The following is a 144,179-nucleotide window of genomic DNA, read 5'->3' on the forward strand; positions in this document are numbered from 1 at the left end:
AGTTCCACTTTTCCATTATCATTGCTCAACATTAACTAATTTTTGTTTCGGACAAAAACACAGCCCAACTGCTTCTCCCTGATATTAATATGGGATTAAAAACCCGCTAGGTTTTTCATTTGGTACTAATATTGTGGCCTCAGATTTCCTCTAATATTTGCTTCTGATAATTACAGTATGTAATTACATTAATTATTGGATTTATTTATATTATTGAACCATATCATTTATTTAATTAAAAATATTTAAATATAATTTTCTTCTGATAATTATAAACATATAATTCAATTTCATAGACTGAAACAAATTATGGATGACACTGCAGTTCAGTTGTATGTGCACAAGAGCTATTCAAAGAGCAGTTGAAAAGGAAAACCATGAAAAGATAAAGTTATTATTCTCATGAGTTTTGCTATGCAGCTTTCAAAGAATGTTCTGGATGTATGCATTTGTATGGAGATTCTAGTTTCATGAATTATTTTGGGAACTCTATCTGTTTAATGTTTTAATATTCCTGGCTATTTACCTTTGAAAAGGAACCATTTCTGTTTATAAAATTCTCTGGGATTTTTAATGTTTATCCTTTCACTTTAGCCATCAGATGCTCTTCTGCTTGCTTCAGGTCTTACTGAAATTATCCTTATTTCCTTTGCATGTTATGAAATATGGGCTAAAGTGGGGCGTCTCCTCGACTCTATCATATTCACCAATTTATCCATTACTCGTTATATTCACTACTGCATATAGCAATGATAGTTTCTTAAGTAAATTGCAGAATAATATAAAGAAATATATGATATATATAAAGTTTAAAAGTTTTCAAAATAATATCATAGTTTATGTGTATACATACATATACATGTGTGTGTGTTTATACTTTTAATTTAAAGAAATGTTAACTTAAAGATAAACAAACGTCCACTCAGATAAATCTATGCAGGGTGTGAAAAGCATACTCTGGATATTTTGAATACATTTTTTCAGAATCAGACATGACTGGCAGACACAAGGTATAAAGAATATAGAGAAATAGAATAGAATCAACAAATTTGTTTTAATTGATATATGCAGAATCTTCTATCCTTTGAATAGGTCAGGTTTTATCTGTCACACACAGACACACGCACACACACATTGCCACAGGAATGGATGGTTTTTGTTTTCATTTTGTTTGTAAATTGTTTCCTATCCTGCAATTTGTGTTTTCATCTTACTTTTAAACTTCTGCTGGTTCTCAATTCCCTGGTGACCTGCGTGTTGGGTGTCCATGGCTCCACAGGCCCAGGCTACAGCCCTACCTGACCCTCTCCTCTTCTCCCATTTCTCACATCTCTCCGGGTGTTGTCTCCGGGACTCTGTTTCAGCCTCCCCAGGCAGCTGGAGCCCTCACAGGCCTCTTCCTGCCTCCGGGTGATAGAGGCCCTGCAACACCTTCTCCTTCACTCATTGGTTCCCACTTCTCCCCGCATTACCACCTCTAAGCATCTTTGATGGGACCCAGGAGTCAGGATCGAGTACACTCCCTGGGAGGGCATGGTTCTCCGGCCCATGTGTGCTGCAAAACCACGGGATGGGGCCCAGGAAAGCAGAGCTGGGACAGCACAGTCATTTCTGCCAGTGTCCCTCATCCTCCAGACCCTGGTCCTCTGTCCTGCCTCTCTAAACCCTTACTGCATCTTCCTGTTCACACACTTCCTCCTGTTAAACACCAACCTCTTTTGGGGCACATTTTGGACCACCTAATCCTCCTCTCATCTTTGTCTGTCCCTGGGTCCTCTTCCTTCTATCCCCTCCATCTGTTCAAAGCTGGTCACAATCAAAATAAACCCACAGGGGGCTGGCCCTGGTGGGGTAGCAGTTAAGTTTGTGCATCCACTTCAGCGGCCCCAGGTTTGCTGGTTTGGATCCTGGGCGTGGACCTGCTCACTGCTCATCAAGTGATGCTGTGGCAGCGTCCCATATAGAAGAGCCACAACTCCACAACTATGATACACAACTATGTACTGGGGCTTTGGGGAGAAAAAAGAAAAAGAGGAAGATTGGCAACAGATGTTAGTGCAGGGCCAATCTCTCTCTCAAAAAAAAAAATGTAATGGCATATTATTAAAAAAAAAAAACCCACAACACCCACATGTGGAGGGAGGTGTCCTAAGATATCTTTGAGGTTGCCATCGATCATTGCATGGAGACTGCAGGTCTGAGTAACTGAGAGATGCATTGATGCATAAGGCTGGCAGATCTTAGGACTCAAGATAATGGGCCAGCCCCGGTTGCCTAGTGGTTAAGTTTGGCATGCTCTGCTTCAGTGGCCTGGGTTCCACTCCTGGGCACGGACCTACACCACTGTCTGTCAGTGGCCATGCTGTGTTGGCAGCTCACATACAAAAAGAGGAGGATTGGCAGCAGCTATTAGCTCAGGGTAAATCTTCCTCAGCAAAAAAAAAAATACTCAAGGTAAGATTCATGGCTTCATGTTTTCATGTGTTTGTGCTTTCTTTCGCTCTTTCATTCATTCATGTATTCATTTGTTCATTTGGGGTGGGACACAGTTGAGTGGCTTAGACATCCAGAGATCATGCTATGCTGTGTGCCTCAACAAGCCTCCCCCAACCATTTCTCATATTTTTCTTCTTTCCGACTGAGTCTCTCTTCCTGGAGAAACCAGACTGTCTGCACAGTTCCCTTATCAGAGAAAGATGTCTCCCCCCATCTTAGCAGAAGTGTTGGGGGCAGGTCTGTTACTCTCGAGTGACACTTCATCCTGCCAGACCTGGGATGAAGGCCATTAGTGATGTTCTATCACTTCTTTGGGCTCTAGGTGATGTCCCTGTTTCTCTTCTAGTGAGGATGCAGGTTTCTCTAATTGGTTGTGAATTGATAGCTAAAGTCACTCTCCCACAGGAAGCTCTTGGAACTACGGCCTCCAGTTGGGTTCTGAGGGATCACTATGGCTTCCAGGAACCCTGGTGTGATATCACTGCTGACATAGCAATATTCTGGGGGCCTCCTTTAAACTCAGCCATGGCAACAAGATAAACAAGGATGAGAGGATCAGGAGGTAAGTGGGTTGACATTGGTCCTCGCCTTCCTTAGAAAAGAGATGCACACACGGTGATGATTCAGTGGTAGGTAAACATTTTCTGTAAGGAGCCAAATAAAAAATAGTTTAGGCTTTGTGGCCCACATACGCTTTCCATCACAACTCTGCAATCATAGGGCAAGAGCAGCCGTTGAAACTATGCGATGAGTATTGCTGTGTTCCGATAAAGCTTTATTTACAAAAATAGGTGGCAAGTGGCCATAGTTTGCTGACCCTTTATTATATATTGTAGCTGTAAAGTTCCTTTTACCTCATGCTCTGCACCAAGGTTCCTGACAATGGAGACTTTCAGTTACTAAAATATGTAGAATGTATTAGGGGCTAAGGGGTCTTAGTGTAAAAACTGGGCATTTGCCTTCCCAAGCCAACAGAACCACACTGGCCCTATATTCTAGGGTCCTGATGAAGATGTTCACTTCATGGCACATGTGGGCTTTGGACTTGGAGACGGGGTCCCATCAAGCCTTTTTAGCAGCATCATAGCATGAATGAGCAAGACATGAGCCCTGTGGGCCAGGCTTTCTGTGACTTCTTCTCTTGGGAACCTCCTTGGTTAAAGACACTCTGCAGTCTCAGTGCCTGGCATACTGTTCAGCAGGTAAAGGCTGCTAAGTGGTTGTTGCTTGAGAAAAGACATTTAACTTGAGCATGAGGCAGTGATAATTTCCAGCTGAGTCAGGGTGAGGATGGTCAGACTACCACTGTGATCACCACAATAAGAGTGGAAAGCTGGGAGAAAGTGTGGATAACGGGTGGAGGCTTAAGAACCAGGCAGTATATCCTAGTTCTGGCAGCTTGTGTTCCATAGTCTGATTTCACCGGTGGCTAAAAGCCACTCCCCATTGTAGAAATCTCTCTCATACCCCTTTTCCTGAACTCTCTTCTCAAACTCCCAAACCCTTTTGCCATATTTTTACCCACTCACCTGCCCACTCGTCGTCAGACTGGCCAGTGAAGAAGTGGCAGGGGGCATAAGCTGGGGAGGCAGAAGCAGGACTGAGCACCAATCTCCTCCCATTGGTATGTGATCTCAGACCCTGTTAATATGGGCTCCATATTAGAGTTCTCCAGAGAAACAGAACCAATGGGCTGTGCATACATATAGAGAGATTTACTTTTAGGAATTGGCTCATGTGCTTGTAGGGGCTGGCAAGTCCAGGACAGTTTGGCAGGCTAGAGACCCAGAAAGTGTCGATGTTGTAGTCTCCACTCTGAAGACAGTCTACTGGCAGAATTCCCTCTTCCTTGGAGGACTTCAATCTTTTACTCTTAAGGCCTTCAACTGATTGGATGAGGCCCACCCACATTATCGAGAGTAATCTGCTTGACTCAAGGTCTACTGATTTAAATGTTAATCACATCTGAAAAATACCTTCACAGCAGCTTTTAGTGTTTGATCAAAGATCTGGACACCATAGTCTAACAAGTTAACACATGAAATTAGCCATCAGAGGCTCCAAACCAATAAATAACATTTGATTTCTGCTTTTGTCCCGTGTCTTCTCCGAGAGTTGGGTAGGATGCGTGATATTGACCTAACAACCTGGAAGCAGCCTATTGCGGAGCGTTCAGCTGCTGACATGGAGAATTTCCTCAAAATCACGTCGTGAAAATCTCTCCTTCAGAAAGTCAGAGTGAAGCCGAAGATATTTAGAATGCATGGGTTCGAGAGATTGCATCGCAGATCAGTTTGCATTCCTTTCCTAATGTCTTTTAGTCTTCTGTTAGCTGGACAGATTGGATACACTAGTCAGGACTGAGCCAGACTTCTGACAGGGGTCTATAGAAGTGTAGGAAATAAAAGGAAAAAGCTTTCATGGTGTAATTTAGACTTTTTTGACTGAGGTTCTGGGAAAAAAGACTAAATCTGAGCCCTGGACACAGAGGAACAGCAGCATCCAGCCTTCCCCGGCTTCCTCCTTCCAGTGAGCCTGAGGGCTCCCCTCTCTTGACAGAGGTGTGCTAAGCATGGTTCAGGAGAGCCATGTCCAAGACCAATGCCTTACCACCTGCCCACCATCTCGGAACACACCCAGCCATTAGAATAACTTATCCTGAGGGCGAGAATTCAGAAACAAACTTACCTGCTTTCTTCTTTGTTCGTTGCAGCCTCTTAAAACCAAGCCAAAAGATAGTTAAAATTCCAGCTTCCTGTCATGAACAAAGAATTTCTTATTTTTAATAAAGAAGACACTTGTTGTGGAGAGATGCCCCACAGGAGGGTGTAGATGGGCCCAGCCTGCTGATGTTCCTAGTGTTGATTATCCAGCATCCACCCAGAGGGTGGCCCAAGGGACTGCAAAGGCTGGTGCTCCAGAGCTGAGAGGACATGTGCTCCAGAGCCCCTCGCTATAGATATTCCAACCACTTCTTTGTGTGGCTCATAATTTTAATTTTTATGGACCCGGAAGGCTGCCATTTAGAGGGTCCTCAATCACCTCTGTGTTGGTCAATTCAAGCGTATGTTCAATTTATCCTTCCACTTTCTAGCAGTGAGGAGAGACAACTGAAGTCAGCCATTGGTATGGGTGCAGGCTACACCAAAAGTCCTGGACAAGAATGTTCACAGCAGCAGTATTAGCAATAACCCCAAACTGAAAACAACCCCATGCCTAACCATGGTAAAATGGGTAAATAAATTATGCTGTTTTCATATAATGGAATACTAAACAGGAATGAAAATGAATGAGTTTCAAGTAAATGCCACAATGTGTATGAATCTCACATAATGTGCATCAAAATATAATAGATTCAAAAGAATACAAACTGTATGATTCCTTTTATATAAAGTTCAAAAATATACAAACCTGAAATATAGCAGTAAAGTCATAGTAAATAGATAGAAAATTGCACATACTCTATAATTACATTTCCAAAGTTGGAAAACATACTAACTTAAACTACAGTGTTAGGGGTAAGATAGTGGTTCTCTTTGAGGAGGCGAGAGATGTAATTGGGAGGTGACATGAGGAGGGTTTTGGGAAACTGGCAAAATTCTATGTCTTGGCCTGGCTGGTAGTTTTGTGCTAATTTATTGATGTATTTGGTATTTTTCTGTGTGTGTGTTATATTTCACATTTCCAAAAGTTAAAAGAAATAAACATTGGAAATTTAAAAACACACTCCTAAATAATGGATAATGAATATAGAGGATAATCAAAACTGTATTTCTGAAATGTGACTAAAATATTTAGAGTAAATGTTATAGCCTTAAATGCAACTATTGAAGAAGAAAGTGTTGTTAGTATTAATGAACTAAACATACAAATAAAGAAACCAGAATGAAAACTCAACAGAATAAACCCAAAGACAATAGAAGGAAGGCAATAATAAAGACAAGAGAAGAAATAAATTAAATAGAAAAGAAAGAAGAAAGAGGATCAACAAAGCCAAAAGTTGGTTCTTTGAAAAGATAGATACACATACTATAGAGAAGATTGATCAACATAAAAACAAATAAATGCGATTAGCAATGATAAGACAGTTATAACTATAGGAAGATTAGATATTAATATAAATACTATAAATTACTTTTTTACTAATGAATGTGAATCTTTAGAAGATACAGATAATTTTCTAGAAAAATATAACAAGAAAAAAAAAGACACAGAGAAATGAGAAACTAAATAGATTATATCCATTAAATAAATTGAATGCTAAGAACTACATTCTTTGGCAGGTAGATATCCAATTGTCCCAGTATCTCTTGTTGAAAAGACTATTCTTTCCTCGTTGAATATTTTTGGCACCAGTCATGGTCAACTTTGTGTCAATTTGATGGCATAAGCAGATATTTGATCAAGTATTATTCTGGGTGTTTCTGGGCGGGTATTTTTGTATGAGATTAACGTTTAAATAAGTAGACTGAGTAAAGCAGATTGCTCTCCCTAATGTGGGTGGGCCTCATCAAATCAGTTGAACACCTGAATAGAACAAAAAGGCTGGCCCTTTTCCAAGTAAGAGAGAACTCCCTGCACCTTTCTGCTTCTGAAGTGGGACATCAGTTATTTCCCTGCTTTCAGCCTCATGTTGAAACATCAGCTCTTCCTGGGTCCTGACCCTGCTGACCTTCAGACTGGAGCTCCAGATCCCACTCTCCTTGGCCTCCAGCTCGGTGACTCACCCTGCAGATCTTGGGATTTGTCAACCTTTATAATTGTGTGAACCAATTCCTAATAATATGTGTATATATATCTGGATAACTCTGATTATATAGCACCCTTGTCAAAAATCAATTGACTCTAAATGTATGGATTTACTTCTGGAATCTGAATTCTATTCTACTGAACTATAGGTCTAACCTTATTCTAATGCCACATTGTCTTGATTACCGTAGGTTTGCAGTCTGTTTGAAATCAGAAATTGTGAGTCCTTCAAATTGCAAGTGTACAGAAATCTACTTGACTTTTGTATATTGATCTTGTATTCTGCAGCCTTGCTGAGTTTCTTTATTAACTCAAAGTGTTTCTGTGGATTCTTTAGGATTTTCCATACAGAAGATCATGTCATCTGCAAAGAGACATTCTATTCTTTTTCTAATTAGGATGCCTTTTATTTCCTTTTCTTGCCTAACTGCCCTACCTAGAATCCCCAGTATAATGTTGAAAACCAGTACCAAAAAAGATCTTTGCCACATTTTTTTTTTACATTATTTTATTGAGGTCATATTGGTTTATAACATTGTGTAATTTCAGGTCTGATATTATATATCAGATTCTGTATAGACTGCACCTTGATTAATCCCAATAGTCTAGTTTTTATCCATCATCATACATCATACATTTGCCCATTTACCCATTGGGCCCTCCCCTCAATGCCCTTTGTGTCTGGTAACCACTAATTCATTTTCTTTATCCATGGGATGGTAAACATCCATATATGAGTGAAATAACACGGTGTTTGTCTTTCTGTGTCTCCCTTATTTCCCTTCACACAATAACCACAAGGTAGATCCACGTTGTTGGAAATGGGACAATTTTGTCCTTTTTATGGCTCAGTAGTATTCTATGGTATATATCCATTCATCAGTTGATGGGCAATGCGGTGCCTTCCACATCTTGGCTATTGAGAATAATGGTGCAATGAAATAGCCATCCAGTTTCAGGCTGAGTCAGTGCTATCATCCCAAAGCAACTTTCCTCTTCTTGATCATGGCACCACGATGAAGTCAGATTTTAGCACTGAGGGAAGAGGAGTGGGGGGCATTAGAGTCATGAGCATCTTTTTGGACCTCGTTTGGCTCATTTCCTGCAAGTCTCAAATGAGCTCCTGATGAGGTCCTCCAGTGTTCCTGTGTTTGGAAAGGCGTCTCTGAGGATGGAGAAGGGCTGCTTCGACCTGGCGGTCCGAAGCCATGGCCAAGTCAGGCACACCTTCAGAACAGCCAGGAGAGACAACATGGAGGGAAAAAAGTCGCACAGCTGAACACAGCCACACTGACACAAGGTCACTGGGAGGGACGGGGAATTCTGGGAGGCCCAGGCCAAGCGGGCAAGCCCCAACCCTCCACTGGCATGGGCAGCTCCTGGGGCTTGGGCTGTGGCTCCAGGCACCGAGGGCCTATGATTGAGCAACGCCGCCCAGAAGCACTCAGGCAGTCCTATGTCGGGGTCACAGAGCAAACTAGTTGCCGGCGAATCCCAGGCACACTTGCAGAGCCGACCTCAGGCAGGGATATCACCACTAGGCTCCTGATCCGGCTTGGTCAGCCTGGCCCTGCCCCACACTTGGGAGCTAGAACCACCCTTCTTTCCTTCCTTCCTTGCTTGCTTGGCTGCTTGTTTCCTTCTCTCTCGATCCATCCATGCATGCGTTGAGCCACGCATCCACTCATCCTTCTATCCATTCATTCATGTGCAGGACCCACTACGGAGGCAGGCCCCAGCATGCGCCTGCACCTGGCCACCGCCAGAGGGAGCTCCCACTCCCTCACAGCCCCAAGGCTCCGTCGCTTAGCAACCGCGCCAGGCATTGTGAGGCCAGAAGAGCCGGTTGCCGCACATGTGCAGACGCAAGGCCGGCTTGAAGGCCGGGGTGCTGAGCTCCTGGAAGGGTGAGAGAGAGGAGGAGCGATCCGAGAGGTGGGGCGAGGTGTGGAGGGCGCGCCCAGCTGCCTCTCCTCAGGTCCACGACATCCAAGATCCCTGGGTGGCTGCTGCGCCAGCCGCCGCCGCCCCTGCCCTTTTCCCCGCGGCCGCCAAGAACGCCGCGGTGTGGGGAGGACCTGGCAGTGAGAGGTGGGCACGTCGCTCACCTGTCTGGTGTCAAACGTGGACTTTGCTGGGTATGTAACGGGTCAGATGTGGGTGTCCGGGCAGGATGAAATCCAGCGAGGCAGGGGCGTCGAGCATCCCCGAGTCCCGCTCTAAGCGACAGTCGTGGCAACCGTCAAACCGTCGTTTGACCCGGAGACTGGTCCCTCCACGAGACGTGGGCAGATGAGGCCGTTTGACTGGAGCCGCAGCCCAGGGGCTGCTGCCTCTCCCGGTTCCTTGCCGGTATCTGTTGAATGCCCCCCTCTCCCCAGCACCCCTCCACCGCCACCCCTCAGTTCATCCTCCTCTCTGGGTACCTGGGGAGTGGCCAGTTGGAGCCTGGATGTGGACGCTGCTACCTCATTGGTCGGGCACACATGTAGCCCTGTGGCGGCGTTCTCAGAAAGGTGTGATGAGGCTTCCCAGAAAACTTTCAGGACTAAGGGCTCTTTCCTCCATACTTGTCCCGCTGACAGGGTCTTGGCCAAGGTGGCAGGGACGGACAGTCCCCTTTGGACAATGCGGGCAAGGCATCTATTGCTCCTCCTCCCTCGGCCCGCATCTGTGCCCTCAGGGGAGGGCCCTCAGCCTTCCTTCTTGGCTTTCTCCCAAGTTGTGTGCCCTAGGCAGCAGGAAAGCGTGGCTTTCCTGACTCCAGAGAAGAGGGTGGGACCTGCTGAATGAGGATTCCGCCTGGTGGGTTCCCTGTTCCTTACATAGCCTGCCTGGTGTGGCCACACTCTTTTCGCTGTCTTTCTCAGCCTTCTGACTTGATGAAGACTTGACTCTCCCTGGAGTTGAAAGGTTCCAATCGTGATGTGAGGCTGTTTTTTTTTCTGAGGAGGAAATGAGGGCTGGGAGGAAGCAGCTGACAGAGGGATAGCCTTGATCAACTCCCCAGCCTGGTGTTGGCCAACAGGGCCAGACCATGACTTCCAAAGGATGGAAGCAGCGACCTGAGCAGGAGGGTTGAAGAGGAGGTGAGACACAGCCCAAGGAAACGTGAACCCAGTGCCATTCAACATGTGCACCCTCGAGTCCGAGAATCACGGATAATGGTGAGGGACAAACCCCAGCATAGAGAGCAGAAAGGTCAAGTGTGCATTTGGGATCCAGCAGGGAAAGGTGGAGAGAGAGAGACCGAGTGTTTCTGAGGCGGTATTTGGAGACTTCAAGACTGACAGGGACCCCAAGCGGGGCTTTGGACCACAAGAACTGCCAAAGGGGTCACGAGCAAGAATATCTTGTCCAGGACCCCAAGAGGAAAGGTGCTGAGTGCCACCCAGAGGTCTGTGAAGCATGCAGACAGGGGGAAAAGAAAGAAAAAGCAGAGAGAGAGAGAAAGAGAGAGCATTCCAAGAAGCAGCCCTGGCTTGGAGGACCCGCCACCGTCACCTGCGGCCCCCAGGGACCGAATTCCCAGTGTGAAAAGCCAGAAGATGAAGCACTGGAATGCCAAAACAGACGTCTAAACTGCAAGTTGATCTTTGTTGAACTTGCAATGAAATCTGCAACTGAGTCGGTCCTACAGTCCCAAAGCGATTTTTCTCTTCTTGATCATGGCATCATGGTGAAGTCAGATTTTAGCATTGGGGGAGGGGGTATGGAGGGTCATTAGAATCATTAGCACCTTCTTACATCTCTTTTGCCACATTTTCTCCCAGTCTCAAATGAGTTCCTGATAAGTTCTGGCGTTCTTATGTTTGGAAAAATGTCTCTTTTGATGGAGTTGGCTTTTTCCAACTGCCTGTCTGAATCCTTTGTCAAGGCACTCACACCTTCAGAACACCCAAGAAAGACTACAAGGAGGGAAATAACAGAATCAGACTTAGGCACACAGTGGAACGCAGTGGACTTGCCTCTTGGTCCTTGGATTCTCAGTCTTCCAGATGTTTTTCTGGAGTGTTCCAGTGACTCTGGCCTCCTGGATTCTCAAACATCAGATTCTGGGTCCCTGGTTCTTCAGGTCCCTAGGTCCTTGGGTAGACAAGATATTTGTCCTAAGTGTTCCAGTGACTTGGAACTCCTGGTCTCTGAAGCTCTGGTATCCACCCCCCTGGCTCCCCATGTACCTGAGTCCCTGGGTCCCCAGGCCCTGGGGTCGACCAGCTGTCCATCTCAGAGTTTGCCCCAGGTCTATGGATGCTTGGGTTGACCAGATGTCCATCCCAAGCATCCCAGGGTCTTGCGTCCCCTGGACTCACATGTTCTGGACTCCTGACCTCCACATCCCCATGTCCCTGGGTCTCCGGGTGCTTGAGTTCCCTGGTCCATTCTTTGACCAACTGTCTTTCCCTCACTTAGCCCCAATCCATGGACTCCCAGGTTGACCAAATGTCCAAACCTAGCACCTGGGACCTCGGGACTCCCAGGGTCTCAAGCTCCAGACTCTGGGCCCTGGGTTTCCGGTCCCCTGGGTCTCCAGGTTCCCAGGTGACCAGCTCTCCCTCATGAGTTGGCCCCGGTCCCTGGGATGCTTGGTTCAACCAGCTGTCCATTGTGGACTTGACCCCAAGTCCCCATATGCTCATGTCAATCAGATGTCTGTCCCAATTGTTCAGGGCCTTGGGTCTCCTGGGCTCCCAAGCTCTGGACACTGGGCCCCCTGGTCATCAGATCCCCTTGTCCCTGGATTCCTACAACCCCAGGATCCCGGGTCATCCTGTTGTCTGTCCAGATGTGAACTTGAGTCCTCGGAGGCTCAGGTTGACCAAATGTCCATCCTGAGCATTCAAGTAAGTTGCATCTACTGGGTATTGAAGATTTGGGCTCCAGGCTCCTGGGTCCCAGGATGCCCAGGTCCCTGGGTCTCTGGGTCAACCAGTTGTCTGTCCCAGACTTGGCCCCATGTATCTAGATGCTTGGGTTGCCTGATATCTGTCCTGAGTGTCCCAGGGTCTTGAGGATCTTGGACTCCCAAACTCCAGGCACTGGGCCCCCAAGTCACTGGATTGCCAGGTCCCCAGGTAACCAGGTCTTCTGGTCTCTGGGTCAACCAGTTGTCCAGCCAGGAATAGGCCACAGGTCCTTGGATGCTTGCGTCAACCAGATATCTACCTTGAATGTACCAGGGCCATGGGGCTCCTGAGCTTCAAAACTCTGGGCTATGGGAACCTGGGGCCTTGGATCCCCAGGTTGCTAGTTCAACCAGCCGTCCATCACAGAAGTGGCCTCAGGTCCTAGGATGCCTGGGTCAACCAGATGTCCATCCCGATTGTCCCTGGGCCTCAGGGCTCCCAGATTGCCAAGCTCCAGGCTCTAGGCTCCTGGGTCCCCACATTCTTGGATTCCTGGATCCCTGGGTCCAGCAGCTATCCATCCTGGACTTGGTCCCATGTCCCCAGATGCTAGGGTCGACTAGATGTCCACCTCAAGCATTCCAGGGATTCATGGCTCCCAGGATTACAAGCTCCAAGCTCCACGCACCCAGGTCCATGGGTCTGCAATCCCTGGGTCCCTAGGTCAAACAGCTGTTCATCACAGACTTGGCCTCAGGTCCACGGATACTCAGGTTGACCAGATGTCTGTGTCCAGCATTCCAGTCTGTGGCTCCCATACTCCTAAGTTTTGGTCTCCATGCCGACAGGTCCCCAGATTCCTGGGTCTCTGGGTCCGTATGTCCCAGGCTCCCTGGGTTAACCAGCTGTCCATCCTCACTTGGCCCTGAGTTCCCTCACTCTCTGGTTGACCAGATGTCTGAACTGAGTGTCCCAGGTCTTTGGGGATCCTGGGTTCCCAAGCTCCAGACTCTGATCTCGTAGGTCCCCAAGTCTCAGAGTCCCTAGGTAACTAGCGGTTGATCATGGACTTGGCCCTGGTCCAGGGGATGCTTAGGCTGACCAAATGTCCATCCAGAGTGTCCCAAGGCCTTGGGGTTTCTGGGCTCTCAAGCTACAGGCCCCAGGCCCCTGGATCCCCAGGTACCTGGTATGACAACCTGTCCATCCCATACTTGGCCCTGAGTCCCCAGATGCTCGGGTCTAACAAGATGTCCAACCTGAGCATACCAGGGTCTTGGGTCCAGACTCTGGTCCCCGAGGTCCCCAAGTCTCAGGGTCCCCAGATCACTGCGTAATCAGGACTTGGCCCTGGTCCCTGGGTCACCCAGCTGTCCATCTCAGACTAGTCCCTGGTCCTCAGATGCCTGGGTCATCCAGATGTCCATCCTGAGTATCCCAGGGCCTTGGGGCTCCCAGGATCCCAAGCTCCAGGCTCCAGGGCTCTGAGTCCATGGTCCCGGGTCTCTGGGTAGACCAGCCATCTGTTGCAGACTTCGCTGCAGGTGCCTGGCTGCTCAGGTCGACCAGATGTCCATCCCAAGCATCCCAAAGCCTCTGGGCTCCCAGGTTCCCGAGCTCTGGGCTCTGGTTTCCAGGCCTCCAGGTCCCTGGGTGCGCTGGTCAACCAGTTGTCTGTCCTGGACTTGGTCATGTGTACACGGATGCTCAGGTCAACCAGATGTCTGTCCCTAACATTTCAGGGCCTCTGGGCTCCTGAGCTCCTAAGCTCAGAGCTCTGGACCCCCAGGTGCCCGGTTCCCTGGGTCAATCTGTTGTCATTTCCAGACTTGGCCCTGGGTCCCTGGACACTTGGGTCTCCTAGATGTCTGTCCCAAGTGTTCCAGTGTCTTGGGGCTCTCAGGCTCCCAAGCTCCAGACCATGGGCCCCCAGAACCCCAGGTTCCACGGTCCTTAGGTCCTTGGGTGACCAGGTATCTGTCATAGATTTGGCCCTGGGCTCTGGGATGCTCGAGTCAAACATATGTCCATTGTGAGCATCCCAGTGTCCCAGAGCTCCCATGCTCCCAAACTCTGGGCTCTGGACCTCTGGGAACCCCAAGTCCTCAGGTCCCCAGGCTCCTGGGTCATCCATCTGTCCATCCCAGACTTGGCCCCAGGTCCCAGACATTGGGTTCCACCAGATATCCATCCAGAGAGTACCAGGGCCTCAGGGCTACTGAATTCCAAAGCTCCAGGCTCTAGGCTCCTGGGTCCCTGCTTCCTCATGTCATTGGGTCCATGGGCCTGGGGTTCCAGAGTCAACCAGATGTCCATTACCACATGGCCCCTGGTCCCCAGATGCTTGAGTCGACCAGATATCTGTCTCAAGTGTCACAGAGCCTTGGGGATTCTGGGCTCCCATCCTCCAGACTTCAGGCCCCCAGCTCACTGGTTTCCTAGGTCGCCAGATTCCTGGGTCCCCAGGTTACTAGCTGTCCACTCTGGACTTGGTCTTGGATGCTCAGGATGTCCAGATGTCCATCCTGAGCATTCCACGGACTCAGGGCTCCTTGGATCCCAAGCTCCAGGCTCCAGGCTCGCTGGTCCCCAGATCCCTGGGTACCTAGGTTGACCAGCTGTCCATCGCAGACATGGCCCCAGGAACCTAGATGCTTGTGGTTACCAAATGTCCATCTCAAGCGACCCAAGTCCTCAGGAACCTGGCCTCCCAAGCTCTGGGCTCCCAGGTCCCTGGGTTCCTATGTGCCTAGTTCCCTTGGTCAACAAGCTGTCCATGGTGGACTTGGCCTTGGGTCCCCAGAAGCTTGGGTGACCAGATGTGTATCCTGAGAGACCCAGGATCTCAGGGCTCCTTGGCTCCCAATATCCATGATCCAGTCCCCCAGGTCCCAAGGTCTTCGGGTCCCTGGGTGGAACAGCTGACCATCACAGACTTGGTTCAGGTTCCCTGGATGCTCTGGTTGATGAGATGTCTGTCCTGAGCATCCTAGGACCTTGGGGCTCCCAGGGTCCCAAGCTATGGGGTTTGTGCCCCTGGATCCCTGGGATCTGAGTCTCCAGGTCCCCAGGTTGACCAGCTGTCCATCTCAGGCACTGCCCTAGGTCACTGGAGGCTTGGGTCAATCGGATGTCCATCCTGAGCATCCCATGGCCTTGGGACTCCTGGGCTTTGGGCCTCCAGCTCTTCAGGTCACCAGGTCCTTGAGTACCCCGGTTGCCCAGCTTTCTGTTGCAGACTTTGTTAAATTTTCTTGGATGTTCAGGATGCTGGGTGCCTAGGTCAATGGGTCCCCAGGTCATGGGTCCCCGGGTCCTCAAGTTGACCAGTTGTCTGTCATGGACTTTGCTCCAGGACCCCAAATGTTTGGGTTGACTAGATATCTATCCCAAGCCTCCAGGCCCACAAGTCTCCCGGGATCCCAAGTTCCGGCCTCTGGGCCCCTGATCTTTGGGTCCCTGCATCACCAGGTCCATGGGTCAATCAGCTTTCTATCCCAGTCTTGGCCCCTGGTTCACAGATGCTTGGGTCGACCAGATGTCCATCCAGAGAGTCCCAAAGTCTCTGGATTCCTGGGATTCCAAACCCTGGGCATTGGGATCTTGGGTCCTGGGACTCCAAGTCCCTGGGTCCCCAGCTACCCATCCAGGACTTGGCCCCGGGTCCCCGGATGATAGTCTACCAGATGTCTGTCCCAAGCATCCCAGGGTCTCAGGGCTTTTGTGCTTCCAAGCTCCTGGCTACCAGCATCCAGGTCCCCATGTCCCTAGGTCCCAGGTCCCTGGGTCCCTAGTTGGACCAGCTGTCCATCCCTGACTCGGTCTCTGGTCCTTGGTCACTCAAGATGACCAGATGTCCATCATGAGCGTCCCAGGTCCTCGGGGCTCCTGGGCCCCCAGGTCCCAAAGTCAACCATTACTACATGGCTCCTGGTCCCCAGATATCCATCGTGAGGATCCTGGGGCCTCAGGGCTCCTGGGACCTAATATTCAGGCTCCATGATCCTGGTCCCTAGGTCCCCAGGTCTCTGAGTTCCTGGGTAAACCGAGAGTCTGGCACAGACTTGGCCCTGGGCTCTGGGATGCTTGGTTATACCACATGTTTGTCCCGAGTGTCTCAGGGCCTCTGGGCCCCCAGGTTTCCAGGTCCCTTGATACCTGTGGGGCCTGGGTCAACCAGCTGTCTGTCCCAAACTTGGCCCCGGGTACTCAGATGCTCAGGTCAACCAGATGTCCATCCTGAGCGTCCCGGGGCCTCAGGATCCCAGGCTCCCAAGCTCCCAAGCTCCGGGCTCCTGCTCCCAGGTCCATGAGTCCCCTGGTATCAGGGTCCCTGTTCAACCAGCTGTTTGTATTGGACTTGATGCTGCGTCTCTGAAGGCTCAGGTTCACCAGATGTCTATCCCGAGCATCTCAGGGCCTCAGGGCTCCCAGGCTCCCAAATCCTGCACCCCAGGCTCCTTGGTCTATGGGTCTCTGGTACCCAGGTCTCCTGATTGACCAGATGAATGTCTTGGACTTGGCCACAGGTCCCTGTTGCTCTAGTCAACCAGATACATGTCCCAAGCATCCCAGGGCCTTGGGGCTCCCAAGCTCTGGGTTCTGGGTCCCCAGGTACACGGGTTGACCACCTGTCTGTCCTGGACTTGGCCCTGGGTCCCTGCAAGCTTGTTCAAGTAGATGTTTCTCATGAGTGTCCCAGGGCCTTGGGGCTTCCAGACACCCAAGCCCCAGGCTCCAGGCCTCCAGTCTCTGGATCCCAGGGTTGACCAACAGTCCATCAGGGACTTGTCCCCAGGACTCAGGATGCTCGGGTAAACCAGATGTCCATCCCAAGCATCCCAGAGCCTCAGGGTTCCCAGACTCCTAATCTCCAGGCTTTGGGACCTGGGGTCCACAGGTCAACAGTCTGTCCATCCCAGACTTTGCCCTGGATCTCGGATGGACCAGATATCCAACCCGAGTGACCCAGGGCCCCTTGGATCTTGGGCTCCCATGTTCTGGGCTCTGGGACCCCAGGTCCCTGGGTCCATGGTTCCCCAGGTCCACATGTCAACTAGCTCTCCATCCTAGACTTAACCCCATGTCCCCAGAGGCTTGGGTCAACCAGATGTCCATCTTGAGCTTCCCATGGTCTCAGGGCTCCAGGGCACCCAAATTCCAGGCTCTGGGCACCTGCATTGCTGGTCCCCGGGTTCCCATTTCACCAGCTGTCCATCTTGGACTTGGCCCCGGGTCTCCAGATGATCAGGTCTACCAGATGTCTGTTCTGAGTGTCCCAGGGACTTGGGGCTTTTGTGCTCCCAAGCTCCTGCCTCCTGGGTCCCTGTGTCCCCAGTTCCTGGGTCCTCTGGTCCCTGGGACCGTAGGTCAACCAGCTATCCATCCCTGACTTGGCCTAGGGTCTTTGGTCATTCAGGTTAACCAGATGTCCATCACAAGTGTCCTAGGTCCTTGGAGCTCCTGGGCCCGCAAGCTCCACACTTTGGGCACCCAGGTGCCCAGGTCCCCTGCTTGACCAGTTGTCTATCACAGACTTGGGCCCTGGTCCCAGGATGCTCTGTTTGAGGTGTCAGTTCCCAGCATCACAGGGCCTTGGGGTTCCCAGGCTCCTAAGCTCCAGGATACAGGTCCCCAGGTCCCTGGGTCGACAAGCTGTCCATCCCAGACTTTGCCCCAGGTCACCAGACCTCAAAATGAACAGATGTCTGACCTGATTATCCCAGGGCCTCTTGGCTCTCAGGCTCCCAAGTTCCAGCCTCTGGGACCCCAAGTCCCCAGGTCCCCAGGTCCCTGGTTTCCTGGGTCCACGGGTTGCCCACCTCTCCATCCTAGACTTAGCCCTGTGTCCCAGAAGCCTGGATCGAATAGACGTCCATGTTGAGCTTCCCATGGCTTCGGGGATCCAGAGTGCCCAAATTCCAGGCTCCAGGCACCTGCATTTCCCATCCCTGGGTCCCCGTGTGCCCAAGTCAAACAGCTATCCATCTTGGACTTGGCCTCAGGTCCTGGGAAGCTTGGGTCAACCAGATGTCCATCTCAAACATGCCAGGGCCGCGGGGCTCCCAGACTCACAAGCTCTCCATCTGGCCATACTCTCTCACCTCTGGATCTTTGCACATGCAGTGACTTTTGTCTGGAAGTCTCTCCCTTTCTCTCCTTACCTGGGTAATTTCCCAGTCATCCTTCAGGTTTCAGCTTAGATACCCCCTCCTCTTCTAAGAACCCTCCCAGGCTGGGTCAGGGACTTCTTCTGGTTCCCACAATACCTCTTGCTTCTCCCATCACATCCCTGGTTACCCTCTATGTGAGTATATATTATTTGTCCCTGTTCCCTCCAGAGGGTGACCTCCATGAGGTCAGGGAGTAGAACAGTCTAGTTCACTCTTGTCATGTTGAACTCCCAGAACCCACACATTGCCTGCTCCATGTAAAAACTAAAGTCCTGAGGAATCGATAAGCAAAATATGATATATATATATACATATATATATATATATACACACACACATACACATACATACACACAATGGAATATTATTCAGCCTTAAAAAGAAAAGAAACTCTGACACATGCTACAACATGGATGAACCTTGAGGACATTATGCTAAGTAAAATAAGCCAGTCACAAAAAGACAAATACTATATGATTTCACTTATATGAGGTACCTAGAGGAATCAGATTCATAGAGACAGAAAGTTGAATTGTGGTTGCCAAGATCTGGGGGTAGAGAGAACCAGGGAGGAGTTGTTTAATGGGTACAGAGTTTCAGTTCTGCAAGTTCTGGAGATTGGCTGCACAACAGCGTGAATATACAGAACATTACTGAACTGTACACTTAGTAGTGGTTAAGTAGTGGTTAAGTTCGGTGGCCTGGGTTTCACTGCTTCGGATCCTGGGCACAGACCTACACACCACTCATCAAGCCATGCTGTGGCAGCGTCCCACATACAAAAAATAGAGGAAGATTGATACAGATGTTAGCTCAGGGACAATCTTCCTCAAGCAAAAAGAGGAAGACTGGCAACAGATGTTAGCTCGGCCAATCTTCCTCACCAAAAAAAAAAAAGTTCAGCTGAAAGGCCAGCCTCATGGCAAAGTGGTTGGGTTCAGTGCACTCCACTTTGGTGGCCCAGGTTCATGGGTTCAGATCTTGGGCACAGACCTACACCACTCATCAGCCAGCCATGCTGTGGTGGTGACCCACATGCAGAGTGGAGGAAGAGTGGCACAGATGCTGGCTCAGGGCTAATCTTCCTCACACACACACACAAAAAGTTCAGATGGTAAATTTAAGTTATGTGTATTTTACAATTAAAAAAAATCAATTTCCTCCCAGACTTTACACAGTGTAGACCCTGCTGATATCTCTTATCTACTCTCCTCTCTGTCTCTTCCTTGCTCTGTCTCTGCTTTAGCCACACTGGCCTCCTTGCTGTTCACTGAACATGCCAAGCTCACTCCCACCTCAGGACCTCTGCACATGCCGTTACCCATGCCTGGAAGTTTTCATGGCCAAATCCTTCTTGCCAAGTAGGACACAGCTCAGAAGTCACCTACACAGAGAGGCTACACTGTCCCCTGGGTGAAGCTGCTTTCTCATGGCTCTGTTTCTTTATACTCTGCATTACCTTACTGCATTTGAAATCACTTTACTTAGATATTTATTCTCATGCTTAACATCTGTTTTCTCCACCAGATGAGGGCAGGGGCAGTGCCTGTCTTGTCACTGTGGGGCCCACCACCTGCCTCAGAGGAGCTGTACCATCAGCATCAGTCAAATGAAAATATGAATGGAGAAGTGCTTTATAAATACCAACAGAATGCAAACTGACCCAGAGACTGGAGAGTAATTGCCCAATGGGTACAGAGTTTCTCCTTGGGGTGATGAAAAAGCTTTGGAACTAGATGGTGGTGATGGGTGCAAAACATTGTGCATGTCATTGATGCCACTGTATTGTTCACTTAAAATGGTTAAAATGGCTAATTTTATGTCTTTTATCACAATTTTAAAAATTAATAATGTAATATAAAAATAATGGGTGCAGAAAAGGACCTCCCGAGAACAGCCCACTGCAACCAGGGGTGGCCCCACAGTCAGGAGTCCGTGTCCTTTGGTGGTGGGCCATGGGGGGTGGCGGTGTTCCCACCTTAGCAAGATGTTCTTGCAGTCTACATATTGGGGCCCCAGGCTGCTCCTCCAGAACAACAGGCTGAACTAGACAGGAAGGAGAATGCCAGCAGTGGTCAGAGGTGGGCAACAGCCCCTAGGATGGGTCACAGAGGGGTGGGAGGGGACGCAGGCCTCTCACCAGGTGCTGCAGGACGGTGTCCATGATGTTGAACTTGAGGGCGCTGGGGCGGCCCATGTGCCGAGGAGAGCAGGCTGTGGACGGCGAAGTTCACTGTGAATGGCTCCTCACTGACTTCCCCAGCTACGGTAGGTGCAGAGAGAGCTGAGGCTCGCAGGGAGGTCAGGGGTACCAATGTCCACCCCAGGGTGGGGCTTCACAGGGCCTGTGCCCTCCTTCTGATAAGCCTGAGAGTCACTTGTTAATGGAGACACTCCAGCAGCGAGTAAGGGCAGGCTTAATGATTCAGGGGTGGAGATGGGCATTTCCACCCAGGTGCAGGAGTAGAGGGCTCTGTGAAAACACTGGTGGCTTTCTACTTTCCCAGGAGGAAAGGCTCCAACTCACCATGCTGATGTGGAACTGATGACCCTAGAGATTTTCACCCACACTCTCTCCACTCCCATCTCTGTCTCTCTGTGCCTCCATCTCTCTCTCCCTCTCTTTCTCTATACAGATAGATAGATCAATCTAGACCAATATATCTATGATTATATCCAAATCTATCTCTATCTCCTAGGATCATTGGCTTTCTAAACTACGGCACAGAAGACTGGCCTACCTGCTTGTAAGGGCAGGAGATTATCTATCGTCAATCTATCTGTCTGTCTGTCTACCTATTTATCATCATCTATCTCTCCTGCCCTTATAACCAGCTATACCAATCTTCTATGCATTGGCTAAAAAAAGTCTAAACATTTAGCCCCTACATCACTTATCTATTCTAGAGTCAGGCCACTGGGCCTTTGGTCTCACCTGCATCGTATGTTTATTTATTTTACTTCTCCTGGGGTCTACACAGGTGACCCCAACTACACAGGTCACCCCAACAATCCTAATAGTTATAACCAACCTCTTTTCACCTAGATTTACTCATCTGTATGATGAGATAATAAGGATTTCTACTTCAAAGGTTGCTGTGAGGTTTAAACAAGTTAATTTTTGTAAAGTGCTTAAGCTCAGTGCTGGGCATGGAGTAAACGCTATGTAAGGGTTTATTACACAAAACAAATACGCAAATGCTTTCTGATCACTGACTATACGCAGAGATTGTTTTTTTTTATTTGTTCTAATTGCTCTTTAGTGAGTATTTATTGTGCACATTCACAAGCTGTACATTAGAACTCCTGATGCGGAGATAAGAGGAAAACTGCAAAACTACCAATAAGTTCACCAGATATACAGAATCCTGAAATCCCTTATGTTCTTAACTCCTTTGGCAACCTCTGCAGAAAGTTATCAATGAATCTAAGGACCCGTTCTGCCAGCCCAATGTGATACTCTTGATACGTACTCAGAACTTGACCTTATGCAGAGATTTTTACATGGATAAATATAAGCTGAGTACTACAATTACCCACATTAAACAAAGGAGCAAAACACAGTACAGAAATGGTCACCTGCCTAGCGTCACATGGCTAGAGGGAGAGAGAGTCTGGTTGGACCCAGTTCTCTGACTCCCAAGTCCTTGCTTGTGACCTTCCCAGCTATGCTCTTGCTTAGACTTATGCTTCTGGTGCAGTGCTCAATAGTTGGGGTGACCTGTATAGACCCCAGGAAAAGCAGAATAAATGATACAGATGAGACCAGAGGCCCCACGTCTTGACTCTAGAATAGGTAAGTGATGCAGGGGCTAAATGTCTAAGACAAAATTGTGGAAGAAAATCTTACTTTCCCTCTCTTCTGTTCAGTACTCCTTTCAAGCCTCCTGCTAGTCATCCTTCCTTCCTTCCTTTCATCTTTCTTTCCATCCATTCATGAACTCACTCTTCCTTTCTTTTCATCTTTTCTTCTTCTTCCCTCCATGCCTTCTTTCCTTTCTTCCACCATCAATTTATCCATCTTCCTCCCTCACTCCTTTCCTTCCTTCTTCCTATTCATACCTCCTTCTATGCATCCTTTTATCCATCCTTCCTTCCACCTCCCTTTCTTTCATCTATCCATCTTTCCTTTCATCCTCCCTCCATCCTTTCCTTTCTTCCATCCATCCATCCATCTTTCCTTCTTCCCATCCTTCTTTTCTTCCTTCTATCTATTTATACATCTTTCCTTCCTCTCTCTTCTGTTTTATTCCATTCATCTTTTTCTTCCTTCTATCTGCTCATCCATCTTCTCTCCCTCCTCTCATCCATCACTTCTTCTTTCCTTCCATCCATCCTTCTTGACGTCCCTCCATGGACACCAAGTTGGTCCTATAATGCTCCAGGAACTATTCCAAGGACTGGATAGTGATAAACAAAACACAGTCAATGGAGCTGACTCTAACTTATTTTTCCTCCTACCATTTGGGAAAAGATGGTTGTTATAGGACCTCAGGAGCCCAGGATCCTGCCATGGTTGGAAGGAGTGAGGGGGGATGCTTTGGTGTAAAAGACCAGTGATGGACCAAGGACAGATTGAGGGGGTTAAGAAAACATAACCCTAATGCAAGGGCAATTAATTCTTGAAAACCTACAAGGTTCTCACTATAGGGTTTGCTGGGGATACAAAGGGAGTTTGGCCCATGAACTTGAACATACTAGGTGTAACCAAAAATCATCATGTCTTTTGGAATAAAGTAACTGGTGATGAATAGCATGGACAGCAAGATCAGGAGTTTGGGAGTGATAGGAACTCTGGGTTCTATTACTTATTTGCTGTGTGGCTTGGCAGCCTCTCTGAGCCTGAGTTTCCTCATCTGCAAAATGAAGCTAAGTTAGATGGTTGTGCTGACAATTAAAGGATAGAGTGTATGTGTTTTGGGATGAATTGTGTTCTTCCCCAAAAGTCACATGTTGAGGTCCTCATCCCCAGAAGCTCAAAATGTGACTGTATTTGGGCCTTTAAAGACATAATTAAGTTACAATGAGGCCATGGGGTGGGCACTAATCCAATCTGACTGATGTCCTTCTGAGAAGAGATTAGGACACACAGACACCAGGAATGCGTGTGCAGAGGGACAACCAGGTGAAGAGGCAGCAAAAGAGCAGTCACCTGTAAGCCAAGGAGAGAGGTCTCACCAGAAACCAACTCTGCCTGCACCCTGATCCTGGACTTCAGCCTCCAGACTGTGAGAAATGTTTCCGTTGTTTGGTATTTTGTTACAACAGCCCTAGCAAACTAATACAGTATGTAACTTAGCATGGTGCCTGGAAGGTGGTCAGTTTCAATAAATGTTCACTGAAAATCCAACAACTGGTGTAACACTGATGTTGAGAGAGGGCTTGAATCCCGGCTCCACCACTGGGCAGCTATGGGCTCTGGGAAAGTCCCTTAATGTCTCTGTGCCTTGATGTTTCATGGTAAAATGAGGATATTAATGGTGATGTTGTCACAACGTTGTGGGGTTAAGGTACTTCAGGTACCTAGTGGGTAGAGGCCAAGATGCTGATCAATATCCTAGAGTCGAGAGGACAGCCACCCACAGCTAGATTTCTCTCAACCAGAATGTCAACAATGACCATGTGTCGAGAACTCCAACATCTCACACAGACCAAGTGCTTGCTCTATGTCAGCCTTCAGAAATGTTTACATGTCGTGTGGGGTTGGAGGCATGGGAGGTTGTGGGTCTATCCTTTGTGAAGGATAGGGGGTACATTCTTTATGAAGGAATCTAGTGCGTACCTTTGTGTTGCTATGTTCTTTCATTTTGTTCCTAGTAAATATTGTGTGGGAGATTTGAGGCTGAGGAGGATGGGAAAATCCAGAGCAGAGCCTGGAGGCCAAAAGCCTGAGGGACAGTGACTGTCCCAGGTGGGGGACTGGAAAGGGCTGAGGCCAAAGGGAGGACCCAGCCCTAGAGGACTATGGGTAAGCATCTCCACTATGCCTCGCTGTGCCATCGTCTCTGGAGGTCTCACCTGAGCGAGGTCAGTCTGCAGCTGGAGTAGATGGGCTGACACTGGTGCTCTTGAACAAGGGTCTGAGCTGTTGGAGAAGGAGAGGGAGGTGAATAGAAGGACTGAGCAGGACAGGGGCAGGGCTGGGATGAGGTGGGCAGGGTGGGCATCAGCTGGGAGGCAGGGAGAGACGAGGTGGGCATGGGAGAGGTGGGCAGGGATGGCATTGGTGGGGAGTGCAGAAATGAGGTGGGTGGGGCTCTCACCAGGGGCTGTAAGACCTCCTCTATTTTGTTGAACTTCTCTGAGCCCAGAGGCTACATGTCCTCCATGTACCGCAGGTTTGTGATGGTGAAGTTAATGGTGAATGGACAGGGCAGGGCCACAGACTGCAGTGAGGGTGGGAGAGAAGTCACACCCTGTGTCACTGCCTGAGCGAGAATTAGAGGTTGTGGGGGAGAGTCTGGATCCACATCCCTGTTGCCCAGTATATTCCCATCTGGTGCAAGAGCTCAGAATGTCTCCTCCCAGAATGGGAAACTTTATTTCACGTTCTATTCATAGTAATGATAACAACGAGAATAAAAATAGCAGCAATAATAACAGCTGAGGTTTGGTAGGAGCTTACTCCACGTTACACTCTGTGCTAAGATCTTTCCATCCAGGATCTCAGATATTCCTCATACAAGCCCTGGAGGGGAGTCCTGTAACTTACCCCCGACTGACAGAGGATAAAAATGAATTTCAGAGAGGTTAAGTCACTTCCCCAAGGCCACACAGCTACTTTAGGGCAGAAGCTCATACTCTAGAGTTTGAATGACTTAGTGCATCTGCTGGCTGTGTGGCCTCAGAAAATCACTGATCTCCCCAAGAACCAGTCTATGCCTCTCTTAAATGGAGAAATAGTGTCTACCTGCAAGGGCTGAAGGTGAGACATGTAAAGCAGGGTCCCTGTTATGTGACAATCAGTGAAGGCTGCTGTTATTGCTTTGTTGTCATTGTTATTATTGTGTCTACTTTCTCTGCTGACCCCTTTACCCTCTGCCCCTTGGGAATTAGTCCTGGATTTGCCATTGACTATTTCCATTCCATTCTAGCAGAAGGTGAAGCTTTGGGAATTGTTCCAGAATGTACCAATGGATCTGGTCTCACTAACTGACCCCTCCAGGTTCCCTAACACCAACATGGTCACAAGTTGGGCCCTGGCAGGTCACCTGGGGTAGACTGTAAAAATGGCCACAAATTCTTCACCTCCCTGCACCTACACCCTTGCAATGTGGTATTGCAGCCCCTTCTCCACCCCTTGACTCTGGCTCGGCCATAACTTGCTTTGGTCAAAGGGTCAAGAGAAATGTGACGTAAGCAAAGGCTAGAAAAGCACTTGTGCACTGAGGCCTGCCCTCTCTAAGTGCTGGGAGCTCTATCAGCACCACATGAATGAGCCAGTGCTAGCCTGCGGGATAATGAGAGGTCACATGAAGGAGAACTGAGGCAACCTCACAATCAGTCAGGCATCCTCCAGCAGCAGAGTCACCTAGCTAACCTGCAGGTGATTGCAGACATATAAGGAAGCCTAGTTCAAACCAGAGGCACTGCCCAGCTGACCTATATACTAGTGAGCAGTAATCAATGATTGTTGTTTTAATCCAATAAATTTGGAGGGTTATTTGTTATACAGTAAAACTAACTGATACAAAACCTTAACAGAAAGCAAAGGGTGGATTAAAAGGAGCCACTGCCTCAGTCTGGGATTGAGAACCTGGAGTCACAGAGCTCTCCACACCCAGGGATGGAGCTGGACTGGTCTGTGGTGAGGGTGTGGCCCCAAAGATTCATCCTCCCACACTATCCCCTTGCCTTGACCTGCCTGTACATACCCTCTTGTTCTTCTCATTGCTAAGCATGGAGGCATGGAGGTGGGAAGGCAGAAAACATGTAGAGAAGTCTCTTACCTGTAGAGGTGGAGAAGGAGATTGGAGCCACTGAGGTTCTCAAGGAGGGTATAGAAGGCACAGAAACTGAGGAGGAATCATCAGAAATGAGAATGACGCAGTCTCATCACCTTGGAGATACCAGAGTTGGGGACCTTGATGCCCAGCCTGTCACTGAAGGTAGAGGTAGCAGTAGGTAAGAACCAGGGTCCTAAGGCTTCCTTCCTCCATGAGGCCCTGGACTTCGGGAGGAGGGACCAGCTGCCCCCTCAAGGCATTGTAGGGTCATGAGGCCACCTAGGGTTTGAACACACCACTGGGGATGGAGGTCAAGGCTGGTCCGGTGTAACTGCAGAAAGCAGGTAAGAGTGAGGTGCGATGTTTGAAAGGGTCAAGGAAGGGATGAAGGGGCTGGACCACTGGTGGACGAATAGATGTCATCAGTTTATGTCCCTTCCAGACAGTCAGCGGTGCCTCCTATAACCTTTCTCTGACTTTCCATCTCTCTCTGTGTGTGATATAGCCCTCGGTGGGGTAGGAGGACCTCACAAGGAAAAGAAAAGTGAGGAGAGAGAATTATAGAAGCAGATATGGATATATGCTCTGGCCAGAGCTCAGATCATCAACAGAAGAATCCACCTGGGTTGCAGGAGGACACCCTTATCATTACCAGTTGCTCTCTGTTGACATAGAGGCAGTCCCTGTCAAGGATGTAGGAACCAAGCTGGGTGACACCATGGGTCTGGTGGCTCAGCTCTCAGGAGAGCTTCTCTGTGTCCAGCATGAGGTCCACAGGGTCAGGATGGTCGGTGCAAGCGGGGTCAACTCCAGTGGCTGCTCCACCCTTTTCAGGCTGGGGAGAGAAGGACATGTACATGGGGACAGAACAGAGGGGCATCTCTGGTTGGACATCCTTTTATCAGCCCACTTGGATGTGGATGCCTGCTTATCTGCTCTCCTGGTCTAGGCATGAGCCACTCAGAGTAGGAGCATCTTCAAGCCACAAAGTACCAGTGTGGATGTTTAGAGTCAGGCGACCATTGATGCAAACCTTAGTTCTGTCACTTGCTGAATAATCCACATAAGCTCCTGTGACTCAGTTCTGCCATCTTTGCAGTGTGAATACTGTTGTAACCATTTTGTTGGAATGTGATAGGATTCAGAAATGATTGATATAAAATACCAAGTCTGGGGCCAGGTACATTCTAAAGCTCATTAATTTATTAATCAATTGCTTAATTAAACAAATGTTTACAGAGTACCCACAGTCCCTAGTAATACTGAACAGCAGCTCTGAACAGAGACTTACCGGCTCTCAGAAAGCTGATCCAACCCAATTTTTGGGCCTGAGCATCTGAGCACGAGAAACTGTATAGCAGAGACCCCCACCCACTGTCCACTTGCCTCTTGCATTACCAGCTCTCTAGGGCAGCAGGAGAAACTAGGTCTGAAAGGATAACCTGGGGATCCAGCAGGTTGTGCTGCCAGAAAGCATTATCAGGGAGTAATGGAGTCTCCCTTGCACCTCAGCAGAATGAAAGTGACCTTGAGCTAAGTTGTTTCTAGCTCTGGTCTCCTCGATTCTTGATAAAGGTGCAACATCAGCTGTGCTGCCTACAGATGCTGCTTATGGTGAAAATGGCCCCTGGGTGACGACCTGCATCTTTTCCAGGAGGACCATAAATGGACATCAATACCTGGCAGGAAGCTATAGCTTTGGGCTTCCTTGGGTGTGTGGTGACCCTGTTAACTGGGCAAGACTGTTACAGGAGATTGGTTCCCCTTTGGGAGATGGACATCTAACCCAGGGTGGGTTCGGCACCTGTCCATTGAGGTTTCATGTCCTTGCACATGGACAGTTACATGGGAGGACAAAAGAGGAGCCCTTGGACTGCTGAGAGGGTTCTTGCAAAAAAGAAAGGCCCAGTGCCGCCCTCCTGGCACGCCGTTTCCTGTCCACATCCTTCTAGGTGAATTGAGTCACGTCTGGCCTATTCAGGTTTACAAGTCTGACTGAGAGAGGGTAGTGCCCAGGACTGGCACCAGGGCTGGAAATAGCACGAGGTAAGCAAGGACCTAGATACCACATTTAAGGAGTGCTCCCTCTCAGGGTTGTGGAAGTATAGGGTTAGCACCTGAGGGTGAGCACCTCCTGAAATACGTTTGTGCTCTAGGCACCTCACTTGCCCACCCTCGTCTGGGCCAGACCAGCCCAACCAGCCCACACCTTACTACACCTCCTAAAGCCAGACAAGAGGAGGTCTCACCTTAGTGTGGTTGGTCTGCAGCCAGTGTAGACTGAACCAATGCTGCTGGAGGTAAACAAGGGCTGGAGCTGAGGAAGGGGGAGTGGGTGACTGAAAAGTAGATGTAAAAGTCAAAATCATAAGTATGAACTTATTTGATCTTTCCACACCTTTTGACAAGGGCCATATCAAAAACGTTTTGCTGTGGGTGGAAAGCAGCCCTGCTGTAGGATATGGCATTTCCTGTGCTCATAAGAAAGGAAGGGATAAGGATTTTCTGTAAGAACTGGGGTAGGTTGTGGGTGGGTCTGGGAGGGAGGCAGGTAATACAGCTATTATTAGAGTGAATGTGCATACACAATAGATTGTGATAATGCTTTGAACATTATTTGATTTTATCTCCCTGATCCTAGCAGTCATTGCTCAGAGGGGAGTTAAAAGGTCCAAGCTCACAGATAAAATATTCCTCAGCCCTAAATATGTTAACATGATCATTTATTGATGTCTAAAGTACTTACCGAACACTAGATTATCTGGTGGTTTTAAAATATGTTCACAAATACTTGGCACTCCTCCCTTTAAGAGACAGAATCTGTTCCCTTTGCCTCGAGTGTGGGCTGGACTTAGTGGCTGCATTTAAGTGAATAAAGTGGCAGTGGTGGGTGTGGCTTTGGAGACTAGGTCATAAAAAGGCCCTGAGGTTTCTGTGTTGGTTGCTTCTCTCTTGGATCACTCGTTCTGGGAGAAGTCAGCTGTCACATCCTAAGGAGAGGTCCACGTGGCAAGGGACTGAGGCCTCTAGCTAACAGCCACATGAGGGAGCCTCCTTGGAAGCAGTTCCTCCAGTCCCAGTCACTCCTTCAGATGACCACAGGCCAAGCTGACATCTCAACTGTCACCTCAGGAGAGACCCTGAGCCAGATCCACACAGCTCAACTAACCTCTGGATTTCCTAACCCACAGACACTGGGAGATTACATTTGCAGGTAATTTTGCATCAAAAAATCTCATTTATCCCTAATTCTACTATTAGAAGAGCTTGTCCTTCTGCATATATTTTATATAAAACAAACAAAGAGAGTAGAGTTAAGTTTAAATTGCTATGGGGAGATTACCGACTTGTTAGAAAGTGATGGAGTGAGCATAATACCTACTAAGTTTCATGATTTTTCTGCCAGAATACCGAGATGGATGACCGTGAACTGACCGTGAATAAACCGTGACAGTTTATTCATAAGTGTCTTCTTTCAGTGATAAAATTAATTTTACTATAAAACAAATAATTCTCATTAAAGAAATGTTAAAAATATGACAAGCTCTCTGGCTAAAAGAAAACAAGGAAACTGGGCAGTTATCAGTAGAAACAATTCTGTACACAGATCTTACAGCAGCACTGTTCATAATAATGAAACTAGATACAGTCTTAAAGTCTATCTAAGAAGAAACATTTAAACCATGGATTCCAAAATCCCCTTCTTTGGAATACCTTTCAGACATTAAAAATAGCAAGTTAGAATTATGTGCACTAATATGGAAAGATGTCCATGGTCTATAGTATGGGAAATAGCAAATTGCAAAACAATTGTATGATGAAATTTATGTTAAAAAACATTTTATCTGTATTTATTAATTCATAGAAAATGTCCAGAATAATAAACCCCAACCTGTTAATAACAGTTCTTTCTAAGATGGGGAGTGAGCCTGGAGGGAAGGAGATAAAAGGAGAGACTTTCACTTTACTCTATATAGGTCTGTATAATTTGATTTTTTTTAATAGTATGTATTTCTTTTATATTAGAAAAATAAAAAATAATGAGTGCTGTTGCCATTTGGCATCAGGGCAACAGTATTATCTTCATCAATATTTGTACTGCACGTTAGTGCAGAGCACAAACCAGTAGGAGAAAGCCCAGAGGAGAAATGAAGACAAAGAAGAGATGAAACCCACAAAAAATTAGTGCATTATTTTTACATAACAACCCTTCCAGGTGAGTAACGGTCACTATTTACCACTGCTCCAGCTCACGCAATAAACCTGAAACCTGCCGAGGGTAAGCCAAAGACACGGAAGGCCACGCCGCACTAGTCCACTCCCCGCCCAGGGCCTGTTTGTGCAGGTTGAGTACCATCAAGCAGAAAATGGACTCAGGATGGGGTGTGTGCCTCTGGGGATGCTGGCAGAGAGGCACAAAGTGGAACACTAGGTAACTGTACACACCTGAGAGGCAGAGTTCCAGGTGGAGACTCAAAATGTACCAAGAAACTGTGTGAAGTGAAGGAAGCTACTCGACCTCTCTGAGCCTCAGTTTCCCCCCGGTAAAATGGGGATCAAAGGCCTACTTCATAGAGCTGTTGGGTGAGATATGTAAAAGTGCCTGTGACAGCCAGTGTTCACATTATTAACAACGTAGTATCAGACTTCAAAATCAATGAAAAGAATAATGTCGATGAGACCAAAGACAAGATGCCCAGCTTCGTAAGCAGCCCCAGCAGCATGAGAGTGAGAGGAGTTACAAGTACCTAGGGTTCTTCACAGCTCCACTGGAGAGGATGAACCTGGGGCTACAAGATCAGGAAGTGCCTGTTGTACAGCGACTTGTGTAGTGAGGGTGGAATCCCTAAAGACATCACAAAACACAGTTACACACAAGTGGCTCCTAGGAAATCATGGTGATTGGAACAAAACAATCGACCCAGCAGAAAGGAATGGGAATGGGGTGAGGAGGGGAGGGTCAGGGCCACAAAATCCAACAGAAGACACAGAACCAAAACAAACGCTCAACTCTGTGAAAAGCTGCTGTGGTTGCACCAGGAGACCAACCTTTTGAGACTACCACTGTGGTGACTGCTGGGAGCACAGTGGTCATGGCAGCCACACACCCAATAGTAGCATATCTGAACACAGGGATCTCAAGACTTCCCTCTCCATCAACCCTTTGTTTAGGATGACAGATACCTTCATCCCTATCTGACACTTGTGGATAAGTGTAATCAGAAACCCTCTAAAGAGTGCACAGGACAGAGTAGGATGAGAATAGTGAGGGATGGGGGAGCAGAGCTGCACTTGACCACACAGACTCTGACCTGGACCCTACTTAACACAAGTGAAGAACCCTAGGACCGTGATGTGGTCTAATTATACTTCCTCATCTTGCCACATTCAGACACCACAGGGTTTCTCCTCCTTTTTTACAAAGTTGTTGATGAATTCACGTGTAATTAACTCATGAGAAGTAAATTCTTCACATAGTAATAGGGCCTGGTTTCCATGACCAGGTTTTTCAGTCCCTTTGATAGTACACCACACCCAGGAAGCAGAAATGCAACCTATGTGTAATATAACCAAGGTCTTGTTTTCCTGTAGATCAGCACCTAGGTTTTTAGGGACAAGATAAATCATGACTGCTAACTATTCCTCCACAGGTTTCAACAAAACACTTAAAGCTCCTAAGTTAATTTACCAATCTCAGGAAAAGAGAAATTTGACAATTCAAGTCTATTGCGTTTGCATTCAAATGCACAGTACAGGGAAGAGAATGAGCAGAAACGTTTTAATGTGAAGGTCTGCTTGCCTTTTATCTTTTGCAAATGTTCAGTATAGTTTGTGTCTTGTTCATTTCACTATTCTAACTAATTTTTAAGGAAATATGGTATAATGGAATATCCCTAGATGTGTTTCTCTTGGTGCCACCCTGCAATCAAAGGAACTGTTCCCTTAGGTCATAAGGAATTTAGGAACACCAATTATTAAGAGGATAAGTGGAAGCAGAAGTGCTCCTGGATATTTCCATTTCCAGACAGAAAAATCCAACAGATCAGACCAGGCAAGTTAAGGTCTACACCGCTGACTGCTGTTTGTGATGAGCTTTCCTCCAAAGCAGAGATGTTAAGCCTGACAGGTTTCAAATATTGCCCAGGTGCTCCACACCTTGAACATGGCTCTCCCAAAGATCTAACACAGTCTGTCTGTTCCTGAGGAATCAGGGTCACCACTCGTGTCTCTTAAGAAACTGGCGGGTCAGGTCTGAGTTGAGATTAGGCTCATCAATGTAAAGCGTAAATCATCTTGAGTTTTTTTGAGGCCTCTGCACTTGAACAGGTTGGTGAAAATGGCTCACCAGATAACTGCCTGGGAATTGGGGTTGTTCTCCTCTGCTCTCAGCAGATCCTGGGTAAACCAATGATTAGCCTCACCAACGCCTCAACTTGCACATCCGCAAAAAAGGTGCCTGTGAGGGTGGCATTTTCAGGAAGGAACAGCCGATGTTACCACTTCGTAAACTCTTTACGTTGTGCTTTCCATCAGGGCCACAACAGCGAATTTCTCCCAAAAGCCGCTGAAATGGGACCTTTCGCCTCGTGAAAGCAGAGTGCAGCAGGTACAGTGGAAAGTTCCCGGGATGTCAAACCAGTTCCCATGAGCACTTTAGAAAAGCACGTAGCTTCCTGGCCCTGGACTACAGTGCTGCTCTGGAAAGACCCACAGGCACGCAGGTGGTAAAAAGAATCAAGCTGCGGAGGGAGGCGGTGGGGAGACGGCGGGGAGTAGGCCGAGTCCAGACTCGATTCCGGCCAAAGCAAGTTTCACACGGCAGGCCCGCTGCCGCACGTTGCAGCCATCATACCCTCCTAAATCCCTAGTCCTGGTCCTCCCCTCACGTTCCTCCCAGACCCGTCCGTGGGGGGCGAGCGCAGGACCACAGTCCACAAGCAGCAACCATTCGGGAAGGCCAAGCGACACACTGCCTTGCCCCCCCAACCCCTCTAACGCCCGCGCTGCACCCTGGGAGTTGTAGTTCTGCAACCCCTGCAAACTACTGGTAGGAACGGTTAAGAGACTACAGCTCCCAGCATGCGCAGCGAGGGGCTCCGCGCGCCGCACGCCGCACGCCGCACGCCGCACGCCCAGCGGAGCGTGGATCTCCCCAAGCCCCTCCGGCAAGACCCAGTGTGGCCCGGCCGGCCCAGAGCGGCCAGGCTCACCTTGTTATCGTGGTCCTGCGTTTCCACAAGATGCCCCTGGGGCGACTTCTCGCAGACCAGCGAGTGGCTCTTGCAGCTTGCGGGAGTGGACGTGGGTATAACCGGCCCTCCAGAAGTCCGGAGAGCCCTCCCCTCCGCCCCCCCCCACACCCTCCACCACACCCCTCCCTTCCCATGACCCCTCCTCCACCACGCCCTTCCTTCCGTCCCCATGCCCCCTCCCTCCACCCCCATGCCCCCTCCCTCCACCACTCCTTTCCCCTCCCCATGCCCTCCCCTCCCCATGCCCTCTCCCTCCCTCCACCACGCCCTCCCTCACCACGCCCCCCCACCCTCCACCACGCCCCCCACCCTCCACCACGCCCTTTCCTCCAGCATGCCATGCCCTCCGCCCATGCCAAGCCTTCCCTTCCGCTACGCCCACTCTTCGTGCCCTGTCCCCATGGGCGTGCACAGTGTGGTTAGGCTGCGCACGTGGAGGCAGACGCCCAGGCGGGGGTGGGGATAAGCAGTCTGGCGGTTGCTGAGACTGTCTGGAACCCAAATGGAAGCTCCTTGGCCATTATTTGAAACCATAAATTCACTGGCTAAGATGGAAACACTGGGTACCTGGGAAACTCGAACTTGCCTTTTCAATGCCACCTTTCCTGCCGTCCCCTCCATCCCTCTGGGCTGCCATGGTCCTCCCTCTGGACCCCGTGGCCAGTCTCGCTGCAGAGCGCCTCTTGGACCCCCGCCTGGCTGAATGGCCCATACCTTGGTCAGGCCTTTTAGAAGGACGGCCCCAGAGCCATGTCATAAAAAGAAGAAAAGGTCACAGTGGGCAGCCCCCATTCCTGTATTATACAGACAGGGAACTGAAGTGCACAGGTAAGTGACCCCCTAAGCTGCTTTGGGGGACCACAGCAACACCCCTTCTCTGACGCCCCACACAGGCTGGTTCTCGGGCTTCCTTATCCTAGTGTGGACCTCTTGGCCCTAATTACCACAAGCAATTACCTAATTTTGGTAATTGTTCCTGTTGGTCCTCCCAAAATGTTAGGGAAGTTTATGTGGTAAGGTAATACACAATTTCATCATTTCTGCCCTACAGTACAGCTCCTTTGGAACCACTTTTAATATCCCTTTTTAACTATCCCTTTGGAACCAATTGTAATAATTTGTTGCTGTTGGGGGTTACACTGATAGTTCTCCTTAGTCATTTTCCCATTTAGTTTCTCTGATTAATTCCAATTTCTGCATTAGTTTACTTTTCAAATGAGTATTGGCAGCCCCAATTCTATGCAAGGAGGATGCAAAACAGCAGAATATCTGTGGTACGACTTTCTGGAGCATCAATTTTACTGCAAGATTTGGAAGAAATGAAGTTAAGTAATTTCCAAGGTAAGTAATTAAAAATTTAAAACTAAAACAAGACTGGGAAGTCTTCCACCATTAATAACTGTCAGTAATTTGTGCCTGAAATGTCAGACTTTCTCTGAGAAAATACTAAGGAGAACCTATTTCCCGTTATTTTCAATAGCAAAAATTATAAGACATTGCAAGTCCTGCAAAAACCCTACCAATTTCCTAAATCACAATATGGCACCAAGATGTAAGTTACAAATATCGTGTTAGGATGTAAAATGCCTAAAATATTGCTTCTTGGTCACCTCCCATTTAATGTGGTTGTTAACACACCATTGCTTTGAGCAGTAGCAGTGACCTCTCTTAGACCAGCAACATCAGATATTGTACATCTTGTTGACACTCCAAAGGTTTGCAAAGTGACTAGCATGATTGATGGTCTTACTAATTGTATTTGGAAGCAACGTGAAGCTTTTCTAGCAAACTATTTCGTTAAAAATGTTGTATTTTTTGACGACTCAATGTAAAGTTTATCTATATAAATGTCAGCTGAAAAATGTATTGAGCAGTGAGTAGCTCCTATGCAGTTCAGGTATTAAAAACTCACATGTCTTTCAGAGAAATGTTAAGTGGGGTATGTTCTGTGAAGTATACCTGTAGTATGAAAAAGACGGCAAAAATCCCATTTACTTTAAAGATTAAAGTTACAACTTTGAGCAAAATTGGGCTGAGAAGTGCTTTTAGGCTACGTCCCAGAGTTCTGTAGTTCTGTCTGTGATGATTCTTTGCCAACATCTGCATACAAACATGCCCTAAGGTTGTGCATTAAGCAAACAGATTTCCTTTGACCCCAGATTCCTCTCCATTTACCATTATTCTCTCTTCCATTCATGTTGCCTCTCCTCACCTTCTCTCTTGAACCCATTCCATTCCAATTTTCTCCATTGCACTTCACAGAAATGGCTTTTATCCAGGTCACCAATGATTTCCATTTTGCTAAATTCAAGGTTAAATTTTAGTTCTTATCTCACACTTTTCAGCTGCATTTGACGCAGATGATACAATTGAGCACTTCCTCCTTGAAACACTTTCCTCTGAATTTCCTAGACCACCCCCGTCTCCTGAATTCCCTCCCTTCTTCCTCTTTCTCCTGCTCCTCCTCCTCCACCAGATCTTTAGTAATCCTCAGCCCCCTTCTCTTTGCTGTGGTGCCCTCTTTTCTCAGGCAGATCCCAGCCTGTCTCCCAGCTTTGAATAGCATCTGCTGATCACCCCCAGGCCTGGATCCTCTTCCCTGAGGGGAGCACCCAGGAGTAATCCTTGATTCTTCCCTTCTCACCCCACATGCAATCTCACAGCAAGTCCTGTTGGCTCTGTCTGCAACACGCATCCTGATGGCAGCTTCTCACTGTTTCCATTTCTACAACCAGGTTCTGCCACCTTCCTCTCTTACTGGTGTCGGGGGAAGAGGGAGAATCTCTCTCTGCCCTTTCCCTTAAGGTTCTTCTGGCTGGCCAAATAATCAACAGACAGGTTAGCAGGAGAAAATAATACCAAGTTTAATAACATGTATACATGGGAGAAAGCAGGGACACTGCGTTTTTCAACACAATAGCAGAAATTTTCGTCTTAAATACCATTTTCAGCCAATGACAAAGGAGGATTTTGGCGGTGGGGGGAGTCAGTTACAGGAGATTACCACTAAAGCACAGTAAACAAGAGTAAGGTTTATTATGTAGCTCAAGGCCTCACCTTTCACATTGATAAGTCACTAGAGATGAGCTCATCCCCCTCTCTTTTCTAAACAGAGAGGGAGATACCTTTACAAATGGAGATTTCCCTTATAAATGTAAATGATTGTTTGGCAACTCTTTGCAGGGTCATCCAGAGAATGTGGCCAGAGAGACAGAACTTTTGATAAGAGGGGCTTGTTGGTGCCTTTCCTATTGTAACATTTACCCTACGTTATCTTTATAGCCATCATGATAGATCTGTTCTAGGAAGGAGCCACCGTGTCAAATTCTTTAGGCAGTTAGTGGGGGAGGTCAAATGTCCTCAGAGAAAACAACCAAGGTAAAGAGATAGATTTCAGGGTGGCCAAATCTTGATCTCCCACAGTCCCGCCTTTGAAACTAAAAGTTTTACTAAGTCTTTTTGAAACGTAAAGAAGTTTCATAGTCCAGAAGCTGAGTTGGTAGATTGTTTCATCTCACTGAACCCATTTCTTAGTCCTGATAATAGATCAGTTCAATTAAGTTTTTTTTGGAAGGTGGTGATGTAGGTGGGCTCTCAAGGTTATGTCTATATTGTGGAAGCAAGCAATCAAGTATTTAATAGAAGCATTTCTATAAAAGAAAAACAAGGTTAATGGTTGTAGCAAGTTGTAAAGCAGTTTTTGAGTTTAGAGGACAGCCGGTGAAGAAGAATTTTAGGTGTCAGCGTCAAAGCATTTTTTGTAGTTTAAAATGTCTCGGATGGTGTCGTCAGGTCATCTCAAGTTTATATCAAGTCCATCAGCTTCAGTTTGTAAGGCTTCAGGAAAAAGGGCAGGTTCAGTTTTCAGTGATTTTAAATGAAAATGATGGAAAAAATCAAAAACGTTAGTTTGGATATCTGTAGCCAGATATTTTAGGAGACTAGAAGAAATCAGGATCCAGTCTAGTCAACAGATATAAAACAAAAACCTCAAAAGACAACAAAACTAGGATCTAATATCTACAAGTGTATGTTATAGTTTTTATTGAAATATAATTTTTTTCTCTAAAATCACCCTCATTTTTATCAAAGATAGCCAAATTAAAACTAACTAGTTTGTAAAATAAGTCTAGTTTTAATAGAGTTGGCCCAATTATTTACATAAGTACAGCAAGAATAGCAATTGATCACATAGGCTCTTTTAAATCTGCTTTGCTGGAACTTTTTATAAGGAATCTCAGATTGAACTTCAAAGGCCTCTCGAGGCCAGGAAAGCCAAGCCAAGGATTTTGTCATCAGACGTTGCCTGCAATATCTACAGATTTGGGTGAATTTTTTTTTTTCGAGGTTCTCCCAAAATATTTCGAGATTTTTTGTACCTGCCAGATAAGTGACATTTTTTACTTATCTTGGTAAGTGCTGTTTGGAACATAAGGTACCAGGCCAATAGTTCTACATGGCTTTATTCCATAAAGTCTAATCTTTATTCTTTAAAAGCTGTATGGTTATATTGTAAATATGATGTTCCAGTCACAACCTTGGTGATGGAACCAGTGTTTTTGTGTCCTGTTATAAGGAGAACAGATTCTTATTGAACTTATGCAAATAACTATATTGTCATGAAAACAACAATATTCACTAACTAAGAGTTTTTAAATTCGAGGGATCAGGTAGAGAGAAAAAGATAAATATTTTAATTTTACTTATAAAAATATCATTTACCAAATTGTTATAAGTCATAGCTAGCTCAGGAGAAAAGAGAAAAAGTTTTTTTTAAATCTGAAAACACAAAACATTAAAAATTCAGCAATATTTCAAATGAAAAATCATAAAAATTATAATCATCTTTATCAGTTTATTCAGTCTTGTGTAATCCATTTTCGATCCCAGTCTTTTTGTTAGCAGTTTCATGAAGTTATCAGTCTCTCTATCAGATTTCTGTAATTTCTTTACCCAGTTCAGTTTTATGATCAGAAAGTTTGTCAGAAACCTGTACTCTAGTGTAAATGTCAGAGTCTTTTTCATGAATTTTTCTGAAGTTGAAACATATTTGGCAAAAGCATTAGAGCAAAGAAATAAGTCTGTATACAACAAGACTTCAAAATGGCAATTGACAAAAACATTTGGTTAATTTTGTGACATATAACACTTTAAAATAATAATAACCAGAATTATGACTGATAACCAGGGCAGATCAGAATTTCAGTAATGTTATACAATTTTAAAATGCCTATATCAATAACATTAACCCACAAAATACCACCTAAGCAGGCTTATCATCACTTGTCTGACAATGCTTTCCATGTAATTTAACATACTGAATAAGCCTAATAAGCTTAGTATCTTTTTCCTTATAGGAAGAGAGCAAATTTCTTTAAGAAGTTCCAGGGCCCTTTGAAAATTCTCAAAGAAAAAAAGACTTATTTTAAGATATGAATTTTGGTGGAGCTTGTCAAAAATATAAACAGTCAAAGCAAACAGAGCATTAACAGTCTAAAAAGCCTTAATAGAGAGACCTCAGTCATTTGAACACAGGAAATTATTTTAACAGGTTTTTTTTTTTTTTTTTTTTTTGGTAGACTTACTCAAAGGTAAAGAAAAATCTTTTATAACCTCTTTATCAAGTTTAAGCAAATTATCTTTTTACGAGAAATTTCAATTTTGCACCAGCTTACTTCTGCTATTAAAACTCATTTACTTAATTAAATTCATTTTAATCTTAGCCAACTTGACCATGTAAAAACTCCTTTTCCAGAATTCTTCTTCCATAAACCTTTTATAACTTTCTTTTTATATTCAGAATTTGTCCCATGTCTTTCTTTTCCCTTCTAGTACTTGAGGACAAATTTATCTTTCTTAACCAAACAAAATATTTCCATTCTTCGCACCTTTTTTATACATCTTACTTTCTTTGTACACAGACATATTTTTTCTTAATTTTTTAGTAGCTTCAATCACATATATTAATTAGAAATTTTAACCCTTAGAAACTTTAATTTTTAAGTAAAAACTAAGTAAACAATTGTAAACTTTTTTTTATATTAGTATCTTGTGGCTTGGAAAATTTATAAACACTTCATAACTTCTAGAAACATGTTATTTTATAGTACCATCTTTTAATAAAACACATGTTTACCAATAGACCCAAAACACCTTTTAGTTTTCCTGTAATGAAAAGCCAAAAGTAGACAAACGTACATTTAGCAATCAATGTCTAATATCTTATCTTATTTGGAAATGATGATACTCAGAGAATTTTTTATCATAAATTTTAGCAAAACTCTAAAGTTTTAAGTCACCAAAAAGAGTTTGGAAGCTGTAACCACCATAACACATAATTATTGTTTAAAGTTCACCCAATATTTATCTTTTTTACAACTATTTAGTTACTTATTTCCAATAATTGTTTAGATTGTCTATAAGACTTCATAAGACATTAGATAAAATTAGCCATCATTTAAATTACTATTTTTGTTAACCAGTTCTGTAATAGAAATAACATCAGTTTTTTTTTTTATAAAATTTCATGTAAATTTCATCACCTCTTATACCTTTAAACATAGTTATCATTAAGATTTTTTATCAATAGGTCTTGGTCTTCTAATTTTGGACAAGGGAAGCATTCCCAGTCAGACATTTTAAAACATACTCAGGCAAAGTTGATGTAACCTCTTTATATAAAATTAGCTCAAACATTCTAACCTTTATAATCTTATCAACACTTACACTTTTACATGTTCTCAATTTATTTGTAACCTGAGTCAAGGTCTTAAGGCTAGTCAAATTTTTCCCTTCCTTTTTTCTGGCCTTTTCTTAGGTACCAAATAAATAATTATGTGAGAGCTCTCAAAACATTTTTTTCCCCCAATTTAGAAGTTTTCCCAATTCAAAGGATCCGTCGTCTGGCCATTGACGACTAGGATCTTCATTTGTATATTTATTCTAATAGTGACTCAAACCAATAAGCCTTTTTAAGGAAAGACCCGGAGGTAACTTTCTACGCTTAGAAGAAATATACCATGGACGCAAAGAGGCGTCCCTGGTGAGGGCACAGATGATGTAGCCCCCGTGATCCACAGAATTTATTCTCAAAGATATTCAGAGAAAGTAAAGACCTTCATTGTACAGGCAGTAAGGATGGTGTCTCCGGTCTCCCACAATAGTGTGGGACGCCTCCAGTCACAGACCCGCTAATCTGTGACACCGGGCAGGCGATACTGGAATGGGATTTTTCCAGCACTAACAAGCAACGAAGGTAAAGACGACAAAAGCCCTTATGGACTGGGCCTTTTATGACAAACTCCCCTGAGAACTTGGCACAGCCGGACAAAGAGACAGTTCGGAACCCCAGTCTACTCGACTGGCCACCAAGGTGCACCCCGGTAAATGTACCTTCCGTATGGTGGAGACCAAGGAGAAGATTCTCACTGGTCACAAAGCCAAGTTCTCAGGACTCAGAACAAGACAGAGACTACTCTGGGAGGAAAAGGGATCAAGATCAAAACCAAGAGTACTCTACCAAATTTAAACCAAGAGTCACTAAAAGCCCAAGAAACTAGTTTCCCAAATATTTTCTTCTGCCAATCTAAATGTAGAAAGAGAAAAAATTCTCACCATTTCCTTCCGCCGGACTCCGCAGATAGAGATTCCGGGAGGCTGACATGGTAAGAAGTCTTACCTTTTGCCGGCTTTCATCAGGCTTTCCCGTATCTCATCATCTGCAGTAGTCCAGGGAGAAGGCAGGTCTTTCAGCCAGAGAAGGCAACTTGCCAGCCAGTGTGGCTCCTGGCGACTATGCCAAAACTGTCGGGGGAAGAGGGAGAATCTCCCTCTGCCCTTTCCCTTAAGGTTCTTCTGGCTGGCCAAATAATCAACAGACAGGTTAGCAGGAGAAAATAATACCAAGTTTAATAACATGTATACATGGGAGAAAGCAGGGACACTATGTTTTTCAACACAATAGCAGAAATTCTCGTCTTAAATATCATTTTCAGCCAATGACAAAGGAGGATTTTGGCGGTGGAGGGAGTCAGTTACAGGAGATTACCACTAAAGCACAGTAAACAAGAGTAAGGTTTATTATGTAGCTCAAGGCCTCACCTTCCACATTGATAAGTCACTAGAGATGAGCTCATCCCCCTCTCTTCTCCAAACAGAGAGGGAGATACCTTTACAAATGGAGATTTCCCTTATAAATGTAAATGATTGTCTGGCAACTCTTTGCAGGGTCATCCAGAGAATGTGGCCAGAGAGACAGAACTTCTGATAAGAGGGGCTTGTTGGTGCCTTTCCTATTGTAACATTTATCCTACGTTATCTTTATAGCCATCATGATAGATCTGTTCCAGGAAGGAGCCACCATGTCAAATTCTTTAGGCAGTTAGTGGGGGAGGTCAAATGTCCTCAGAGAAAACAACCAAGGTAAAGAGATAGATTTCAGGGTGGCCAAATCTTGATCTCCCACGCTGGTATACTGCCAAAGACAGCCTCCTAACCATCTCCCTGCTTCCTGTCTTGCCCTCCTACAGTCCATTTTCCACTCAGCATCCAGAGTGATGTCTTGAAAATGTGAAGAACGTGGTATGTGCCACCCACCTCCCCCATTTAAACTCTGCCACTGCTTCTCATTGCAATAGAATCAGAGCTTAGACAACCTGGCCCCTGCCTACCTCTTCAGCCCCCTGTCCTGCCTTGCTTGTTCATACTGTTGTGTGTCAGATTTTCTGGTATCCAGAACTGAAAGCAATCTTAACTCACAAACAGATATTAGATCATAGAATCTAGAGCATGAAAGGAAAAGTCTAAGAGAGAATGAAGGGCCAGAAATTTTTTAAGCACAAGAAACAATGAAAACGTAACTGATCTGTATGAATATACTCAAAAGAATGTAGTAACAAATTTAAAAAAAATGAGTCAACAGACTTGCAAAGAAATAGAAATACCTTCGATGATAATCTGAAAACAAAAAGCTATACTTAGTAAATATGAAAGGACAAAAATTTTACACTTTACATTTCTGGGCCATAATGCAATAAAATTAAAAATAACAGAAATAAAGAATGTAAAGATGTCCAACTTTTTGAAAATATTAAAAAATTTTAAATAAATTAATGCCTGGGTCAGGGTTCATAACAGAAACCCAATTACAGTACCTGTAAACTCACATGCTTGCTAATATATCATATCCAGGTGTGTGCAGTGGTGCTCAAAGGAGACAGCTTTCTGACCCAGAAACTCCTGGAGTGAACAGGTTATGTTCATCGGAACCCTAGCACCGCCCTGGGGTCATTTAAAATCTCATGACAAGTGGGAGCAACAGTGAAGGCTGTGCTGGGAGTCGTAACTGTTACAGATGCTGGTAATAAATCCGAGGCCTCCTGCTGAGTCTGAACTTGACCTCTCGGTCCTTTCTAATGCAGGGTCCTAGGCAGCCACCACAAATGGATCTGTGCTGGTATAGAGGATCAAAACTGCCCTCTGATGGCAGCAGCATGGAAACTGGCACCAGCAGCTGCCGTGGAAAGAATTGATGACTCCAGGAGAATGTATGATCCACCTTTGGGAGGGCTCAGGATCCCAGAAGTTCTCCTGGTCAGGGCTCATAGCCTGACAGCTTCATGCCCTCTCTCCTCAGCTGTTCTCCCTGTGACTGGTATGGAAATCGGGGAAGCACACCATGAAAAGTGGCAACTGTGTGGCTTTGTCAGCACGTGAAAGTGTACAAATGAAGGATAATTTTAAAAGCAGAACACAAAACAGTTTGTGCAGTCTGATTAAAGCTCTGTCACATACGTTCATAAATAAATTTGGAAGAGAATTTGGAGATGACTGAAATTTTTTATAAAGTTCATTCTTTTAGTTGGTTTAAATTTATAAACATACATTTAGAAATAAATTTGGCACATAAAAAATTTAAAAGTTAGCTATCCAGAAATTCCACATAAAAAATTAAAACTTAACTATCTAGAAATTCCAGAAACATGGAAGGCAGTCAAAAGTACGATGTTGAATGAAAAACACAGGACGGTTTCTCATTTCTTTCGTATTTTATTAATCAAATAAATAAATAGTTTATTTTGGCTATGGGTCTTTTAAAAGAATTAGGTTTTGCCTTATTTAATATCTTAGTGTTATTTGTAGGATTTTTAAATTCATTTTGGCTTCTATCCAAGTTAGTTTAAAATAATTACTGTTTTAAAAAAAAGACGTATATATAATTTATTTTATAAGATAGCCACATCAAAATCCATTAAGAAATTTAGCATTAGCAGGATATCTAATGTATGATTACATTTTACCAAAATATAGATATATATTTTTTCAAATTATTAAGCAGTAAATCTCTGAGAATAAACATTTGTGTCTTTTAAAATTATTTTGTTTTTATTATAAAATTATGCTTTAATGTCAACCACTTCAGATTAAGAGAAACATGAACTTAAAACTATTAAATCCAAATATTTCAGAAGATTTTTATATCCAAGATAAAGTAATTTACTGTGCTCAACATTCATGACTTTTTCAAGATCAGGCGTGCTTTAGATGATTTTCAATTATTAGTTTTGAATTATAAACAACTAGGAGTCATTTTCTGTGTTTTCTACATAAGTATATGGCATAAAATGACATATTTAAAAAGCCATCAATTTCCTTTAGGATAAAATTATGGATCTGTTTGTTGTCATTTGTCATATTAGGTTTTACATATATCTGTTGTATATGTAAATAAGATCTGTTGTTTAATCTTTATGATAATTCTAAAGGCCAAGTAAATGACAAGAAAGTTTTATATTCTCATCATATAAGAGGTCACTTGATTAAAAGATGAACAGATAAATTCAAGGAATACTAGTATACCATTAGATAGTATAACAATTCAGAAAATAGGTTAAAAATTCAGTACAAGTGGAAAACTAAAAACATATTCAAGAATTACCACTTATCTACAAACTCTGAGAATCACAGTGAACTTCTATATGAGAGAAAAGAAGGAGAAGAAAATAACCACTTACTCTTAAAATAAATGTTGAATATCTACAATTTTCCAAAAAATAAAACCTAGATTTTCTTAAAAAAACTAAAATTACAGACCCTTATTAGGTGTAAACTTGAAATACTATTATCCTTGACTGTATTTGGATTTACCTTTACAATGAAATGATTTCCTGAACAGCTCATAGGTTTTGAACCAAAGACCTTTCACAAAGAGGATAAGATGATCCACCTAGAATTCTGTACCTTGGTCAATACAAGACCAAATATATCACCTCTCGTGAAAGGTCTCTTGTGTCAGCAACTTATGAGAGCACTTGTAGAAGAAATGTATTTAAGAAATACCAGGAGTCGAGGAGACTAGTTTATCTATTAGAGAAAGAAGACTAATTCATGACCGCTTTTTTTTTTTTAACAGGGATAAATACAAGCCAACTCTGCCAGTCTTCTAAGGCAGTTAACATGCATCTTAACACTTAATTTCTTTTTAAAAAATCTAATCTTCCTTTATTTTTAATATGTAATTAGAAACACTGAAGTATCTCCTCCTAAGTCAGTTCTGATGTCAGCTATGGGGTCTGTTCTCTGTTTAAAACAAAGCAGGAAGGGAGGAAGTGAAGGAGAGGAAGAGGAAGGGAGAGGAAGAGAATAAAAAAGTCACAAGTGACTTTGAACCTTGAATTTTGTCTTAATTATCTGTAGCAAAGGCCAAGCGATCAACACGTTAAGGTGACTCTGCTCCTCAGAAGCAGGATTAAGGTGACTCTGCTCCTCAGAAGCAGGGTTTCAGAAATCAGCATGGTGTGACTCCTCTTGGATTGAGGAAAAGCATTCTAATTAAGAAGAATTATAAAAAATTTATAGCATCTTTAATCTCAAAAGATTTAACAAGAAAAGATCAAAGTGTAATTTTTACCTACAGCATTTGAAACAATTTTGGTAAATCTTGGGAGGGCAAACTTGGAACAAGAAATCTGAAGCAGCTCTTCCTTTAATTTTACTACAGCCCCTATTGAAACAATAAGACTTCTCGTCAGAATGATTTCTTTTCAGAACCTAAGTCCTTATTTTTTTTTAGTGTACAATAATTTATTACAAATGAAGAAAAATCAGTTATTTCAAATATTAGCTGTGAGAACATGGTCTGGAATGCTAATTCCTCATGAATATTTTTGAGACTACTATGAGAAAAAAAATTCAGAATTGACAATGTTTTAAGGCTACATGTACAATGTGCTAGTCAATTCCTACTGTTTTAAAAAACAATTCCACTTAGATTCTCCTTACTTTACAAACTTGAAAGCTCTTAATTTAATTGCTGATGCTTCACAAATGGCTGATTTTGCAACAAATTACATAGTCTCTCCCATTAAAAGAGAGCAGAACCTGTATAATCCAATTGCTGTTAGAATATTTTACGATTTATTATATTATCCAAATATGTTTAGTATATTGTCTGTGTCTTGCAGTTTTAAGAGTTATGCATGATGCTTGGTTTTGTTGGGAATTATTTTACAAATCTCCATACTAACATTTTACGTTCCCAATATCAAATTCTGCAAGTCTCCACAATGCTGTTCTCATAGTCCAAATAAAAAACATTTAACAAATTTGAGAGCTGGCAGTTTGCTTATCTGTTTTATTGCCAATTAGGAAGTTCTAACTAAACAACTTTTTTTAAGCCAAGACTTCATTATGATAGAAATCTGACTCAGGGAGCTTAGAAGTAATTTAGGAAAGCAAAATAAAAAAACAGAAATGACCAATTTGCATGTTTTTCTCCTCTCTTTCATTGCTGTGATGGTAAGAAAATAGACAGTTTATATGGATTATGGTGGTCTCATCATTTCTGGTAAATCAACTGACTGACCCAAGTCTCCAGAAAGTTTCATGGTTCCTGAAGTTTTAAATTACAAATTACAAATTCTCACATTATTCTTCTTCCAGTTTAGAGCAGCAGGAGCAAAAATCTAGTGTAAACAATTAGCTCAGAAAGTGCTGGCCCCTTTTTGTTTGATTCCATCTGTGTCATTCTTGAATGTGAATCCTAAGTCTCTAAGCCAATTCCTTGGCCACTTATCAAAAGGGTTCCAAATATTTACTCTTTTAGATTCATTATTCAATGACAGATATTTTGATAGCATTAGCTTACATTAATCACAAATGTTTCTTAGTTTGTTGATTTTTTTTTCAATTTTATCGGAGAAAACATACAAATAAGAAGAAAAAATTAACCCCAGAAGTAAGTTATATGGAGTGACCACCACCTTGCATTTTTTTAACATTTTTCTTTTAAGACTTTATTATTTTTTGGGAGAAGTTTTAAGTTCACAGAAAAATTAAAGGGGAGGTACGGAGGTTTCCCACGTACCTCCTGCGCCAACAAAATGTATAACCTTCCCCTATTATCAGCATCCCTCACCAGAGTGGTACATTTGTTACCATTGGTGAATCTACTTTGACACATCATAATTACCCTAATTCTATAATTTACATTAGGGTTAACTCTTGCTATTGTACATTCTCTGGGTCTGGACAAATGTATAATGACATGTATCCATCATTACAGTATCAGAGTATTTTCACTGCCCTAAAAATCCTCTGCTTTGCCTATTCATCCCTCCTTCCTGTCCTCTACAACCACTTCTTTTTTGTTCTTCTTTTATGTCAATTTTTCTTCATTTATTTTGAAACTATGATGTTGGATGAGTACAATTTTGGATTTTTATGTCTTCCTGATGAATCAAAACATCTGTTATTTAATGTCTTTATCTTTCTAATACTTTGATTTTCAACAGTCTGTCTATGATGTGCTAGGTTTTGTTTTGCTTTTATTCTGTGCGTGGCTTTCTAAGATTTCTGAATCTATGGGTTAATGTCTTTATCAAATATGGAATATTCTTTTTTTTTTTTTTTAAGATTTTATTTATTTATTTATTCTCCCCCCAAAGCCCCAGTAGATAGTTGTATGTCATAGCTGCACATCCTTCTAGTTGCTGTATGTGGGACGCGGCCTCAGCATGGCCAGAGAAGCGGTGCGTCGGTGCACGCCCAGGATCCGAACCCAGGCTGCCAGCTGCGGAGCGCGAGCACTTAACCGCTAAGCCACGGGGCTGGCCCTGGACTATTCTTAGTTGTTATTTCTTCATATGTTTTCTCTGCTGCATTTTCTCTCTTCTTTTTTGTGACTACAATTACATATATGCTAGAATGTTTCATATTTTCCCACAGTTCCATTATGTTTTTTTTCTCACTTTGCATCTTTTTTTTGATCCATCTTTGCTTTCACTTAATCTCAACTTTGCTGTGCATAATCTGCTTTTAAATGCATCCAATGGATTTTTTTATTTCAAATATCTTTAATTTTTGAATTTCCATTTGATCAATTATAAGTTTACATTTATCTAGTTAAATTTTTTTCAATTCTTTAACATTTTAAAATTCTTGTATGCTAATTCCAGTGTCTGTCTCATATATCTGTCTTTAGCTATTGACTTTTTTCTCTGTTATGGGTTACAGTTTCTCATAACTATTGATGTCTACTTTTTAAAATTATGTTAGATTTTGTGTATGATATCTTGAAGATATTCTTTTTTCTACACTGTGTGCCTATATATATATACACACACACACACATACTGCATGTGTATCAATCTGTACGTGTATATATATATATATACACACACACATACATACTGCACAGTCATGTGTCACTTAAGGATGGGGATACATTCTGATAAATGTGTCATTAGGTGATTTCATTGTGTGGATATCATAGAGTGTACTTACACAAACCTCAGTGGTATAGCTTACTACACACCTAGTCGATACAGTACTTATGGGACCACTGTCATATACACTGTCTGTCATTGACTGAAACGTCATTATGTGGTACATGACTGTATATATCTCTATGCTCTGTGTGTATATATGTGTGCCTATATTTTTTTTTGAAGAAAAGCAGTTACACTATTAGCAGATCATTTTGATCCTGTCAAGGGTTTGTTTTTGGCTTTGATAAGGAAAGTCTCTATTAGTTTTCTCCTTTCTGCCAAGGCACAGTCTTTACTAATAGGTTGTGGACCTTATTCCTAGGATGATGCCTGTCTAGAATCTCACCTGAATGCCCATGTTATTCTTCAAGTTATTTTCACTCTAGTTAGTTCAAAACTATAACATATTCCCAGGTCTCTGCAGCATCTGAAATCTTTGCTCAGCTTTCAACCCATCATGTATTTTCTACCAGACCCTATGCAATCTCACCCTGCCCCACGTGCCACTTAGGATTTAGCCAAGAACCAAGGGGTAACCCCAAGAAAATGTCAGGTACTTTTTCTCTAATGTACCCTGCCCTGCAAATTGCAGTTACCTTACCGGCCCTAAACTCTGCTGTTTCTTCTGTGCAGTGAAACTTCAGCTCTCCTTCAGGACTCTGACTTTCTGCATTTTGGGGAAATGTCCCTAGGTAGACATATAAATATGGATCTCACCTAATATGCTCCCTTTCTTTCAAGGATCACTGCCCAATTCCATCTATTGCTTAACGCCTTAAAACAGTTGATTCATGACCTTGGCCAAATTCTGTAATCGCTTAGGATGTGGGGGTGGTCTGATACCAACTCGGTCATAATCAGAATTGTAAATCACACAATATCTTAGTAAAATATTTGTGTGCTCCTCTGAATCCCTTCTAGGAAGTTGAGCTTCTTGAGGACATCTCCAATATCTATGTTGGTTCCTGGTTATGGTAAATATTTGATACGCATTTGAAAAAAAATGAACAAATGAATGAATGAGTGATGAGTTTACTAAATGAAAAATTATCTACTCATCTGATATGATTACTAGGAAACATGAAGTGTCCTCTGACTGATACTTGAAATGTCTCTAACACAATAGAGGATCATAAATTTGAAAAGCACTCAGGGCCAGAAATCAGAGTGATATATGCTCAAATCTCATTCTACTACTTGCTAGTTTGTGATCTTGCTAAAGTTACTTATTCTCCCCAAACTCCAGTTTCAAGTCTGGAAAATGAGATTTTAAACTGACCTGTGGTGAGGCTTATATAGAAAGTAGTTGCTTACGATGTCTGCCTCTAATGTAGAAGCTTAATAGTAGCTCACTTTGTTTCTTTAATCTCTGTGGCTACAAATAATGATAGGGTAATAGAATCATCTGGACAGATTTTTAGAGCATTTTGTGTGGAATATAGCTAGAGCATATATGGTGTGATCTTGGAATTAGTATTTTTTTTGTTAAAGTCCCCAGGTAATTCTAACTATAGCCAAAGTGATGAATTAGTGCCAGAGAAGGCATTGCTACTTGTTAAGTAGTCTCTTCTTTTTTTTCAGTTGAGGTAACAGTTGTTTATAACATTATGTAGATTTTAGGTGTCTATCATTATATATGGACTTCTGTGTAGACTGCATCATGTTCACCACCAAAAGTCTATTTTCTGGGGGCTGGCCCAGTGCTCTGCTTTGGCAGCCCGGAGTTCACAGGTTCAGATCCCAGGCGCAGACCTATGCACCGCTTATCAAGCCATGCTGTGTGGCAAGAGTCCCACATATAAAGCAGAGGAAGATGGGCACAGATGTTAGCCCAGGGCTAATCTTCCTCAGCAAAAAGAAAAAAAGTCTATTTTCCATCCATCATTGTACAAATGACCCCTTTTACCCATTTGGCCCTCTCCCCAATATGTTTCTTGAATAGTGCAATAAATGTGATTGTTTTTGTCAAATGTATATTAGTCCTGTATCTTCGAGCCTTGTCTCTCTAACTTTATTGTCTCTTTCACATTATTTTGGATCTAGAATGAGCTTTCATATCATTCAAATCTACTGCCTGACATCGGGTGACAGAAACCAAGATGAGTAATGTATCTCAGGAGTGATCAATGGATTTAGAATTAAAATTTATCAACTTCCAATCCCAGACATTTTTAGTTTTTTCACAAAACAATAATCCCTCTTTAAAAGTGACACGGGGTATTTTCTGAGGATAAAGAAGACAATTTATGGAAACAAAACATGTTCTGTCTTACAGATAATATTTTTGGATATCCAGAAGAGTCAAATGCTGAACTAGCATTTTCTTGATCATTGTTGTAAGAGTTTACAACAAGAGTAAAAAGGATATACAGTGAAAATTGCTTCTCCTTGATTGAATTCTTTCTCTTGGGTATTACCAATAACCCTGGATGAAAGTGACTCTTTTTACCATGTTTTTAGTTGTTTATCTCATTAGTCTTCTGGCAAATCTTGGAATGATCATTTAAATTAGAATTGATTCCCAATTGCACACACTGATGTACTTTTTCCTCAGTCACCTCTCTTTCTGTGACCTCTGCTATTCCTCAGCAATTGGGCCCAAGATGCTGGTGGACCTATTTGCCAAGAACAAATCAATGCCCTTCTTTAGCTGTGCTCTGCTATTTTGTATCTTCTGTGTCTTTGCAGATTCTGAGTATTTGCTGCTGGCAGCGATGGTCTTTGATCGGTACAAGGCCGTTAGCAGCCTGTTGCTCCACACGGTCAACATGTCCAGCAGAGTGTGCTCCCTGCTCTTGTCTGAAGTTTATCTGGTGGAAATGGCAGATGCGTTGATACACAGCACATTAACATTCTGCTTATGTTTCTGTGGTTCAAATGAGATGAACCATTTCTTCTGTGGTGTCCCTCTTCTTCTATTGCTCTCTTGCTCATATACACAGGTCAATGAATTAGTGATATTCACCATATTTGCCTTCATTGAACTGAGTGCCATTATAGGAGTTCTCATCTCTTATTATTATATTACCCTGTTAGTCCTGAAGATGCACTCTGTTGAGGGGAGAGCTAAAGCATTCTCCACCTGCACCTCCCATTTAAATGCTCTGGCAGTTCTTCAGGGAACTTTGTTCTTCATGTTTTTCCAACCAAGTTCTTCCTATTCCCCAGATCAAGACAAAATGACCTCATTGTTTTACACCCTTGTGATTCCCATGTTAGACCCTCTGATTTATAGCCTATGGAACAAGGATGTGAAAGAGGCCCCGCAGAAACTGAAAAATAAAATTTGGTTTTAAGTAAATAGGTGTATGCCATTAATAGTTATGTATTTATATACATATGCACACACAAACATACCCTTGTGTTTTTCAAATCATTCGTTATACTTTAAAGTTGTCTCAAATACCTTAATTAATATGGTAAGTATTTATTAAGCTATAATGCTACCAATATTTTGGAATTTCCTAAATATACTATATTTCATTGCATATCTCCATTTTAAATAAGGTACTCTCCATTTTTGGAAAACTTCAATCTCCATCTTAAGTCTGCCAATTTTTCATTGGTCTGATGTTTATTTTATGCATTAATTTAATTATTCGAAGAGGGATTAGTGTTTAGAATGCATCTGTTGCACTCTAGGTGCTTTGCATTTCACGGTGAATCCAGTAGTTTGTGTACTAATGATTCCTAATGAATGTATACTAATGAATAGAAATGAGTATTATTAATTAACTAATCTTACAAATAATTCACAATAAACTCTAAATCACACTGAAGTAAAAAGGCGAGATACTCTAAATTCAAGCAAAATGTCTAAATCTAGAGTTCAGAGAACACAAGATTCTTTGAAATTCAGTTTCAGAAGTAAACAATGAATAGAGATACAGTGGAGGGGGGAGAAGTAGGATTCTAGACAGAGAGGCTGGGAATTAGAGATCCTGAGGTGGGCAGACAATGCCTTCCTAGAGGATATGAAGTCCAACATGGGAAGGATAGACAGCGAAGTAGAGGGTCCTGCTAAAGTACATCCCTGTGCTGAAATTCTCAACTCTGTCACTTCCACTCACATGTTCTTCCCTTCTTCACCCTTCTCAGTCCTGGTTAAATCTTGTCTTTGTTATTTATAAAAATGCTCTCCTCAAGGCATCATTTTCTTTCTCACTCCATTGATTAGACAATTGCCTCCAATAGGAGACTGTGAACATTCTTTGCTCAAGGACTGAGTGTTTTATTCCTGTCATCCCAGTACCTGTGTTGCATCTGCAACACAAAATGGGAAAACAAATAAATAATAAAAACCATATACCTGATAACATTTTTGAAAGCTTATTAGATATCTCTCAAAACATAATTAAATGAGGGTATGATATGTGCTTTGTATATATATATATATCTAATAGCTTTAAGAAAGTACATAAAATGGTTGGGAATATTGAGGTAATTAATCTATAAAGACATTCATATTAACTACACGGGAAGTAAAAAAGCATTCATCTATGTACTTTCTTGATGTGCTTTGCTTCATTTGGCTCTCCTCAAGTTTTCTGACATCAACCACTGGAAGCAGCTTGTTGAGGAAACTTGGATATGGCTATATTTGAAGGAACACACAAGACTCAGTGATATTCTTAATTATCTATTAGAATTGTACACCTTAAATAATTGCAAATGTCCTTGGTGAAAGAATTTCAGAATGGAAGTAAACCCCAAGAGGTCTCTCTGCTTTTCAAGGTGGCATTTGTGGGACACTGTGACAGATGAAGGAAAAATATCGTGGTGGAAAAAATCTATACCTGTACCATATTTTCTCCATTTGTCCATACTCTTTTTGTTAATCTTTCTTAATGACAGCAATATGGCGGAAAACATTGTTTGAAATATATTAAAGTCTAAACAAATTGAAGGGTCAGTGGATTGCCAGTAATTCAGAAGTTATAAAATGCTATCTTCCAGCCGTATGACATATGACAGGAATATCATGTGAAGATTGATTTGACCTACATGTTGTCTCCTTTAATCTCATCTAATAAGTTAGAACTAAAAAGAAGGGAATTTTAATCCAATAAATGAGGTCTTGTAAGCTCAATAAATGTATGTCTGAAAATGGAAGAAACCAATTTTGATTAATTGTTGGCTTCACCTCCCTGAATTTATGCAATTAGAGGTTGAAAAATCACTTACTGGGAATATTGCATGATAGATTCATCACTTAAATAGGAACTTGGGGAAGATGGGTGAACTAATGCCTTCATGTTGGCATTCTACAGACACAGGGAAAACATCAAAAGACTGGTGTATTCTAGCTCATTTGTTTCATTCCTCACCATTTCCTTTCACTGTCTGTCTGTCTATACCACACTCTTAGAAATCCATCAAGGGTTGATGAAAATATTATTATCTATATATGATATTATCAATGACTGTGTGAAGTGGGTTGATATAATAGGCATTTTTCTGTATCTGGACTCCTTTCCTTCAGCTTTGCACTGAAATCCCTAAAGATAATAATAATATAGTGATGGTAGATTTGGGCATATGTGTAACAGAATGAACAGACAGATACATACTAGTGAGAGGCTGCGTGACTACACTAGTCAGAACACAACAACAGTAAAGCTCAGTGGTCCAGTGAATGGGAGGTCCAGCGTAAAGCTAGAGGCAGCAACTTTTAACCTCCATGGAAAATCATCTACAAAAACATGCTATGAGTCATGCACTCAAAGCAACTCTAAATTTCTGTTGTATTTTATAAATCACTCTTCCTCACTAGACCTCAGTTCCTCCTCCATAAAAGAGGGTCTCACAATCAATTATCCATAAAATTATTTCAAGTTTTGACAATCTGTCTCTATATATCTATGATTCTACTGCTGTGTAAACTTATCCCCACTATTGGAGATAAAAAAAAGAACTGTTCTTCATACAAAAGAACTGTATTGTCTGTCTAGGCTGATTTGACCTGAATGGCAATAGTGATATCAGCTAGAGAATGTGATTTGTGGAAGATCAAATACTTTTAAACCCAGCTCCTCTAACTGGCCTCCCATTCTGCATTCAGACATTAACAGACACTTCACAGAAGTGGTTATACAACTTTATTAGTGTTCAGCTAAATAAAAATTAAAACCACAATGCAGTACCATGACTCACCTAAAGAGTAGCTGAAATGAAAAGGAGTCACAATATAAATATCAATTTCTTATGTGAATGTGGAAAAACTGCAGCTCTCACACAATGACAGTAGAAGTCAGAATTGACATGCAACTTTGGCAAACTGTGTGGCAGTATCTATTATAGCTAGCCCTGCAATTCCATTCCTAGTTCTATATCCAATAGAAATGAGTGAATATGTACACCCAAGCTTTTAGAAAAATTATCACAGTAGCGTTGTTTGGAATCTGACAAATAACATGGTATGTTTGTTCATTGGAATACTACACAGCAACGAGAATGAACTATCACTACATGCAACAGCATGGAGGAATCTCACATACGTAATATTGAGCAAAAGAATCCAGACATAAAAAGACAAAAACTGGGGGCCAGCCTGGTGGCATAGTGGTTAAGTTCGTGTGTTCTGCTTCGACGGCCTGGGGTTCGCAGGTTCAGATCCCAGGCACGGACCTACGCATTGCACATCAAGCCATGATGTGGCTGGCGTGCCATATATAAAGTAGAAGAGGAGGGGCACAGATGTAGTCCAGGGCCAATCTTCCTCAGCAAAAAGAGGAGGATTGGGAACAAATGTTAGCTCAGGGCTAATCTTCCTCACCAAAAAAAAAAAGATGAAAAGATAAAAACTGAATGATTTCATTTCTATGTAGTTTCTAAAAACAATACAAAACAATCTATCATATTAGATATTGATTTGTGTTAGGGCCCATGGACAGTTTCTGAAATTCTCCTTATATTTGGCATTTTGGGCTGGGTTCTGGGTGCAGGGATGTTTTCATTTCTGAAAGTTAACTTGCAGTTTTTTAAATAAATAAATACACATACATATAATTTTAAAAGGTTCTCAAAAACAAACATGATTTACTATCAGATTGTAGACAACTGAAGGGTTTCATTATTAATTTTAAATCTCTAGCAGTTTATTGTATATAATATGTTTCTAAGATATTCTCGTAAAATTAATAAAGCATACAACTTTCATGAACTATTTTATTAAACAATTATCTTTTATGTTACTAAAAATATGCTGCTTGCTTATAGAATAAAGATGCTGTTAGAACCCCCAACTCCTGCTTTTCTTTGTTGGGGAGGGGAAATTCCCCCCTATTCTTGATTCTCTCAGCTGGTCTAATAATTAAATTGACACAGATTAACAGGAGAAAAAAATTAAATTTTATATGTATGAGGGCCCCAAAGAGATGAGACCCAAAGAAGTGACAAAATGGGCGATTTTTAGACCTTTTAGACCAAAAAACAATAAACTTGTGAAGAACTGACAAGACAAAAGCAATTAGGCTTGGGTATAAATTAGTGAAGAAACTAAGCAGAGTTTGTTTACACAGAATTCTCAGCCCTGAATTCCCTATGTCTGATGATAAGGATGTCTCTCCACTTCCTGGTACAGGGAGGCACCTTTCACATGGGAGATTTATTTCCTGCTTTCAGGGAGACAAAGGAGAGTCAGAGTGGCCTTCTTACACTGGCTGTATCTTAAGTAACTTTAATTCAAAATAATCAATATACCAAAGTAGCATATTTTGGGGCAGCCAGCCCTGAACAGCATCATCCTGTTTCCTGCAACAGAAAAGTTAGTAAACCTAAGTTTTCTTGGTACCATAATCAGAACTGAACTTATTTGATAATGGCCTATGCCTCAGGGGCACACGACCCTTTTCTGGAAGAAGTTGTTTATAAGTAGACAGTTGCCTACTTGGTATTACACTTAGGGGCACCAAGGATACCAGGAAAGCCATGTAGATATCGATTTTTTCCTCACATTTGTTTGTCTCTGATGCCTTTAATTCTTGTCTTCCCCCCATGATTAAAAAAGCCATTCCCTATAAACAAGCAAATTCCTTTGGGAAGTAATTTAGATTACCCAACTTTCAGCAATATATTGCCACTTATGCTCTGGATTTAACAGTTAATGAGAGTTAGACTACATGGTATGTAGAGGCAGCAATGTTGATGAAGATAGTCTGGATCCTTCCTAAACAGAGTGTAGCCTGAGGAATTTGGCATCCCTGGAGACAGGGAAGCACCAGAAGGAAAATGAGTACAGAAAGGAATCAGAGGAAGCTAAGCAAGGATAACTCCTCTTCCTCCAAATGTTCACCAGAGAAGTAGAGAATGGGAGTAAAGCCCACAAATATATCACAAATATATCATTTTCTTATGTTTACTGCTGGAAAATTATTGGCTATTACTTAGTTGGTTTGAGATTTGTCTCGACATTATCTCCCACAGGAGTATATTTGGTATTTAAGTATTAGGATCATCACACGGAGAATAGAAATACATTATGAAAAGGCATTAAAACTGGTCACTAAAATTACTTTTCCAAAAATTAAGAATATATTAATTTGATTGAATTTTGCCTGAAGAGCATTCCAGTTTTATAGAAAGTAAGGGGAAACTGTATAGAACAAAAAAGACAAGCAAGTAAACAAAAAGCCCCGGCAACCAGAAGTTTCTTCTTACTCCAGGTGAAGTTTCAGAAGAAATATGAAACTACCTGAGGTATTGGGATGCATAAGCTGGTACCCGCCTGGCACATCTTACTTTTGTTGCTGTTGTTCACACAAATTTTGCGTTTACAAGTTTTCTCGCAATTGAATTAACTGCATTGAGACTCAAGATGTACAGCTAATGTACATGATTATTGTAAATTTTCTTGGAACGTTCATCAACAGTAGGCATTTAAAGAACATATCCAACCTATGCTTGTAAATGTACAGCAATGATTCATACACATGATACAATATTACTCAATAAATGGACAATCCAAGATTATCCTCCAAAGCTGCCGGGTTGTGCAACATGAAAGAACATCAATTTCTTTATTTTCTATTTGCTTCCTGGAATTGTGCAATATAATGGCCCTCCACATCACTTCTCTTCACAAGAAGTTTAAGTGCATAGCTGATATTAATAAAGCTGATATAAAATAAATAAATAAAAACAATGTGGCAACCCTTCTGCTCTCAGTCACTCTTGAGGTCCTGCCCTGGTTTAGACATGGGGCTCGAATCATCTCTCAGTTCTCTCAGAAATCTAGTAGCCCATGAGTCATTAATTTTGTAAACTTTCAAATGTCACTTTAACATAAACATACTACAATATTCTATGAGAGTATTTAAGAAAGTTATCTTTTAAGAAATATTTGTTTTATTGCACTGTATTCAGAAATCTAATGTACCCAAATTTTAGGGATTCAATGAAACTTTATGAGATTTTAGAAGTTTACTTATCACCTCTGGGTTTCAATTTTTGTATCGTGAAATGAGATTGTTAGAGACAACTCAGGACATAATATATAAAATGTGTGATAATATGTACTGATAATTATATGTATTAATATAAAACATCTGACTATGGTAAAAAGGCCAAAATTACCTTTATTTAAATTACTAACTCTTTCCTCTTAAATTTCATTTTTTATAATTTATTTTAAAGAAACACCTGGCTGTGATAGATTATGTATGTATAATTTTACTGATCTCAGAGTTTTTATGATGTGAAGAATTGTATATAAGCCCAGTGGCCATTAGCAGAGGAAAGATTGAATAAATTAATGTTCATCAATAGAAAGGAATGCATTGCCTCTATTCATAGTACTTATTTACATATATAAAGTATGTTTATTCTAACATCATCTTTGTATAAAAATTAAAAGTCCAATAATATAGAAAATAAAATTTAGTTATCCCTAGGCAATATGATTAATGTCAGTGTTTTGCGATTTTTACAAAAATCTCTGCTTTGTAAATGTGTTTAATGAGAGAGCGTTTGTATGTGAGGTTCTGTGTAATTGTGTGAGTGTGAGTGGGTATGTATTTATTTTGTAAATCATGGTATTAAAATGAAATGCCTGTATAGGGATTTGGGAACTGGAAATAAGGAAGGCTCATTGACTGGGTAAGTATAATATTTGCCAAATAAATCTAATATTGGACCATAAGGTAGAGAGAGACAAAAGAAACGTTTTTTAAAAAGGTCTGTATTTGGGCCGGCCCCGTGGCTTAGCGGTTATGTGTGCGCACTCCGCTGCTGGCGGCCGGGGTTCGGATCCTGGGCGCGCGCCGACGCACCACTTCTCCGGCCATGCTGAGGCCGCGTCCCACATACAACAACTAGAGGGATGTGGAACTATGACATACAACTATCTAGTGGGGCTTTGGGGGGGGGGATGTCTGTATTTCTTTCTCAATCAGTCTGCCTGTATGAAATATCAGATGATAAACCACATTATTACATCTGTCCCTTATTCCTGAGAGACCAAGTGTTCAACAGCCAGGGACCAGACACAGAGATGATTATATAATCCAGGTCGGTCAGGAGACAGTGCTGAACGCTCCTGTAGACAGAACTGCATGCAACAAAGAAGTCAGTAGTTCTGGGTCAGGTATTAATAATTTTTGTTGTTTTTCTGATTTATATTTTAGATTTATTTAGTTCTTTTATCCTTTTTCCACTGAAAGCATGTTAGAAAACCAAAGGAGGGTATGAAATGTACAAAAATTATTTTAATTACTTTTACCAATCTATTTATTTTAAATACATATATATAGTTAGCAGGGAATATAATAAAATGCAAGTATGGATTGTGGAGGTGGTTGGACATTTTTTATTGTTTTAAATCTCTGCTTGTACTTTTATATACTTTTAAAAATATTTTCATTTTTAAAGCAAAGCGTTCTTTTTAATGATACATCTACAGGGACAGAAATTTAAGTGAGTTCAGACCAAGTTTTTGGAGAACTGTATATTGATCACTAGATCATTATTCAGATGTTCTTTTTCTGTCTTTCATCTACCTTCATCCCCACTTTTCTTATATTCTCACAGAATAGAGGAGGTCATGTATGACATTACATATAACATAATTGGTTGGGTAAAAAATGACAATGGGACATGGAATTCAAATGGCCTCCCAAGGACAACCAACTCATTTAAACCAAAGGAAGGCATATTTCAGAGACAGTCAAGAAAAATAGGCATCAAAGAAAACAATGAAACAATATTATAATTTCTAGGGATCTGGATGGGGCACAGTTCAGATATGAAGCTCTCTGACATCACTGGACTGTGGACACATGAGGACTTTTATCACATGTCTTACACATCTGATCTGCTGGTGAATAGATCACGTGAATTCTAGTTGATTAGGGCAGGGGGACTCACACAGTAAACAATACTGCCTTTCTTGCCTCTCTGTCATCTATGCTACCAACATCCCTACAATTTGGTCCCAAACATTCTTTGTAATCTCCCGAGCCACAGCAGCTGTCAGAGGGGAGAATGTCAGCCCTGGCATATTCCTGTCTGTGCACTCTAGTGAATCCCTCATGGATATCCTTCCACCCTCTTCTCCAGCAACCACCTCCCTCCCTGCTCCAGTGGGTCATGGATCACAGACTACCTCTATCCCTTGTCTATTGAGGCTGGATAGGACCTGAGGGGTTAATAGGGAAATGGAGGCATGTTATATCCAGGAACCTGCCGTAGCTCTGCTGCTCCACGATTTTGGAAGATGAGGGAAAAACAAAGAAATATATTTATTACCTTCATCTCTCCCTTAGCAGTGCCTCTCTATTACAGGATATAACAACATTCCTACTACATTGAAAACAAAAACAATCTTGTCATAAGATGTGAGTTGTCTGGACAAACTGGTTGTAAGAACTATTGCCTCGACTCTGAGAACCTAGGACTTTCTCACAGACAGGATGTGCAGCAGGGGCTCTGCGTTCTTTCTGCTGCTTTATGGCATCACTGTGATTGCCAATGTAGGGATGATCCTGCTGATGAAGATGGACCCAAGACTCTACATGCCTGTGTATTATTTCCTGAGCAATCTGTCATCCTGTGATGTCAGATATTCCACCACTACCTCTCCCAAAATGCTGGCTGATTTCTTATCTGAGCAAAAGAGGATTCCATGTAATTTATGTGCCATTCAGATATATTTGTTTGGGGTCTTTGCAGATGTGGAATGTCTAATGTTGGCTGTCATGGCATATGACTGTTATGTAGCCATTTGCAATCCATTTCTTTATACATTGTCATGTCCAGGAGAGTCTGTACCTAGCTAGTGGCCATTGTGTACATGGAAGGTTTAGTGGATTCAGTAATCCACACCTGTTGCAGTTTTTTTGACTGTCATTTTGCAATTCTAATATCATCAATCATTTTTTTTGTGACATCCCACCCTTGTTGGCCCTGTCCATCGCAGATAGAACCATCAATGAGATAGCGTTGTTCACCTTCAGTAGCTGTGTTCTGCAGTGAGGCATCATCACTGTCCTCCTCTCCTACAGCTACATCATACCCACCATCCTGAGGATGAACTCAGATGGGCGGAGACAAAAGCCTTCTCTACATGCACCTGCCACTTAACCACTGTGGCAATATTTTACGACACACTCCTGTTCGTGTATTTGCAACCCAGCTCGAGTTACTCCATGGACATGGACAAAATGGCTTCTGTATTCTACACAGTTGTCATCCCTATGTAAAACCCACTGATCTATAGTTTAAGGAATAGGGATGTGAAAGATGCCCTGAAAAAAGCATTTGGCACTAAATTATGTTCTGGGTGATACTATGTTTTTACCCAGAAGTATTTATTTAAAGACTCTGGGCCGGCCCCATGGCTTAGCGGTTAAGTGCGCACGCTCCGCTGCTGGCAGCCCGGGTTCAGATCCCAGGCGCGCACCGACGCACCGCTTCTCCAGCCATGCTGAGGCCGCGTCCCACATACAGCAACTAGAAGGATGTGCAACTATGACATACAACTATCTACTGGGGCTTTGGGGGAAAAATAAATAAAATTAAAAAAAATAAATAAAGACTCTGAGAGCTAACGTTCAGGTATTTTGACATAGGTTCCTGTAGTCTCACCAATACAACCTTCTGGATATTTCCTGTTACTTATCTTTGTGCCTAAATTGAGTGTATGGAGCAGTCATTACTGATATTAATCTTCTCTCCAAACTCAGGAAGAGTAGTAATAAGTTCACTTTGCTGTTTTGCAAAGACAGCCATTTTATACTTCCCTGCTCTGTTCATGGGTATGACCTAGTGAGATAAAATGGGCATAGAAACTACTCCCCCATGTCAATTCAACTTATCATCCTTAAGGCTCCATTTTTTTTTGGTGAGGAAGCTTAGCCCTGAGCTAACCTCCATTCCACATAAAATAGATAAAATAAATAAATAAAATAAAATAGCTAACATCTATTTTATGTGGGACGCCTGCCACAGTGTGGCTTGACGAGCAGAGCAGTGCGTAGGTCCACGCCCAGGATCCCAACTTGCAAACCGACGGCACACCAAAGCCTAGCATGCAAACATAACCACTAGGCAACCCGGCTGGCCCCAAAGCTCCATTTTTTTTTAAACAATGGGTTTAATAAACTTGCCTAGCCAGAAGGGAGTGTTAGTGGGTTAAATTAGGTTTGTTTGTATCCTTCCTATGTATTGCTATCACCCTATAAATGTTCCATCATAAAACTTAGAAGTAAATAAGTAGTAAATAAATAAATAAGAATAAATAAGAACTCTCTTTCCCTAGACTAAAACTTCCATATGGGCATGATCCTTGCCTCTCTTGTTCACCATTATTTCTGTTCTACTACTTACAATCTTGGACTCCAGGATGCCATTCAAAAATATTTATTGAATAAATGAATGAAGGTAGCCTGAAAAACTGATGCAAAAAGAACCTTTGTAAATTTATGAAAAAAGAAAAACTTCCATTTAATTTTATTCAGGGATATTCATTTTAGATGAAATCTATCTACACTCGTCTTTAGGCCTAAGCTGAAATAAGAATCTGGGATAGGGATTATTTGATGTAAAAATCTTCTTAGACTATTCCTCCTCATTCTGCCTCAACTATATCAGCAGACATCCTCAGGACCAGGTCTAAATTTATATTGCACCTCACAGTGCACATCAGCCTGTGGATTTCCCTTCTTGCCCTCGCTCTGGAGAATAGATATGGTGCTATTGACAATTGTATAGAAACTGCTTAAATGGAAGTTGAGGGTAAAGCACATGGACCTTCTCCAAAACCCACTGGAAAAGAGGACTCCATCTCCCCGATGTGTTCATAACATTATACTGTTCAAATTAAAAAAAAACCTGAAATGCCAAATTGATACAGTTTAAATTGTAAAGGAAGGGTTATTAACAAACATGAGTTATTGACAAAATATGTTCCTTGCAAAAAGAAAAAAAAAACAGTGAAAAGTAGTATTTATATTAGTGTTCCATTTGTAATGATTTATATTGTCTGTGTATTTGTGAAATAAATTGGAATCATATTCTAGGCAAAATTTTAATAGTGGTCATTGTTGAGTAGTTGGATATTAGGGTAATCCTGTAATCTTTTCCAAAAACTTAATTCAGTTAACTGCAGAAGTTGTTCACACTGTAATCAATTAGTAATTAATCCAGTTGTGAAAAACATAAGACAATTTCAGGTCTCAAGAGTATTCACTTTATTTTAGGTTGTTGTCATGAAAGAAACATGGAGACACTCCTTTTTGTTCTGGAAGGAGAGAGTAATGGATTATACAAGGTTTTTCATTTAGGTCCTCTCCCCTAATTTTATATATCCCTTTACTGTATAAAGTTGCTGAATGTTATGCAGTCAAAACATCGTAGGAATGAAAAAACATATTAAAAACATGCAATTTTCTGCAGGTTATTTGTCTTGCATTGTGAATTGAGTAGTTTTAGACAAAAATATTTCATCCATAAATATTTTCTTTCATAATCTAAAATAATTTATATGTTGTTCGTAGCATATATCACATACCTCTCAATCACTGTCCAAAACTCTTCCCAACTCAGTGTACTTTATTAAAAACATATTAAGTATATCCATATCTATAAAGATTAAACCTGTTATGTAAAATTTGCTTCACTGGCCATCTTTCACATAAATATGTAAGGAAAAAAGATATTTCTTTTTTTCTTTACATTTTTCTTTAAAGACTTTGACTTAATACCCTTTGTAGACGGTCAGGAAACCAGGTTTTTTGTTTTTGTTTCATATTTTAAGAAAATGGTGAAGATGAGAGAGAGTCTAAGATAAGAACTAGACTTTGAAGCAAGACAGTCTTGAGTTCAAATCTGTATATATCATTTACTTGTTAGCTCTGTGACCTTAGCCATCGAACTCCCTATCAGAGACAAAAACCCTGGTGCTGAAGGAAAAGAGGTATCATTCATGGCATCATGTCATGAAAAGGAGTTTCCAGGATCCATCTTTGTCCACTTGAGAGCCTGCTCACCCCATCTGTCAGATTCCAGCTGCAGATCCTAGCCTCAGGTCATGTTTGGAGCTCTCTGCTCAATGACCTTAGGACTTGTTTTACCCCAACCTGCCTTCACTCGTGGTTAGAGCTGAGTAGAGATTTCTTCACAGCTACCCATGTTGGCCACCTCATTCCCAGGTCCAGGTCAGATGCCTAAAGCAACTCTAGTGTTCTAAGTCCCAGACCTCACATTGCCAAGAAATGAGCTCATATAATTAATGCTGTAATACTCCATTTTATGTTATTCTATATGGCCCTATTTCAAGGACCATGGCTGAAATGGTACACTTAGGTGCAATGGAACCAATATCCTTCCATTGCGATGAACCCATGCACTTTGGAGAATATTTCCTGTTCAGTATTTAGGAAAAAACACTTGGTTCTCATCACCCTCAAGCTGCCATTCCATTCTGCCCTATTGAAAGCCCACATTGGTCAGAGCCCTACCTCACCATGGGTCTGTACGGACACAACCCTTCTTGTAAAATTAGCTCCACTGTGGTGAAAAGAACTCAGCATACATTATTATTGTCAGGAGACTTTCCTCTCTAGTTCATTTTCTCTCTCACTACTCAACTTCACCTTTATATTAGGACTTACTTTAGACTTTCCAGCCATACCTTCTCTATGGGTCATGCCCCAAAAGCTGACCAGACTATCATTCCACCATTTGTTGGTTTCAGTTCCTATTTCTGGCTCTCGGAGGATAGCCTCACTCAGAAATTTTACCTGTTTGCTTACCAATCAAGAGATTTCAGACTGAATATATTCTTGAGAAAATATTTTATGAGCTAGAATTTTATTTAGTTTACATTTGCAAATTGTGTTTTAAAGAGCCACTGTACTTGACAGTATCTTATAATATTCAAGTGTGTATCGAGTACCCTTCTGAAGAATGAGCCAAAAATACTACAAGAAGAAATATATAGTTTCTGCCTATTAAAGACACATAATCTGAGTTATAAACAATCCACAGTAAACTTACTCATGTTTATTTCATAAAAATTTACTAAGTCTACACTGGGGAAGATACTGTGATAAAGAGGCAAGGACTCTAAATCTGATAAGGGGTCAATACCCAAAATATATAAAAAACTCATACAACTCTACAACAAAGAAACTAGCAATCCAATTAAAACATGGGCAAAGAATCTGAACAGACATTTTTCCAAAGAAGATATAGAGATGGCCAACAGGTACTTGAAAAGATGTTCAATATCACTAATTATTAGGGAAATGCAAATCAAATCTACAATGAGATATCACCTCAAACCCATCAGAATGGCTGTAGTTAACAAGACAAGAAATAACAAGTTTTGGGGCCAGCCCGGTGGTGAAGTGGTTAAGTTCACATGCTCTGCTTCAGTGGCCCGGGGTTCACAGGTTCAGATCCTGGGAGCAGACCTACACATTGCTCATCAAGCCATGCTGTGGTGGCATCCCACATACAAAATAGAGGGAAGATTGGCACAGATGTTAGCTCAGGGCCAATCTTCCTCAAGCAAAAAGAGGAGGATTGGCAACAGATGTTAGCTCAGGGCCAACTTTCCTCACCAAAAAAAAAAAAAAAAAAAGAAGTGTTGGAGAGGATGTGGAAAGAAGGGAACTCTCATACACTGCTAGTGGGAATGCAAACTTGTGCAGCCACTATGGGAAACAGTATGGAGACTCCCCCCAAAATTAAGAATAGAACTAACATGTGATCCAACTATTCTACTTCTGAGCATTTATCCAAAGAATATGAAAACACAAATGCATAAAGATAAATGCACCCCTATGTTCATTGAAGCATTGTTAACAGTAGCCAAGACTTGGAAACAACCTGAGTGCCCATTGATGGATGAATGGATAAATAAGATGTGGAACATATACACAATGGAATACTACTCAGCTGTAAAAAAGGATGGAATCTTGCCATTTGCAACAACATAGATGGACCTTGAGGATATTATGCTAAGCGAAATAAGTCAGATGGAGAAAGTCAAATACTGTATGATTTCACTCATAAGTAGAAGTAGAAGATAGAAACAACAACAACAACCACGACAACAAACAAACACATAGATTAGATTGGTGGTTACCAGAGGGGAGGAGGGCAGGAATGAGGGCTAAAGGGGTGACAGGGCACACGTGTGTGGTGATGGATGGTGATTAGTCTTTGGGTGGTGAACATGATGTAGTCTACACAGAAATCAAACTATAATGATGTACACCTGAAATTTATATAATGTTATAAATCAATGTTACCTCAATAAGAAGAAAAGGAAATAAAAATGAAAAATAAGAGGCAAGAAATCAAATAAGAAATAATAATTAATGAATAAATCTAGTAGAGGGATAGAACACAGATACAAATAACTACATGGTTAGACAGAAAATGCTGAGCATCTTAAAAGAAGCACACTTAAGATAGTAGTGAGGTTTAGAATGTGTTATCTGTAATTGAAGAGGATGTTGGAAAAAATAGGAGTTAATATTTGAGGAAGGCTTTTTAAAGTGAGTACAATTTGAACAGCTAAGCTACAATGTGCATGTATTCACATGAAAATAATTAATTGAAAAAGAGTCTCAGGGAATTGCGTTTATTTTCTTTCACACAAAGCAGGTTGTGATATGTCAATGGCTTATCCAATATTGGGAGTAATTGTGATAAAATTTAGGATAGGGAGAGAAAAAGAGTAAGAATATGAGATACAGAATATTATGTGCAGGGTAAATCTACCTCTGGAGTAAATATTTAAAAATTCAACTTTATTTCTCTTAACCTGTCCCCTATTAGTAGACATGTAGATTTTTTTTGATCATTTGCCACTACAAACTATGATACAATGAATACTTTTGAAAGTGGTGAACTTCTATAGATTCAATTCCTAGAAGTGGAATTACTGGTTTAAGTGGTGCATGTGTATGAAATTTTCATATGTTAGACGAATTATCCTCCATAGCAATGTTAGCAAATTATTTTCTGTAAACAACACTAATTTACACTTCCACCAAAAATGAATGAGTGTGATAAAAATTTAAACTTCAAAATGATAAGCAATTAGATGTAACACAAGTGATGTGAGAGGGCATGTCTCTGATGTTAGGCTCTGGCCCTATTCTGTGGTTTGGGCCTCATCGCCCACAGAACTGGGGAACATCCATATTAAACTGACTTTTCCATTAGTTAGAACCAAAGGTCAAGAAACAGAGAGGTTGAAAAGTTGTCAAGCCTGTTTTCACCCTCTCTAAGAAAGCAATTTTTCGCTAATCAGTTTCCTAAAGGCATTTTTGACATCTTTGTTCCTCAGACTGTAAATTAGGGGGTTCAACGTAGGTATAATCAATGTATAGAACACAGAGGTCACTTTGTCCATATTCGGTGAATGATCAGTTCTGGGGCGCAAATAAATGAAGATTAGGGTGCCATGGTAAATGATGACCACGGTCAGGTGGGAAGCACAAGTGGAGAAGCCTTTTCTTCTTCTTTCTGCAGAACTTGCTTTAAGAATAGCTGCTATAATCTTTTGTATTTCTGAGGTGTCTGTTGTAACCTCTCCTCTTTCATTTCTGATTTTACTTATTTGTGCCTTCTCTCTTTTTTTCTTGGTGAGTCTAGCTAAAGGTTTGTCAATTTTGTTGATCTTTTCAAAGAACCAGCTCTTGGTTTTATTAATTTTTTCTATTGTTTTTTTGGTCTCTATTTCATTTATTTCTGCTCTGATTTTTATTATTTCCCTTCTTCTGCTGATTTTGGGCTTTGTTTGTTCTTGTTTTTCCAGTTCCTTTAGGTGCATTGTTAGATTGTTTAGTTGAGATTTTTCTTGTTTGTTGAGACAGGCCTGTATCGTTATAAACTTCCCTCTTAGAACCGCTTTTGCTGTATCCCATAAGTTCTGGCATGTCGTATTTTCATTTTCATTTGTCTCCAGGTATTTTTTGATTTCTTCTTTGATGTCTTCATTAACCCAGTCGTTGTTCAGTAGCATTTTGTTTAATCTCCACGTATTTGTGGCTTTTCTGATTTTCTTCCTATAGTTGATTTCTAGTTTCATACCGTTGTGGTCAGAAAAGATGCTTGGTATTATTTCAATCTTCTTAAATTTATGGAGACTTGTTTTGTGTCCTAATATGTGATCAGTCCTGGAGAATTTTCCATGTGCATTTGAAAAGAACATGTATTCTTTGGTTTTTGGATGGAATGCTCTGTATATATCTACTAGGTCCATCTGTTCTAGTGTGTCATTTAAGGCCAATGTTTCCTTATTGATCTTCTGTTTGGATGATCTATCCCTTGGTGTAAGTGGAGTGTTAAAGTCCCCTACTATTATTGTGTTACTGTCTATTTCTGTTTTTATGTCTGTTAATAATTGCTTTATATATTTAGGTGCACCTACATTGGGTGCGTAGATATTTACAAGTGTTATATCCTCTTGTTGGATTGTTCCCTTGATCATTATGTAATGCCCTTCTTTGTCTCTTTTTACAGTTTTTGTTTTAAAGTCTATTTTGTCTGATATGAGTACTGCTACCCCAGCTTTCTTTTCATTGCCATTTGCGTGGAGTATCTTTTCCATCCCTTCACTTTCAGTTTGTGAGTGTCTTTAGGTCTGAAGTGTGTCTCTTGTATGCAGCATATATATGGGTCTTGTTTTTTTATCCAGTCAGCCACCCTATGCCTTTTAATTGGAGCATTTAGTCCATTGACGTTTAAAGTAGCTATTGATAAGTATGTACTTACTGCCATTTTTTAACTTTTTTTCTCAGTGTTTTAGTAATCCTTCTCTGTTCCTTTATCTTTCTATACAGAATTGATGGTCTCTTTAGTTTGACCTCTGTCTGAAAGCTGTACTCTTTAACTCCCCTCCTCCCTCCTTTTATGTTTTTGATATCATATCTAACCTCTTTTTTGTGCATTTGTATCCATTACGTTCTTATCATGGAAATAGATAATTTTTCCTATTTGTGGTCTTCTCTTTTCCCCTTAGATCAGTCCCTTTAACATTTCTTGTAGCACTGGTTTCTTGGTGACAAACTCCTTTAATTTTTGCTTGTCTGGGAAAATTTTGATCTCTCCTTCCATTTTGAATGATAACCTTGCTGGGTAGGGTATTCTTGGCTGTAAGTTTTTTCCTTTTAGCACTTTAAATATATCATGCCATTCTCTTCTAGCCTGTAAGGTTTCTGCTGAGAAGTCAGCTGATAGCCTTATGGGGTTTCCTTTGTATGTAACTTGACATTCTCTTGCAGCTTTTAGGATTCTCTCTTTATCTTTAATTCTGGACATTTTGATTATGATGTGTCTTGGTGTGGGCCTCTTTGGGTTTATCTTGTTTGGGGCTCTCTGTGCTTCCTGTACCTGGATGTCTGTTTCCTTCCTTAGGTTAGGGAAGTTTTCATCTATCACTTCTTGAAATAGATTCTCTGCCCCCTTGTCTCGCTCTACTCCTTCCAGGACACCTATAACACGGATGTTAGTGTGCTTGATGTTGTCCCAGAGGTCCCTTAGACTGTCCTCACTCTTTTTAATTCTTTTCTCTTTTACCTGTTCAGCTTGGGTAATTTCTTCTAGTCTTTCTTCCAGCTCGCAGATCCGTTCTTCTGTATCCTCTACTCTGCTTTTGAGTCCCTCTAATGAATTTTTCATTTCCAGTATTGTATTCTTCATTTCTGATTGGTTCTTTTTCATATCTTCCATATCTTTGTTGACATTCTCACTGAGTTCATCTATTCTTCTCCCCAGATCAGTGAGCATCCTTAACACTCTTAGCTTGAACTCTCTGTAGGGTAGGTTGCTCATTTCTGTTTCACTTAGTTCCTTTTCTGGGGTTTTGTCCTGTTCCCTTACTTGGAATCTATTCCTTTGCCTCCTCATTTTGCCTCTTTCCCTGTTCTTGTGTCTACGTATTAGGTAGGTCAGCTACATCTCCTTCTCTTGGATAGGTGACCTTATGTAAGTGATGCCTTAGGAGGCTTCCAGTGTGCTTCCCTCAGTTCTCAATGTTCCAGGGGTGACCCCTATGTGGGCTACGTGTGTCCTTCTGTTGTGGCCTGTTTGCTCTCCCTGTAGGCACCCAGGAAGGCCGAGTTATGCTCCTGGCCAGCTGTTGTAATGCTCAGCTGCTTGTAGTTGTTGTGGGCCCTTCAGTCTCTTTATCAGGTGTGGGGAGCCCCAGCACAGTTGGCTGCAAGTTCTAATACCACATTTGTGTTGCAGTATTTCTTTTGAGTAGGCCCCCAGCGTGGCAGGTTGTTAGACTCAGGGCCTTACAATTGCTGTAAGCCTCTATCCTATTAGGTCTCTTGTCAGCTCTCTGAGGATTGCAGCTGGGTGGGGCTGGCCTCAGGCATAGGAGCACCCAATTGTTTCAGGCTTTGGAAGATGGGGCAAACCCCCTATGTGGGTCTTTGAGAAGCACAAGTCTTCTGCAGCTGACAAGCTCTGCTGCCCACAGGTCCACACACGCAGTCAACACAGTTCTGCCCCCTGTGCACACCCTGACCTCCCCAAGCGGACCCAGTCTCTCCACGGCGGGAGCCCCACACACTCCGCCACCGCCCCACACTCTCAACCTGCTCCTTGTGCACACCCTGCCCCACTAAAGTCAGCTCAGTTGCCAGGCTGCAGAGAATCCAGTCACCAATCTATGCAGGCCCACAAGTTGCCTGAGGGCTTGTTGTTGGGTAGGGCCAGTAACTAAAGAGTATTGAAACGTTTTAGGAGTATGAGAATCAGTGACCTATCTTCTACTTATTGCAACTGATACTCACTCTGTTTATAATGTGAAAAAACGTTACTTTTTAAGATACATTTATTTACATTAAGCAAATTGATTTAAAGAGAATTAGTATATAAGCAGACTGTGAATAATATAAAAATGGATATTGCTTGACTAATCCAAATCTCTGATTTTAAATAGAGGAGACTCAGATCAAGAGAATCTAAGGATTTCTCAGGATTAGAAAATAATACAATGTCAATGTTAGAACACAGATATCTTGTTTCTCCCTCAATCTGGGGCTACATTTAATGTGTGAGAGCTGAGAAGGAGGGCAGAAGGGTATCATGAAGGAGAGCAATGAAAAGACTATTTTGAATCCTAATCAGAGTAGAAAAAAATATGCAAGATGATGGGTTACCAGACACCCAGTCTGTGTTTCTAAGTACTTATGCATGTAAAGAGTAGTATTCAATATAAACATGTATTCTAGAATAATCTGATTCTAAAACATTTGAAATAATTTTCCTTTTACAAAAACATAAATTCCTCAAGTCACAATTCTTGCTTGTTTTCTAGATCATCATTGGCATTGAATCTACAATATCCCAAAACCTCATCCTGATATATGGGGAACATATTATTTGATCAGTGCTGTTAGCATAGGGAAAAGGAAAAAGTCAGTTGAGGAGAATTATTGTCGTGAAACAACATAGTGATATTAGGGAAACCTCCTTTGTAAAAATTGAAGTCACAGTTGATGAAATAAAGACTATTCAGGCAACCACTGAACAAGTCTTTAGAAGAGTTGGCAACACAGAAAGAGGTAGAAACGTTGAGGAATGATAAATAAACTGACCAATGTGATCCTTGAGCTAATTGTTTAATCTCTTTAGGCCTCATTTTCCTCTTGTATACAATTAAGGTATCATTAAATAATTCAGAAATTTAATGAAGAATACATGAGGTAATGTGGAATACCTGAGTGACATATGCGGTTCATAACAAAGTCATTCTCCTTTCACAGTCTTTCCTCTTCGAGTAAATTGTTTAGCGACTACAACAATTGTCATGCACACGTATTCAACCAATCCAATGGGAAAATAAAGAAAAAATACATTTGTAACATGAATTTTATAAGTATGATCAGGTAAACTGCAATTTCGACAATCTGTCAGTGAACATCTGTTAGTTATTTTGATAATAGATTGGTTACCTTAGGACATTGCTTGACACTAATCACTAGTCTTTTTTTCACTATAAAAACATACTCAAACAATTACTTTATTTCTTTGGTAGTATTGAATAAAAAATATGTGTTCTTTTTGGGTTATGCTGTCGGCATCAGAATAGAAGCTATTATATTTAGATAAAAGTTTCCATCACACATTAAACTTTCTCTTAGAGTAACAGAATGTAGCATACTATAAACTTATCTTAGTTGGCTCAGATAAAACTAGTCTATTTTAGGATGGAGGGTGTCTTGAAATATAAAAAAATTCTTCATTATTGTACATGTTCAAGCATAAGCTGATCTATTTCTTGAAAATAATATGGAGGATTGCATATAAGCACAAGAATGGGATGTGATGAAATTCACTGCCAACTTAAAAATGTTTTATTTAACTCTATTGTTCTTAATGGGAATTTTGCGTATAAATAATGTACAATTAAAACTAAAGTCTGCTAAAACATTTTTATTTTTATTTATTTTATTTTTATTTTTTTGCTGAGGAAGATTTGCCCTGAGCTAACATCTGTGCCAATCTTCCTCTATTTTGTATGTGGGTTACTACTATAGCATGACTGCCGATGAGTGGTGTAGGTCTGTGCCAGGGAACCAAATCCAGGCCACTGAAGCAGAGTGCACTGAACTTAACCACGAGGCCATGGGCCTGGCCCCCTGCTAAAACATTTTTATAGTAATCAAATTATCATATACTGCAAGAAAAGTTATAGCCTTTAGAATGAAATTATGTAAAATAAATATAAAGAACACACAATTAACCAAGCACCTGATTGATGGGACCCTTCCCAAACCAAGGTGACATAGGTAATTCACTAACCATCAGATCTGAGTGGCTGTCAGGCTAATTTTAGTCTGCAGCAGGAAGAATTCTGCTGTCAGATACTCACTCTGACAATTTGCCTCCAGTACCAAAATCTGGAATGAAATGCAGAGAATTACAAACCAGTAATTCAAACACATCCAGATCAATTCTTTGCAAATATTTTGTAAATCTCAACATGCTTTAAATCATTTACAGGTTTACAAGGGAGGTGGACTTCAAATATTCATTAAAACTAACTGTAATGCAAGGAGAAGTGCATCTTTATTCCTCAGGAAAGTAGGCTAGGAATTTTGAATGCCAATTTAACACTTTAATAATAGGTCAGACTGAAAAATAAACCAAAAAGTATTTTTGAATTCCTGCAAAAGTTAACACAAGAATTTAGGTCCTAGGAATATCTATTTTATGCCTATGCCTGATGAAAATTTGGTTTAGAAGAACAGAATGTAAACTTAATTGACAAGGCAAGAATTAGTAGGTTTTTGAAAGTTCTAAGTAATTGTATTCCCAAAGGCATTTCTAAACAGATCCTGGTCAAATGTTGCTAAGCTTGGTGCTCCTGGGTACTTACTTTCCACATTTGCCTATTTGAAAAAAAATTGACACTGGAGGCCAAAAGTCAGAGCAGCTCAGGAAAATCTGATTGCTCTGTGTTCTTCCAGTATTCTGAAGAATAGGAGGGAAATTAATGTAGCCTGCAACAGTATTAGGTGAGGTTTCAGCACAATCTCAGATGAGGTAGGAAAAAGAGAGTCAAACGTGGGCATTTAAAGTCCTGCGTGGACCGTTACCAAGATCCTAGGTGTGTAGAGAAGGTATGTAAATAAAATCAATGACTTGAGACATCATAACTTGTATGAAGCTACTCATTGTTGGGGGCTAACATTGATGGAATAGTTGGTTGAGGGATGGGAGACAAAGAAAAAGAAAGATAAAAGAATAAACATTCTTTTCTCCTTAAACTTGACAGGTAGGAAAAGTAAAAATATACGGAAAAATCAGAGGAAGGAAGCACTCAAAGTACAGCAAAGCTTTATTGTATTTACTATTCGGTTCTTTCTCCTGTCACCAAATATTCACAGGTTGTTTAGACTCAGCCTCATCTGCATACACTGAAGTTCAGTTAGTCTCTCTCTCTGCTGTGTACAAATCCACACAAAGTTTTCTCACTCACTAAAACATCAGGAAATCAAATTTTATAGTATCTAATCCGATTTGGATCATACTACTTTGCAAAACAATAATAAAAATGTATTGAAAGATTATTAGGTGGTTTAAGTTCATTATATTATTTAATAGTCATAATAATGCATATTTTGACACAAATATTATTAGCTCTACTATGTAGATAAGAACACTAGAGGTTCTAAAGTTTAAATAACTAGCTCAAATAGCCAGTAAGCAACAGAAGCAGGAAAAATGGGTTATTCTAACTTTAGTGCTGGCTTCCAGGCTTTGAAAGTTTAATAACCCTGAGTAAATAAGGGATTCTAGCACTTCAGCATTAAAGGATATCATAACCCAGTGCTTTACTGGTTGCCCACTTCAACAATTATGTTCAGTGTTGACCAAACTTTACACAAGTTAGTCTGTATCAGTCTACAGAATTAGATAGCGGGTCCTATCTCTAATCTCCCCACACAAACACACACTAGGACACCCCTTAGAGGCAGATACAAGTTCTGTACTTACATCCTCAATTCTTGAGTTCATCTCTGGTCATATACTAGTTCAGCTGCATAGTTTTAATTTTGGTGAAGTGCAAATTATCATTTTTTTTATGAACCACACATTTGGTACCAATTCTAAAATTCATTTTCTAATCCAAGGTCATAAAGATCTTCTCCTATGTTTTATTCTAAATGTTTTATACTTTTATATTTTACATGTACATCTAAGATCCATTTTGAATAAATTTGTACAATGTGTGATGTATAGATAAAAGGTTTTTTTGTTTCTTGTTTTGTTTTGGTACTTCAATACTTCCACTACTACTTATGGCAGACTGTTTTTTCTCCAAAGAATTGACTACAGATTTTGTTGAGATTAGCTGGCCATATATGTGTAGATCTATTTCTGAGCTCTCCAGTCTGCTTCATTGATCTTCTTGTCTATCTTTATGAAAATACCACACCTTTTTGAACACAGCAGCTTTATAATATGCCTTGAAATGAGATAGTGCAAATTATCCAACTTTGTTCCTTTTTAAAGTTGTGGGAGCTAATTTAGGTCTTTTGTATTTCCATATAAGTTACAGATCTGTTTTCAAAAATTCTAAAAATATGTCTGTTTATATTTTTTTTGAGAATTCTTGAATCTAGTGACTCTATTGGAGATAATTCTCACCTTAATAATGTTGAGTTGTCTGTCCATGAACACAGTATTTCTTTGTATTTATTAAGGTGTTTATAATCTCTGAACAAATATTTTGTTTTCAGTGTAATGTCTTCCTTATATCATGTCACATTTACCCTTAAGTATTTTATATTTTTAATGCTATTATAAATGAACTTCAAAAATCCAATTTCTGTTTGTTAGTTCCTGGCACAAACTATGCATTTGATTTTTATATATTGACCTTATATCCTACAACCATGCTAAACCCACATTAAAATGAAAGTCACTCATATTGAGTAGGAGTAGTAAGACTGTATTCAAAGGAAAATGATTGTCTATATAGAAAATGCTAAGGAATGTACAAATAAGCTTATATAATTGATGTCTCAGAGAAATGCTGGATTGATAGAATGAGTTCAGAAATATTCACTTCTATTCTTTTTAGAAGAGTTTGGATAGAATAAGTATTATTTTCTCTTTAATGTTTGGTAGAATCCACCATTGAAGCTACCTAGACAAGGAGTAGGGAGACAAAACAATATATTAAATTTCTTTAAGATGGAAAGGGCTATTGAAAATATATATTATTTATTTTATAATGAGCTTGGGTAGCTTTCATCATTCAAAGGATTTGTCTATTCTAAGTTGTTGAATACATTGACTTTAATATGCTCATTATATTCCCTTATTATCCTAAAATCTGTAGAATGTGTAGTGATATCAACTCTATCATTAAAAATAAGTATGTTTGGTAATCGACAATCTATAAGTATCCTAAGAATCAAGGTCTAGGAATATAAAAGCAAATTAAATAAAAAAAATATGGAAATAAGGATATAAGAAATTAAGGAAAGAAATCAATGACATAACTAACAGTCCTAAATAGAGAATAAAAAAAGCAAAGGTTGGTTTTCTAAAAGGGTTAATAAAACTTAGAAAATTTTATCAAGATCAATGAAGAGAAAAGAGAAAGAGAAAAAAACACAAATTACCGATGTGGGAAGAGAACACATACATTGCTGGTAGTAGCGTAAAAAATTTACCCAAACGTTGAAATACATTTTGACAATATCTACTCAAGGTACAATAAGCTATGTTCCATTAATTCTACTTCTAGGCATTTATTTATATCATAAAATTACATGACTAGCCCCAAAGTATTGTCAATTAGATGTAGAGTTAGCATCATACCAGGAATCATACCTGGTTTTAGAGAAACAATATGCCGCATGTGTATACGGCTTGCTCTTAGAGCATTCCAGATCTTGTTTGTAATAAATTTAAAGAGCAGATAACCAAACTAAGGTCATGAATGGAAAAATAAATTATTCTTGGGCTTAAAATGAGATTATATAGCCATTTCAGGATCAGAAAACAAAAACTCTAAGGCCATTCTTCTTACAACATGTACGCATTTGGATGAGGCACATTAGGCGGGAATCTCAGCACACTGGACAGGTCAGGCATTCTGGAGAGTGTAGCGTGCCAGAAGCCTACTTGCAATGGGCCTACAGAGTCTATGTGAATCCTCTCCAGCTGGATTTAGAGGTGAATTCAATTGTAGCTTCGTTATTTAGATGAATTGAAGAGAGAGCTTGATTAAAGCATATTTGCATGGGCAATAAGAAGCAGTTTGATAAAGAACTAATTTCAAGCAAGAAGGGGCCCTCAAGAAAGTCTTAATGCAGTAACAAAGCTTTTGCAGTTGGAATAAAAGAAATATATTTAAGGAAAACACATAGTGTTCTGCCCATCCTTATGTTTTAGATGTAGGTGTGGTACAGGGATATGATTATACATATGTTATCATAAATTTATCATAGAATTTACATTTTGGAGAGGCACAACTAAATAAGATTAGTGACAGCAAAACATTTAGGAAAGTTAAAGAATTTAGGGAGCATAAAATGCTAAAAGTGCTTGGCAATCCAGTCTGAAAGAACTTGCTCATGAGAAGGAGGATACCACTGGTAGACTTTGAGGATATTTAGTGAATGGAGCCAGGACACTGGGCAGGGCAAACAGGGGCTTCCAATGTTTCTCCTTCTTTCTAAGGAAAAAGTAAAGTCAGGGCACAACATTGTTCCTCAGGAAAGAAGTTCCAGTCAAGTCCATAGTTGACTTCAGATGGAAAATCACCAACATTTCCATCTGCATTTCCTTATCAATAGATGTCCCTAGCTGGGGAAAGAACAAAACACTTGTGTTTATTTTGAAGTTATTATTAAGAGCAGAACTGTTGCTGCTGCTAATTGACAGGTAGGCAGCACAGTTTTTAAAAATTTGAAAGTCATAGATCTTGATTACCTCTGACTAACCACACTGCTTAATATCTCTGGACAAGGAAGGAACTTAAATTCTCTGAAATCCTAAAAGCAAAAGCAACTACTACAAGCACATATAGGATATCTACTGTATAACAAGAATTAAAGTAGAAGCTTCATGTGGGCAATGTTCAAAGTCATGCAGCTAGCCTATCATAACCAGGTCTTACAGACTCAAGAGGTTAAATTCCTGCACCATAACACACCAGCATATCACACCCCTTCAGAACCACTTGCATGTGAGAACCTATTCTAATCACTGTGGCTGTAATATAGAACTGGACTGAAATATTGAGGTCCATATCTAAGACCCTCCAACCTCCTCTGATATATTTAGCTGATAGTCCAATTTTCCTTGTGATGGATTCAATTCAGATTATAGTTAATTTTACATTAAAAATATCTGAAGGTGAAGTAAAATAAGACTATTTTGTGCATTTTCAGATGAGGCAGCTAGTCTAAGAGATATTTGGCAAAATCTAAATGTTTTGGGACTTTTTCCGGCTGGAACCATGGAGGGTACAGAAGACAAGAAGAAGGTTCCTGCTGTGCCAGAAACCCTTAAGAAAAAGCGAAAGAATTTCGCAGAGCTGAAGATCAAGTGCCTGAGAAAGAAGTTTGCCCAAAAGATGCTTCGAAAGGCAAGGAGGAAGCTTATCTATGAAAAAGCTAAGCACTACCACAAGGAATTTAGGCGGATGTACAGAATCAAGATCTGAATGGCTAGGATGACAAGAAAAGCTGGCAACTTCTATGTACCTGCGGAACCAAAATTGGCATTTGTCATCAGGATCAGAGGCATCAATGGTGTGAGCCCAAAGGTCCGAAAGGTGTTGCAGCTTCTTTGCCTTTGCCAGATCTTCAACGGCACCTTTGTTAAGCTCAACAAGGCTTCCATCAACATGCTGAGGATTGTGGAACCATATATCGTGTGGGGGTACCCAAACCTGAAGTCAGTAAATGAGTTGATCTACAAGCGTGGTTATGGCAAAATTAACAAGAAGCAAATTGCCCTGACAGATAACGCCTTGATTGCTCGATCTCTGGGTAAATTTGGCATCATTTGCATGGAGGATCTGATTCATGAGATCTATACTGTTGGAAAACGTTTCAAAGAAGCAAACAATTTCCTATGGCCCTTCAAATTATCTTCTCCATGAGGTGGAATGAAGAAAAAGACCACCCATTTTGTGGAAGGTGGAGATGCTGGCAACAGGGAAGACCAGATCAATAGGCTTATTAGAAGGATGAACTAAGGTGTCTACCGTGATTACTTTTGTAATCTGGTCAGTAAATAAACAGTGACTGTTCTCAAACTGAAATAAATAAATAAATAAATGTTTTGGGAAATTTGGTTATTTTTGTACAGAGAAAAGGATGAACTACTTGAAATAAAGATTTCTTTGTGCAGCATCATTCACAATAGCCAAGATATGGAAACAACCTATGTGGATGAATGAATAAAGAAGATGTGATTATATATACTTATGAATATTATTCAGCCACAAGAAATAAAGGTATGCTGCCATTTTCCAGAACATGGATAGACCTTGAGGACATGATGCTCAGTGGGATAAGACAGAGAGAGAAAGACAGTGTTGTTACCGCCCAACATGAGGCCTTCTGCTCACCGCAAGACATGCCAATAGTCAAGAGGCAAGGTGGTAGGAGAAAAAGGACTTTTTATTACCGCTTGTTAGCAAGAGGGAAGATGGCCCATTCATGTCCAAAAGAACCATCTTAAGGGGGCACAACATCTTACATCAGTTATATAGGCCATTGGGTTATTGGGGAGAGGGTTAGGAATGTTGACCCTCTGGTGTTACAGACTGCGAGGGCCACACCAGATCTTTCAGTTTTCACTGATGATGTCTATCAGCATAGATCCTCTGTTTGGGGGTCACCACATTGCTAAGTAACTCAAAAAATTAAGTTATCATCTTATCGCAGCTGGGAGGTACATGCACAAGCAGGGGTCGTAAAAGCGACAGAACAGTTAGATCTCCTGGAGGGTGCAGATCCAGCTGGGTTAGCTTGTCAGAGGTCATTTAAAGTTATGATAGAGTTTTTCTTTTCTATAATATGGCTTCCTTTATGTCAACCTTGTCTTGAGCCGGTGTCAGTGTATTGTATCACTTATATGTGGTATCTAAAAAACAGAAAAAAAGAAAATAAAAAAGTCAATCTCATAAAAATCAAAAGTGGAAAGGTGATTGCCAGAGGCTGGAGGGTTGGGGGAAATAGAGGTTTGTAGAGGTAGAAGTTTTTATCTATAAGATGAATAAGGTCTGAGGAGCTAATGTATAACATGGTGACTATAGCTGATAACACTATTATATAATTGATATTTTCTAAAGTGTAGAACTTAAATGACCTCACCAGAAAAAAAAAAATGTGAGGCGATTGATATGTTGATTAACATGATGGGAGGATTCTTTAACAATAAAAGCAAAAACAAGAAAAAAATATTTTGAAATATCTACCATATGTGACACCATATTTATAGACTTCTCTCAGGTGTTGAAGAGAATACTAGAATAGTCTACAAGTACTAAATTAGCACTCTCAACAGATGCCTAAAGATGGATATACAATTAAGGGTAAGAGTGAGGGATTGGGATAATGTGACTCAGACGGAAAGTCAAATAGAACTGTGTCGCTCACAGCTAGTTTTGGCCTCCAGTCTTTCCTTTAGGTCTCATCCAAGACTTCTAAGCTTCTTCCAACCTGGTAATTTCTAACAGTCCTGGGACTAAAATAGTGTGTCTGGGTAATATGAGTGTTCATTAGTAGGTTAAGGTATTCATTTACTAAAATTTAGTATTGGTGGATTTTTAAATTATCAATAAATTCCTAGGTAAATGAATGGAATATATTTATAACATAAATATTTCTTATTTTATTTATAACATAAATATTTCTTAAATACTCTGTGTTTATACTCACATGCTGAGCAAAACATTTTATCAAGTACTTCTATACCTTTACCTGACAGATATTTTTGAAGATAATAGGCATTGTGCTACAAGCTGGAAAGTGAATCCTCTAGAGAACACCTAGCAAGCAAATAATGAATCTCAGGTCAATATATTTTTTGTGGGGTTATTATATAATGTCCTCATATTTTTTGTCAATAAAATCTTGTAGGCCATTGAGAAAAGAAAACACATAATAATAAAAGGGTTTTGGTTTTGTTGCACAGCATTATTTCTAGTGGGATGAGTTTTCCCCTGACCCATCTTCAAGACCAATCCAATCCCCAAGATTGGATTATGTGATTCAAAGGACATGGGGATGAATGATAATTAAAAGAGTAGTACCTCCTTATTGCATAAGAGTCTTGCATAAGGGAAAAGACATTATAAGAGGCAGAAAGGCTGCTGGATTTCATCCCCTCCCTGATAGTTATATGGGGTTGCATGTTAAATTTTTAGCCTTTCTGACTTTATTGTATTATTAACGTATGATGGTTAAAGACAAAGGGGCAAGTTCTAGATATATGAGAACAATGTATACAGTCAAATAAAAAGAGAAGATAATACCTTTGAATGTAATTCTGTAACTATAGCTTAACTTGTGCTGGCTTTATGGCTAGAAAAAAAGAGAGAGACAAAGAAAAACAAAGATACAGCACATAATCTTCTGACTCAGTCAAACTGGAAAAACATAGTTTGTAAGAATAAACAATATTATATGGCAAAGGATTATTTGAAATAGAGTAAATGTATAGCTGAATAGCAATAAAAAAACAGTGCAAGAATCAGAAACACTTTTGGTCAGTTGATGGATCTGCAAAATCTTCCTGAAAGAGAAAACATCAGGAGTGTGAATTATATGAGTGTTCCTTCCTCTTCAATATTTTGGAGATATTTCATTGTTGTTTTGACTTGCATTTCCCTAATGAATTGAGATGTTGAACACCATTTCATATACCTGTTCACTATTTGAATTTCTTCTTTTGAGAAACATCTATTTATATCCTTGCCCTATTTTTTTTTATTGATGTTTTAATGGTTTCTAACATTGTGAAATTTTGGGTTGTACATTTTTGTTTGTCCATCACCATATATATGACTCCCTTCACCCCTTGTGCCCACCCCCACCCCCACTGCCCCTGGTAACCACAGTCCAGTTTTCTCTGTCCCTGTGTTGGTTTATATTCCACATATGAGTGAGATCATACAGTGTTTGTCTTTCTCTTTCTGGCTTATTTCATTTAACATAATACGCTCCAGGCACATCCATATTGTTGCAAATGGGACGATTTTGTCTTTTTTTATGGCTGAGTAGTATTCCATTGTATATATATACCACATTTTCTTAATCCAATCGTCTGTCGAGGGACACTTAGGTTGCTTCCACTTCTTGGCTATGGTGAATAATGCTGCAATGAACATAGGGGTGCATAAGCCTCTTTGGATTGTTGATTTCAGGTGCATTGGATAGATTCCCAGTAGTGGGATGGCTGGATCATAGGGCATCTCTATTTTTAATTCTTTGAGGAATCTCCATACCGTTTTCCATAGAGGCTGCACCAATTTGCATTCCCACCAGCTGTGTATGAGGGTTCCTGTTTCTCCACATCCTCTCCAACATTTGTTGATTTTTGTCTTGGTGATTATAGCCATTCTAACAGGCGTGAGGTGGTATCTTGTTTTGATTTGCATTTCCCTGATGATTAGTGATGTTGAGCATCTTTTCATGTGCCTATTGGCCATCTGTATATCTTCCTTGGAGAAGTGTCTGTTCATTTCCTCTGCCCATTTTTTGATCGGGTTGTTTGTTTTTTTGTTGTTCAATTGTGTGAGTTCTTTATATATTATGGAGATCAACCCCTTGTCAGATGTATGTTTTGCAAATATTCTCTCCCAGCTGGTTGGTTGTCTGTTCATCTTGATTCCGGTTTCATTTGTCTAATAAAAGCTCTTTAATCTGATAAAGTCCCACTTGTTTATTTTTTCTTTAGTTTCCCTAGTCTGGGTAGGCATGTCATCCAAAAAGATTCCTTTAAAACCAATGTCAAATAGTGTGTTGCCTATATTTTCTTCCATGAGTTTTATAGTTTCAGGTCTCACCTTCAGGTCTTTGATCCATTTTGAGTTAATTTTTGTGAATGGCGATAGCACATGGTCCACTTTCATTCTTTTGCATGTGGCTGTCCAGTTTTCCCAATACCATTTATTGAAGAGACTTTCCTTTCTCCATTGTATGTTCTCAGCTCCTTTGCTGAAAATTAGCTGTCCGTATATGTGTGGCTTTATTTCTGGGCTTTCAATTCTGTTCCATTGATCTGTGTGTCTGTTTTTGTACCAGTACCGTGCTGTTTTGATTACTATTGCTTTGTAGTATGTTTTGAAGTCAGGGATTGTGATGCCTCCTGCTTTGTTCTTTTTCTTTAGGATTTCTTTAGCTATTTGGGGTCTTTTGTTGCCCCATATAAATTTTAGTATTATTTTTTCTATTTCTGTGAAGAATGTCATTGGGATTCTGATTGGGATTGCATTGAATCTGTAGATTGCTTTAGGTAATATAGACATTTTAACTATGTTTATTCTTCCAATCCATGTGCATGGGATATCTTTCCATTTCTTTATGTCATCATGGATTTCTTTCAATAATGTCTTGTAGTTCTCATTGTATAGGTCCTTCACCTCCTTGGTAAGATTTATTCCTAGGTATTTTATTCTTTTAATGCAATTGTAAATGGTATTATCTTTTTGAGCTCTCTTTCTGTTAGTTCATTATTAGCATACAGAAATGCAACTGAATTTTGTAGATTGATTTTGTACCCTGCAACTTTGCTGTAGTTGTTGATTGTTTCTAATAGTTTTCCAACAGATTCTTTAGGGTTTTCTATATATACAATCATGTCATCTGCAAATAGTGAGAGTTTCACTTCTTCGTTACCTATTTGGATTCCTTTTATTCCTTTTTCTTGCCTAATTGCTCTGGCCAAAACCTCCAGTACTATGTTGAACAAGAGTGGTGAGAGTGGGCAGCCCTGCCTCGTTCCTGTTCTCAGAGGAATGGCTTTCAGTCTTTCCCCGTTGAGTATGATGTTGGCTGTGGGTTTGTCATATATGGCCTTTATTATGTTGAGGTACTTTCCTTCTATTCCCATTTTATTGAGAGTTTTTATCATAAATGGATGTTGTATCTTGTCAAATGCCTTCTCTGCGTCTATTGAGATGATCATGTGGTTTTTATTCTTTGTTTTGTTGATGTGATGTATCACGTTGATTGTTTTGCGGATGTTGAACCATCCCTGCGTCTCTGGTATAAATCCCACTTGATCATGGTGTATGATCTTTTTAATGCATTGTTGTATTCGGTTTGCCAATATTTTGTTGAGGATTTTTGCATCAATGTTCATCAGCGATATTGGCCTGTAATTTTCTTTCTTTGTATTGTCTTTGTTTGGTTTTGGTATCAGGGTGATGTTGGCCTCATAGAATGATTTAGGAAGTGTTCCATCTTCCTCTATTTTTTGGAATAGTTTGAGAAGGATGGGTATTAAATCTTCTTTGAATGTTTGGTAAAATTCACTGGAGAAGCCATCTGGTCCTGGACTTTTATTTTTTGGGAGGTTTTTGATTACTATTTCAATCTCTTTACTTGTTATTTGTCTATTCAGATTCTCCATTTCTTCTTGGTTCAATTTTGGGAGGTTGTATAAGTCTAAGAATTTATCCATTTCTTCTAGATTGTCCAATTTGTTGGCATATAATTTCTCATAGTATTCTCTTATAATCCTCTGTATTTCCATGGTATCCATTGTAATTTCTCCTCTTTCATTTCTAATTTTATTTACTTGAGCCTTTTCTCTTTTTTTCTTAGTAAGCCTGGCTAAGGGTTTGTCGATTTTGTTTTTCTTCTCTATATACCAACTCTTTGTTTCATTAATCCTTTCTACTGTTTTTGGTCTCAATATCATTTATTTCTGCTCTGATTTTTATTATTTCTCTCCTTCTGCTGGCTTTGGGCTTTGTTTGTTCTTCTTTTTCTAGTTCTGTTAGGTGTAATTTAAGGTTGCCTATTAGGGCTTTTTCTTGTTTGTTAAGGTGGGCTTGTATCGCTATGAGTTTCCCTCTCAGGACCGCTTTTGCTGCATCCCATATGGTTTGATATGGCATGTTATCATTTTCGTTTGTTTCCAGATAGTTTTTGATTTCTCCTTTAATTTCATCAATGATCCATTGGTTGTTCAGTAGCATGTTCTTTAATCTCCACATTTTTGTCACTTTCCCAGGTTTTTTTTCATGGTTCATTTCCAGTTTCATAGCCTTATGGTCTGAAAAGATGCTTGTTATGATTTCAATCTTCTTAAATTTATTGAGGCTTGCTTTGTTTCCCAACATATGGTCTATCCTAGAGAATGTTCCATGCGTGCTTGAGAAGAATGTGTAGTCAGCTGTTTTTGGATGGAGTGCTCTGTATATGTCTACTAGGTCCATCTCGTCCAGTTTTTCATTTAAGTCTAATATTTCTTTTTTAACTTTTTGTCTGGATGATCTATCCATTGCTGTAAGTGGGGTGTTAAGATCCCCTACTATTATTGTGTTGTTGTTGATTTCTCATTTTAGGTTTGTTAATAGTTGCTTTATGTACATTGGTGCTCCTATGTTGGGTGCATATATATTTATAAGTGATATGTCTTCTTGATGTAGTGTCCCTTTTATCATTATATATTTCCCTTCTTTGTCTTTCTTAACCTGTTTTATCTTGAAGTCTACTTTGTCTGATATGAGTATGGCAACACCTGCTTTCTTTTGTTTGCCATTAGCTTGGAGTATTGTCTTCCATCCTTTCACTCTGAGCCTGTGCTTGTCCTTAGTGCTAAGATGTGTTTCCTGAAGGCAGCATATTGTTGGGTCTTGCTTTTTAATCCATCCTGCCACTCTGTATCTTTTGATTGGAGAGTTCAATCCATTTACATTTAGGGTACTTACTGATATATGAGGGCTGAATGTTGCTGTTTTGTCACTTATTTTCTGGTTCTTTTGCATTTCCTTTGTTTCTTGTCCCATTTGTTTTGGACTGCCAATTCAGTTTGGTTGTTCTGTCTTATGATTCTTCTAGTTTTCTCTTTGTTTATCATATGTGGTTTTGCTTTGATTATTTGTTTAGTGGTTACCTTGAGGTTTGGGCAAAAAATCTTGTGTATGAGATAGTCCATTATCTGATAGCCTCCTATTTCCTTATACTAAGTCAATTCAGTCACTTTCCTCTTCCCCTTCTAAGTTGTTCTTGTTATACCTTATTCTATCTTGTGTTGTGGCTGTGTGTTTACAGTGATGAGGTTAAATTTATTTTTGGTGAATTTCTTCCTTTGATCTTTGAGTTTAGTATTTAAGTGGTTGCTAACCTATTCTGGTAAAGATCTACTATTTCTCTGATTTTGTCTACCTACTTTTCTCCTTCCTCTAAGCTTTGTGTTCCCTTTCTCTTCTTTCTTTCGGGCCTGAGGGCCTTCTTGAGTATTTCTTGTAGTGGGGGTCTCGTGGCCATGAACTCCCTTAGCTTTTGTTTATCTGGGAGAGTTACTATTTCTCCATCATATTTGAAGGATATTTTTGCTGGATAGAATATTCTTGGCTAAAAGTTTTTGTCTTTCAGTATTTTGAATATATCATTCCAATCTCTTCTAGCCTGAAAAATTTCTGTTGAGAAATCCGCTGAGAGCCTGATGGGAGTTCCTTTGTACGTTATTTTTTGTTTTTGTCTAGCTGTCCTTAATATGGTTTCTTTGTTGTTGACCCTGGCTAGCCTTACCACTAGGTGTCGTGGTGAAGGCCTTTGTCTGTTAATATATATAGGTGTCCTGTTGGCTTCGCTTACTGGTATTTCCTGCTCCTTCCCCAGATTTGGGAAATTCTCAGCTATTATTTCCTTGAATAGGTTCTCTGTTCCTCTTTCCCTCTCCTCTCCCTCAGGAATACCTATAATTCTTATGTTACATTTTCTAATAGAGTCAGATACTTCTCGGAGTCTTTCTTCATTTCTTTTTAGTCTTAGTTCTCTCTCCTCTTCCATCTGGAGTATATCTGTATTCCTATCCTCTAAAGTACTAATTCTTTCCTCCATATTGTCAGCTCTGTTCTTTAAAGATTCCAGATTCTCCTTTATCTCCTCCATTGTGTTCTTCATCTCCATCAGCACTGATTGGTTTTTCTTTATGATTTCAATCTCTTTTGTGAAGAAACTCCTAATCTCATTGAATTGTTTGTCTGTGTTGTCTCGTATTTCGTTGAGTGTTTTTATGATAGCTATTTTGAAATCTCTGTCATTTAGTTTATGGATTTCTGTGTCTTCGGGGTTGATTTCTGGGTGCTTGTCATTTTGTTTCTGGTCTGGTGATTTCATACATTTTTGCATTGTGGTTCCTGTGTTGGTTTTGTTTTTCCTCATCCTGGAAGTCTCTGGTTGCAATTTCCACCTGCCGCCACTGTCTGGTGGTAAAGGGCTGTGTAGTCTAAGCCCCCTGCGCTCTGCCCCAGTTTTTCTGCTGGGATCCGCAGTTTTGTTTTTTTTTTTTCCCCCCGCTGCGATCCATGGGTCCAGTTGTTTGATCAGGTCTGCCTCAGATCGCTAGGTCTGGTTGGTTGAGCTGCAGAGTCGGGGTTGCGGGGAGGGGGGAGCTCTCTCTTTTGCCCCCTGGGTCCCTGACGTAGGAGGCTTTTTGTTTACCCCTCTTTATCCGCTCTCTGGGGTGCTCAGATGTTGATGGTAGCCCTGTGGCTCCTCTGAGTCCTCTGTGCGGGAGTTTCCCACTGGCTGAGAGAGTCTGAAGAGCCACGGTTTCCCCGCCGAGGGCCGCCCCTCCCCCCTCTCTGGGAGCCGCGCGGACCGGGATCGCTGATCTGATGGGGAGGGAGCGGAGTTCTCCTTACCTCTCCCCACTTCCTCCGGGGGCCCAGCACGTTCCGCTCTCAGATGTGCGGCAGTGTGGATCCCTCCGCTCTAGGTTTTCACTGTCTGGGATTCCGTTGTTGGTCTGTGACTGTTGCTTTTGTTGTATCTTGTCAGGGGAAGAGTTCACGGGAAAGCTCACTCCGCCATGATGCTGACGTCACTCCCTCCTTGCCCTATTTTTAATTGGGTAATTTGTATTTTGGGTATTGAAGAATATATATTCCTTATATGTTTTCAATATTAATCCCATATTCGATATATGATTTGCAAATATTTTTCCCATTCTGTACATTGCCTTTTTATTATGTTGATTTTTTTTTTTCCTGTGCAGAAGCTTCTAAGTTTGATGTAATCACATATATATTTTTACTTTGATTGCTTTTCTTTTTGGTGTCATCTCGAAAACAATTATTGTCAAGGCCAAAATCAAGAAAGTTTTTCCTTGTGTTTTCTAGGAATTTTGTGGTTTCAGGTCTTGCATTTAAGTATTTAATCCATTTTGAGTTGGTTTTTGTGTATGTTGTGAGATAAGAGTCCAATTTCAGTCTTTTGCATGTAGATATACAGTTTTCCCAACACCACTTGTTGAAGAGACTATCCTTTTCACAATATGTGTTTTTGTCTCCCTTGTTGAAGATCAGTTGAACACACATATGTGGGTTTACTTCTGGGTTCTGTATTCTGTTCCATGGGTCCACATGCCTGTTTTTGTTGTGCCAGTACTTTACTGTTTTGATTACTATAGCTTTGTAATATAATTTGAGATCAGGAATTGCCTCAGCTTTGTTCTTCTTGCTCAAGATGCTTGGCTATTCGGGGTCTTTTGTGGTTCCATATGAATTTTAGAATTATTTTCTATCTAATTCTATAAAAAACATTGAGATTTTACAGAGATTACATTGAATCTGTAGATCCATTTTGGTATTAAGACATTTTAACAGTATTAATTCTTTTAACACGTGAATATGGGATGTCTTTCCATGTATGTGTGTCTTTTTAAATTTTCATCAATGTTTTATAATTTTCAGTGTACAAGACTTCCACCTCTTTGGGTGGGTTAATTCCCAAGTATTTATTCATTTTATTGCTAATGTGGATTGTGTTCTCAGTTTCCATTTCAGATACTTCATTGTTTGTGTATTGTAACACCATTGATTTTTATATATTAATTTTGCATATGGCAACTTTAATGAATGTATTAGTTCTAACAGGTTTTTTGGTAGTCTTTGGGTTTTCTATGTATATGATCACGTCATTTGGAAACAGAGGTAATTTTACCTCTTCTCTTCCAACTTGGTTGCCTTTTATATTCTTTACTTGTCTAATTGCCCTGGCTAGGACTTTCAGTACTATGTTGAGTAGAAGTAGTGAGAGTGGGCATGCTTGTCTTGTTGTGGATTTTAAAAGAAAAGCTGTCAGTTTTTCATCATTGAGTATGACGTTATTATGATTTTTTATATAAAACTTTATTTTGTTGAATTCTGTTCCTCCTATACATTCTTTGTTAAGAGTTTTTCCCACAAAAAGATGCTAAATTCTGTCAAAGGCCTTTTCTACATCTATTGAGATCTGATTTTTGTCTTTCATTTCATCCGATTTTTGTCTTTCATTCTGTTAATGTAGTGTATGACATTTACTGATTTTCATATGGTGAACCATCCTTGCATCCCAGGTATAAATCTCAAGTTGTTGTGCTGAATGATTCTATTAATGTGCTATTGAATTCAGTTCGCTAGTGTTTTATTGAGGACTTTTGCATCAATGGTCATAAGGGAAATCGGCATACAGTTGCCTTGTGTTGTTTTTGTCTGGTTTTGGAATCAGGGCAATGCTAGTGTCAAAAAAAAAAAAAAGTTTGGAAGTGTTCCCTCTTCTACTTTTCAAAAGAGATTAAAAATTGTTGGTATTAGTAGTTATTTGAATGTTTGGTAGAATTCATCCATGAAGCCATCTGGTCCTGGACCTTTCTGTGTAAGAGTCTTCTTGTTTGTTATTGGTCTGTTCAGGCTTTATATTTCTTATTGATCCAATCTTGGTAGGTTGTTTGTTTCTAGAAATTTATCCATTTCTTCTAGGTTATCAGATTTGTTGGCTTATAATTGTTTATAATAGTCCCTTATGATCCTTTATATTTATGTCATCCATTGAACTGTCTTCTCTTTCATTTCTGATTTTATTTATTTGAGTCTTTTAAAAAAAATTCTTAGTCTACATAAGGCTTTATTGATTTTGTTTATCTTTTTAAAAAACTAATCTTATTTTCATTGGTTTTTCTATTATTTTTCTTTTCTCTATTTCATTTATTTCTGCTCTAACCTTTACTACTTCCTTTCTTCTATTTTTTTGGGTTTAGTTACTTAATATATATTCCACTACTGTTACGTGAAAACTTCTGTATATGTCTGTTAGGTCTATTTAGTCTATTGTGTTGTTTAAATCAGCTGTTTTTTGATTCACTTCCCGCCTGGATGTTCTATCCAGCATTGAAATGGGAGTATTGAAGTGTCATACTATTTTTCTCCTGCTCCCTCTTTCTCCCTTCAGTTACATTAATATTTGCTTTATATGTTTAGGTGCTCTGATGTTGTGTGAATTTATATGTATAATTGTTAATGTTCTATTGATGAATTGATCCTTTTGTCATTATATAATATCCTTCTTTGTCTCCTTTAACCATTTTTGATTTAAAGACCATTTTTTTCTGATATAAGTATAGCCACACCTGCTCCCTTTTATTTATTATTAGCATTTTTTTGATCATGTTAGAGTATAATATTTATTAAATTTCATCATTTGTGATCACTGTGTTATAACCAAATTAACCCTGACATAAACTATGACAATTAAAAACACAAAGAATATACTGATTTTTCAACTGTTTTGCTTACATGTACTTTTCAATTCTCATGCAGTGCTCATAATTAAGAGATACTGTACATTAACCCTCTCATATTATACTCACTAAGAACCAAGTTCAGAGGGTAGAAAAATGCCAACATAAATTCATTTTCCATAAAATGCCACTCTTCCTTCTAATTATATACTTATGGTACATTCTTCTGTAACAGGTATAACTGTAGTCACATAACAAAAGTTATGACGAGGCAATAATATCAATTCAGGAAAGGAATACAATGAAAGAGACTAAAAGTTGAAGAGAAGAGATCAGAGCATATAAAAGTCATTTGAGAACACCACACAGACTTCAGTGTTTTCCACTCTCCAGTTGGAAAGAACATGCACAAAGTTTTCCTAGCAGACAGTTGTCAGGAGCGCATGAAAAATTGGCTTTCACCTCACAGACGCTGAGAGAAGATCAATGCCACTGAGGAAAAAGAATTGTGCTCATTATCTTTTGGGTCTGTCTATATCATCGATAGCTGCTAGAAGTTTCTGTCTTGCTTTCTTATTGATATGGGATCCCAGGCAAACATTTACCAGATTGATCAGCTGCTTCGTTGAATACTCCCTGTGCTCTTTGATCCAGCGTTCCATGTCATTCTCTGTTAGGTAGTAGGCTTTAATATAGGTTTCCACAAATTCTTGATCTGGAATGGGTCTAATATCTGTTAGTTTTTCAAGTTTCATTAAAAACTGCTGAAAATCCAATTGCTTCAAGGCACGACCCTCATTACTACACTTCTTGACATTGGCATATCCTTCCACAATAGTTCTATTAGCCAGTCATATACAATGTTCCCAAAGTATATTAGACATGGGCAAGGGTATCCGAACTCTCTTAGAAACCTCATTTAACCTCCTGTTAAACTGTTCAAATTCCTTTAACAATGCATCCACATATATGTTGTGCTGTGACATAATTTCTTTTACATCCCATTTCACATTAGCCGTTAGGAGCAGCATCTGTTCATAACCAATGGCTTTACCAGCTACGATCCAGTAAATTGGCTTGCGTAGTTCACTGGCAGTTGAGACTGTCTGATAATAAAACTGCTGAAGGAAGGGCTTTTTGACCGTAGGCATCACAGCATCCAGATGTGGCTGAAGGAACTCGAACTGTTCAGCCAAGAATACCAAGGATTCTGTGGCTACCACTCTTTCTGCCAACCCATACAATGTATCCCCAGATGTCAAAACCACTAGGTGACTGAGGTGTGGGCTTGGAACCTTCTTCTTTCTCTCTTCTGCTGCTGTGAGTGTGGCAGTAGGATCAGCTGAAACTTCCAGATCAATAAGGCTTTCTTGCATTCTGTTTAGAGTTGTTCTTAGTCTACTACTACTAAGGGCTAGTCCTGTTGATTCCAATGAATCATTCCGACCAAAAAAGGTATATATTGCATACAAGTAATAATCAAATAGCTGAGACATGAAATGGATAACATCAAAGGCAATTGGTTTAAGAATGTTCATCATCTGCGTATATTTACCAGCAAGTCTTATTACATTCAATGTTGTATTTGTTAAGATGGGTGCATTCACTTTATTTAGACTGTAATCTGATTTCTTCCTGCTTTTTAGAGTTTCTTGAGAAACGCTTTTCACAGGAGCGTCACCTGTCTGCTCCTCCACATAATCTCGTTTCAGTTCCTCGGGAACATCACTGTCACTGTCATACTCCTGATAGGCACTTTTTTCTTGTTCATCAGATTCATACCCATTAGAAGCCAGGACATCGTCTGTTTCTTCATCTTTGTGGTTGGCCTGAATTTCAAATGGATTCCCACCACTACAGTACTGCTCAAACAAGGTAACTGTTTTTGAGGAAGTTGAGGCTGGCTGCTTACTAGGTGAAACTGATGGGGAACGAGACTGTTCCATGAATTTAAATTCATGAAGTTGCAAGAGGCTGAAATTTGACTTAACAGGACAAAGTTCCCAGGTCTCATTCTCTAGAAACATTCTCAGTTCATCAAGTCGTGTTTTATGGTAGTTTTTAAAATAATTGACACTTTGCTTTCTAATAGACTCTTGCAAAACTTCAGATTTGCTACCACAAAATTCTTCTCCAACTTGCATCAACCTGCCGATTATATCCAAAACAAAGATGAAATCATCATATTTGAATATAGACAAATCAGTTCCAAGCAAGTAGGTTTTTACTTTTAGCTGAACATCCTGCCATATTCGTGTAAGTCCATGTTCTAATTTCATTTTTATGTAGCCACGATCAAAATTAGTTTCTTTGGTACTAATCATATTATTCCCTTCAGAAGCAGAAGTAGTGTCCTCGTTGTCATGCTTCTCGTGCCATTTCATAGTCCTGTAATAGCTGAGCATAACTTCCCACAGAGCTTTGCACAGATCAGCAAGGCATGGAATATAGCTGTCTGGTGTAACGTGTGTACAGAGATCCTTATATTGCAGCTTTTGGAATTTTGTATCTGTGTTTCCTGCACATAGCTCCACATAACCAAGAACAACTTGAAACACGGTATTGTGAATGGCTTGGGTGAAGTGCATATGAAGTTGATCCATTGCTGTCTGTGTTTTTCCAAGAAGTCGATAAGCTTGTTGAACCTCGGTGTAATGGTTAATGTCAAAATTCTTACAGATTTTGGAAAGAGCTACATCCAACTGTTCCTCGATTTGTTCTAAAGTATCTTGCAGTTTTGAATTCAGTTCACTTATATAACTGTAATGTTAAAAAGTGCTGGCAGATTTCTGACACTCCAGGCACAACTGAATAGCTCCTGGATAGTCTTCCTCCTCCAGCATGTCACTTAAGCCCACATCTGTTCTTTGCATTATTTTTATAGTTCTCAGAGATTTCAGAAGTCCAATCAGCAACTGACGTTTCCTTTGATTTGCAAGAAGGCTTAAACTAGCTTGAGTGAAACCTTCCTTTGCAATATTCAAGTGTCTCCTCCCATTTGTGCAGATAACGGCAGCTAACTGAAGACCTGTCTGCAATGATGTGACTCTTTCAAGTTCCTTTACAGAAGCAGGCTGTTTTTCAAGGATCAAATCGGCTACATTTTTAGAGACTGCAGCTTGCTGTTGTTTCAACTTGTCTCTGTACTCCTCTAATTCTTGCAGATTGAGAACAGGAGGGAGCTTCTCCAGCTCATATTTAACAATATCAAATGAGTCCGTAGAAAAATATACTTGTTCAATACTATTAATTAGTTCTTGTTCAGCTAGAGGGTCAGTAGGCTGTTCTCGAAGTTCTCGGAACTCCTCCTTTCCAGGGACCCGGAGACTCTCCATGGCACCGAGATCACTGAGGCTCTCTGGAGGGCTTTTAAGACCCTGTCGGGTCATAAGAGATTTGATTTTTTGCATTGTCGAAATCGTGAGGAGGGTTCTCTGCCACAAAGAACTAACAAATCACACAGAACCACCAGACAGCTGGCCCCGATACAAGGAAGCCATAGTGAATCTATTATTAGCATTACATATCTTTTTCCATGCCTTCACTTTCAGACTATTCATGTCCTTAAATCTGAAGTTGGTTTTCTTATGACAGCATATAGTAGAGTCTTGCTTTTTTTTCTTTAATCCATTCAGCTGCTTTATATCTTCTGATTGGATATTGTAATCCAAATACATTTAAAGTAATTATTGATAGGAAATGAAGTATTATTGTCATTTTGTTATTTATTGTCTGTGTGTCTTGTATTTCTTTTGTTACTCTATTCTTCTTTTGCAGTTTTCCTCTCTGTTTTGTTGATATTTTGCAGTAATGTTCTTTGATTCCTTTCCATTTTTCTCTTTGGTATCATCTATTGGTGTTTTTATGTGTGGTTACTATGAGACTTACATAAAGCATCTTATTGTTACAATGGTGTATTTTAGTCACAACATCTTAACATCAATCATGTATACACTTTTACTTCTCCCCTTATGCTTTACAATAACTTTGTGTTATTGATGTCTCAATTTCTATCTATTTATAAGGTGTCTCTATTAAACAACTTTTGTAGTTATAGTTATTCTTAAAACTTTTGTCTTTTATTGTTTACACTAAGATTAAGAGAGATTTACATACCACCTTTAATGGTAGTAGTCTATATTTGTCTTCATATATAACTATATAAAATGAGTTTTATACTTTTGTATGTGCTCATGTTATTATTTATTATCCTTTCCTTTCGACTTGAAGAAGGCTCTTTGGCATTTTTTATAAGGCAGGTCTGGTGGTGATGAACTCAATCAGCTTTTGTTTATGGGGAAATGTCTTTATATCATCTTCATTTTTAAAAGACACTTTTTTTCTGGGTATTGAATTCTTGGTTGACATTTTTTTCATTTAGCGGTTTGAATATATCATCTCATACCCTTCTATCCTGCAAGATTTCTAATGAGAAATGCAGGGAGGGGCAAATTAAGGCTCTGATTGGGAGCAGAGTTGTTTCTGGATGACCTATTTTCTTTTTGTGAATGACACTATTTTTATTCTTTCTGTTCTTTACTACCCTCTCCACCATTTATTTGTTTTATTCTTATTTTTTGCTGGTACTATTTGTCAGTCTGAAGCACCTAACAACTCTGAATCCTTGTATGTATGTGGTTAATGAGCATAAGGAGGATTAATTTGCTATTCTTTTAGGCAGAATAGACAAATCAAAAGTTAAGTTTATTACATGTGAGATGTTTGTGACTAGCAAAGTAAGGAAAACTTTAGGGAATAATACTCTCTAAGATGGTAATAACTTACATCATTGTTTCTTAAAATATTCCCCTTGGAATGCAGACAAGAACATTTTTTTCAGTGTTCTGTGAGAAGGTTGCTGTGAAAAAAGCATGGTCAGACTTGACGTTAATTCAGAGAGTCTTCCAACAGGGAAGTGATTGATATGTCCATCTTTTTACACAGAGACGCATCATTACAAAATAATCCAAAATAATTTTCTAATATATTTCCATATTTATTTTGACTATACTCTTTTCACATACTCTGAGAAAAGAACAGAAAAAAAAGAACAGTCCAACGTTTATTGAGATTTACTGTGAATGTAGGAAATAAATAGAATAAATATGTGTTGGTGAAAAATGATCTTTTGAATTCAGTAAATCTTTTATGAGCACCAGGTATGTGAAAAACCATCACTGCAGTATAGAGATAGAGGAATATGTTTCATGTGTTATGGTTTATTACAGTTTCTGGAGTGTAGAAAAGTTCACACGTGACTTGAATGTAAGGTAGTGTGACAAGATAAGTCCTCACTAAGAGCTATGGGTTCTAGAAAGTTAGAAATGATTGTGCCTGTTTAGAAATTATAGAAAAAGTTTTACATTCAAGTCTTTAATACATTTTGAGTTAATTTGTGTGTATGGTGTAAGATAATGGTCTATTTTCATTTTTTTTGCATGTGGCTATCTAGTTTTCCCAACACCATTTGTTGAAGAGACTTTCCTTTCTCCACTGTTTGTTCTTGCCTCCTTTGTCAGAAATTAACTGCTCATAGATGTGTGGGTTTATTTCTGGGGTCTTGATTCTATTCAATTGATCGGCATGTCTGTTTTTGTGCCAGTACCATGCTGTTTTGGTTACTATAGCTTTGTAGTATATTTTGAAATCAGGGAGCATGATACCTCCAGCTTTGTTCTTTTTTCTCAGGATTCCTTTGGCTATTTGAGGTTTTTTGTTGTTCCATATAAATTTTAGGATTCTTTGTTCTATTTCTGTGAAAAATGTTGTTGGAACTTTGATAGGAATTGCATTGAATCTATAGATTGCTTTAGGAAGTATGGACATCTTAACTATGTTAATTCATCCAATTCAAGAGCACGGAATATCTTTCCATTTCTTTGTGTCTTCTTCAATTTTTCAGCAATGTTTTATAGTTTTCAGTGTACAGATCTTTCACCTCTTTGGTTAAGTTTATTCCTAGGTATTTTATTCTTTTTGTTGCAATTGTAAATGGGATTGTATTCTTTATTTATTCATTTTTCCCCCCAAAGCCCCAGTAGATAGTTGTATGTTGTAGGTTCACATCCTTCTAGTTGCCGTACGCGGGACCCGGCCCCGGGCTGGACGGAGAAGTGGTGCCTCGGGGCGCGCCCGGGATCCGAACCCAGGCCGTCAGCATCAGAGCGTGTGCACTTAACCGCTAAGCCATGGAGCCGGCCCAGGGATTGTATTCTTAATTTCTCTTTCTGCTACTTCATTGTTACTGTATAGAAATGCAACTGATTTTTCTATGCTGATTTTGTATCCTGCAACTTTACCATATTCATTTATTATTTCTAAAAGATTTTGGTAAATTCTTTAGGGTTTTCTATATAAAATCATGTCATCTGCAAATAGTGACTGTTTCACTTCCTTTCCAATTTGGATTCCTTCTATTTCTTTTTCTTGCCTGATTGCTCTGGCTAGGAATTCCAATACTATATTTAATAGGAGTGGTTAAAGTGAGCCTCCTTGTCTGGTTCCTGTTCTTAGAGGGATATCTTTCAGTTTTTCACCATTCAGGATGATATTAGCTGTGGGTTTGTCATATATGGCCTTTATTATGCTGAGGTACTTTCCTTCTATACCCATTTTATTCCGAGTTTTTATCATAAATGGATGCTGTATCTTGTCAAATGCTTTCTCTGCATCTACTGAGATGATCATGTAACTTTTATTCTTCATTTTATTAAAGTGGTGTATCACATTGATTGATTTGTGGATGTTGAACCATCCCTGCATCCCTGGAATAAATCCCACTTGATCATGGTGTATGATCTCTTGAATGTAAGACCCGAAACCATGAAACTTCTAGAAGAAAACATAGGCAGTACGCTCTTTGACATTGGTCTTAGCAACATATTTTCAAGTACCGTGTCTGACCGGGCAAGACAAACAATAGAAAAAATAAACAAATGTGACTACACAAACTAAAAAACTTCTGAACAGCAAAGGAAACCATCAACAAAACAAAAACACAACCTAACAATTGGGAGAAGATATTTGCAAACCATGTATCTGATAAGGGGTTAATCTCCAAAAGATATAAGAACTCATACATCTCAACAACAAAAAAACTAACAACCCAATTAAAAAATGAGGGAAAGACCCGAACAGACATTTCTCCAAAGAAGATATACAGATGGCCAATAGGCATAAGAAAAGGTGTTCAACATCATTAACTATCAGGGAAATCCACATCAAAACTGCAATGAGATATCACCTCATGCCCGTCAGAATGGCTATGATTAACAACACAGGAAACAAGTGTTGGAGAGGATGTGGAGAGAAGGGAACTCTCCTACACTGCTGGTGGGAGTGCAAACTGGTGCAGCCACTATAGAAAACAGTATGGAGATTCCTCAAAAAATTAAGGCTAGAACTACCATATGATCCAGCTATTCCACTGCTGGATATTTACCCAAACAACATGAAAACACGAATGCATGAAGATGCATGCAGCATTATTCACAATAGCTGCGACTTGGTAGCAACCTAAGTGCCCATGGAGGGATGAATGGATAAAGAAGATGTGGTATATATACACAATGGAATACTACTCAGCCATAAGAAATGATGAAATCCAGTCATTTGTGACAACATGGGTGGACGTTTAAGGTATTATGCTAAGGAAAATAAGTCAGAGGGAGAAGGTCAAATACCATATGATCTCACTCATAATTAGAAGATAAAAACAACAACAAACAAACACATAGAGACAGAGATTGTGTTGGTGGTTACCAGAGGGGAAGAGGGGAGGGTGGAAGGAATTATGCACACTTGTGTGGTGATGGATTGTAATTCATATTCGGGTGGTGAACATGATGTAATCTATGCAGAAATAGAAGTATAATAATGCACATCTGAAATTTATACAATGTTATAAACCAATGTTACTGCAATAAAAAAAAGAAATTATAGAAAAAGTTAATGGAGGCAGTGACTGTCACTTAACTTCTGGAGAATGCCCACTTTTCCATCTCCAACAGACAGCTTTGAGTAGAATTTCTGTCAGGGTATAAAATTATTGCTCCCTGTATGCTTCCAAAATGAGATCATAAGGCTATAATTTACAGTTGACACACTTCTGAGATTTAATTTAAAAGTAGAGTAACTACTTAGAGAAAGCTCAAGGGAAACATGAGAATGAGGAGGCTAAAAACTGAGAGATAACATGCCATATGTGAAAGTTAAAGATAACATGCCATATATGTGGGAGGGTAGTTCCTGAAAATATTTTCGGTAAAAACCTTCCTTTTTCATCAGTGTTTTTCCCTGCCCAATGTTCTTCCACATGTGATCTTATCTACCTTAACCTTCCATAATGTACCTGTTTTCTTTAGTAAGATTCAGAAAGAGGAATATATAAATATTAATTTCATGTCATTTGGGGCAACTAGATACAAGAAATATAAGTAATGGGTATTGAGTTTCATGATGACTTTTTGGTTCTCAGGTAAAGCTGTTTTCCAGGGCATCTCCTGAACAGATAAGCAGGAATCATTTGATTCAGTTACACAGAGTGATGATCAAGGAGCGTAGATTATGTTACTCATTTATTTGGTATTTTGAGAGGTAAAGAATCTCAGGACAACTTGTAAACATTCCCAAAGAGAATGCTAAATTCATTGTAGGTATAAACTGTGTGTAAGGATTCTCCCAAAGATAGAAATCTAGTGTAACTCAATCAGGGAAGGGTGGGTAGTTGAAGAGACAATGCCTAAGGAAAGCAATGCCTCTTACCGTAGCATCTGCAATAAAACGTAGACACAGAGAAGGAGCCATACAACACTCTGTGTTCCCCCCTTATCTATTCTCCACCATTTCCTGTCTGATTATCTTTCACTACTTCTTTGTTACCCACCCATTTTCAAACCAACACATTCTCTTATTATTGTTTTGACAAATTTAGCTATTTTAAAGTTGTCTTATCTTGTTTGAAGAGTTAAGATGAGTAAAGCAGTTATTAGAAGATGTTCTATGTTACTGATGCTGTTTTGTCTCTGGATCATTGTAATCTGTTTTTGTGTCAGATTCCATTGAGAATCTGGTGAAAGGTGTTAACACTCCTTTGGGAAAAAAACTGGACATGTGGTCATGCACTGTCACACATAAAAACATGGATCAATATTAGGAGGATATGAAAAAATTTCTCTTTTTGTATATCCCTAGGGGCCTAAAATTCATGAAAAAATGATTATTTTTATGGGTATCATAATTTCAATGTCTCACATGCCATGTGGCACTGTTTGGAGTACAACATCTTCTACTCCAGGTTGTACACTATTCAAAAGTCATTTAAAATTGATCTCATTTTTCTTTTTTCTGGTATTATAAATTGGAAGCATATTTGTCTCTCTACCATACAGAATAGACAGAAGGCCCCAGTGAATTTATGTTGTGAATATGTTTTGTCATCAGTATAGTACAACAACAATTAAATAAATATTATCATGTTTAAGGAGTAATAGAGAATATTCAATTTAAAATCTCCTACTGAGCACCTCCAAAGTACAAAGCTTTGAGTTGGAACTGTGGAAAATAAAATCCTGAAAACACATAGTTCTCCAATATTCTAATTCCAGGAAGGAAGCTAAAATAAGCACACTCATCTTGTGTTATAATGAATAATATCTAATATTATAAGAAAAGCTATAAAGAAAGCCTTTAGAGATCAAGAGAATGAATTTCTCTTCTAACAGACAATCACCAAAAGCCATCTAGAGGATGTTTCTCAGCAGTTTGGTCCTAAAGCTCACAGAAGGTTGAAGCAGCTAGAAACAGAAAGGCATTACATCAAGAAAGGAAAGGACAAAAGGAGTTTGGATACTCTACAACTATTCATTTTTAAATAGTTAGCTACTATTAAATTTAGTTACATTAAATCCTTACCTACTACATTACTTCCATTATAGAGAGTCACCTGATATATTTACTGGTCTTTGTATGGTCCCATTGCATTATCAACATACCCTGTTTATGACAGACTTGAATAAATATTTGATGATTTGAAAATTATATTTCCCTTTTCTGGATCATGGGTTATTAGAGATTACAAAATAAATTAAAAATCTCTTTAACATAGAAAGAGAATCCTTGAAATGTACTTGAGGCCATAGAGAATATTTTTCAAAGAAGTTAATAAATATAGGACTAAATTAGTCTGGATTGTTTGGAACATGAATGGATAGAAAAGAACTTTATGGTTCCAGATTGAGGTGTAGACTTTTAATGTCATCATAAAACTATTGATTAAATATTAATTAAATATTTGATGAAGATCCACAATTATTAGTGTTAACTAAATTATATATATTTACTATTATTCATTTTTTAAGTATATATATCCAAATGTAAAAAAGAAATAAGTTTGTCCTAGAAATGGACAGGCTAATAGAATTGATAATATCCAACCCAAAAAGCTACACTCTCAAGAGAGTGGCCAAAATCATTCACTAAACAGAGTGACAGAGACTTTCATTTCATCTTGCTTCCAATGCCTACCATATTTTCAAATGCTAATATTATATGATACAGCACTCATTTAAGTGAATAAAGGCAATAAAAAGCTCATTGTAATGCTTATGGTACCAAGACTCACTTCTCTCATAGTTTCAGATCTTTGTCCAAGATCACAAAGTCCAAAGAGAGTTTTTTTTTATCCTTGGCACTCCAAAGTGAATAACCTTATCAGACATTTTCTCAAGAGTTGGTTTTGATCTGGAGGAAGATGACAGAAATTTCAAGTTCATCGAGAAGAAAATGTACTAAAGGAGAGAAAAAATAAAAGGGTAATTTTGTGTCTAGTTAGTCTATCATAGACTGAGTTTTGGTCAACTCACAACTTTCAAGACAATATATTGGAGATATGGGTGAGATTGGGGAGGAAGACAATAGGATAAGTAATTCTTCCGGGTTATATTTAACAATATTATATATCAGTTTATATTTTTACTTGCATGTGGTGTCTCTTCCAACATCAAATTGCAAGAAATATCTAGAGAAAGGTTTTGTTGTTGGAACTGTTCCTTTTCAAATTTGATAATATTCCTTTTCAAATTTGAAAAAAACTTCATTGAAAGAAGTAACATTTCAATAGTCAATAATCATTGATTTTTGCTAAGGCAGAAAATAATTAATAAAGAAGTCAACTACTGACTATCTACTAAGCCTCTTTCTAAAACCACATCTCTCTACTTCTGCTTCTCTGCTCTGTTCTGTGAATGTGGGGTTTGGGGGATTACAATCATGACCTGGTCCTACACCATCAGCCTGGTGACACCCCAACATGCATTGTAGTCACAGAGTACATAACTATATGTACATAACTGCAATGTTTTAACTAAAAATGAATTGTGAGAACAAACTATTAAGTAATATCTCCCCTTTAATTTAGAAAGGTAACTTCAGAAGCTCTGAGTGCTCTAAGGGCTGCTTTTCAGAAACTGAAGAAAGACAAATAGAAATGGGGATATTTGAGATAATAACAACTATCAAAGAACATTCATTTCTGTTCAGTAGTATTTGTCAAGAAATAATATCACAATCATGCTTGAAGTTTGCAGCAGATTACTTAAAGGCCATAAGTGTTTCCTGTTCCTTCTTTCAAGGAGAGAATGTGCAGAGAAGTGGAGAACACTATGTATTTCTAAATAATATACATTTGTATAAATGTGTATAACTATATATGATATATAAATGAATGTATAAAGAATACATTCTTTATCTTAAAAGCAGTGTGTGGGTTGTTTATAATTATTCATAAACCTACAAGGGCAGTCATGTATATCCTAAAGGCCAAGTTATACACAATGTAAAATGTGGGTTCCAAGATTTATTAAAATGAAAAAAACTGAAGGAAATAATAAAATGGAGACCATCTCAATTTTATATTTATTGAATTGGCAAAATTAATCAGAATAATGTCAAATCTAACAAAAGATAGTATTTGAAGTGTGCTGTAGGAAAGTATCACATTCACATGCTTAATTGAGACTCAACGTGCCCAATGAGTCAGAATATATCCAATGACCTGGTCATTAAGAATTGAGGAACAAAGTATTGAAGTGACATTAAGAAATCACAGTTAGAATGTACCTGATGAATAATATTTAATTTTGCTTAAAATATTCTATAATCTCACATAACATCATAAATTAATTTGCTTAAAATATTCCATAATATATCATAGCACATCATAAATTAATTCCTTTATTTTTTGCAGAAAGTCCATTTCATGCTCATCCCTTCTCTTTATTCATGAAATCACGCAGCTGAACAATAATGTGACTGTGTTTATTCTGCTTGGGTTGACCCAGGATCCTCTTAGGAAGAAAATAGTGTTTGCCACTTTCTTGATTTTCTATTCAGGCACCTTGTTGGGTAACTTGCTGACTATTGCCACTACCAAGACCAGCTGGGCACTTGAGAGTCCAATGTACTTCTTCCTTTTCCACTTATTATCTGATACCTATTTCTCTACTTCCACAGCTCCTAGGAGGATTGTGGATACCTTGTTCAAGAAGACCACTATCTCTTTCAGTGAGTGCATGATCCAAGTGTTTTCTAGGCTACTTTGGTAGTCTAGAAATCCTCATCCTATTTCTCATGGCTGTTGGCCACTATGTGGCCATCTTTAAGCCTCTGCACTACGTGACCATCATAAGCCAACAGCTCTGTGGTACATTGGTGGCTGTGGCCTGCGTGAGGTCCTGTGTGCATTCTTCAGCTCAGATTTTTCTGACTTTGAGTTTATTTCTGTGGTCCCAATGTGAATGATAACATTTCTGTGACTTGCAGCCTTCACTGAAACTTTCATTTACAGACACCTACGTGGTTGATCTACTCTTGGTGTCCAACAGTGAGGCCATTTGTACAGTGAATTTTGTCTTGCTGATGTTCTCCTGTGTTATCATCCTGCATTCTCTGAGAAACCACAGTGCTGAAGGGAGGAGAAAAGCCCTCTCCACCTGTGTGTCACACATTTTCATTGTCATCTTGTTCTTTGGTCCTTGCGTATTTATATACACATGTCTTGCAACCACCTTAGCCATGGACAAGATGATAGCTGTGTTTTACACACTTGGAGTACTTTTATTCAGCCCTCTGATTTATCCACTAAAGAATGCAGAAGTTAAAAACACCATGAGGAAATTATGGAGCAGAAGTTGATCTCAGATGAAAAAAGACGATTGGACCTTTCAAAATTTTCTTTATAGTCTGAACTGACCTAGAAGTCCCTAGATAATATTATCTTCTTGTTGTGGAGTTAATATAATACTATCTCAGGGTATGACAGTTAGTTCCTTCAGGATTCTAAGTAATGTGAACACACATACTGGTTAGTGTTGTGTCAATTTTACGTAGAGGAAGAGACACCACCAAGTATAAAGAGGTTGTACAGCCCACTACCTTAGATGTTGCTTACTATGTTGTCTCTGTCTCTCTTGCCTGACTAGCATCACTATGGATTTCACCTAGTGTATAACTTGCCCTTCTCAATGTTGCCTTCTGGAGTTTCTGCTTCTAGATACCCTTACCTTATATGCGTATTACACAACCTGGTAACTTTTAAGTCTTCCAAACATTTTCATTTATTAGACAATTCTGTCTCATCACTTGTGATCATGGACCTTCAACTTAGTTGTCGTTTCTGTTTGGTACCAGATTCAAATAACTGTAGAAGGTTCCTGTAACAGGGGCAATATATATAATCTACTGATCTCCCTTCCAAATCTAGGGCGTTTACTCCAAATTCTTAACATGTGTTTACCTAGATCCTCCTAGAAAAGTGACAAAACATAGGAAATTCATCCTTCTGAGGTAGGTCTTTGATCTTAGGAAGGTTTTGACTGTTAGTTTTATTCTCAGAATAGTATCTTTAATAAAATCTACTCTGTGCTCCTAAATTAGATTAGAACAACGAATGAGATAGGCCAGAAGAGGGCATTGAGGCCTTGAAACAGAAACGTTTGTATCACAGATATGAATTATGAAATTCCTTCTTGGAAAACAAAACAACTGTGGAAACAGCAAAAAAGAACCAGTGGTTGCCAGGGATTCAGAGGGAAGAGTAATGGGATGAATAGGTGGAGCACAAAGCAATTTTAGGGAAGCAAAACTATTCTGTTTCATACTCTAATGGTGGATACATAACATAATGCATGTGTCAAAACCCATAAAACTACACAATACAAAGAGTAAACCCCACTGAAAATTATATACTTTAGTAAAAATGTATCAATATTGGTTCTTCATTTGTAACAAATGTACCACACTAATACAAGATATCAGAGACTGGGAAACTATGAGGGGGACAGAGTGACTATATAGGACTTCTGTACTTTTTGCATAATTTAATCTAAACCTAAAACTGATCTAAAAAAAAGTCTATTTTAAAAGTTATATTTGTAAGAGAAAGCTCAACTATTCATTACTATGATTAAAATATTTTATTTGAATTTTTATACAATTAATAAGTACATACTTTATTAACCCAAATATTGATACCCTCAAATCCCATACAGTTCACCCTAATAAACTATACAAATATCATTAATGAACTCACAATATTATATTTTCTGGACCATATTATTATTTTTTTAATTGAGAAGTATTATTTTAAATTTGCATGCATTAGTTTTAATGCTGTTACAGATCATGAAAAATTTGCATTAAAAGGATTTTGCTATTTATATTCCAAAGGATAGTCATTAATACTTTATATTTACATATCTAAAAAGATTTTTTCTCTCATTCCTTTATTTCTTTATTTTTTTCTTTTTTAACATACCACATTCATGGGCATTTTAAAGTTAATAAACACAGAATAGGATATAATTTTTTAAATAGTTTAAGTCTCCAATAATAACAAAAAGAGTTTGGGTTTTTACTACAAATATATCCTATCTAGATTCATCTTATGTTTTGAAAGGAAGTAAATGTAAAACCTACACTTTCAAAGCCTCAGGTAGGATTTTGCATGCTAAAAGTGGCTGAGAAAGTTTAGAAAATAAAACTAAGTTTTAAATTTACCAGAAAAAGAAATTTATACAAAAGGAAGGATAAACAGGAGTATTCTATCACCTTCTCATTGCTATGCCTTATTCTAGAAGTTGAAAATATGGTAGAGAAGAAAAAACCATATTCATAGTTTACTATGTGGTGTTGTGAAGATGGATAATAAAAAACTAGATGTGTATTCAATATGCAAGGGATTTAAAAAGTGCTGTGAATTAACATAAAGCAAGATAATTGAAGAATGTGATAGTGGCAAAGCTAGGGGTAAAGATATGTACTAAGTAGGATAGGATGGTCAAGGAAGGTCCATATGATTAGCTGACTTTTTCAAATAAGACCAAAATTAGTGCTACTCAACCAGGGTAAATTTTGCCCCACAGAGTGCAACTGGCAAAGTCTAGACACATTGTCAAAACCATGGGAGTGGGGATGGGCACTGCCACTAGCATGTGGCAGGTAGAGATCAGGGATGCTGTTGAATGGCCCATAATATGTGGGAAAAGTCCTTCAACAATGGACTGTCTTACTGTGAATATCAATAGTGTCATGGTTGGGAGACTTTGACCTATATGAACAATTCTTAAATCTATCAGCAGGGAGAGGGTTCTAGGTAGACGAAACAGCAAGAGCAAATAGAGTATGCTTATTGTAGATGAAGAAAATCAAATAGCCCAGAGTGACTAGAGAAAGGGAATAAGAGAAAGAATACTTGAAAATGACACGAGAGACATAATGGGAAAGATCATTTTGTAGGACTTATGAGATTTTGTCTAGAGTGAAATAGGAAAACATTTCAGTATTTGTGGCATGATATAGCTTATGGTTTAATAGGATAAGTTTGAACATTTTACTAAGCACTACAAGTGGAAACAGGGATATTAGTTAGGAAGGTACCGTAATAATATAGGAAAGAAATTATGGTAGTTTGGACCAGATGAATAACAGTATATGGTGAGTAAAAGTCTGCCTGTGGATATAGTTTTAATTGTTTATGGGAATGTAAAATGGTACATCCACTTTCAATAATGTTCTATATGGTTATCATAAATTAAACATATACTTAACATACATCCCAACAATTCCTTTCTTACCTGTTTTTCCAGGATATATAATTTGTTCTCAAAAGCTTTGTACTATAATATTCAATACATTTGAATATTCAATACAATATTCAATATTCAATACAATACCTTGTACTATAATATTCAACTCAATACAATAAAGCCTTGTGCTATAATATTCATAGCAGCTTTGTACATAATTGACAAGAACTTGAAATAACACAGGTGCACATTAATAAAAAGGATAAATTATGGTATATAAATATATAATTAAATCTTCCTTGGCAATAAAAAGGAATGAATTACTGATACACACAATATCATTGATGAATTGCAAAAATATTTTGTTGAGTTGAAGTCTTACTTAAAAGAGTATGTTCTTATGATTTCATTTATATTAAGATCTAAAACAGGCAAAAGTAATCTGTGGTGGAAAAATAACAAAATAACAATCACCTATATGGGATGAGGGAGTGAAGATTGTCTAGGAGGCAGCATGAGGAAAATTTCTGGGGTAAAGAAAAGTTTCTAGATCTTGATAAGTACCAGGTTACACAGGTGTATTCATTTGTAAATGTTCAATGTTTGAAAAATTTTATAATAATACATAGGGGAAAATAAATTTTCTTAAGCATCCAATGGTACTAGCCATTTTGTTTGTTTTGGAGAGAAAAAGAGGTGTTTTGATTGTGTTTTCTTTCAGTAATTTCTTATTACATTTTTACATTGTAATTATCCTTTTATGGGAAGAATTATCTATTCTGTTTATTTTTCACTTTAATATCATAATGTAGCCATTATCCCGAATTATTATGCACTTTTTATAGAATATTATTTTTAATAGACATATAATGTTTCCTCTTACAGAGCACAATAGTATTTTAGCCATCCTTTTACTGCTTGAATTTTATGGTGGGTTCTATTTTTTACTTTATTGAACATCCTTGTGAGAAGAGATTTTTTTCCACATCAATAATTATTTGAATGACAATACCCCATTCAATTAGTTATACTGAACAGAGCTTGAGGTTCACTGGATATTAACAATGACTTTTTCATACTTCTCTACATTAGACCCAATAAATCTCTGATATATTACTCCGAATGACCAAGGTATACTTTGCCCTTTGACCCAGACTGAAACTTGGCAGCCAAGGTTGGCAAAGCTGGCCTCCACAGATATGAAACAATTAGAAAAGGATGTCAAGTCCCCAGATAAGGAGCCAGCCCTGCCCTTATTATGGACTGTGCCAGTAAGGGAACTTGTTGCCTAGGTTCCAAGCAAAGATAACTGGAATGGTAGAGATAGACCAAATCATGAATTCCAAGGGAGAAAGAAAAGAAAAAGAATTAACTTAAAGAGAAAGTTTTGCCCAAGACAGTAAGTAAGACAGCAAATATGGATTCAAGACATGACTTCTCAATAAGCCATTATCAGATGCTTGCAAATGAACCAGGGGCAGAGAGAATATTGGTAACAATGCTGAGATGGTTTGGGCGCTCTGTAGGGAGTGTCTTTTCAATATTTCTCCATTTTCTCACATTTGATTAACTTTTCAAGGTTCAACTCTGATATTATTTTCTACTAGACCTAGTCCATTCTAGGTTCCTGTCATTACATTCAACACAAGAAATGAAATCATATCCAGAAGGGTTGTCTCTATCATTGAAATAGTTATTCAAAGCCTAACATGTTATTAATATCAATGATTACATTAAATGTAAAAATCAATAATCACATAACCTGTAACTTTAAATATAAATGCCATTTTAAATGTCTAAATAGATATTTTCAGAATGGATTACAACATGACTGAGCGCTATGCTGTCTACAAGAAATTCTCTTGAAATATAGCTATATATGTTGAGATAAGGTGGAAGGATGGAAAACACATACCATGGAAACATTAATAAAAGAAAATTAGGAGTGGCTTTATTAATATCAAATAAAGTAGACTCTTGAACAAAGAAAACTACCAGAAACAGAGAGGAATACTATATAATGACAAAAGAGTCAATTTACCCAGAGATGTGTATGCAGCAAACAATAACATGAAAAGCTGAAAAACAGGAAAAGCAAAAGCTGAGGGAGTCAAAAGCAGAAAACGACAAATCAAAACCCCTACCTTAAAAATTAATAGAAGTAGACAGAAAATAAACAAGGATACAGATGTCACTATTTACCAATTGACTCTTATAGAACACTCCATCTAACAACAGCAATATAAATTTTTTTCAAGTGCCTACAATACACATACCAGGATAGACCATACAGTAGGCCGTAAAATTTGTTGGTGAAGTTAAAAGAATTAAAATAATACAGAGTGTGCTCTCCAATAAGAATGTTGTAAAACAATATAAAAAAGTTGATGAAGCTAAGGGTGGATTCTTTTAAAAGACAAACAAATCAACAAACCCTTAGAATAATAAGTTTAAAAAGAGAGAAAAATCAAATAGATAAAATTAAAAAGGAAGAGGAGACATTATGGCCAATGTTACAGAAAAAAAAAAAGATCATAAGGGACTATTATGAATAATTATACATCAACAAATAGATAACCTAGAAAAAAACGGATCAATCCTAGAAGATACAACCTATCAAAACTGAATCAGGAAGAAATCAAAAGACTGAACAAAACAATGACAAACAGGAAATTGAATCACTAATCAAAACCTTCCAACAAAGAAAAGCCCAGGACCAGATAGCTTCACAGATGATTCTACCAAACACTTAAAGAAGAATTAATACAAGCCCTTCTTAAACTCTTTCAAAAATAGAGGAGGGAACAATTCCAAACTCTTTTTTATGAGGCCAGTATTACCCTGATTCCAAAGACAAATGCTTCATAAGAAAAGAAAACTATAGGCCTCTATCCCTGATGAAAATAGCTTCAAAAATCTTAAATAAAACATTAGCAAACTGAAATCAACAGCACATTAAAGGATCATACACTATGACCAACTGAAACTAATCCCTGAGATGCAAGATTGGTTTATCATAGGGAAATTAATTAATATGATACTCCACATTAACAGAATGGAGGGTAAAAATCTCATTATCATTTCAATAGATGCAGAAAAACCATTTGACAAAATTCAACATACTTTTATGATAAAAACTCTTAAGAAATAGAAAGAACTTACCTCGCATAATAAAAGCCATATATAAAAGCCCACAGCTAACATACTTAATAGTGAAAAACTGAAAGTTTTTCTTCTAAGATTAGGAACAAGACAAGGATGTCCACTTTCACTACTTCTGTTCAATATAATACTAGAAGTCTAAGCCATAGCAATTAGGCAATAAAAAGATATAAAAGACACCCAAACTACAAAAGAAGAAGTAAAATTACCTCTGTTTGTGGATGACATGACCGTATATGTAGAAATCATAAAGACCCCACAAAAACCTGTTAGAGTTAATAAATGAATAAAGTTGCAGATTACAAGATCAACACACAAAAATAAGTTGTTTTGTTATACACTAACAACAAATTCTCTGAAAATGAAGTTGAGAAAACAATCCCAATATAATTGCATAAAATAATAAAATGCTTATGAATAAACCTATCAAATAAGGTGAAAGATTATAGTACTGAAAACAACAAATCATTGATGAAAGACATTAAAGAAGACAAAACAAATGGAATGATATCCTGTGTTCATGGTTTGGAAGACTTAATATTGTTAAAATGTCCATACTATCCAAAGTGATCTACAGATTCAATGCAAACTCTATCAAAACTCCAATAGCATTTTTTATAGAATTTTAAAAAATCCTAAAATACATATAGAACAAGAAGCATCCCCAATTTACCAAAGCAGTATTGAGAAATAAAAACCAAGCTGGAGGCACCAGACTTTCTGCTTTCAAAATACATTACAAAGCTATAGCAATTCAAACTGTATGGTGCTGGCATAAAAACAGATGTATGAGACCAATGGCACAGAATAGAGTCCCCAGAAATACCCATGCATATACTATAAACAGCTCTTTGACAAGAATACTAAGAAAACACAATGGGGAAAGGACAGTCTCTTCAACAAATAATTTGAGAAACTTGATAGCCAAACCATGTGAAAGAAATTGGACCTTATCTTAGACCATACACAAAATCAATTGAAAATGGGTTAAATACATTAACGTAGGACCTGGAACTACCATAAAACTTCTTGAAGAAAACATAGGTGAAAAACTTCATGACATTAGGCTTGGCAATGGTTTCTGAAAAAGACACAAAAGCATAAGCAACAAAATCAAAATTAGATAAGTGAAACAGCATCACTACACACAGCAAAGGAAACAATAAACAAGAGTTAAAAAGCAACCTGCATAATGGGAGAAACTATTTGTAAATCATATATGTGATAATGGATTAATATTGAAAATATATAAAAAGTCCTACAACCCAATAGGAAACAACTAATAAGTCAATTAATAAATGAACAACAGACTTGAATAGACATTTCTCCAAAGAAGGCATAAAAATTGCCCCCTTGTATATGAACAGATGGTCAACATCACTAATCATCAGGGAAATGAAAATTAAAACCACAATGAGATATCACCTCACACCTCTTAGGAAGGACTTATGAAAATAACAAAGATAACAAGTGTTGGTGCGGATGTGGAGAAATTGGAACCCTTGTACACTGTTGATGGGAATGTAAAATGATGTAACCCCTAAGGAAAACAGGATGGTGGTTCCTCGGAAAATTGAAAATAGAATTACCACATGATTCAGCTTTCCATTTCTGGGTCTATATATCCAAAAGTACAGATATAAGGATCTCAAAGAGATGTCTACACTCCCTTGTTTATTGCAGCATTATAAATAACAACCAAAATATGAAAACAACCTGTCCATTAACAAATGAATTTATAAAGAAAATCTGGTATACACATACAATGGAATATTATTCAGTCTTAAGAAGGAAATCCTGCCATATGCAACAACTTGAATGAACCAAGAGGAGATTGTGTCAAGTGAAATAAGCCATATGGACAAATACTGCCTGATTCCACTTGTATGAGGTATATATAGTCAAACTCATAGAAACAGACAGTAGAATGGTGGTTGCCAGTGTTGGGGGAAGGTAAAAACAAGGAGTTGCTTTTCAATTATGCAAGATGAATAAGTTCTAGAGGTATGCTATAAAACAATGTACCTATAGTTAACAATAATGTATTGTGTACTTCAAAGTTTGTTAAGAGGGTAGGTCACACATTGTGTTCTTACTACAATAAAAAAACTTATAAAATAAATAAAAATTTTAAAAGAATTATCTCAAAAAAGAATAAAAGTACTAAAATATAGAAAAGAAAATATACAGATGACAAATAAGGTATGAAAAGATGATCATCATATATAATTAAAGAATTGGAGTTAAAGTGACAATAAGTTACTACTATGCACCTGTGAGAAGCCAAACCCAAAACACTGACAACACTAAATGCTGGTGAGGATGTAGAGCAGCAGGAACTCTCCTTCACCGTGCATGAGAATGCAAAATGATACAGCCACATAGGAAGACACTTTGGTGATTTTTTTAAAAACTAAACATACTCTTCCTATACAATCCAACAATCTCACAACATGCTATTCACCCAAAGGAGATGAAAACTTATGTGTACACAAAAACCTGCACATGGACGTTTATAGTAGCTTTGACTCATAATTGCCAGACTTTGGAATCAACCAAGATGTTCTTCAGTAGGTAAATGAGTAGATAAACTGTGCTTTGTCCACAATGGAATATTATTCGGCACTTAAAAGAAATGTACTATCTAGTCATGAAAAAACATGGAGGAATCTTAAATGCATAATATTAAGTGAAAGAAGACAATCTGAAAAGGCTACATACCACATGATTCCAACTACGTAACATTCTGGAAAAGGCCAAAAGGTATGGAGAAATTAAAAAGATCAGTGGTTGGCAGTGCGTGGGAAGAGGGAGGGATAAATAGGAAGAACACAGAAGATTTTTAAGGCAGTGAAATTATTGTGTATGATACTATAATCATGCCTACATGTCATTATATATAGGTCAAAACCCATAGATTGTACTACACTAAAAGTGAACCCTAATGTAAACTATGGACTTTGGGTGATAATGATATGTTAGTTTCATTGATTGTAATAATATATCTCTCTAGTGTAGGATATTGATACAGGGGTAAGCTGTGTGTGTGTGAGGGGTGAGGGACAGATGGCATAGGAAAACCATCTGTATTTTCCACTCAAATTTGCTGTGAACTAAAACTCTTCTAAAAATAGAGTCTTTTAAAAATGTTATGTTCATATGAGGAATTGAAACTAAAAATTTCTGCTCTGTGAAAAACACTATTGAGACAATGAAAAGACGAGGCACAGACTGGGAGAAATTATTTGCAAAACACATATCTGACAAAGGACTTATATTCAAAATGTACAAAGAACACTTAAGACCAACAATAAGAAAACAAAACAATCCAGTAAAAAAACATGGGCAAAGGATATGAATAGACATCTCAGTGAAGAAGATGCATTGGTAAAAAATAAGCATATGAAAATATTCTCAACATAAGCATATGAAAATACTCTCAACATCATATGTCATTCAAGAATTGCAAACAAAACAATGGTGAAACACCACACAAACTTCTTAGACTGTCTAATCCAAAACACTGGCATCATCAAATGTTGGTGAGAATATGGAGACACAGAAACACTCATTCTTTGCTAGTGGGAATAGAAAATGATACAGTCACTTTGAAGATAGTTTGGCAATTTCTTACAAAGCTAAGTGTAGACTTACCATACGATCCAGCAATGTGTTCCTAGGTATTACACAAATTAGTTGAAAACTTAGTTCTATGCAAAATATACACTCTGCATCCTTCAATAGACAACTGGATAAACAAACTGTGAAACACCAATACAGTGGAATAGTATTCAGCAATAAAGAGAAATGAAGTATCACACCACAAAACACAGGGGGAAACATTAAATGCATATTGCTAAATGAAAGAAGCCAATCTGAAAGTCTACACACTGTATGATTCCAATTGTATGATATTTAGGACAGAGAAAACTATGGATACAGTAAAAAGATCACTGGTTGCCAGGGATTGGGAGGGAGGAAGAAAGGGAGATAATAAGAGGAGTATAGGGGATTTTAAAGACGGTGAATCTATTCTATATGATACTGTAATGGTGGATCTATGTCATTACATATTTGCTAAAACCCATAGAATGTGCAACATCAAGAGTGAATCCTAATGTAAACTATGGACATTGGGTGATAATGATGTTAATAATAGGGGACACTGGGTGCTGGGAACTCAGTATACTATCCATTCATTTTTCTTTAAACTAAAACTGATCTCTAAAAGTATTAGGATATTAATAACTTTCAGAGAAATGCAAGGACAGGACAGAGAAGTTGCTCAGAAGTAGATTTAACTATGTGTAATATTTTAGTTCTTGGGATGGTTGGCAATGTGGAACTTCATAAAACAAACCTTAACTAAATTGGAGTAGGGAAGGCCTGTAGGGGGAGCACTCACACCCTATCATACATCATCAATTACACCTAACGGGAAGAGAGGCTAGCTTGCATCTTGGATAGGAAGTAAAACTTTGCTACCGAGAAACACTACAGTTCAGCCAATGAGAATGAATTGCTGCCCTGAACTGTTACCTTCCCCTCAATGGACTTTCATTTAGAACACCCCCTCCCTACTACCCCCTATTCTCTATGAAAGCAGTTCCCTTCCTTCGTTTTCTGGATTTGCATATGGCTCCCCATAGCATGTAATCCTGAATTGCAATTCTTTTGGCTATTCTTGAATAAACTCATTTTGAGGGTAAAATCACAGGCAAATTTGCTTTTTAAGTTGAAACCGAGTTTACAAATATTTGTGACATTAATTAAGGAAAAGCAAAAAGGGAAAAATATAAAATGGATAAAATAAAAGATGGTAAAATAATTTGTACATGGGTGATTTCTACAGATAAAATTTTATTGTAAATATCGGTTTCTCCTGCTTATCTGTTAGCTCTGCCTTTTTGTTGGCTTTCTCCACTCATGGTGGAAAGGAGTTCCAGATCTGTACTCTTAGAAACTCTTTTAGGAAAAAAAAGAATGACTTTTCTCAATAGTCCAAACAAAAGAAATAACTGCATCTCATCTGCCAATAGATATCTGACACAATCATGACTGCTGGGGGGAAATGTTTCTGATCAAACTGGCCAGACAAACTCATATTCCAAATCTTGTGAGATAATATCACCTAAACCTTATATACTGAAAAATGAAACAGGTGTGTTTTCTCAGAGGAAATCAGGGTTCAGTTATTCAAGAAGGAAAATAGACTACTATCAGGTATAAACAATCAGCATCCCCAAGGCAGTTTTTACATCTCATCTTTAACCATCATTATGAACCAGGCCAGATGTGTCTGCAAGGCTGTTTAGATTTGTGCAGCAAAACAGCAGATGTCCTCCAAAGGTTGAATGTATCCTCTTTATTGATTCCACATTCCACGCCACATCGTGAAAAATATGCACCCTGTTACGAGGACAACCTGTCATTGTCAACGTTCCATTTGATGTTGTCTCCCAGTGCTGTTATCCTAAGTACTCTAAGTCATATCAAAGAAAGGTGTTCCTAGAGGACTGCTTGCTGTGTCCCAAGACCTGACCTCGCTTCTGTCTTCTGTTCTTCCAAATTAGTGGTCTTAACGTAGTTTAGAAATAATTTCTTCTACTTATTTCATTTACCACTACATAGGTAATTTTGGAAAATGTAATAAAGTGTTATTCAATTTCTTTTTTCAATTTAGTTTAATTTGCTTTGTTCATTCATTAACTTACTAAACAATTGACTATTAATTGCGTGCTACAAACTAATGTTTGCTAAATACTGACCATGATAAAGATATGGTGGAAAACAAGATAGTCATGATCTCTGTCTTCAGTGTCTTCTCACAGTTTACAGAACAGGCTAAGAGTTTGAGGAATAAAAATAAAACTCCTAGTTTCTATCCTTTACGCAAAATTTTTCTATTTTGATCTCCCTAGTCACTGATCATTTCAATCAGAATTTGCGTGTATGTGAGCTGTAACCATTAGTACTCATGTGCCTTTCTTATATAAGCCAAACACTCATACATTTGGAAAGTCCACTCTTTTGGGTACCATATCACTACTCTTTCATGATTTTACTCATTATTTTTCAATGTTCATCTTGAGACCATTCTGGGATTTTTTAGAAATGTTGGTGTAACCCCACATTTTGTAGTTGGTCTACTTCTCTAAACTCTCTGTTTTCTCCCACACTCTCATGATTTAAACTATCACTTACCAGTAATGGTTATCAAATCTGGTTCTACAATCCTAACTTGAAATTCATACTTGAAAAAATCTGTTTACTGAACATTTTCACCTGTATATCCTATGGCTGCCTGAATTTCAACCTGTCCTCATTATCTTACTATAAATTCTAAGCACCTAAACCTGAGATATCGTTGTTAGCTCTAAGAAATATTTTTTATTATCATCACTTGCTAGTACTCCCTGGTTTTCAATTTAGGCTAGTGTCAGGAAAATGTGTGAAATGAAGACAAACTGGAATGAAACAGTCATTAGTACAGTCTTCAGTGTTGGAATTATTAAATGTATAACATAAGCAAGAGACTTAACTTCTGTGAGTTTCATTTTTCTCTTATATGAAATATCATTATTAATACCTACATAATGAATTAGTTATTTGAACTAAAAGATATGACTTATATAAGTGACAAACACCAGTGTAGAAAAAGTATTAAAAAATTAAATAATTTTTAAATTATTTTTAATTGAGAAAACCATTTCAATAAATTGTATTCCTTAGTATGTGTCTTTTCACTAACATGAGTTAACATAACAAATGGAAATGAATTTGAAAAAATATGAGATATTAATTCAGTTTGCAAAAATATCTTTATATACTTACTAATCATCAGAGCACTTCCTGTAAATGTGTGTAGTTCCTTGGTAGGGGATGTTTGTAGTCCACAGCATGGAACTTCTGGTTTCAGGCACCACACTGCCTTTCCTGGATTGAATTTGCAAATAAGTAACAAGAGCTAGAGAAGTTTGTTTTCTAATGCAAGGTTGGCAACTTAGGGAACTGTGTGGTTGCAGAGTTGTTTCCTGGTGATCAACTTTCTCTCCTATCAATGACATAATTTTTTCTTCTTCCTGTTCTCCCCACTCTTTCCACCATCCATTTATATTTTTTATCTTTTTCCTGGTACTTTCGTTTAGATGGAGGCAAATAACTCTGAATCCTTGCTTGTATCAGGTTACTGAGTATGAGGAAGATTAACTTGCTATTCTTATAAGGCTAAGTGGACAAACCAAAGGTTGAGTTTATTACATCTGGGATGAATCTGACTATCAAAGGAAGGGAAACTACGGGGAATAATACTCTCTAGGATGCTAATATCTTACATCATTAAGTCTTAAAATATTCCCGCAAGAATGCAGAGAGGAACTTTTTTCTTCTGTGTTCTGTGACAAAGCTGGTAACAAAAAAGGATCGATAGACATGACACCAATTCAGAGAGTCTTCCAACAATAAATGAGATTATTTTCATCTTTGAATTTTTCTTTTTCTGGCTTTGTAAAATGGAGCATATTTGCCTGTGTGCCACACATGACAGATAGAAGTTTCCAGCATTTTAATGACGTGAATGTGTTTTGTAATCATCATATTTAAACAATGAGGTTTTAAATTATACCTTTTATGTGGTAGTAGGAATTTTTCAATTTAAAAGCTCTTACTGAGCACCTGCATTGTACAGGCATTGAGTTGGGTGTGAGGACTATAATATCCTAAGAATACATAGTTTTCTGATATTCTTTTTCTTTTTCCCGTTTTTCCAGTTATTTTATTGAGATCATATTGGTTTATAACATTGTGTAACTTCAGGTGTACGTTATTATATATGTTTCTATATAGACTGCTTTGTGCTCACTACCAATATTCTAATTTTTATCTGTCACCATATATATATGCCCCTTTATCCCTTTTGCCCACTCCCCAATCCCCTTCCCTTCTAGCAGCCACTAATCTATTCTCTTTTTCCATGTGTTTGTTTATTTTCCACATACGATGAACTCATACAATGTTTGTCTTTCTATGTCTGGCTTATTTTGCTTAACATAATACCCTCAAGTTCTATCCTTATTGTTGTAAATGGGACAATTTTGTCTTTTTATATGGCTGAGTAGTACTTCATTGTATATACATGTCACATCTTCTTTATCCATTCATCAGTTGATGGGCACTTAGGCTGCTTCCACGTCTTGGTCACTGTGAATAATGCTGCAGTGAACATAGGGGTGTGTGAATCTCTTTGAATTGTTGACTTCATGTTCTTTGGATAAATACCCAGTAGTGAGATAGCTGGATCATATGGTATTTTTATTTTTAATTTTTGAGAAATCTCGATACTGTTTTCCATAGTAGCTGCACCAGTTTGCACTCCCACCAGCAGTGTATGAGGGTTCCCTTTCTCCACATCCTCTGTAACGTTTGTTATTTTTCGTCTTGGTAATTATAGCCATTGAGTTTTTATTTGCATTTCCCTAATAATTAGTGATGTTGAACATCTTTTCAGGTGCCTGTTGGCCATCTGTATATCTTCTTTGGAAAAATGTCTGTTCCTCTGCCCTCTGTCATATCTTCTGCCCTTTCTTCATCAAGTTGTTTGTTTTTCTGTTCTTGAGTTATGTGAGTTCTTTATATATTTGGGAAATTAACTGCTTGTCAGATATATGATTTGCAAATATATTATCCCAGTTGGCGGGTTGTCTTTTTGTTTTGTTCATGGTTTCCTTTGCCTTGCAAAAGCTTTTTAGTCTGATGTGATCCAATTTGTTTATTTTTTCTTTTGTTTCTCTTGCCTGAGAAGACATCGTATTCGAAAAGATGCTGCTAAGACTGATGTCAAAGAATATACTACCTATATTTTCTTCTGGGAGTTTTATGGTGTCAGGCCTTACATTCAAATCTTTAATCCATTTTGAGTTAATTTTTGTGTATAGTGTAAAATAATGATTTACTTTCATTCTTTTGCATGTGGCTGTCCAGTTTTCTCAACACCATTTATTGAAGAGACTTTCCTTCCTCCATTGTATGTTCTTGGCTCCTTTGTGTGGTTTTGTTTCTGGGCTTTCAATTCTGTTCCATGGATGTGTGTGTCTGTTTTTCTCCTTGTACCATGCTGTTTTGATTACTGTAGCTTTGTAGTATATTTTGAAGTCATGGATTGTGATGCCTCCAGCTTTGTCTTTTTTTCTCAGGATGACTTTGGCTAAATGGGGTCTTTTGTTGTTCCGTATAAATTTTAGGATTCTTTGTTCTATTTCCATGAAGAATGTCATTGGGATTCTGATTGGGATTGCATTGAATCTGTAGATTGGTTTAGGTAATATGGACATTTTAACTATATTTATTCTTCCAATCCATGTGCATGGAATATCTTTCCATTTCTTTATGTCTTCAATTTCTTCCAATGACATCATATAGTTTTCAGCGTATAGGTCTTTCACTTGCTTGGTTAAATTTATTCCTAGATATTTTATTCTTTTTGTTGTGGTTGTAAATGGGATTGTATTCTTGAGTTCTTTTTCTGTTAGTTTGTTATTAGTGAATAGAAATGCAACTGATTTTTGTAAGTTGATTATACACCCTGCAACTTTACTGTAGGTGTTGATTATTTCTAATAGTTTTCTGGTGGATTCTTTTCTATATATATATAGAATAATATCATGGTCAAGCAGCAAGAGTTTCACTTCTTCCTTTCCAATCTGAATATCTTTTATTTCTTTTTCTCGCCTAGTTTCTCTGGTCAAAAACTGTAGTACTTTGTTGAATAAGAGTGGTGAGAGTGAGCACCCTTGTCTTGTTCCTGTTCTCAGAGGGACAGCTTTCAGTTTTTCACCATTGAGTATGATGTGGGCTGTGGGTTTGTCATATATGGCCTTTATTGTGTTGAGGTACTTTCCTTCTATACTCATTTTATTGAGAGTTTTTATCGTAAATGGATGTTGGATCTTTTCAAATGCTTTCTCTGCATCTATTGAGATGACTATGTGATTTTTATTCCTCATTTTTTTACTGTTGTGTATCCCATCGATTGATTTGCAGATGTTGAACCATCCCTGCATCCCTGGTATAAATCCCTCTTGATTTTGGTGTATGACCCTTTTAATGTATTGTTTTATTCAGCTTGGCAATGTTTTGTTGAGGGTTTTGCATCTGTGTTCATCAGTGATGTTGGTCTGTAATTTTCCTTCTTTGTGTTGTCCTTGTCTGGTTTTGGTACCAAGGTAATGGTGACCTCATAGAACGAGTTAGGAAGTTTTCCATTTTCTGCTAATTTTTGGAATAGTTTGAGAAGGATAGGTATTAAATCTTCTTTGAATGTTTGGTAGAATTCTCCAGAGAAGCCACTTCGTCCTGGGCTTTTGTTTTTTGGTAGGTTTTTGATTACTTTTCAATCTCTTTACTTTTGATGGGTCTATTCAGATTCTCCATTTCTTCTTGATGTAGTTTTGGGACGTTGTATGAGTGTAAATATTTATCCATTTCTTCTAGCTTATCCAATTTGTTGGCATAGTTTTTCACAGTATTCTCTTGTATAATCTTTTGTATTTCTGTAGTCCCTGTTATAATTTGCCCTCTTTCATTTCTAATTATATTTATCTGAGCCTCCTCTCTTTTTTTCTTAGTAAGTCTGCCTAAGGGTGTGTCAATTTTATTTATCTTCTCAAAGAAGCAGTTCTTAGTTTCATTGATCCTTTATACTGATTTTTAGTCTCTATTTCATTTATTTCTGCTCTAATTTTTATAATTTCCCTCCTGCTGACTTTGGGCTTTGTTTGTTCTTCTTTTTCTAGTTCTGGTAGGAGTAGTTTAAGATTACCTATTTGAGATATTTCTTGTTGAGGAAGGCCTTTGTTCCTATAAACTTCCCTCTTAGAACTGCTTTCCTGCATCCCATAAGAGTTAGTATGTTGTAATTTCATTTTAATTTTCTCCAGATTTTTTTTTGATTTCTCCTTTGATTTCTTCATTGATCCAGTGGTTGTTCAGTTGTATGTTGTTTAGCCTCCATATATTTGTGATTTTCCCAGCTTTTTTCTTTAGTTAATTTCTAGTTTCATAGCATTATGGTTGGAAAAGATGCTTGACATGATTTCAATCTTCTTAATTTTTAGGCTTTCCTTCTTTCCTTACATATGTCCTATTTTTGAGAATGTTTGATGTGCACTTGAGAAGATTGTGTATTCTGCTGTTTTTGGATAGAATGTTCTACATGTATCTATTTAAGTCCATCTAGTCTAGTGTTTCATTTAAGTCCACTGTTTCCTTGTTGACTTTCTGTCTATTGATGTAAGTGGGGTGTTGAAGTCCTCTATTATTATGTGTTGCTGTCAATTCCTCCCTTTAAGTCTGTTAATAGTTGTTTTATATACTTTGGAGCTCCTGTGTTAAGTGCATACATATTTTTGTGTTATATCCTCTTGGTGGAATGTCCCTTTTATCATTATATACTGCCCTTATTTGTCTTTCATTGTCTTTTTTATCTTGAAGTCTGCTTTGTCTGAAATAAGTATACCAACACCTGCTTTCTTTTGCTTGCCATTTGTTTGGAATATTGTCTTCCATCCCTTCACTCTTAGCCTATGTTTGTCTTTAGAACTGAGATGTGTTTCCTCGAGGTGGCATATTATTGGGTCTTGTTTTTTAATCCATCCATCCACTCTGTGTCTTTTGATTGGAGAATTCAATCCATTTACATAGAGTTATTATTGCTATATGAGGGCTTAATATTGCCATTTTCTGTCTTGTTTTCCAGTTGTTCTATGTTTCCCTTTTTTATCTTCCCATGTATTTCTAACTACCATTTCAATTTGGTGGTTTTCAGTGATTTTTTTTCAGTTTTCTCTTTATGTATGATTTGTGACTCTGGTCTGATTTTTTGTTTGGTAGTTACCATGAGGTTTGTATAAAGAATCTTGTAGAAGAGAGAACCCATTTTCTGATAGCCTCTTATCTCCATTAGCCTAAGCAGGTTCTATCTCTTGCCTCTTCCCCTTCTGAGTGATTGTCACAAATTATTCTTTGTTGTGTTTTAAGTGTGTGACTAAATTGAAGTGTTTATGGTTATTTTTTACTCTTTCATTCCCTTTATAATTTACGTTATAATTAAGTGTTTGCTAATCTGTTCTGATAGAAAGCTATGATTTTCTTGGGCTGGCCCCGTGGCTTGGTGGTTAAGTGCACGTGCTCAGATGCTGGTGGCCCGGGTTCGGATACCGGGCGCGCACCGAGGCACCACTTCTCCGTCCATCCTGAGGCCGAATCCCACATACAGCAACTAGAAGGATGTGCAGCTATGACATACAACTATCTACTGGCGCTTTGGGGGGAAAAAATAAATAAATAAAATCTTTAAAAAAAAAAAAAGAAAGCTATGATTTTCTGATTTTGTCTGTTTACTTATCTCCTTGCTCAAAGCTTTGTAAACCTTTGCCTTTTTGTTTCAGGTAGGAAGGCTTCCTGAATCATTTCTTGTAAGGGAGGTCTACTGGGGATTAACTCCCTCAGCTTTGCTTATCTGGGAAAGCTTTTATTTGTCCATACATCTGAATGATAGTTTTGCTGGATAGAGTATTCTTGGTTGAAATTCTTTTCTTTCAGTATTTTGAATATATCATTCCCTTCTCTCCTAGCCTGTAATGTTTCTACTGAGAAATCCACTGAGAGCCTGATAGGGTTTCCTTTGTACGATATTTTCTTCTGCCTTGCTGCCCTTAATATTTTTTATTCGCCATTGACTTTTGCCAGTTTTACTATTATCTGCCTTGCAGAAGGTGATTTTGCATTGATGTAATTAGGAGTTCTATTGGCTTCATGTACTTGTAAGTCCAGTTCCTACTCCAGGTTTGGGAAGTTCTCAGCTATTATTTCTTTGAATAAGCTCTCTGCTCCTTTCTCCTTCTCTTCTTCCTCTGGAATACCTATAATCTTTATGTTGCTTTCCCTAATTGAATTGGATATTTTTTGAAGAGTTTCTTCATTTTTAAAAAAATCTTTTTTCTCTCTCCTCCTCCAGCTGAAACATTTCTAGATTCCTTTCCTCTAATTCACTAATTCTGTCATCCATAATGTCAGCTCTATTTTTTATGGTTTTTAGATAATTTTTTATCTCATTAATTTTATTCTTCACATCCACAATTTCTGTATAGTTATTTTTTTTAAGGGCTTCACTCTCTTTGGTGAAGTATTCCTTCTGCTCATTAATTTTATTCCTGAGATCATTGAACTGTCTTTCTGAGTTTTATAGTAATTCATTGAGTTTCTTTATGACAACTATTTTAAGTTCTCTGTCATTTAGATTGTAAATTTCTGTGACTTTAGGATTGGTTTCTGGATACTTGTCATTTTGCTTCTGTTCTGAAGTGTTACTACAGTTTTTCATGATGTTTGATGAACTGATCCTTTGCCTGCACTTTTGTGGTAGTGTCATGTCACAGATTCCACCTGCCACTGCTGGGGGCAGGGAGCAGGATCTGTGTTTCTTATCCTGCCCTTTCTGCTGGAAGTTGTGTGGGTATGGCTGTATTTGCATGGGCTGGCTGCAGCTGTTCCCCTGTTCACTCTCATGGGGGCAGGGCCTCTGTGCTCACTGGGTGGATTGTGCATGCATGGGCTGGCACTGTGCTCATGGGTGGTATGGCTGAGCTGCTGCACTTGGTGATGGGGCACCTTCACGGTGGATGAGCTACCACCACTCACCACTCAGTGGAGAGCATTCCCACAGGTAGGGCCACCATGGCACAATGGGCACTCCCGCAGCCTGGGCTACCACTCTGAAAGCATTTGTGCATGTGGGCCAGACTGCCCCTGGCTCCTTTTACTGTCATGCTGGCTGTTGTGTGAGGCTCTGTGACCTGGCTCAATGCTGCTGGGGAGGGGGAGGGAGAAGGGGTAGTGTGCAGTTACCTAGTTCCATTGCTTACCAGGGATCCAGTCCACCCACTTTCAGATGCATGGCTGGGTGGATCCCTCAGATGTCTTGTTTTGCTGTGTGGGAATCCTCTGTTGGTTAATGAATGTACATTTAATTGTAACTTAGAGGAGAGAGACAAAGGGAACAGCTCATTCTGCCATGATGCTGATGTTACTCTAGATTTCTGATATTCTTATTCCAGGAGGAAGTTAAAGTAAGTACATTCTTTCTTGTGTTATAAGCAATTATATGTAATATTTTAAGAAAAGCTGTAAAGAAAGCCCTTAGAGAGCAGAGTAGTGAATTTCTCTTCTCACAGATAATCATTGAAGGCCATCTGGAGGATATTTCTCAGCAGTTTGGTTCTGTAGTTCCCAGAAAAATTGAAAGAGCTAGAAATGGAAAGTCATTCCAGGAAGAAAGGAGAGAGCAAGATGAGTTTGGGTCACTACACCTATTCATTTTTAATCCTTGGATACTACATTACTTCCATTATAGACATCCCACCTGATGCATCTACTAATCTTTATATGCCCACATTGCATCATGAATATACCTTGACAATACACAGACTTTAATAATTATCTATTGACTTGAGAACTATAGTTTCCTTTTTCTAGATTGTGAGGTATTGTAGATTACAAAATAGGTTAAAATCTCCTTTTTCAAGATAGAAAGAAATCTCTGAAATGTGCTTGAGGGCACAGAACATGTTTTTTAATATAAATTACTAAATATATGACTAAAGTAGTCTGGATTGTGTGCAACATGAATGGATAGAAATAGGCTTTATAGCTGCAGATTTGGGTGGAGACATTTAATGTTTTTCTGAAACTATTGATTAAATATTTGATGAGGACAAACAATTATTAAAAAGTTAATGGTCATATGTATTTATGATTCTTATTTTATCTTAAGTATATATGTTCAAATATAAAAAAGAAATAAGCTTGTCCTGGAAAGAAGATAACAGATTTGATAACATATAAACCAAAAACTATACACTTGAAGGAGTGGCCAACATCATGGAATTTTGAAGTGACACAGACTTTCACATCATCTTGATTCCAATGCCTACCATATTTTCAAGTGCCAATACTTTATGATACATCACTCTTTTAAATTAATAAAAGAATGAACTTATTGTAATGATTAAAATGTCAAGACTTAGTTCCCTTATAGTTTAAGATTTTGCTCAAGATCACACAATCCAAAGAGATATTTTCTTAATCTTTGGAAACTCAAACTGAATAACTTCATCAGACGTTTCCCCAGGATTTGTTTTTGATTTGCAGGAATAAGGGATATTTCTTCTCTTCTGAGAAGAAGAAAATTCACCAAGGGAGAGGAAAAAATATATATAAATGAAATCTTTTGTCTATTTAGCCTATTGTCATCTGTGCTTTGGCCGCTCACATTTTTTAAGACAATGTGTTAAAGGTTGGATGAGACTGAGAAGAAACACAATAAGGCAAGTAAGTCTTCCAGATTATATTTAAATACCTCATATTTCAGTTTATATTTTTACTTGCATATAGTGTCAATTCACACATCATTTTCACAAGAAAGATAAAGAAAATTTTTTCTTTGAAATGACCCTATGATAATATTTCTTTCCCAAGGTAGAAAAAAAATCTTCATTGAAAGAAGGGACATTTCAAAATTGAATAATTATTGGCTTTGCCAGGACGAAAAGAAATTGAATGAAGAATCCATTACTTTTTACTTTGTTCTGTAAAACTACATCTCCCTCCCTCTTCTGTTTTTCTGCTGTGTTCCAGGAATGTAGGGCTTTCAGATACCTGAATAATAGAAACTATACTGAGAATACAACCATGATCACGTTGTACACCAACTGCCTAGCTACATGCTCCCTGCAAAAGAAAACTACCCTAGATCTAAGATGCTCAAATGAAAACCTGAATTTTGAAAACATTAACTATTGTGTAATAACCCTCTCCCCTTTCATTTAGAAATGTAATTTCTAAATGAAATTACTCTAATTTAAATTAAAATTACTCTAAATTTAAATTTAAATTTAAATTTAAATTACTCTAAATGAAATGCTCTAAGGGATACTTTTAAGAATGGAGAAGGAAAAATAGTAATGGAGATATTTTAGATATTATCAACTATCAAAGAACATTCATTCTGTTCACCAGTATATGTCCAGGACTAAATATCATAAACATGCTTGAAAGTTGCAGCAGATTATTTAAAGGCAATATATCTTTACTTCTTTCAATCTAAACTATCTGGAAAAGAGTTTGCAGTAAAGAGATGAAATATATATATATAAAACATACATTTGTATAAATATGTATAACAAATATGAGATGTATAAATATACGTATAAATAAGATATTCTTTAATGTGTTAAGGGTAGTGTAAGACTTTATATTTATATAATGAACCTCCAAGCGCAGTCAAATATATTCTAAATGCCAAGTGATACACAATGCAAACCGTGGGATCCAAGATGTTTTCAATATGATCAAAAAACTTGAAGAAAATAAAAAGGAGGCATATCTCTTAATTATACATTCATATAATTAATCAGAATCATGTCGAAGCTAACAAGGAATTGTATTTGAAGAGTGCTGTCAGAAAGTATAACAGTCACAAGCTTATACGATACTCAAAATGACCCTATGAAGTGATCATTACAAATTAAGGAACAAAGTAGTAAACTGACTTATTAAGAAACCATAGCTAGAATATCCCTGATAAGCAATAATTATTTTTATTTAAAATATTCCATAACATCACATATCACACCATAAATAAATTCCTTTATTTTTTGCGCAATGTCCATTTCACACTCATCCCTTCTCCTCATTCATAAAATCATTCAGCTGATAAATAATGTGACCAAATTCATTCTGCTTAGCTTGGCACAGGATCCTGTTAGGAAGAAAATAGTGTTTGTCACTTTCTTGCTTTTCTATTTGGGGATGGTTGCTGGCTAATTTGCTGATTATTGTTACCATCAAGACCAGCCAGACACTTGGGAGTCCAATGTACTTCTTCCTTTTCCACTTATCTTTATCTGATACCTGTTTCTCTACTTCCATATCTCCTAAAATGATTGTGGATGCCCTGCTGAAGAAGACCACTATATCTTTCAGTGAATGCATGATCCAAGTCTTTTCAACACATTTCTTTGACTGTCTGGAGATCTTCATCATAATCATCATGGCCATTGACCACTATGTAGCCATCTTTAAGCCCCTGCACTACATGACCCTCATGAGCCATCAAGTCTGTGGTGCATTGGTGGCTGTTGCCTGGGTGAGGTTCTATGTGCATTCATCAGCTCAGATTTTTCTGACCTTGAGTTCGCCTCTCTGTGGTCCCAATGTGATTGATCACTATTTCTGTGACTTGCAGCTTTTGTTGAAAATTTCATGTATGGACACCTACATGGTTGATCTATTCTTAGTGTCCAACAGTGGGGCCATTTGTACAGTGACTTTTGTCTTGATGATGTTCTCCTGTGTTATCATCTTGCATTCTCTGAGAAACCACAGTGCTGTAGGGAGGAGAAAAGCCCTCTCCACCTGTGTCTCCCACATCATTGTGGTCATTTTATTCTTCAGTCCTTAACGTATATATACACACACACACATGCTCCACAACCACCTTCCCCATGGACATTATAACTGTGTTTTGTACAACTGGAACACCTTTGTTCAACCCTCTGATTTATACACTGAGAAATGCAGAAGTGAAAAATGCCATGAGGATGTTATGGAGCAACAAGTTGATCTCAGATGACAAAAGATGAATGGAGGTTTCAAATTTTTCTTCATAGTTTGGACTGATGTAGAAATCCTTAGGAGATCTTGTCTTCTTATTTTGGAGTTAAAATAATCCTAACTCAAGACATAAGGATCAGTTCCTTCAAGAAAATAGGCAATGTTAACACATACATGGGTTAGTGCTGAGTCTATTTTATGTAGAAGAGACAGCACCAGGTACAAACAGGCATGTAAGGTCTATTACCTTAGATATTGTTTACTGCTGTGTCTCTGCCTCTCTTGCCTGCCTAGTATCACTGTGGTTTTGATGTAATGTTTTGCTTGCCCTTCTTCATGTTGACTTCTGGTGTTGGTTTATAGTTACACTTCTATGTGCTTATATCCACAGCCTGGCAGGTTTTCCTAACAAATGGTTCATTTGTTAGACATACTGGTCTCATACTGTCTGATCAGGAACCTTCAACTTAGTTGTTCTTTCTGACTCAGCAGAAAATATCAGATTCAAATAATTATAGAAGCTTTATGTTGTAAGGGACAGTATATAATCTAGATAATCTCCCTTCAATTTCTTGGTTTTATGTTTTGAATTCTTACCATATGTTTATCTAGATCCTTCTAGAACAGTGATTGAACATGGAGAGAAAATTCTCCCTTCCATGGTACTTCTCTGATCTTAAGAAGGCTTTGATTGTTGGGTTTATACTCATAATAATATTCATTTGGTAAAATCTACCTTGTGTTCCTAATTTGATCCCTTCTGATTTGGGGGATGGTATTAAGGTTTCTCTAGAATTATACAAATTATAGTATTTTGTTTTAATATCAAGTTATTTTAATTGTAGAATAGATGGCCCAAATAAAGGGTGATAGATTTATATGGACTAGAAGTAGAGAGTGTAAGCAGTTGATGTTAGTAAATTTTAAAATATTCATAGATTAAAACAAAGAATGATAAAACTCAAAGAAGGACTTTATGTTTTGAAACAGCAATATTTACATCATAAGTATGAATTAGGAATTCCATCTGGCAATCACACTCCTTGGTATTTACCCAAAGGAATTGAAAACTTATGTCCACACAAAAACCTGTACACACATGCTTATAGCAGCTTTATTCATAATTGCCAAAACTTAGAAGCAATAAAGATGTTCTTCAGTAGGTGAATAGGGAAATAAACTGTGGACATCCAGACAAATGAATATTATTCAGCACTAGAAAGAAAAGAGCTATCAAGCCATGGAAAGACATGCATATTACTAAGTAAAAGAAGCCAATATAAAAAGGCTACATACTACATGATTACAATTGTATGACATTCTGGTAGTGATAAATCTAACGAGACAGTAAAATGTATAGTGATTGCTAGGGGTTAGGGTGCAGGGAGGGATCAATAGATGGAGCACAGATGATTTTTAGGGCAGTGAAACAACTCTTTATGATACTACAATGGTGGATAGATGTCATTATACATTTGTCCATACCCACAGGATGAACAGCACCAAGAGTGAATGCTAATGTGAACTCTGGACTTTAGATGATAATGAGGTGCCAATATCCATTCATCAATTGTAACAAATGTACCATTCTTTTGGGGATATTCATAATAGGGAAGGTTATGCATGAGTGGGAGCAGGGAGTACATGGGAAATCTCTGTATCTTCTGCTCAGTTTTGTTGTTAGCCTAAAACTGCTCTAAAAATAAAGTCTATTAAAAAAAAACAGATGTCAATAGAGAAGATAGAATTGAATACTAAACAAAAAATACCTACTTATTTATCAAAAGAATACAGGAAAGAAAGAAAGTAAGTTATAAAGAGGGCAAAGAAAAAGTAAATTACAATAGGATGAACTTAACTTCAAAAATTTTAACAAGTACATCAAATGCGAACATGCTGCATGTAAAAGACAGAAATTGTCAGAATAGACAGAATAATCTTCATCAATTAAAAGTAATGAGCTAATGATACACATTTCAACACAATGAATCTTAAAGATACTATACACAAATGAATAAATACTGTGATTCAATTTATACAAAGTTCTAGAATAAGCAAACTAAAATAGGGTGATACAAATCAGAACAGTGGTTGCATCTGGGGAAATTGACTGAAAAGTGGCATGACAAAACTTTCTGTGTTAATGAAAATATTCTAGATCTTGAGTTTGTTAATTGTTACACGAGTATATACATTTATCAAAACTCATCAACCATAAACTTAAAAGCTCTGTATTTTATTGTATGTAAAATTTATCTCAGAAAAAGTATTGTATTACGAAAAGAAAAAATATCTGTAAGTCCCCCCAAAAAATGCCTATCAACTTTAGTGATCATTTCTACAGACAAAAACAGAATGGCAACTGTCATTAAGAATTTTATTCCCATGAATGGAAAATGTATAACTATTTTATTGAAAATTAGTACATAATAGTGACTTTGAATAGTTCCATTGGACTTCATCAAAATGAAAAACTTTTGTACTGAAAATTATACCACCAACAAAGTGGAAATCCAGCCCACAGATTGGGAGAAAATACTTGCCAGTCATGCATCTGATAAGGAACTTGTTTCCAGGTTATATAAGGAACTCCTACCACTTAGTAATCAAAAGGCAATTAATTATCCAATTAAAAATGGACAAAATATCTGAATAAACAGATCTGCACAGAATATATACAAATGGTCAAAAGCACATGAAAAGATGCTCAACACCTTCAGTCATTAGGAAATGTAAACCTGACACATAGTGAGATACCACTTCACACCCACTAGAACATCTAGAATCAAAAGACAGACAATAACAAGCATTGGTGAGGATGTGGAGAAAGTGGAGGTCTCAATAATTGCTGGTGGTAATGTAAAATGGTGCAATCACTTTAGAAAATGGTTTGGTAGTTCCTCAAAAGGTTAAACATATGACCTAGCAATTCCAAACTGAGGTATCTACCCAAGAGAAATGAAATCATATGTTCACACAAAACCTTGTACAACAATGTTCGCAGGAGCATTATTCATAATAGCCAAATGGGGAAACAACCCACACATCAATTAACTGATGAATGGATAAATGATATATCCATAAAATGAAATTCATCAAGGAAAGAAATACTGATACTTGCCACAACATGGATGAAACTCTAAGAACAAGATACTAGGTGAAAGAAGCAAGTTACAAAAGACAACATATTGTGTGATTCCTTTTATATGAAATGTCCAAAAAAACAAATCTATAGTGACAGAAAGCAGATTAGTATTTGCCTGGGGCTGCTGGCGATGGTGGTAGACTGGAATGAAGAGTGACTTATAATGGGTATGGGATTTCTTTTTGGGGTGACAAAGATGTTGTAAAATCAGATAATGCTGATGGTTGCACAGCCTTCTATACTAAAAAGCATTAAATTGTACATTTTAGATGAGTGAATTATATAGTATGTGAATATCTCAATATAGCTGTTAAAAACAGATAAATGCAAAATCTAGGGATCATTAACTATCATCAAAAATTTCTTTCCAGGAGAGACGTCAGCATCATAGCACAGTGAGCTTTCCTATAAACTCTTCCCCCAATAAGATACAACAGAAGGAACAGTCACAGACCAACAATGGAATCCTAGACAGCGAAAAGCAAGATTGGAAAGATCCACACTGCCGCACGTCTGAGAGAGGAATGTGCTGGGCCCCTGGAAGAAGTGGGGAGAGGTAAGGAGAGCTCCTCTCCCTCCCCATCAGATAAGCGATACCGGCCTGCACGGCTCCCAGAGAGGGGGGAGGGGCATCCCTCTGCGGGGAAACTGTAGCTCTTTGGGCTCTCTCAGCCAGTGAGAAAGGCCCACACAGAGGACTTAGAACTGCTATGGGGTACCATCTAAATCTGAGCATCCCAGGAGAGTGGATAATGAGGGGTGAACAAGAAGACCACCATGCCAGGGACCCAGTGGGCAAAATAGAGAGCCTCCCCTCCCCACAAGCCAGACCCTGCAGCTCAGCCAACCAGACTAGACCAAGGACTGGCAGATCACAGCATACAGCCAGGGCAGAGAGCAGGAGGCTCAGATTACACAGCCCTTTACCCCACACAGTGGCCACGGGTGGAAATTGCAACCAGATATTTCCAGGATGAGGAAAAACAAAGCCAGTACAGGAACCACAATGCAAAGTTACATGAAATCACCAGACCAGAAGGAAAATGACAAGCACCCAGAAACCAACCCTGAAGACACAGAAACCCATAACCTAAACGACAGAGATTTCAAAATAGCTATCATAAAAAACTCAACTAAATACGAGACAAAACAGACAAACAATTCAATGAGATTAGGAGTTTTTTCACAAAAGAGATTGAAATCATATAGAAAAACCAATCAGTGCTGATGGAGATGAAGAACACAATGGAGGAGATAAAGGAGAATCTGGAATCTTTAAAGAACAGAGCTCACAATATGGAGGAAAGAATTAGCATTAGAGAGGATAGGAATACAGCTATGCTCCAGATGGAAGAGGAGAGAGATCTAAGACTAAAAAGAAATGAAGAAAGTCTCCGATAAATATCTGACTGTATTAGGAAATGTAACATAAGAATTATAGGTATTCCTGAGGGAGAAGAGAGGGAAAGAGGAACAGAGAGCCTATTCAAGGAAATAATTTCTGAGAATTTCCCAAACCTGGGGAAGGAGCAGGAAATACCAGTATGCAAAACCCCAACAGATCACCTAAATACGTCAACAGGCAAAGGCCCACTCCACAACATGTAGTGGTAACGCTGGCCAAAGTCAATGACAAAGAAACAATATTAAGGGCAGCTAGACAAAAACAAAAAATAACGTACAAAGGAACTCCCATCAGGCTCTCAGTGGATTTCTCAACAGAAATTTTACAGGCTAGGTGATACTGGACTGATATATTCAAAATACTGAAAGACAAAAACTTTCAGCCAAGAATAATTTATCCAGCAAAAATATCCTTCAAATATGATGGAGAAATAGCAACTTTCCCAGATAAACAAAAGCTAAGGGAGTTCAGGGCCATGAGACCACCACTACAAGAAATACTCAAGAAGGCCCTCATGCCTGAAAAAAAGAAGAGAAAGGGAATACAAAGCTTGGAGCAAGGAGAAAAATAGGTAGACAAACTCACAAAAATAGTAGATCTTTACCAGAATAGGTTAGCAACCACTTAAATACCAAAATCAAAGATCAGAGGAAGGAATTGACCAAAAATAAATTTAACCACATCACTGTAAACACACAACCACAACACAAGATAGAATAAGGTATAACAAGAACGACTTGGAAGAGGAAGAGGAAAGTGATTGAATTGACTTAGTATAAGGAAAAAGGAGGCCATCAGATAATGGACTATCTCATACGCAAGAGTTTTTACACAAACCTGAAGGTAACCACTAAACAAATAATCAAAACAAAACCACATATGATAAACAAAGAGAAAACTGGAAGAGTCATAAGACAGAACAACCAAACTGAATTGGCAGTCCAAAACAAATGGGACAAGAAACAAAGGAAATGCAAAAGAACCAGAAAATAAGTGACAAAACAGCAACATTCAGCCCTCATATATCAGTAAGTACCCTAAATGTAAATGGATTGAACTCTCCAATCAAAAGATACAGAGTGGCAGGATGGATTAAAAAGCAAGACCCAACAATATGCTGCCTTCAGGAAACACATCTTAGCACTAAGGACAAGCACAGGCTCAGAGTGAAAGGATGGAAGACAATACTCCAAGCTAATGGCAAACAAAAGAAAGCAGGTGTTGCCATACTCATATCAGACAAAGTAGACTTCAAGATAAAACAGGTTAAGAAAGACAAAGAAGGGAAATATATAATGATAAAAGGGACACTCCACCAAGAAGACATATCACTTATAAATATATATACACCCAACATAGGAGCACCAATGTACATAAAGCAACTATTAACAAACCTAAAAGGAGACATTAACAACAACACAATAATAGTAGGGGATCTTAATACCCCACTTACATCAGTGGATAGATCATCCAGACAAAAAGTCAATAAAGAAATAGTAGACTTAAATGAAAAACTGGGCGAGATGGACCTAGTAGACATATACAGAGCACTCCATCCAAAAACAGCTGACTACACATTCTTCTCAAGCAGGCATGGAACATTCTCAAGGATAGACCATATGTTGGGAAACAAAGCAAGCCTCAATAAATTTAAGAAGATTGAAATCATAGCAAGCATCTTTTCAGACCATAAGGCTATGAAACTGGAAATCAACCACACACACAAAAAAACTGGGAAAGTGACGAAAACGTGGATATTAAACAACATGCTACTGAACAACCACTGGATCATTGATGCAATTAAAGGAGAAATCAAAAACTATCTGGAAACAAACGAAAACGAAAATATGTCATACCAAACCATATGGGATGCAGAAAAAGCGGTCCTGAGAGAGAAACTCATAGTGATACAAGCTCACCTTAGCACACAAGAAAAAGCCCAAATAAGCAACCTCAAATTACACCTAACAGAACTAGAAAAAGAAAAACAAAGCCCAAAGTCAGCAGAAGGAGAGAAATAATAAAAATCAGAGCAGAAATAATTGAAATTGAGACCAAAAAAACAGTAGAAAGGATTAATGAAACAAAGAGTTGGTTCTTTGAGAAGATAAACAAAATGGACAAACCCTTAGACAGGCTTACTAAGAAGAAAAGAGAAAAGGCTCAAGTAAATAAAATTAGAAATGAAAGAGGAGATATTACAACAGATACCGTGGAAATACAGGGAACTATAAGAGAATACTATGAGAAATTATATGCCAACAAATTGGACAATCTAGAAGAAGTGGATAAATTCTTAGACTCATACAACCTCCCAAAACTGAACCAAGAAGAAATGGAGAATCTGAATTGACCAATCACAAGTAAAGAGATTGAAATAGTAATCAAAAACCGCCCAAAAAATAAAAGTCCAGGACCAGATGGCTTCTGCTGTGAATTTTACCAAACATTCAAAGATGAATTAATATCCATCCTTCTCAAACTATTCCAAAAAATAGGGTAAGATAGAACACTTCCTAAATCATTCTACGAGGCCAACATCACCCTGATAACAAAGCCAGACAAAGACAATACAAAGAAGGAAAATTACAGGCTAATATTGCTGATAAACATAGATGCAAAAATCCTCAACAAAATATTGGCAAACTGAATACAGCAATACATTAAAAAGATCATACACCACGATCAAGTGTGATTTATACCAGGGACGCAGGGATGGTTCAACATCCGCAAATCAATCAACGTGATACATCACATCAACAAAACAAAGAATAAAAACCACATGGTCATGTCAATAGATGCAGAGAAGGCATTTGACAAGATACAACATCCATTTATGATAAAAACTGACAACAAAATGGGAATAGAAGGAAAGTACTTCAATATAATAAAGCCTATTTATGACAAACCCACCGCCAACATCATACTCAATGGGGAAAGACTGAAAGCCATTCTTCTGAGAACAGGAACGAGGCAGGGCTGCCCACTCCAACCACTCCTGTTCAACATAGTACTGGAGGTTTTGGCCAGAGCAATTAGGCAAGAAAAAGGAATCCAAATAGGTAACAAAGAAGTGAAACTCTCACTATTTGCAGATGACATGATTTTATATATAGGAAACCCTAAAGAATCCGTTTGAAAACTATTAGAAATAATCAACAACTACAGCAAAGTTGCAGGGTACAAAATCAATCTACAAAAGTCAGTTGCATTTCTGTATGCTAATAATGAACTAACAGAAAGAGAGCTCAAAAAGATAATGCCATATACAATTGCATCAAAAAGAATAAAATACCTAGGAATAAATCTTACCAAGGAAGTGAAAGACCTGTACAATGAGAACTACAAGACATTATTGAAAGAAATCCATGATGACATAAAGAAATGGAAAGCTATCCCATGCATGTGGATTGGAAGAATAAATATAGTTAAAATGTCTATATTACCTAAAGCAATCTACAGATTCAATGCAATCCCAATCAGAATCCCAGTGACATTCTTCATGGAAATAGAAAAAGAATACTAAAATTCATATGGAGCAACAAAAGACCCCAAATAGCTAAAGCAATCCTAAGGAAAAAGAACAAAGCAGGAGTCATCACAATCCCTGATTTCAAAACATACTACAAAGCGATAGTAATCCAAACAGCATGGTACTGGTACAAAAACAGACACACAGATCAATGGAACAGAATTGAAAGCCCAGAAATAAAGCCACACATATACGGACAGCTAATTTTCAGCAAAGGAGCTGAGAACATACAATGGAGAAAGGAAAGTCTCTTCAATAAATGGTGTTGGGAAAACTGGACTGCCACATGCAATAGAATGAAAGTGGACCATCTGCTATTGCCATTCACAAAAATTAACTCAAAATGGATCAAAGACCTGAAGGTGAGACCTAAAACTATAAAACTCATAGAAGAAAATAGAGGCAACACACTATTTGACATTGGTCATAAAAGAATCTTTTCTGATGACATGCCTACCCAGACTAGGGAAACTAAAGAAAAAATAAACAAGTGGGACTTGATCAGATTAAAGAGCTTCTACAAGACAAACAAAACCAGAATCAAGATGAACAGACAACCCACCAGCTGGGAGAGAATATTTGCAAAACATACATCTGACAAGGGGTTGATCTCCATAATATAAAAAGAACTCACACAACTGAACACCAAAAAAACAAACAACCCGATCAAAAAATGGGCAGAGGAAATGAACAGACACTTCTCTAAAGAAGATATACAGATGGCCAATAGGCACATGAAAAGATGTTCAACATCATTAATCATCAAGGAAATGCAAATCAAAAAAACACTAAGATATCACCTCACACCTCTTAGAATGGCTATAATCACCAAGACAAAAAACAACAAATGTTGGAGAGGATGTGGAGAAACAGGAACCCTCATACACAGCTGGTGGGAATGAAAACTGGTGCAGCCTCTATGGAAAATGGTATGGAGATTCTTCAAAGAATTAAAAATAGAGATGCCCTATGATCCAGCCATCCCACTACTGGGAATCTATCCAACGAACCTGAAATCAACAATCCAAAGAGGCTTATGCACCCCTATGTTTATTGCAGCATTATTCACTATAGCCAAGTGGAAGCAACTTAAGTGTCCCTCGACCGAAGATTGCGTTAAGAAAATGTGGTACATATATACAATGGAATACTACTCAGCCATAAAAAAAAGACAAAATCGTCCCATTTGCAACAACATGGATGGGCCTTGGGGGTATATGTTAAGTGAAGTAAGCCAGAAAGAGAAAGACAAACACTATATGATCTCACTCATATGTGGAATATAAACCAACACCTGGACAGAGAGAACTGTATTGTGGTTACCAGGGGCAATGGGGGTGGGGGGGTAAGGGGTGAAGGGAGACATATATATGGTGATGGACAAACAAAAATGTACAACCCAAAATTTCACAATGTTAAAAACTATTAAAACATCAATAAAAAAAAATTCAAGAAGATCAAGATCATACCGAGCATCTTTTCTGACCAAAATGGAATGAAACTAGAAATCAATAAGAGCAAGAAGATAGAAAAATTCAAAATCGTGTGGAAACTAAAGAACACACTCTTTAAGAATAACTGGGTCAAAAAGGAAATCAAAAGGGAATTTAAAATATACCTGGGGACAGAAAAGGGTGAAAACAAATCCTACCAAAAATTATGACATGCAGGAAAAGCAGTACTAAGAAGAAATTTAGTAGTAATAAATGCTTACATCAAAAACAAGAAAACTATAAAATAAACAGTTTGCATCTCCAGAAACTAAAAAAAAAATAGAACAAAGCAAACCTAAAGTTATTAGAAAAAAAGAAATACTAAACATCAGGGCAGAAATAAATAAAATAGAAAATAGAAAAAGTCAACAAAACAAAAGGTTGCATTTTTTGAAAAAATAAAATCACCAAACCTTTAGCAAGACTAAGAAAAAACGAGAGGGGACTCACGTACATAAACTCAGAATTGAAAGAGGAGATGTTACAATGGATGCCTCAGAAACATAAAAGTATAATATGGAATATTATGCACAATTACATGTGAACAAATTACATAATCAAGCAGAAATGGGTAAATTCCTCAAAACATACAACTTACCAAAACTGAATCAATAAGAAAGAGAAAACTTGAACAGACCAATATCAAATAAGGAGATTGAGTTGGTAATCAAAAACTTTCCAACAAAGTACAGCCTAGGACCACAGCCAAATTCTAACAACATTCAAAGAAGAATTAATACCAATCCTTCTTAAATTATTCTAAAAATGTAGAAGTAGAGGTAATACTTTCAAAATCATTTTATGAGGCCAGAATCATCCTGATACAAAGACACCATGAGAAAAGAAAACTAGAGGCCAATATCTCTGATAAACATAGATGCAAAACTTCTCAAAAAAAATACTAGTAAACCCAATTCAACAGTACATCATGAAGATTATACATCAAAGAACAAGTGGAATTTACCTCTGGTATGCAAGTTTTGTTTAACATATGTAAATCAATGTGATAATCCACATTAATGGAATGAAAGATAAAAACAACATGATCATCTGAATAGAAACAGAAAAAGTATCTGACACATGATAAAAACTGTCAACAAAGTATATATAAAAGGACATTTCCTCAGCACAATAATGTCATTTATGAAAAGTCCACATGTAACATCATAATCAATGAGGAAAAATTGGAAGCTTTCCCTCTAATATTTAGTAGAAGGCAAGAATACTCACTCTCACCATTTCTACATAACGTAGAAGTACTAGAAAGAACAATCAGATAAGAAAAGTACATAAATGTACTTTTCATACAGAAGGGAAGAAGTAAAATTATCTATTTGCAGATGACGTGACACCCTGTGTAGAAAATTCTAAAGACTTCACAAAAAACAGTTAGAACTAATAAAGTAATTCAGTAAAGTGGGAGGATACAAAAGCAACATACAAAAACAATTTACATTTCTGTACACCAACAACAAGCTATCCAAAAAGGAAATCAAGAAAACAACCCCATATCTGAAAGCACCGAAAAGAATAAAACACTTATGAATAAATTTAACCAAGGATATGAAAGATCTGTACACTAAAAACTATAACATGTTAATGAAAGAAATTGAAAAAGAGATATATACGTGGGAAGATAGCCCATGTTCATGGTTTGGAAGAATTAATACTACTAAAAATGTCTATATTACCCAAAGCCATCTACAGATTCAACACAGTCCCTGTAAAAATTCCAATGGCATTTTTCACAAAAATAGAAAAAAAAAGTCTAAAATTCTTAGAGAATCACAAAAGACCCTGCCTAGCTAATACTATCTTGAGAAAGAAGAACAGATTTGGAGGCATCACGATTTCTGATTTCAAATCATATTACAAAGCTATAGTAATCAAAACAGTATAGTACTCACATAAAAACAGACACATAGACCAATGGTAAGAACAGAGAGTCCAGAAATAAATCTAAGCATATATAGTCAACTTATTTTTGACAAGTACACAAAGAATTCAAAATGGAGGAAGGATAGTCTTTTCAATTAATGTTGTTGGGAGAACAGGATATTCACATGTGTAGCAATGAAATTGGACTCTTATCATACATCATACACAAAAATAAACACAAAATGAATTAAATGCTTAATGTAAGACCTGAAACTATAAAACTCCTAGGAGAAAACATAGGGACAAAAGCTCCTTGACATTGGCCTTGGCATTTATTTTTTGGATATAATACCAAAAGTTCAGGCAAGCAAAGCAAAAATAAACAAGGGGGGGCTGTATTAAAGGAAATAATTAACAAAATGAAAATACAACCAAGAGATTGGGAGAAAAAATATGCAAACTATACATTTGATAATGGGTTAATATTGAAATTAAACTTAAACTCATATAACTCATTAGCAAAAATACAAATAAGCCAATTAAAAGTGTGCAAATGATCTGAACAGACATTTTTCCAAAGAAGACATACCAATATTTAACAGGTATATGCAAGTGTTCAATATAAGTAATAATCAGGGAAATTCAAATGAAAACCACAATGACATATCATTTCATACTTCTTAAGATGGTTATTATAAAAAAAAGTTAAGATAACAATTGTTGGTGAGGAAGTGGAATAAAAGGAACCCTTTACATTGTTGGTGGGAGTATAAATTTGTAGAGTCATATGGAAGGCAGCATGGAGGTTCCTCAAAAAACTAAAAATAGAAATACCCTATGATACATCAATCTCTCTTCTGGGTGTATACCCAAAGGAAACAAAATTAGTACTTCAATGAGATTCTTGTACTCCCATGTTCATTACAGCATTATACACAATAGCCAATATAAGAAAACTACACAATATCCATCAACAGATGAATGAAAAGAAACTGTGGTATATGCATTGAAATATTATTCAGCCTTAAAAATGAAAGAGATCATGCCATTTGCTATAACATGAAAGAACCTGGAATATACTGTGCTATTCGTATTATGCTAAGTTCAATTTGTGCTAAATTCTCATTATGAAATAAGCCAGATACAGAGGGAAAAATCTTCATAATCTCACTTATAGGTGGAATCTAAAAAAGTCAAACACAGATAAGCAGAGAGTAGAACAGTGGTTACCAAGGGCACAGAGTTAAGAACAATGGGGGGATGTTGGTCAAAAAGTACAATATTCCAGTTGTGCATTATGAATAAGCCTAGATATCTAATTTACAGAATGATGACTGTAATTAACAACACTGTATTGAATGCTGGAAATTTGTTACAAGAGATTACAAGTGCTCTCATTACAAATAAAAATATAACTTTATGAGGATATGGTATTTTAACCAGTTTGACTGTAGTAATCATTCCATCATTTATATGTATATCAAATCATCGTGTTCTACACACTAAATATATACAATTTTTATTAAAAAAACTAAAATAAGTGCAAAATTAAATTTACCAAAAGGTATTTTCAGAATCATTTTAGGTGTGATTGTTTACTACTCACTGAAAGAACTATTATGTTTGAATCACATGTGCACCAGGAGCAAAAGACTGGGAGAGAAGACGACGAAAATAAAGTTTTAGAAGCTGGAAAGCAAAAGGATAACCAGTATATCACCTATTTTATCTAAAATGCAGAAAGCTGGCATGAATGTATGAGTAGAAAAGCTACACACTGAATTGTGAGAATCCCCTGCTCCTTTTCCCTACTTTAGTTCTTCAGATGCTGGGGGGCCCCAGAGAGACTCCTTTCGGAGAAAATAGACAACTGCAAAGAAAATACCTAGAAATACTGATGTTTGGGGTTTCTCAGATCACTTTATAATTGAGATCATAGTTCAGTGAAGCTTACCAGTTGTTAACACTTACTCTGACCCAGAGACCTTCCCAGGAGCAGAGAGCCATGGATCACTAGTCTTTTGAGGAGACTAAAATTCTCAAATAAAAGAAAGATACCAAAACTAATAAGTAGAAAAAAAAAAAAGATGACATAGAATACACAGTGAAAAAAAGAACTCAAATAAAATCCTAAGGGAACCATAATTAATCTGTTCAGAGAGATAAGAACAGATATTAGCTAAAATAGGATGTTATGAAAAGAGCATTAGAGGTATAAAAAAGAGTTCTTGAATATTTAAATTGTAATGATAGAGACTATGATGTAGAACAAAAAGGCAAATATGAAAACAAGGTGGAAAAAGGAAATAAAATTAGAGATTCACTTTGAGAGAGCAAAAATGCAAATAACAGGAACTCCGAGGAAAAGAATAAAAAAAATGGAAGGGGTAAAATATTAGACAGGTTTCAAGGAAATATACTGGAATTGAAAAACTTTCATTTAAAGATTGAAAGGCCCTTCAAGCGCCCATCATAACTGATGAGCTACCAAGATATATCATTATGAAATTTTAATACAAGTGCAAATGAAGAGCTTAAAAGTCTCCAGAGAGGTAAAAAAAATTCATGTACAAAATATTTACAATTGAGATAGCATTGGAGTTCTCAGTACAAATACTGAATTCCTGAAGGAAAATGATTTGCAACCTAGAATTGCATACTTAGCCAAATTCCATCAAGTGGGGAGACAAAATAAAGTCATTTTCAGACTGCATATGAAATTCTGAAATAATATTCTTTCCATGTACCTTGTTTGGAACCTCTAGAAGGATATGCTTCACTAAAATGAAGGACTGAATCAAGAAAGAGGAAGGCTTGGGATTCAGACAACAGGGGCTCCAGAGAGGAGGACTAATGGTGAGGAGAAATCCCAGGAGCAGCTCTGTGCAGGTAAGCCTCAGGCAAGCAACCTGGGTGGAAGCAGGAGGACAGAAGTTGTAGGAGGGATGGCCTAGGAAGAAGAAATTAGTAGAATTCTCAAGTATTCATAATTTCTAGAAGATATTTATCAAGAGGAAATGTGTATACATAGATACAGCAGAGAAGCAAATTAAAATCTACCAAGTGAAATACGACCTAATTAATTCCAGGAAAAAAAAGTTGTGTCTTTAAGGAAACATAACCCTGGTGCTACTAATGACTCAGTTGTCAATATTTACAGTGCCCTTTATACAAGCATTGAATGGTATTTTGACAAAATCAGTGGAGGTATAGTATTTTTAGGATGATGGGAAAAGTACTATGTTTATGTGTAGAGGCCAGGAAAGTGGAAAGGACCTAAATCCGCATCACCAGTGGTCAAACTTGTGCCAGTTATTTCCCTATGGACTCTCAAAGAATGCTAATGGACTCTCAGAAGAATGCTAATAAGTGACTAGATGACAAAGGCAGAACTTTCTTTACCTCAAGGAGCAACAGTAACAGACTGTAAGTATACTAAATTATAAACCATGTGAAGGAAAAAGCTTTATTTTTTCTCTACTATACTATAATCCAGCCCCCATACAGCACCTGATATCCATGCATGTGTGCCTCACAGACCTCTTGCCCCATCACCACCCCTGCGGTTCCTCTGCAGGATGTCAATGGTGATAACTGACAATATGGTTTGTTGGAAGGAAGAAATTTTTCCTCCCCCTTTTCTAAGTTCTTCTGGCTGTTCTAAGAAATAAATTGACATGAGACAGATCAATAGGAGAAAATAAAATTTAATTTCATACATATGGGAACCCTAAGATATAGGGTTCTCTGACAATCAGGCAATTGAGGTTTTTATGGCGTCCTGAGCTAAGGAGAAGGGGAGAAGTGTCTGGAATTTCAAAGGAAAGGAAGGCAATTCACAGAAAGAATGAAAAGGGCAAATGTTTGGTAAACTAATGTTTGCTGGCCCATCCAGAAACAACGCGATACAGAGAGGACTTTTATCAAAAAGGCCTTGCTAAATTCCTCCCTGTCTACCTCATGAACCTAGTTCATGTTATACTATAGTTATCTATGATGATAGCTTTCTTCCTGGAACACGTTCTCTAAATTCTTTTAGGCAGTTAGGTCAAAGTCCTTCCTGAGACTTTTGGGCCTTGATTATTTTCAGCTCAAAAAAATCTGCATGACAGAGTGTCACATCTTGAGGTCACTCATTCTGAACCCCTAGAGGTTCTTGTTTTTCAAGACTAGTTCTCAGCTAAGTTATTGTCCCATCCTTGACCACTGGCTTTGCTGGCACAAAGAGCATAAAACTTGAGAATAGCAATATTTGCTTAATAAATATTGTGCTTAAGTAAAATATATTAATCCATGGCAAATTATTTATTATTTTATTTTATTTTAATTTTTTTTTTGATGAGGAAGATTGTCCCTCAGCTAACATCTGTGCCAGTCTTCCTCTACTTTGTATGTGGGACATCACCACAGCACAGCTTGATGAGCATTGTGTAGGTCCATGCCCGGAATTCAAACCCACGGACTCCAGGCTGCAGAAGTGGAGTGTGCCAACTGAACCACTATGCCATTGGACTGGCCGCATGGAAAATTATTTTGAATTTTAAATGCTCATATTGTAAGAGAAATGTCTTAGTGACAGCTTAATGATATAATTTTTCTATGTACTGGAATAATGTGCATTCATTCAAAAGTTATAATTAATGTTTAATGATATCTTAAATATATGTGCTAGAATGGTAAATAGGGAAAAACATATTAAGTGTTCAAGGAAAATTTTATAGAAAATAGATACAAATGTACCTGTACTGCCATAGCCCAGGTTTGTTTCCCAGTCAGGGAAACACACCATTCGTCTGTCAGTTTTCATACTGTGGTGACTGAGTGTTGCTGTGACGCTGAAAGCTATGCCACTGATATTTCAAATACCAGCAGGGTCACCCATGGTGGACAGGTTTCAGCAGATCTTCCAGACTAAGACAGACCAGGAAGAAGAACTGGCCACCCATGTCCAAAAATAATGGCACGACAACCCTATGAATAGCAGTGGATCATTGTCTGATATAGCACCAGAAGGTGAGAGGATGGTGCAAAATGTCTGGGCAGGGTTCTGCTCTGCTGTACACAGAGTTGCTAGAAGTTGGAATTGACTTGACAGCACTAACCAAAAAAATGTACCCACAAAGAATTCCTTTCCCTATGTTGTAGCACTTTGGGTAACTACCTTCTTTTTACTTTTGCAAAATAAAAGGAGGAAAATTGTCTTAGGAAAATATTTAAAGCGTTAAACTTCTATTAAGTTGACAATTACAGAAATATATCTGAAGAAAAAATTTTATTGTATCTTCTTAATTGCTTCGAGAGCAATAAATGTACAAATGAGACAGAATAGGTAAGCCCAGAGCCTGATGGGCAGAGCAGCTGCAAACATAACTGCAATGGCCTAATGACAGTTCACATCTCAGGACTCTTAGTGAGAGCTAAGAATATCAGTCTTCTCACTAACCTTTCCTCCACCCAATGAGGTGGGCATAATGATGAGCCAATTGTTCCTACGAGCAGCACAGGCATCTGAGGAAAGCTGCCCATATTCCATAGGACTCACATTCACGTGTCTGAGTCTCAAGCCTGAGCCACTGATCCAGAATGCACCCTGTGTGCTGGGGATAATGATACTTGTGGAGGTACTGGTGATAATAACTAACATAAGAACTATAAGCCAGAAAAGAGCCCCAGTCATATCAACATAATGATCACACAAATGAGGAAAATGAGGCACAAAGAGACTAAGTGACTTACCCAAGTCTGTAAGTGATGCAGTAGGAGTTGAGACTCAGCTTGTCTGTGCTCTTAAACACAGCACCTGCCTCTGACTATGATGATAATAATAACCAAATCCTTGCTCAATGTAGAAAATATTTGATGACAAAAAAAAAATGAAATCATCGATCTTTCAAAGGCACC

General features: G+C 38.7%; 1 protein-coding gene, 2 long non-coding RNA genes and 5 pseudogenes across 27 annotated transcripts; 6 read left to right on the forward strand and 2 right to left on the reverse strand.

Moving 5' to 3' along the window:
* Positions 1–3,896: 3,896 nt before the first annotated feature.
* LOC147917701 (uncharacterized) lies at positions 3,897–33,554 on the reverse strand. 24 transcript variants are annotated; one of them, XR_015551659.1, is made up of 7 exons: positions 33,423–33,554; positions 26,864–27,046; positions 26,325–26,367; positions 26,140–26,214; positions 24,529–24,651; positions 24,284–24,350; positions 18,614–20,528 (listed from the first exon to the last, which is right to left on the reverse strand). It is a non-coding gene; the product is annotated as an uncharacterized LOC147917701 (long non-coding RNA). The 24 variants fall into 24 exon arrangements; XR_015551658.1 differs by lacking the exon at positions 33,423–33,554 and having other exon boundaries at positions 26,864–33,332; XR_015551679.1 differs by lacking the exon at positions 33,423–33,554 and adding exons at positions 3,897–4,880; positions 5,185–5,251 and having other exon boundaries at positions 20,406–20,528; positions 24,529–33,332.
* LOC147917702 (uncharacterized) lies at positions 33,377–43,281 on the forward strand. Of its 2 annotated transcripts, none has more exons than XR_015551682.1 (4): positions 33,377–33,513; positions 34,129–34,292; positions 34,668–34,805; positions 42,884–43,281. It is a non-coding gene; the product is annotated as an uncharacterized LOC147917702 (long non-coding RNA). The 2 variants fall into 2 exon arrangements; XR_015551683.1 differs by having other exon boundaries at positions 33,458–33,517.
* A 7,372-nt stretch (positions 43,282–50,653) lies between these two features.
* On the forward strand, positions 50,654–51,600 carry LOC101403769 (olfactory receptor 5W2-like). The gene is given in 1 exon segment (XM_087429143.1): positions 50,654–51,600. A coding segment is annotated over 1 exon segment (867 nt). The 5' UTR covers positions 50,654–50,658; the 3' UTR covers positions 51,526–51,600.
* Positions 51,601–60,135: 8,535 nt separating this feature from the next.
* On the forward strand, positions 60,136–61,008 carry LOC101404031 (olfactory receptor 5W2-like; annotated as a pseudogene).
* Positions 61,009–77,681: 16,673 nt separating this feature from the next.
* Positions 77,682–78,470, forward strand: LOC101396464 (large ribosomal subunit protein uL30 pseudogene; annotated as a pseudogene).
* An 11,725-nt stretch (positions 78,471–90,195) lies between these two features.
* On the reverse strand, positions 90,196–93,395 carry LOC101396730 (syndetin pseudogene; annotated as a pseudogene).
* A 4,957-nt stretch (positions 93,396–98,352) lies between these two features.
* LOC106802088 (olfactory receptor 4C16-like) lies at positions 98,353–103,152 on the forward strand (annotated as a pseudogene).
* A 22,722-nt stretch (positions 103,153–125,874) lies between these two features.
* Positions 125,875–126,854, forward strand: LOC101404298 (olfactory receptor 4C16-like; annotated as a pseudogene).
* The last annotated feature ends 17,325 nt before the right edge of the window (positions 126,855–144,179 follow it).

The sequence above is a fragment of the Ceratotherium simum genome, chromosome 3, assembly GCF_057802395.1.
Source record: "Ceratotherium simum simum isolate JZ-2026a chromosome 3, ASM5780239v1, whole genome shotgun sequence".
Classification (NCBI taxonomy): Eukaryota; Metazoa; Chordata; class Mammalia; order Perissodactyla; family Rhinocerotidae; genus Ceratotherium; species Ceratotherium simum.